This window comes from Leucopleurus acutus (assembly GCF_964270905.1).
Source record: "Leucopleurus acutus genome assembly, chromosome: 8".
NCBI lineage: Eukaryota > Metazoa > Chordata > Mammalia > Artiodactyla > Delphinidae > Leucopleurus > Leucopleurus acutus.
The window spans coordinates 60,551,976-60,689,938 of record NC_139151.1 but is presented as its reverse complement, the minus strand read 5'-3'; the positions used below and the strand labels follow the sequence as shown (position 1 = coordinate 60,689,938).

Sequence of the window (137,963 nt, the reverse complement as noted above, 5' to 3'; positions counted from 1 at the left end):
GAATGTGCCCTGGTTAGCACACTGGTCCAAGGAGGATAAGGGAAAAGTGGAGCAGAGCTGCCTGATCAACTTGCAGCTTGAAGCAGAGCCTCACAGCCAAGTCCAGCTTGGATCATCAGATCCTCCACTGACCTTCAGATGCATAAGCAAATCCAGTTGAGATCAGCAGTCATCTCAGCCAATCTCCAGATGTATGAGAGATACATTTTTATGTATGTACAACATACATTTTATGTTGTATGCCACTGAGATTTTTGTGGGTATTTGTTCCACAGTACATTCTGGAAAATAACTGTTTCTGTCATTATTATTTAGTAAATTGAATATAATTGATTAAGTATTCCCAGGATATAAGATCTGATTTGTCCCTATGTTTTGTACAGGAATGACCTTGCCTTTTAGGTGACACTCATACCCTCCCACAGAGAGTGATTTTTGCCCCACACAGAAGTCTAATAGTATATGAACTCCATTACCATGTAATAAACAACAGTATGCACTGTTAGCTTTATTCACAAATAGTTATTTCCTATCTTATATCAACACTGTGTGCTTAGATGGAGCACAGCCCTCATGAGAACAGTACATGCAAGCTATTTTTAGACTTGAAGGTTTACCATTACACAAATACAAGAGGATACAGAAAATGCATTTGAACGAATTCTAACTTAATTACAACACCTCCAATCATTCATGCACCCTAGCTCTGGATTTCCTGGACCCTGAGTAACTGTCAGTAAGTTGCCCAGACAATGCCTCTACATGAATCATTGAGTGACCCAGACATCCATGTTAGCTATGACAGCCCCAGCCCATTGATAGCTTGGAAATGACCAAATGACAGACTTAGAATACCGGCTAACAAAACAAGGAAGTCAAGCTTCAGTCTACATTTTAGCAAACACATTAGAAGTAACCAAAGTACTTGAATATCATTTCATGTGTTTTGCTTGGAATACTTCTGCATCACTATTGTGCTTGTTACCTCCCTCTATTGTATTTTTCATCTCAGATATTGTAATTTTCATAGATAAATGTGTTTTTCTTTCATCTCAGATATTGTGGTTTTCATCTCTCAAAATTTGATTTGGTTATTTTTTACATCTTCTGAGGCCTGTATCTGACATGTTCAATATTTTCTCTAGGATCTTGAATATACAAAATATCTTTATAATCGTTTAATATCTTTATATGCTAACTTTATCATAGGTACCTATTTTATTGGTTTTGACTGATTGATTTTTATTATGTATATTTTCCTGGTAATTTCTTTATTGAATGCCAGATGTGTTGAATTTTGGGGTACTGGATACTCCTGTATTCTTTCTTTTTTTAAAACATCTTTATTGAGGTATAATTGCTTTACATGCTGTGTTAGTTGCTGCTGTATAACAAAGTGAATCAGCTATACATATACATATATTCCCATATCCCCTCCCTCCCACCCTCCCTATCCCACCCCTCTAGGTGGTCACAAAGCACTGAGCTGATCTCCTTGTGCTATGCAGCTGCTTCCCACTAGCTATCTATTTTACATTTGGCAGTGTATATATGTCCATGCCACTCTCTCACTTCATCTCAGCTTACCCTTCCCCCTCCCTGTGTCCTCAAGTCCATTCTCTATGTCTGCATCTTTATTCCTGTATTCTTATATATATTCTTGAGCTTTGTTCTGGGACGTGGTTAAGTTGTTGAAAACAGTTTGATTCCATTCAGGTTTTGCTTTTAGGTTTTATTAGTCAGGACTAGAGAAGCTTTTAGTTCAGGCTTTATTTGTTACCACTACTGAATAAAAACATTTTTGAAAAATCTATGGTGACTTGTAAGTTATGAGGCTTTCCACTCTGGCTTGTGGGAACAGAAACTATTCCCAGCCTTGTATGAGTATTGGAGATTTTTTTCCTCTGATTTTGAGTGGGCTTTCCCTAGTTTCAGGTAATTTTCCTCCTTTGTAAGCACTGAACAGTACTCAGATGAAGACTGAAGATCTCCAATGCATTCTCTCTCTCTCTGCAGCTCTCTCCTCTCTGGTACTCTGCCCTATGAACCCTAGCTCCCGTGAATGTATATGTTTGATGTATTTTGGGGGTACCACATGCATAAAATTGGAAGTCAGATTTTTTAAAGTGTATGTGATCACTTAATCAGACAGTATAGAAAGAATCAAAGGCCATGGCCAGATCCTGGCTTTCTATGAATAGAACAAAAATCAAGAATGACATCAAAGCAGGAGTAGTCATCAGAACCTAAGAAAATGTGGAATTGGGTAAAGAGTTGAAGAAATCATGAAGTGATAGACTGTTCATATACTGTAGAAGTAGAAATCTGAATTTAAACTACTGAAGATGTCAAAGTGGTGCATATATTCTCATAGATTCCAAAGTCCCCAATTGTCTAAAAAGGTTGGTCTGCAAAACAGGGGCACAAAATGGTCTACTCAGGTAAAGGAAGAATCTTAAAGTTTCCTTTTGTTCCTATTTTCTTAAGCCTTTTAATATTTACATTATTGTATGTTTTATAATATAAAATACTAATATAATGCCATGTGATAAAGTACATATTGTTTGTTTACATAATACAGTAATCAATATGTGTATATATACATATATATGTATACATATATACACATATATATATACACACACCTTCAATAGTTTAAATTCAGATTTCTGCTTCTACAGTTTATGGATTGTCTATCACTTCATGATTTCTTCAATCCTTTACCAACTCCACATTTCCTCATGTTCCAATGACTACTTCTACGTTGATGTCATTCTTGATTTTTGTTGTATTCCGTGAAGGTAGAAATGCCAGAATCTGGCTACGGTCTTTGATACATACATACATACACATAAACACGTGAATGATCAAATCTACAGTATACTGACTTGAATTTTTTAAGTCTACTTCAGCTATTCTTACCTCCTTCTTGGGAAAGCATGTTCTGATTTCTGCTCTAGTCCAAGGGTTAAGTCCCCCCGCCTTTACCCAGGGATGGCATTTGGTGTATTTTTTAAGTGGTTGTGATACCAAGTAGAGTTGAATCCTAAGTATTTCTATAGTCATTCTTAGAAGAGGAGTTTCGTGCACAATTGTGTTTGAGAAGCTCAGTGAGTAAAACTAGGACTGGACTGAAGAGTGACCCTTGCTGCTACCCTCAGTAAACCACACGACTAGAGCCTAGGAGTCTGAGAGAAGGTCTCCCTTAGGTGTGATCTCAGATTGGGAGATGTCTAGTTTCATTTTTGGTAGGTGAGTTCCTATAATGCTGAGACCTCCCTCTGAGAATGGTTGGTTGGTCCTGGCTTTGCTTCCCTCCTTACTTCTGAAACTTTTGTGACACTGAGGCTGTAATGTCACTTCTTTTTCAAGACAAATGCTACAATTTTAAAAAGAAAAAGATGATATAAATTTTCTGACTGTTAAGAGTTTGTTCTTAATTTAAACAGGTAATGGTAGGTATCAATTATTTTTTATAACATTGAATATATTTAAAATTTTAATGCAGCAGTTTTATTTTTAAATGACCATATTAAGTATAACCCAGGAATTATATATTTGGAATTATTTAATGGGATGATAAAGATTCTAGATGTAAACTTGATTTTGAAAAATTGCATTTGTCCTCATGCATTTAAGGAGTTCGCTTGCAAAAAGTTGGAGAATCTATTCTCTAAAGCACATATGCAGACCCTGGTGTTTGATCTGAAACTTCCAGAATGGGCAGGATTTGGATGGACCTATCTTCAATATAGAAATGCAGATCAAACAACTTGGCTTCCACTGTAGGACTTCAGAGTGGTTTTACCTATCTTAATCCCTCATGAGGTTAAGCACTAATCAAGAAACTAATATTATGTGCATGGTGCAGTGTCAACTTATAGATAACATAAGTACCAATTTGATCCTTAATAATGATCGCCAAGTCCACTGTCAGCACTTGGCTTGGGCTATTGGTGGAACCAATAACCACCTATGACTCTAAGTTTTTTCTGAAGCCTCAAGACAGTAACATCTTAATTACATTACTTTGTAAAACCCCTGAGTCATACACAATTTGACCATCTCATCAATCTGAACTTAGAGAAATTTTTTCATTCATCCATCCATATATCCAAACATTTATTGAGCCCTTAATGGTACAGGTGGTATTCTTGTACTCATGAATTACAGGATCAGAGCTATAGGGCAATGTGACAGGAGACCAAGTGTGAGAGACCAGCATCAAAGAGACTTGAATGCTAGAGTTAGAACCTTTCATCCATGGTCTCTCTCAGCACCCGTTCCTAAAAGCCTACTCTGCCCTGATTCTCTGCCCTATTCCAGCTTGGTAAGTGCTTAGTTTTCTGATGGCTGCTTCAAAGTTTTGCCTAAGAGTTAGTTGTGAGTCTAAGTGCAATCTATTTGATGACTGACATCTTGCTTCTTCCCATCTTCTGACTCTGGCTACAGTCTATACTATTCTATAGTTCCAAGTTTCTGCCATTACCAGCAATATCACCCACAAGAAAGATATAAGAATGAAAGACAAGAATGGAAGGAAAACTTCTAGATCCTGTATCATGATCAGAAACAGCAGTTTCCATAATCATTCAATGAGGGATAAAAATCCTCAGAAGCTGAGCCTGCTGAAAGATCCTTAATGGAATATTGCTTCTATATCTGGTCCTCATAGGCATGTAAAAGGGTCCACCCCTCTCTTCCCTTGGTGAGACCCACTATTTCTTTTTAATTTAGAACTTAAAAAGGAGCTTGGGGTGATCTGCTAAAATCTCATTTTACAGATGCCATTGAAGTCCCAAAATTAGTAGGTAAATCTCTCATTCAAGGTCATATATAGTTGAGTACAAATGAACTACTGTTTTTTTAAAATATAGTCATAAAATCTCATAGCTTGATTTTTATAGATAAGTATTTATTTTTACACAAAAAATTTTAATTCAGAAACCTAGACATTCAGGGAGGCTTGGGAAGATTCATCCTGGGGAAGCCTGCCAGTCAAGATCTCTCTCTTATGTAAGACTATATTGTTAGCTCAGAAAGAGCCTTGAAAGATAAGGAGGCACTCAACAGAGGGTGTGTCAAGCTAAGAAAGCTATCTGAACCAGGAATTTCCTGGTTTGGGCCTATAAGCCTTAAAACAAACTAACGCTTATAAATTTTGGTCATTTAATCCTTCGCAGAAGTTCTTCCCAGAGATAATACAGAAACAGAAGTATTATTTTTCTCACTGATTCATGGTTCAAAATAGAATTATACAGAGCTGAACTTTCTTGAAACAGATGAGAGTAAGTGAGCCTGATCTGCTATGAGGTACCTGTCCTAAACTCTAGGAGCCAGCAGGACCTCTGGTTAAACAAAACAAGTCTGTTGAACAATTCTCTCTCTTCATTATTGGTCCACCTCAATGAAGGATGTCCCAACAGAGGGAGTAGTAGCACAGTGATAGCATGACAGTGAAAACATTGTGTCTTTGTAGACACAATGGTAGAACCAGGTTTCAAACCCAGGTCAATATATACACAATGTAATACTACTCAGCCATAAAAAGAGAACAAAATAATGCCATTTGCAGCAACATGGTTGCAACTAGAGATTATCATACTGAGGTAAGTCAGAAAGAGAAAGACAAATAAAAAAAGATGACAAAAGATGTATGAGCACATCTGATATGGCAGAATAGGTTTATTTTCCTGGTTTCAGATTAGGTTAGGCACAAAGATCCTCTGTGCCTGGCAGAAGGAAGAACATTAGTTGGGACCATGCCTCCCACTCCTTAAACTTAGGCTCCCAAGGCTCCAAGTGGTGTGGAAGTGGATCCTAAGCATTCCTGGGGCATAAGTAAAATAAATAAGTTGGCTGAGAGAGAGTAAGAGTGATCAGTCAGGTCAGTTTGCAGAGGGTTCAGCAGCTGGGACAAAGGGATGAGTAACAGAAAGATAGAGTATCTACTGCCAGGGTACTATGGGGCTGTGACTGCAATCTCAGTGGATCAACACTATTAGAGAGTCTAGTAGAAGGAGGTCATGTACCAGAGGCCACAGTGTGAAGAAATACCATAATTACAGCATAAGATGTATCTGGAGTTGAGGCCAGCCAAGGAAGCAGGAGACAGTCCTCTCCCATATGAGTACCAAGGTGGCAATCATGTGAGAACCCACCCATCCCCTACTGCAGTTTTAAATCTAGCACAAGGAAGACGGTGATATAAAAACTCCTGTGGTGGGGGGGGGGGGGAGCGGGGGCGGGGGGGAGTTAATCCTGTATCAGACTAAATTATAAATTGGAATTGACTAAGAAATCCAAAGTTGATTGAATTTGGTTGGAAGTGCTATCTTCTACAACTCAGTTTGATTTTATTATTATTCTAACCCCCATTGTGCATAAATAATGCAGAAAGAGAAAGAATGAAGTAAATGACATTTTGCACAACTGAGTCTATGATTATAATTTTTTTACTTGTTATACAAGGAAATATTTTGAGGTATTTAGACTTTTACCATCACAAGACTATAATTAGGTGGGTGTCACTAGTTAAAAAGCCTCAGATTTACAGGGGGGGGTACTGGGCAGCCAAGGAGAACAGAGGAAAGCTGGCTCTGTTCATATGATTTTCTACAGAGAAGCAGAGGACAGAGAGTGTTTTCTAAAGCTGAGGCTGGTACATTTACGAGTGAGGCACAATTGCAGACATTCTTTGGCTTTCCCAAGGAACTTTCTGCAGTTATTCTTTATGCCTGATCCTCCCATAGGCCTTTCAGTGAATGATAAAATATGGTTATTAAAAGGCAAATTGTTTTTTTATGTGCCAGTGAGTATGCAGGAATTTTAGATTCATTATCTCATTATATCCTTATAACTAACCCATGAGGAGTTACTATCATTACTTCCATTTTCAAAAAGAGGATACTGAAGCTTAGATTGTGCAACACATGCACAGTCTGAAAGTTACTGGTTCAGATCCATCTCCGCCCTTTACAGTAATCTCCAAACTACTGAGACAATTAAAAGATCAGTGGTTGCAGGGGTTAGCATAGGGAAAGATGAGTAGGTAGCACAAAGTGATGTTAGGGCAGTGAAAATATCCTGTATGATACCAACAGTGGATGCATGTCATTATATATTTGTCCAAACCCATACAACACCAAGAGAACCCTGATGTAAACCATGGACTTTGGGTGTAGTTTGCATCTATGTGGTTCACTTGTAACAAATGTACTGCTCTCTTGGGAGATATTGGTGATGAAGGCAACTATGCATGTGTGGGGATGGGGAATATATAGGAAGTTTGTACCCTCTGCTCATTTTTGCTATGAACCTAAAACTGCTCTAAAATATAAAGTATGTATTACATTCAAGGGCCTTCTACGTCAATAAAACTTCTATGAGTCCACAAAGCCATCTACAGATTTAATCTGATCCTTATCAAATTACCCATGACATTTTTCACAGAACTACAACTAGTAATCTTAAAAAATATATATGGAACCATAAAAGACCCAGAATTGCCAAAGCAATCCTGAGGAAAAAGAACAAAGCAGGAGGCATAACCCTCCCAGACTTCAGACAATATTACAAGCTAGAGTAATCAAAACAGTGTGGCAATGGCACCAAAACAGACATATGGATCAATGGAACAGTATAGAGAGCCCAGAAATAAACCCACACCCCAACGGTCAACTAATCTTCAAAAAAGGAGGCAAGAATATACAATGGGGAAAAGACAGTCTCTTCAATAAGTGGTGCTGGGAAAGCTGCGCAGCCACATGTAAATCAATCAAGTTAGAACACTCCATCATGTCACCCAAATATAAACTCAAAATGGCTTAAAGACTTAAATATAAGACACGACACCATAAAACTCCTAGAAGAGAACATACGGAAAACATTCTCTGACACAAATCATAGCAATATTTTCTTAAGTTAGTCTCCCAAGGCAATAAAAATAAAAGCAAAAATAAACAAATGGGACCTAATCAAACTTATAAGCTTTTGCAAGCAAAGGAAACCATAAACAAAATGAAAAGATAACCTACAGACTGGGAGAAAATATTTGCAAATAATGCAATCAACGAGGGCTGAATTTCCAAAATATACAAACAGATCATACAACTCAATAACAAAAAATTACCAACCCAGTCAAAAAATAGACATCCTCCAAAGAAGACACAGCCATGGCCAATAAGCACATGAAAATATGCTCATCATCACTAATCACTAGAGAAATGCAAATCAAAACTGCAGTGAGGTACCACCTCACACCAGTCAGAATGGCTGTCATTAAAAAGTCTACAAATAGCAAACACTGGAGAGGGTGTGGAGAGTAGGGAACCCTCCTACACTATTGGTGGGACTATAAATTGGTGCAGCCACTATGGAAAATTGTATGGAGGTTCCTCAAAAAACTAAAAGTAGAGTTGCCATATGATCTAGCACTCCCATTCCTGGACACCTATCTGGACAGTACTCTATTCAAAAAGAAACATGTGCACCACAATGTTCATAGCAGCACTATTCACAATAGCCAAGACATGGAAGCCGTCTAAACGTTCATTGATATATATATATATACACACACATATATATATAATGGAATACTACTCAGCCATAAAAAAGACTGAAATAATGTCATTTGCAGCAACATGGATGAACCTAGAGATTATCATACTGAGGTAAGTCACAAAGAGAAAGATAAATACCATATGATATCACTTATATGTGGTATCTAAAATATGGCACAAATGAACTTATCTACAAAACAGAAACGGACTCACAGATATAGAGAACAGACTTGAGGTTGCCAAGAGGGAGGGTAAATTGAGGAGGGATTGAGTGGGAGTCTGGGATTAGGTGATGCACAATATTATACATAGATGGATAAACAAGGAGGTCCTACTGTATAGCGCAGGGAACTATACTCAATATCCTGTAATAAAACATAATGGAAAAGAACGTGAAAAATAATATATATATATACATGTATATATATGTATATATATACACATATATATGTACCTGGATCACTTTGCTGTACAGCAGAAATTAACACAACATTGTAAATCAACTACACTTGAATAAAATGAATTAAAAAAACTTCTATGGGTCCAGTGGTGTGAAGCATGTTGAGATATCCCTTCTAAGGTGAAGGATAAGTTGGTGCATCTGGCCTCTTATAAAACCAAAAAAAAAAAAAACCACAATGCCTAGCGGCCTTCTTTGGGGGGCTTAAGAGGCAACATATTCCTCATTTGGGTGTGTTACTCCAGCCCACTTACTGAGTGACGCTCAAAGCTTCTAGTTTTGACTGGGGCCTGGCAATAGAATCTGCAGCAGTCTCAGGCTGCTGAACAAGCTCCCTTGCCACCTGGGCCATAGGATCCAATGATGCTTGAAGTATCAGTGGCAGATAGGCATGCTGATTGGAGCCTTTGGCAGGCACCTATAGATGAATTGCAGTAGAGGGACTTAGGATTTTGGAGTAAAGCCCTGACATCTTTTGTGGATTACTACTCTCCACTTAAGAAATAGCTCTTGGCCTACTACTGGGCCTTAGTAGAGGCTGAATGCTTGAGCATGGGCCATCAAGTGACCATGTGATTGGAGCTTCCCTTCCTAACCTGGTTTTTATCTGACTCACCAAGCCATTAAGTGGAGCTTGAACAGCAGGACTCCATCAAAGAGAAGTGGTACACATGTGATCAGACCCAAGCAGGTCCTGAAGGCACAAGTTACATGAAGTGGCCCCAATGCCCACTGTCTGCACTCCTGCTACACTTTCTCCATACTTACAGCTATGACCTCATGAGGAGTCTCCTAGGATCAGTTTACAGAGGAACTTAAGACTTGGACCTAGTTTATAGCAGGTTCTATAGAATATACAGGTACCACCCAAAAATGGATGCTGCATCCTATAATCCCTTTCTGGGCCATCCCTAAAGGAAAGTGCTGAAGAAAAATCCCTCTGTGGGCAGAACTTTGATCATCACAGCTGGTTGTTTTCTTTTGCTTGGAAGGAGAAATGGCCAGAGGTGCAATTATATACTGACTCATGGGCTGTGGCCAATGGTTTTGGCTGGATGGTCAGGGACTTGGAAGGAACATAATGAGAAAATTGGTAACAAGAAAATTTAGGGAAAATGAGAGACTTCTCAGGAAGGGCAAAAAAATGAAGATGTGCCCCATGTGAATGCTCATCAAAGGATGACCTCAGCAGAGGAGGATTTAAAAGTCAGGTGGATAGGATGACCTGCCCTATAGATATTAATCAGTCTCTTTTCCTAGCCACCCCTGTCATTGCCCAATGGAGTCATGAACAAAGTGGCCATGGTGCCAGGGATGGAGGTTATGTATGACCTCAGTAATATGGACTCACCAAGGCCAAACTGGCTATGGTCACTGCTGACTGCCCAATCTGGCAGTAGCAGAGATGAACACCAAGTCTCCAATATGGCACCATTCCCCAAGGTGACGAGCCAGCTACCGTGCGACAGGTTGATTACACTAGACTGCTTCCATCATGGAAGGGGCAGTGTTTTGTTCTTATTGGAATAGACATTCTGGATATGGTTTTCCCTTCCCTGCATGCAATGCTTCTTCCAAACTTATCTGTGGACATATAGAATGCCTTATCCACCATCATGGTATTCCATGGTTTCTGACAGGAACTCAGTTCACAGCAAATGAAGTACAGTAATGGGTCCCTGCTCATGGAATTCACTAGTGTTACCATGTTTCCCACCACCCTGAAGCAGCTGGATTTATAGGACAATGGAATGGCCTTTCGAAGGCTCAGTTACAATACCAGCTAGTTAGCAATACCTTGCAAGCCTGCAGAAGGTTCTCCAGAAGGCTGCGTATTCTCTGAATCAGCATCCAATATATGGTACTATTTCTCCCATAGCCAGGATTCACAGGTCTAGGAATGAAGGAATAAAATGGGAGTGAGCTACTAGCAAAATTTTTGCTGTTTCCACAACCTTATGCCTTGTTGACCTAGAAGTCTTAGTTTCAATGCCTTGTTGACCTAGAAGTCTTAGTTTCAAAGCTTCTACCAGGAGACACAATGATTCCATTGAACTGAAAGTTAAGATTGCCACCCAGTCACTTTGAGCTCATGTCTGAATCAAAAGGTAAAGTAGGGAATTACTCTGTGGGCTGGTAAGATTGATCTTTACTACCGAGGGGAAATTGGTCTACTACTTCACAATGGAAGTAAGGAAGAAGGTATCTGGATATACAGGAGATTCCTTAGGTATTACCATGCCCTGTGATTAAGGTCAATGGAAAACTCCAACAACCCAATTCAGGCAGGACTACTAATCGACCATATTATTCAGGAATAAAGATTTGGGTCACTCTACTAAGTAAAGAACAATGACAAGTTGAGGTGCTTGCTGAAGGTAAAGGTAATACAGAACGAATAGTGGAAGAAGGTAGTTAGAAATACCAGCTATAACCACACCACGATGCTAGTCAATTTAGAAGGACAAAACTAAGGAACTACTGAAACAGAAGATATAGTGTCAAAGAACTGTTACTTTGTGGATCAGAACCAACTTACTAAAGAATCTTTACTAAAATGCATTGTGAGGGCTTCCCTGGTGGTGCAGTGGTTGGGGGTCCGCCTGTCAATGCAGGGGACACGGGTTCGTGCCCCGGTCCGGGAGGATCCCACATGCCGCAGAGCGGCTGGGCCCATGAGCCATGGCCGCTGAGCCTGCGCGTCCGGAGCCTGTGCTCTGCAGAGGGAGAGGCTGCAACAGTGAGAGGCCCGCGTACCGCAAAAAATAAACAAACAAATAAATAAATAAATAAAATGCATTGTGAGAACAACCAGTTAGGGGCTGTGTCTTTGGATTTGAATGCTACAGAATGCAAGCATATGTTTGTGTTGATACAGCACCTGCAATTCACTATTGAACAATGAGACAGCTGTTTGTGATCCAGACACATGGGAGGTTATTTCTGAGGGAACAGCCAGCTTGGTGGACTGGATAAAGCCACTACTATAAAGAGTGTTTATCCTGAGGAGGGGAACTTCCCAACTCCCCCTATAAATGCCAAAATGGAACACCCCAGATGAAGCAGCTGATATGCTTTGCATGCAAACCATGTGGGATTGGCTTTATGTTGACCAGGATATTCACCTCCTGAATATGTCCATTAGCCAGGTATGGTAAATGCTGTAATTAAGGGGGCCCCTCTTGCATACGTATCTCATGTAACTTTACTCCTACAAAATTAAACAATGATTTGTTCTCTCAGCTTCCTTGTATGGATCTGACTAATACCAAGAACATTAGAGTAATTAAGAAAATGGGGAGAGACAAAGGGGAGCGTCAAGGAACTCTAGCAGAGTGAAACTTTAGGTGACTGAGAAACAGAATAAATAAAGTGGACAATGATGGAGTAAAACAAAGGTGTTAATGCAGCACTACCAGAGATTGGATAGACCTAAAGGGCCCCAAGCACATCTCTTCTATTTACCCCAGTTTGGAAGAATTTAAAGAGCTGGAAGGCAAAGATTATAATGAAAACTCTGACCAGGAAATGCAAGGGGCAATGATTTGCCAGATTAATCAAGGCATAGATTTATAGATTTGAAACTGAGCAGGACCCACTGGGACTTCCAGATACAAGTTCTTCAATGCCCCCTGCTTGTTTGAAAAAAAAAAAAAAAACCTTCCTAGACCTTCTGAATTCCAAAGAGCAGCCTTGAGCAGTTAGTAATTAGAGAAGTGAGAAAATCCAGAAAAACGAAAAACAGTTAAGCAAGAAAAGTAATAATTTGAACAACCAGTCAACCATAAAGCGGTCACAGGACTTCAACCATAAAACAGTCACAGGACTCCTAGCTTCTCCCCAAGGGATATAGCTAACAATCTGATGCATATGCTTCAGTCATTTTGCAGAAACCAGGACCCCACCAGGTGGAAAATGCTGACCACAGCCATGGAGACCCCATCAATTGGGAGCAAGAAGAGTGATGCTCAAGACCCATAAATATCTCTTTGTTGCTTAAGACCCAACTAATCAGAAGAACCCATGAGTTGATCATGCACTTAAGACCCTTACCCTTAATTTTGTTCTTTAAAAACCGTTGCCTGAAAGTCATTGGAGAGATTGGGGCCTTTAAGCATTAGCTGCTTATTCTTGCTTGGTGCTCTGCAAATAAACACTGTAGTTTCCTTTATCACAAGCCAGTGTCAGTAGATTGGCTTTGCTGTGTGTCAGGTGAGTGAAACTGAGATCCATTTAGTAACAATTTTGGTGACCACAAAGGCACTACCATCCTGAGTGGGCATCTTGCCCATGGCACATTGGCCCCTGGCTAGTGGCAGTTCTCAAGTTCTGTCCAGAAGATGCCCGAGCACCTTTGTCTCATGGACAGCACCAAGTGCTTGCTGCCACCAGACATCATTGGCCCATGATGCTTTTGATTTTGTGGTGAAGGAAACAAAGCACTTGCTGGCTGAGATGCCTCTGTTAAGTAGTAGAGCTCACAGGCACTGGCACCAGGGTATTTTTCGCTTAGTCACTTGGCTCTGTCTGTGATGGGACATTGATTTTGCTGGGATTATTCCCTATTGCACTAAGCAATCTGTAACCCTGAGAGACCTCATTGTATTTGCTTGCTTGCTTGATATTTGACAGCATCAGCCGTGAACAACTAAAAATGAGTACTCAGAGCTCTGTTCCACCTTGTAGCCCACTAGGGTGTATTTTGAAGAATTGGGAATTTTAGTTATGCACCAATGAAAAGAAATAAGATGGTGTTCTCTTGTAACACTACTTGGCCTCAGTTCTCCTCAGGATCTGGAGCCCCTAATGGCTCTCTAAATTGTAACACCATCTTTCAACTAGAACTATTTTGTGAAATGGGAGGAAAATGGAGTGAAGTTTCTTATATACAGGCTTTTATTACGTTGCATCAAAGGGGGACTATTCAGAGAAAATGTAACATGCATACAATTATGATACAAAAAAATTCCTTCCAATAAGGAGATATTAAAAGTTTTACCCAATTCTCAGGAATTGAGAGATGAACAAATTCAACAAACAAATGATCCTACAGCACTGCCACTGTTGCATGGAGAGCAGAATGGGGAAGCAGGGGCCAGGGACCTTGATCCCATAGTGCTGACACACTCCTACCAACTCTGGTGGGAGCTGAAGGAGGAGAAAACAACCTGGAGGAAAGAGGGACGATCTCTCCCTCCTGTACCTGACAGGGCACCCAATTCAGCCAGGGAGCCACTCTTGTTCAGGTAGGGCAATTCCCACTGAGGCAGATTCCCATTGGAGGAATAAATACCCAAGATCAGGCAGCAGGATCTGTGTGGATACACTCTCCTACCCCCCTTTATTTTCACTCTCCCTTTTCACATCAGACTTGTTTAATTGGAAAAATATGCCAACTTTTTGGAATGACCCTACTAGGATAGGAAATTTATTCTCCATCTCTGCCACCCACAACTCAAGTAGGGCTATGTTCAAAGTGTACTAACTACCCTGTTGACTGAGGAAGAGAGAGATGGTGCTAGAAAAGGCTAATGAAGAGGCAGATACACTGCATGTTACTGCCTGGCAATCCTATCTGAGCACCAGCAGCAAATGCAATTCCCACCACAGATCCAGGGTGGGACATGAATGACCTAGAAGATAAGGCTTGAGTTGAGCATTATGGAGAGGGCATCCTGGTAGGGCTCTGAAAGCAAGTGCCGAAGCAGAAGTTTCAATAAGGTGTAAGGGGTGTGCCCATGGCCACCAGAAAATCCCTCAGATTTGACGCATATTGCAATATACAGGTGTGGATAAAGATAACCTGAGGAATTTCAAGTTAGTTAATCAGACCCTTTGTGGCTCAGAGAACCCCAGATATCCAGCAAGAGTTGAAGAGAGAAGTTGTTTTTGATCTCTGAATATCTCATTTGGTGGAACTTGTTTTCAAAAAGACAATCCACAGAATGGGAGAAAATATTTGCAAACAATGCAACTGACAAGGGATTAGTCTCCAAAATTTACAAACAGCTCAAGAAAACAAACAACCCAATCAAAAAATGGGCAGAAGACCTAAATAGACATTTTTCCAAAGAAGACATACAGATGGCCAACAGGCACATGAAAAGATGCTCAACATCACTAATTATTAGAGAAATGCAAATCAAAACTACAATGAGATATCACCTCACACCAGTCCGAATGGCCATAATCAAAAAATCTACAAACGATAAATGCCGGAGGGGGTGTGGAGAAAAAGGAACCCTCTTGCACTGTTGGTGGGAACGTAACTTGGTATAGCCACTATGGAGAACAGCAAGGAGGTTCCTTAAGAAACTAGAGTTACCATATGATCCAGCAATCCCACTCCTGGGCATATATCCATAGAAGACCATGGTTCAAAAGGATACATGCACCCCAATGTTCACTGCAACACTGTTTACAATAGCCAAGACATGGAAGCAACCTAAATGTCCATTGACAGAAGAATGCATAAAGAAGGTGTGGTACATATATACAATGGAATATTACTCAGCAAAAAAAAAGAATGAAATGATGCCATTTCCAGCAACATGGATGAACCTGGAGATTATCATACTAATAAAGTAAGTCAGACAGAGCAAGACAAATATCATAAGATGTCACTTAAGAAAAAAAAAGATGTCACTTATATGCGAAACCTAAAAATAATGACACAAATGAACTTATGTACAAAACAGAAACAGACTCATAGACTTAGTGAACAAACTTATGGTTACCAGGGAGGAAGGGTGTGGGGCAGGGATAGATTGGGAGTTTGGGCCTGACATGTACACACTGCTATGTTTAAAGTAGATAACCAACAAAGTCCTACTGTATAGCACAGGGAACGCTGCTCAGTATTCTGTAATATCCTAAATGGGAAAAGAATTTGAAAAAAAACAGATACATATATATGTATAACTGAATCACTTTGCTGTACACCTGAAATTAACACAACATTAATTAACTATGCTCCAATATAAAATAAAATTTTTTTAAAAAGATATTTAGTGACACCAAGGTTGATGTTTTCCTTTGTTTTGTAGAGCCCAGTCTGCTATTGGTTTCTCATCCTTGGGCTAGAATTCCCTCTCCTGGACAGTGTTAGAATGAGCACAGGTAAAGTTTGCTTCTGATTCATCTCTGCTTCCAAGGCTGAATACAAATCTTATTTAATATATATTTAAGATATAGTCTATGGAAATGTTTATCTCTAATGCTCTTCTGTACCTTTCCATCAGTTGAGAAAGGTTGTACTGAGTTGGTCTTTAAAATCTAATTATTAGTTATAAAGCAGAAACTAACACACCATTGTAAAGCAATTATACCCCAATAAAGATGTTAAAAAAAATCTAATTATTAAAGGCAGAAGCCTTACTTTAAGCTATAATATGATTAAATTCAAATGCACTGACTTATTGAATACTTATTTCTAAATATCATGCAAGAGAGTCAGGTACAAAAGAAACATAGCTCATCCATTAAACTCTAAAGGCAGAGTTCATCAACTGGACAAGGAGATTACTGAACCAAAGTTTCAAAAGCTAGATATGAATCTGTATGGAATGAAATTCCTCCTTTTACTGGGCTGAGGGTATAACCTGTGCACAGGTTTGGAAGAAATAACACTATATTTCAAATCAACTACAAGCAGTTTTACATAGAAAGTAAAGTTTAAGATTGGGGAGCAGAGAGCAAGCTTCTAGAAGTTCCTAGCTTTTCCTGACGTGCCATAGAAATAGAATCCTCTAAAAGGGGAGTAAGAGTAAAAAGTAAATTCTTTCTTCATTGATTCTACTTCATAGCCACTGCCCTGACCATATTGGCTCCTGGTCTGAAAGAGACAGTTAAAAATGTCTCTCCGAGGTTTAACCCCTCCAAGAAACAAAAAAGCAGTGATGGTAACAACAATGCTATTTAAGCACCTGGTATGTTAGTTTCCTTACTAGACCCTTTGTATATAGTATCTCAATTATAAGAGCTACCCAGAGATAGGTATTATTCCCACTTTATGCTTGAAGAAGTGAAAGTGAAACAACTTGTTCAAGGTTACACAGTAGGTATGTCACTGAGCTGGCTTGCAACCTCAAGCCACTGGAGCTTCAAAGGCCATGTCTTGTCACATGTCCTAAAGTGTGATGCCCCACAACCCATGAGAAGCCCATTAGGACACACCAGGGGATAAGTCAAACTGAGAAAGCAGGTTTTCCCCTTCCTAAAAAGCAGGATTTCAGGTTGGGAAATTTAGGTTCAGAAGGATGTAAAGGACATGCACTGCTCCACACAAGTCCATGGGGTCCTTCCCTCACAATGTAAACCAGAGCAAGGGGAAAAGTCTGCAGTATCTTACTTTTAGGTAATTGCTATTTGTCTGTCTTGAAGTTAATTCAGGATTCTACCACCACTTCCAAGTGCTGTAAGGGTATCAAACTTCCTTAAAGTTTGACAACCAGGCTGAGTTCTAATCCCAAGAAGATTCTTCAACCCTCTTCTAGAAAGGCCTTTCTGATTTCTACTTGGCGTCCTTAGACTAGCTGCAGACTCCAGGGAGGCCAGACAACAAACAAGAGCAGGACTTGGACCCAAGGGATCATGACTCAATTAACAGGTCTGTCCTCCATAGACTTAGACCTCTCTGGACCAACCCTAACATGCTGCGGATAGCTGTGTTCAAAATCTGTGTCCATCCTTCTGGGACAAAGACTGCTATTTTCCTTCTCCACTAAGATAGTGGGAAGGTTACAAGTGGAATTACCCCTGAGCAGAATGCTTATACGTGCCAGGCCTCAGAGGCATTTGCAGAGCCCCAGGCTCTTGCTGACACTACACATCCCAGGTAAGAACATCTTACAAGGAGGATCTAGAAAAGGAGCAAAGGTCATCAGTATGTGTTCCCAGCCTATAAGAAAGAACTTAAAGTTGGGCAACCAACTTTAGATTGTGCTCCTATATAAGTTTCTAAGACCCAGAGGGAAGGAATTCTCTTGGAAGGAGACAGAGAGGGTGGAGTCCACACAGAGCCATACACAAGGAGGCTGAAGAGGCCCTCTAGTTCACTAATGCCAATACAGGAACCTCCAAAATACCTCCAGGTGCTTTAAAAAGGCACGATGTATTTTATTCTTCTTCAATTGCCAGGCACTGTGCTAGCATAAGTATTACAACAGAGAATGAGATAAACATGCTCCCTACTCTCATGAAACTTATATTCTGTTCAGGGAAACAGGCAGGTAAACAAGCAATCCAGAGTACTATGTGTGTGCAGTACAAAGACAGGCCTCTTTAGGTTGATACCTAAGCTGTGGCAATGTGCCATGTATAAGGACTAGCCAGGAGAGGAAGATGAGTAGGCTATTCCAACACCAGGAAAGAACATCGGTAATTATCAGGGGCAAAAGATCATGACACATTTGGGAAAAAGAAAAATTCAGCCATGTAGAAAGGTAGTGAGCAGGGTGAAATGCTAAGAATTGTGGTTTGTATTCGCAAATATATTTGGCTATAGCTCAGGTGGGAGCTGTCCTGCTCTGATTGCATATACTCACAGCCCCACTGAACAGGAGCTGCCGTAGCCTCCTTCTACTGTGTTTAAGCAGTAAGGGCTGCCATTCAGACTAGGGAGGCATAAGTTAAGGAGTGTTACGATATTAGGGAAAGGATAGAAGTCAGTAAAGCTAACCCCAAGGCTCATCCATCTCCATCCAGGAGCTGAAGTGCATCCCTCCAGTCGTAAGTACCCCTTTCAGTTTCATGGTACGTTCCCGGAGATGGAGAGGAAGAGGAAGAGATGAAATGTAGATGGAACATCCATCAGGAAAACAGCTCTGTGTGTTGTCAGGTGTGAGGAAGGAAAGAGGGATAAAAATCAAATCCACCTTCTCCAGGGCTTGAGGCCAGTTAACAGGACTGAGGACATTTGGCTTGGATCTAACAAGGTCTGAGATGTAGTAGAGGTCTGCCTACTTTCGAGAGAAGACATTTCTTATGCTCATAATTCACTGGATATAGATTTAGCCTCTTATGTAATTTGGTCTGTGAGATCATCCTACAATGTGTCTTCTCTGCTCAAACCTAGAAGGGAACCACTGTCCCAGGGTGTGGCTCAGTAGTGATGGGACTCAAATAACTTCAGAAGGGAAGATAGACAGTCAAACAGCTTCCCCACTAACATAGGAAGAAGGTAACCACAGTAAGGGAGACAAGCATCAGAACAGAAGACAAATTCATTTGGCAAGTCTCACTGATTTTTCCATTTAAGGACTCTCTCTTTTCTGGAGGGAAACTAGATTTCTTCACATGATTACACTTTGCTTGGTAAAACATCAAGTTATGAGAGCCAGTAAATTAGGAGGTAGGAGTGAAGTAGACAAGTCCCCTTTTATTGTAAATCTAAAAATCGTGATAAAGATCATTTAGCATTTGACCACAATGAGATTAGAACTCTTTTGCCTTTGGAACTAGTTCTGTGAAGTTGTCCACTTTCCAATGTGTCCTAGTGAGGAAGCAGGCAGGTTTTCAAGAGATGATACTGGTGAAGACTGTACACTATTGGGATCTGGTCTGATATATCCAAAGAAGAAGTGGCATGGTCAAGGGGGCAACTGAAGAGATCATCTACAGAGGCCTGGGAAGGGTTAAGGAAACTGACAAGGGATGGTGGAGGCCCAGGACTAACCCCAGGGAGCAGCATCACCTAACTCAGGCCTACCAGGTAAGGCAAGATGCAGTTGCCAGAACACAAGTGTGGGGGATGGGGTGTCACTTTTCAGGAGCTGTGGTCTTTGGTAGAAAATCACAGCACTGCCAAGTGCGCCTGGCAGAAAGGGACTGGGGAATAAGTTCTTGATGGCTAGTCTCACCCTCTCATCTCCTGCATCACATGGGCTGAGCCCACCTAGAAACTGGAGAGAAAAAGAAAAGCAGTACTCCATAAATGTCAGCTTCTGGGGACAGAGAACAGAGATCTGGAGGAATAGATGGAGAACAGATGGAGAATAGGCAACACAAAGGGTAAGAAACAAAGACAGGGTCCCCCCAGCCTAAAGCCTTGCCTCACCCCACCTCCTCACCTCAATCACAGGCTGACTCCTGTGCACTCTTTCTTTCCCAGCCCCAGTAACTCAGCCTTTTCACCTTCCCTTTTTCCTGCTTCTGCCAACACTTTCTCTATTCTCATTCATAGTCATCTATGAGAACCTTGAGATGGAGGAAAATCCCAGCTCAAGTGGAGGGATTCTGTGGGATAAAGTCACTACAAACAGCTTACACGAGTTGCCATCCTCCTGGCACCATGGCTACCTGGAGAGAGACATTCCAACGTTTCTTGAAGTTTACTGAATGTATCTTTGGTTTTACACGCAAGTCTCAACTGTCTAAAGAGCTAAAGCTTAGGGTTACTGTTCCTCAGACACTGCCTTCTCATTCAATCCTCATGACTTCTCTAGGACACACTACTTAATTTTGTTGTAGAATGAGGTCAGTTGTATTTAACTAATGGGATAAAGTAATTTGCCTCAAGCTCCTACTGCCAAGATATGAAATCAGATCTGAAAAATTCTAAAGGCCAGATACTGGCTACTTTGCTATATCCAAAGCAACTAGGCTCAAGATGTAGAAGACAAAGCTTCTTACATACTTATTCCCCTGACATTCTTCTATTGTATATAGGAACACATTCTGGCATGATCCTTTAGATCCTAAAAAAATATAAAAGTATTTCCATGTTGTCTTTCTCAATATACATCTCCCCATTAGCCAATTGCACTGAACTCTGAGCAAATCCGATTCTTTGGCCAAATGGTCATCTAGGCTTCATGCTATTCTACAATGAATATTATATTTTTTCCCTCCTGGGGAGAACCCTCTCTGCTTCTAGAATCTTATCCTCACTCAGCCTCCAAGAAAGCAGTAAGCCCTTGCATGGATCTGCCTTTGGGCAGACACAAACTGAGCTCCCATCATCAGCTCTCACCTGTCAGAAATCATTTTTGTTCCACCCCCCGGAGAGTCTTCTTCACCAGCTTGCATCTGCCTTGTGATCTTGGTCTGCAGATTAAATATTTCAGCTCATCCAATAGCTAATGCTGGCCCCAAGATTAAGCTTTGACTTACTATAGAGTCTAGATAGTCCCAGGGGTCTATCTAGAGTCCCAGACTGTATCTTTCAGTATCAATGCATCTCTAATCAAGGAGCCCTCACACCGAATCCTGCTTATATGATTCTAAGAAATACCTAATAGCCAACCTACAAGAGTTAAATGACTTAATAGTTACTTGTCCACCTTAGGTCACTTTCATTGATGCAAAAACATTACTTTGAGAGTCATATTGCAAAAAAGATATTCATACATTTCATTCAAATATGTATTCTGGCTTGTGCTTGAAAAATCTGTAGATATCTTCACATAGTAATAACTTGTGACATTATTCTGTAACTTTGAGGAATGTTTATAGAATCTTATCTAGTCAACAACCTATTCCTTACTATAGGACCTAAGAATATTCTTGCCTTTTATTTCCAGAAAAAAGTCCTACTGCATTTTGAGGCACAGGTGAGAAGGTGCATTTATAACTAGCCACACTCACTTTTCATAATGTCTGCTCGACACCCAGCTCCTTCCAGCTCACTGTCATTCCAGGATTGGAGTCCCTGCACATCTGGCTCTCCATCCCCTTTGGCTCCATATACCTGGTGGCCATGGAAGGGAATGTCACCACTCTGGCTGGTAATGGTGGAGCACTACCTGCACCAGCCCATGTACTTCTTCCTGTGCCTAGAGGCTATCATTGACCTGGTTCTGTCCACTTCCACTATTCCCAGACTGCTGGGAATCTTCTAATTTGGTGCTGTTGACATTGGCTTGGATGCCTCCTTGGTGCAAATGTTCCTCATCCACTGCTTTGCCACGGTTGAGTAAGGCATCTTCCTTGCCATGGCTTTTGACCACTACATAGCCATCTACGACCCACTCCATCATACCACAGTGCTCTCTCATACTATGGTGGGATGTTTGGGGCTAGCTGGCCTCTTCTCGGGTGTATTCCACATTGGACCCCTGCCTCTGATGATCCACCTGCAGCTGCCCCTTTACAAAGCCTGTGTCATCTCCCACTCCTACTGTGAGCACACGGCTGTGGTCCCCTTGCCATAGCAGAGGCCAGATGGAAGCACTTAACAAGCCAGAGGGTTGAAATTACTCTAAAAACTGGTGAAAATCAAAGGGGCTTGGCCCACAGGGAGTGTTAAAGATAGTTAATAGGATATTGTGTCCCAAGGGCCAAAATAGATGGGCATCCAGCAAGGCTCTGCTTACCATTCATAGAACAAGGCAAGAATGGAGGATGAGGAGGCTGAGGATGGTCACTCCAATAAAGTCAGTCTCTTGCTCTGTTCCCAGACCTGTGCCAGTGTTAATATCTAGGGCTGTAACTAAAGAGGTACCTGGATACCTAAGTGGAAGAACTGTGAAAAAAGCATGCCTATTATATACCATGATGATTTCCTGAGACCTTCCTAAAAGATAACTTTGGCCATTTACTCAGGCAATTTTATACTAAAAAGAGGGGAATACCAAGGCATTGAAGGTTAAAGTTTGAGTTGACCCTGACACCCAGAAATCAAAAGCATAATCGTGGTCCCTCTATTAGAGTTGGGGTTCTACTCTGGGTAGCAGAGTCTAGTTAGTAATTGAAGTTTTGGAGGAAGTCAGTTCTCAGTCACTTAATGAATAATTAGAATGATTGTACTTGGTAGGTTGAGTAACTTCCATGTGGTGTTGCTGGCCTGTGAGGTAAGATCCAAAGAGTTGGGAAGACCAAATAACCTCCAACACTTCTCTCCACCAAGAGTCAAAAATGCTGCAGAGGTACATGGAGAATTTGGCAAATGTATTGTTTTCCATCTTAGTGATAAAATCCCAAAAACAATTTCCATTAATAGGGGGTGGACAATAGTTCTCATATACGGTTTGCCTCAAGGGCATGTTAACTCTTCCTGTGTCATAACATAATTTAAAGATGACTGGGCATCCTATGGACCTCCACCATCATCCATCGATGGCATGTTGATCTGGCAAAATGAGCTAAAGGTGTTTAGTACAATAGAGGCCTTAGTAAGACACACATGCTTTAAAGGGTAGGAGACAAATCTTAACACTCAAAACCTAGAACTTCAGTGAATTTTAGGGGGCCAATAGTTAAAAATCATTATCAGTAAAAGATCTTCATCTTACATATTTTACCAGATAGAAAGCATAATGCCTGCCACCTTGGATTCTGAAGAGAATGTATCCCTCACTTAGGAATCTTGCTTTAGTCCATATACCCAAAGACATGGAAGTATAGCTTTGAGTGGGCCCAAAGCAAGAAGGCTGTTTTTGGTCCAGACTACGGTACAAGTATCACTGCCACTTAACATTATGAACGAGCAACAGTAGCAGCAAAGGAGACTACGTGTGGACCCAGCCATGTAGGTGCCCCATGATCAAGGTTGACTGCTGCCTCTGAATGCCTGTCAGCAATAGACATCAATGCTGAAACCCAGATATAATAGGGTTATTCCTCAAGGAGGCCACTTGCTGGCAAGTCAACTCCTCTGGGCCTCTTGAATCCTAGGAAGTACAGTGGTTTGCACTACCAACGACATATACTATTCTGGGCATGTATTTGCCTTTCTTTCCCACAGAGCCTTGACCAGCACTTCTCTTTGAGGGCCTCCTGAATGACTGATTATAGGCAGGACATCCCATCTGACATAGTACTGAAAGAATAGACACTCTTCAGAGAAGGATATGCAGGACAGGGCTCATAACCATGGGATCCACTGGTAGCATTACCAGTTTCAGCAACCAGAAGGAGTTGGACCCATAGAATGCCAGAGCAGTCTTCTAAAAACAGCTAAAACACAGTTCAAAAGGCAGCACTTCACAGAATTGGAGTCCTATCCTTTAGGATGCAATCTATCAACTGAAGTAACAGCTGTATCTGAGCAAACTTTCAGAAACTGGGGCTGTAGAGCTCATCCTTCCTTCCTTTCCATTTTGCCCTTAGCAAGACAGGCCCACAGTAACTATGGTGGAGCTGCTCCTAAAATCTGAAGGAGATCTGTGCAAGGCAAGTAGGGATGTGGTGACCATAAAAAAATATGCTTTTCAGATTGGACTGCAAGGAGCATATTTGACTGATAGTCTCAATCATTGTGCTCTCAAGTTCATGGCATTGCTAAGCCCTAGTGGCTTCCAACCAATAGATGAGCACAGCACTAATAAGGCAAATCTACTGGAGTGTGAGACCGGATTTCTCATGAGTTCCCTTGGCTCAAGACTTACAGGCAGCCTTGCCAAAGTATTCTTAGAAATACACAAAAGCCTAAGACCTTCGTCTTCTTTCCTCCCTCCCTCTCGGATCAGATCTGCTTGTGATTTCATGGCTCTTCCAGCCTCAGGATCCCTCTTTGTCTTACTTCATGAGCATTTCCTTCATGAGCATTTCCCCTATGTATACCTCTGACACATCTAATTTAATGTTGGCACCTGCTTCTCACAGGGCCCATTCTAATGCAACTATAGTAACTCCCACTGAAAAATCTTCAACTCATGTGCACAAGTCAGTCCTGTGAGGAAAGCTAATACCTGTTATGATTATAAACCTGATGGAGAAAATATTCACATATTGAGGTATGGGGAAGTCTTTTTGGCTTATACATGGTTCAACTTGACTTTTTGTGAACTAAGACAGACTCATTCATGGCCTATCAAACACACAGCACATGCTCTTTAACCATTAAGCTAAAGAATGTCCATTTTCAAGATAAGGATAAATAACTCCTTGCCTATGGCATCCATGTTAACACTCCATCAAAAATAAGGTTCCCTTCCCAGACACCAGGGTCCTGCTGTCTCACTGTACAGATACTCAGTTTGTCTCTTTTGAAACTTTAAAGGAACATCCCCCTATCATGTTTATGCCTTATCAGAACAAGGAATATAAGACTATGCAGAAATATGCATCAACTGAGCAGTTTCTCGAAGCTGAGAGGCTGTCTCCTGGGCTACAGTCCTATTTGGCTCAAGAAAGTCTTTCCTATTATAGGCTGTTTATTGATTATTTCTGTCATCCAGCCCCTGATCTCTCTTCAAAGACTGCTCTCAGAACTTTGAGAATGAAAGCTGTGTAACTGTCACAACTCTCAATACATAGCTTAGTGATGCTCTCTCTTCCTTACCCTGGAACAGAATACATGAGCAAAGTTCTAAGTGCAGATAAATCTGAAGGACCTCGTGTCAGTAATGTCCTCAAGCAATTGAGTTATAGGTGTAGCCTGAAGGCAGAGCAGCTAGCTTGAAGTTAACAGGCATTCCCACAATTCATGATGCCTCATGGAAAGGGAGACACAGCTATAAGAATAGCCTGATACTGCTCTAGACTAGCAGATTGAGGAACCTGGGCTGCAACAGTGTTAGTTTTTAAGTGTTTGGTTACTACCATTGAATTACCACTTTTTTTTTTTAAGTTTCATTCCAAATTGCTCCTCTCTCCCCCTCCCAACTGTTGTACTCAGAACAGATGGGAAAATAGTATAAGGGGTATATTACCAACTGTTTGGCCCTTGTGAGACAAAAATTTGAACAGCTCTGGGATTTTGGGGGAAGCTGACTAAAATACTCCTGGAGGTACCTCAGTATCTCAGCCACTGGGCTGAAATTTTAGTTGTGTTGACTACCAATCTGAGTTGTTTGGACTTTCTTCCTATGTGGAGGTCCCTTTCTCCATCTGTTCCCTGAGGTTGCCCTATGCTTATCTCTACTCAGCTCACTCTTGGAAAGTGTCTCTTACTTATTTAATAGATAATACCTAATGGGACTCTCTCAGCTCCAAACTACAGCTTTGATATTAGAACATTCATAGCTCATAGATAATGGTCTTTGCCCGTTTTGGTTCACATAGAGCTACAGGTAATAGTGTCCCCAGCCTTCTAATACTGAGGACTGACACTTTACACAAGGACATCTCTACCCCCAAATCTGATTCTTCCCTATTAGATGTAGGTTTTTTATTTTATTTTGTGGGGAGAGGGAAGATTTACTATCTGTATTTGGTGCCTTGGGCTCTTCATCCAAGGACCTCATACCACCTTTCACTGATGCTGGGGATTTTGCAGCACATGCTCATCGTCCTATAGTAGCCAATGCATCCAGGGGCAGTGACCTCACAAGACAGAACAAAGATGTCTGAGAAACTACTCTAAGAAAAAAGACCCCACTGAATTAGAGTCCATTAGAAGGAGAATTACTGGGAAGACCTTCAAGATGGCAGAGGAGTAAGATGTGGAGATCACCTTCCTCCCCACAAATACACCAGAAATACATCTACATGTGGAACAACTCCTACAGAACACCTGCTGAACACTGGCAGAAAACCTCAGACTTCCCAAAAGGCAAGAAAATCCCCACATACCTGGATAGGGCAAAAGCAAAAAAAAAAAAAAAAAAAAAGGACAAAAGAATAGGGATAGGACCTGCACCTCTGGGAGGGAGCTGTGAAGGAGGAAAAGTTTCCACACACTAGGAAGCCTCTTCACTGGCCAGGATGGGAGGTGGAGGGAGGGAAGCTTTGGAGCCACAGAGGAGAGCACAGCAACAGGGGTGCAGAGGAAAAAGCAGAGAGATTCTCACATAAAGGACACCAGCCTGAGACATTTGTCTGCTCAACCACCTGGGCGGGTGAGGGCTGGGAGTTGAGGCTCAGGCTTTGGAGATTAGACCCCAGGGAGAAGACTGGGGTTGGCTGTGTGAAGATAGCAGGAAGGGGGCTAGTGCACCACAGCTAGCTGGGAGGGAGTCCAGGAAATAGTCTGGACCTGCCAAAGAGGCAAGAGACCATTGTTTCAGGGTGTATGAGAAGAGGGGATTCCTTCCCTGTGTGCCCACAGAAGGCAGAGCACCACCACCTAAGCGAGCTCCAGAGACGGACACAAACCACGGCTATCAGCTCGGACCCAGAGTTGGGCATGAACTGCTAACACTGCTGCCACTGCCACCAAGAAGCCTGTGTGCAAGCACAGGTCACTACGCACACCCCCCTGGGAGCCTGTGCAGCACGCCACTGCCAGGGTCGCGTAATCCAGAGACAACTTCCCCAGGAGAACACACGGCATGCCTCAGGCTGTTGCAATGTCACACTGGCCTCTGCTGCTACAGGATCACCCCTCATTCCAATGATGACTACCGTACCCCTCCCTCTCCCAGGCTTGAGTGAGCAAGAGAGCACACTAATCAGCTGCTGCTTTACCTCTTTCTGTCTGGGTGGGGAACAGACTCCTCAAGGTGGCCTACACACAGAGGCGGGGGCCAAAATCAAAGCTGAACCCCAGGAGCTGTGAGAACAAAGAAGAGAAAGGGAAATCTCCCCAGCAGCCTCAGGAGCAACGGATTAAATCCCCACAATCAACTTGATAAACGCTGCATCTGTGGAATACCTGAATAGACAACAAATGTTCCCAAAATTGAGGTGGTGGACTTCGGGAGCAACTGTAGACTTGGGGTTTGCTTTCTGTGTCTAATTTGTTTCTGATTTTATATTTATCTTAGTTTAGTTTCAGTGCTTATTATCATTGTTGAATTTGTTTATTCGTTTGGTGCTCTCTAAATTTTTATATATTTTTTTATTTTTATACATTTTTAAACATTAAAAAAATTGTTTTCCTTCTTCTCTGAGTGTGTATGTGTATGCTTATTTGTGTGATTGTCTTTTTAGGTTTGCTTTTACTATTTGTCCAAGGATTTTGTCTGGTTTTTTTTTCTTCTTCTTTCTTTCTTTCTTCCTTTTCTTCTGAGCTGTGTGGCTGGCAAGGTCTTGGTGCTCTGGCTGGGTGTCAGACCTGAGCCCCTGAGATGGGAGGGCTGAGTCCAGGACACTGGACCACCAGAAACCTCCCAGTCCCACGTAATGTCAATCGGCGAGAGCTCTCCCAGGGATCTTTGTCTCAACACTAAGACCAAGCCCCACTCAACAGCTAGCAAGCTCCAGTGCTGGAAGCCCCATGCCAAACTAACAAGACAGGAACAAACTCCACCCATTAGCACAGAGGCTGCCTAAAGTCATACTAAGTTCAGACACTCCAAAATACACAACTGGATGCAGCCCAGCCCACCAGAAAGACAAGATCAAGCCCCATCCACCAAAACACAGGCACCAGTCCTCTCCACAAGACACTGAACCAACCTCACACACTGGGGGTAGACACCAAAAATAATGGGAACTATGAACCTTCAGACTATGCTACAAAGCTACAGTAATCACGACAGTATGGTACTGGCACAAAAACAGAAATATAGATTAATGGAACAGGATAGAAATCCCAGAGATAAACCCATGCACCTATGGTCAATTAATCTATCACAAAGGAGGCAAGGATATACAATTGGAGAAAGGACAGTCTCTTCAATAAGTGGTGCTGGGAGAACTGGACAGGTACATGTAAAAGAATGAAATTAGAACACTCCCAAACACCATACACAAAAATAAACTCAAAATGGATTAAAGACCTAAATGTAAGGCCAGACACTATCAAACTCTTAGAGGAAAACATAGGCAGAACACTCTATGACATAAATCACAGCAAGATCCTTTCTGACCCACCTCTTAGAGAAATGGAAATAAAAACAAAAATAAACAAATGGGACCTAATGAAACTTCAAAGCTTTTGCACAGCAAAGGAAACCATAAACAAGACCAAAAGACAACCCTCAGAATGGGAGAAAATATTTGCACACAAAGCAACTGACAAAGGATTAATCTCCAAAATATACAAGCAGCTCATGCAGCTCAATAGCAAATAAACAAACAACCCAATCCATAATGGGCAGAAGACCTAAATAGACATTTCTCCAAAGAAGATATACAGATTGCCAACAAACACATGAAAGGATGCTCAACATCACTAATCATTAGAGAAATGCAAATCAAAACCACAGCGAGATATCACCTCACACCGGTCAGAATGGCCACCATCAAACAATCTACAAACAATAAATGCTGGAGAGGGTGTGGAGAAAAGGGAACCCTCTTGCACTGTTGGTGGGAATGTATATTGATACAGCCATAATGGAGAACAGTATGGAGGTCCCTTAAAAAACTAAAAATAAAACTACTATATGACCCAGCAATCCCACTAGTGGGCATATACCCTGAGAAAACCATAATTCAAAAAGAGTCATGTACCAAAATGTTCACTGCAGCCCTATTTACAATAGCCAGGAGATGGAAGCTACCTAAGTGTCCATCATCAGATGAATGGATAAAGAAGACGTGGCACATATATACAATGGAATATTACTCAGCCATAAAAAGAAACGAAATTGAGTTATTTGTAGTGAGGTGGATAGACCTAGAGTCTGTCATACAGAGTGAAGTAGGTCAGAAAGAAAAAAACAAATACCGTATGCTAACACATATATATATGGAATCTAAGAAAAAGGAAAGTCATGAAGAACCTAGGGGTAAGACGGGAATAAAGACACAGACCTACTAGAGAACAGACTTGAGGATATGGGGAGGGGGAAGTGTAAGCTGTGAGAAAGTGAGAGAGTGGCATGGACATATATACACTACCAAACGTAAAATAGATAGCTAGTGGGAAGAAGCTGCATGGCACAGGGAGATCAGCTCGGTGGTTTGTGACCACCTAGAGGTGTGGGATAGGGAGGGTGGGAGGGAGGGAGATGCAAGAGGGAAGAGATATGGGAACATATGTATAACTGATTCACTTTGTTATAAAGCAGAAACACACCACTGTAAAGCAATTATACTCCAATAAAGATGTTTAAAAAAATGATGTAGCACATATGTACAATGGAATATTACTGAGCCATAAAAAGAAATGAAATTGAGTTATTTGTAGTGAGGTGGATGGACCTAGAGTCTCTCATACAGAGTGAAGTCAGAAAGAGTGAAACAAATACCGTATGCTAACACATATGTATGGAATCTAAAAAAAAAATGGTTCTGATGAACCTCGGGGAGGACAGGAATAAAGACACAGACGTATAGACTTGAGGACACAGGGAGGAGGAAGGGTAAGCTGGGTAGAGAGAGAGTAGCCCTGACTTATACACACTACCAAATAAAATAGATATCTAGTGGGAAGTAGCAGCATAGCACAGCGAGATTAACTCCGTGCTTTGTGACCACCTAGAGGGGTGGGACAGCGAGTGTGGAAGGGAAATGCAAGAGGGAAAGGATATGGGGATATATGTATACATATCACTGATTCACTTTGTTATGTAGCAGAAACTAACACAACATTGTAAAGCAACTATACTCCAATAAAGGTGTTAAAGGAGAATTATTAGAACAGATGGAGGACTACTAGCAGTGGTCATGTGTTTGTATTATGTGCATAAGACAAACAGGATTTAACTTGGCACAAAGTTGCCTTTGCTTTGTAGAAGTATATGGGTAAGGAAATAGAACAGTCCTTCATCCTCAGTCCCATTGGGAGGTCCTATAACTATGCAGCCTCCTGGACTCTCATCCCTGCAGGGATGTGAATGAAGATGAGAAAGGATCAAAGGATGAGGCTAACATGAGTTACGTTCCACCTTACACAGAGATCCCTGCATTGATATTCCACTGGAGTTTTGCTTTTCAAGTATATATGTCCAGGACCTATGCCATAGACCCACAAGTCCATCTTTTTCTCACAGACCAGGAGATCAGTCAACAGGACAATCATCTCTTTGTGCACAGCATTCCACCTTTATTAACTCAGTAAGAACTTACTGATATCTTAGAGGAAAACATAGGCAGAACACTCTATGACATAAATCACAGCAAGATCCTTTCTGACCCACCTCCTAGAGTAATGGAAATAAAAACAAAAATAAACAAATGGGACCTAATGAAACCTCAAAGCTTTTGCACAGCAAAGGAAACCATAAACAAGACCAAAAGACAACCCTCAGAATGGGAGAAAATATTTGCAAATGAAGCAACCGACAAAGGATTAATCTCCAGAATTTACAAGCAGCTCATGCAGCTCAATAACAAAAAAACAAACAACCCAATCCAAAAATGGGCAGAAAACCTAAATAGACATTTCTCCAAAGAAGATATACAGACTGCCAACAAACACATGAAAGAATGCTCAACATCATTAATCATTAGAGAAATGCAAATCAAAACTACAATGAGATATCATCTCACACCAGTCAGAATGGCCATCATCAAAAAATCTAGAAACAATAAATGCTGGAGAGGGTGTGGAGAAAAGGGAACACTCTTGCACTGCTGGTGGGAATGTGAATTGGTTCAGCCACTATGGAGGACAGTATGGAGGTTCCTTAAAAAACTACAAATAGAACTACCATATGACCCAGCAATCCCACTACTGGGCATATACCCTGAGAAAACCATAATTCAAAAAGAGTCATGTACCAAAATGTTCCTTTTAGCTCTATTTACAATAGCCCGGAGATGGAAACAACCTAAGTGCCCATCATCGGATGAATGGATAAAGAAGATGTGGCACATACATACAATGGAATATTACTCAGCCATAAAAAGAAACGAAATTGAGCTATTTGTAGTGATGTGGATGGACCTAGAGTCTGTCATACAGAGTGAAGTAAGTCAGAAAGAAAAAGACAAATACCGTATGCTAACACATATATGGAATTTAAGAAAAAAAAATGTCATGAAGAACCTAGGGGTAAGGCAGGAATAAAGACAAAGACCTCCTAGAGAATGGACTTGAGGTTATGGGGAGGGGGAAGGGTGAGCTGTGACAGGGCGAGACAGAGTCATGGACATATACACACTAACAAACGTAGTAAGGTAGATAGCTAGTGGGAAGCAGCCGCATGGCGTGGGGATATTGGCTCGGTGCTTTGTGACGGCCTGGAGGGGTGGGATAGGGAGGGTAGGAGGGAGGGAGACGCGGGAGGGAGGGCATATGGGAACATATGTTTACGTATGACTGATTCACTTTGTTATAAGGCAGAAACTGGCACACCACTGTAAAGCAATTATACCCCAATAAAGATGTTAAAAAAAAAAAAAAAGAACTTACTGACAGGAGGGCCTGTTCAGTTAGTGTACCTGGAAAAATCACTATCCACATGGAAATTTTTTAGATCCCAACCTTACTCCATAAACAAAAATGAATTCCAGATGTATTAAGAATTTAAATGTGAAAGTAACTTTAATTCTTGGTATAGAAATATGGGTGAATAAGTTAGTTCTTGGGGGAGAATTTAGACATATGAGACATATGAGACATATGAGAATTTAGACATATGTCTCCTCCAAGAAATGTAGAAAATTGGACTAAATTTTCAAAAGCGCCTCAAATTATAAGACATTATAAATGGAAAGATTCACATACAAAAAGGACTTATAAAGATCTAAATAACTATCATATGTCCTAATGTTGAGAAATTGGACAAGAAAATGGTTTCAAACAAAACCTTTAAACACACAAGAAATTATAAATAGCAATCAGTAACATATATCGAGATATTATCATTGAAGACCATTTAATTTTGAAAAATAAGATCTGATTAGTGTTGGAGAGGGTGTTGGTTAAGTTTTTTTTATGGTGTAAATCAAGGCAATGACTTTGAATGACGGTTTCGCACTGTCTCCTACAACTGAGCATTTGTATACCCTTATAGTTTGAGTTTCACTCTAAGTATACCAAGAAGCTTACATGTACAACAATGGACATGTAAAAGTGTTCACAGATGCACTTAATAGCAAAGTCCTAAAACTCCAAAGACTAAGAGCATGCATAAACTATATATTTACACAATGAAATGTCAGACAAGTCAGAATGAACGACGGCAACATAGATATGAAGTCTTCAAATCAGTTATATGAAGGGATTACACAGAACACTGTTTAAGTAAAAAATGAATAACTTCTAATATGTACATTTAGATAAACAGAAACATGGATTTTGTGCTCTGCATTTAAGGCAGAGCTCACTTAATTTGAGCTGCTGCAAAAACAGATCAAGTCTTGTAAGGAGTATTAACTTGGGTGTACCACATCTCTTTCTATAGGCATCGATCTCTACTGCTCTCCCTGGCTTTCTAAGCCATCTAAAATTGAATTGTACTAGTCTATCTCCAAGTTTCTGTGGCAGGAGGGTAGGAGCCTTATTTCAGCCAATGCTTGGCTCCAAGTTGCCAATCTACCTCACATATGAAAATGTGAGAAATTTTTCCTCTGGATAAAGGCTATTAAACACAGGTGACTATCCAAATTACCAGGTGAATTTAAGATAACTGTGCAACCAATGGTGCTCTTCAGTCCTTATTTATCATCTATCTTGATAACAGGCATGTAATGGGATATCTACTTTGCTATATAAATGGACAAAGTTTCTGTCTTTGCAATCTCTTTAGCTAGTTGCTTGTCATGAGCACCACAGGCTAATGCTTATTCAATACTTCTCTTGTACCTTTGTGGAGTGGTTCTGTTGGCAGGATGTTGTGTTTAAAGTTTTATTTCCTCAAAACTAGTTAGGATGCTGAGTCAAGTTGTCAGCTAGACAATACAAAGCCCCAGTATCCTAGCTGTAGAATGTTAACTAAGTTTCTTGGTATCTCACTCAGATTCTCTCAGTTGCTAACCCTAACTCACCCCAACACTATCAAAATGCAAGGTTTTAGAGGAACCTGGATAAATCTGAAAACTGTCTTTAAGGGCATGAATAAAGAACCTTTTTGAGTGTTAGGCAGTCATTGGTGGAAAAGGTGACTGCTTATAGGAGGTTCTTTATCAGAGGGATGAATGTTTATGGCTTGTTATTTGACAGTCAAGTTCAATAGTGATTCTTTAAGAACATGCATTAGCTGGTGGTCATTGCAGAAGAGAGATACTGCAAACTTTGCTGTCCAAGAAACTACTGTTAAGTAGCAGCAGCCAGAAGGAAAAGGCATGTACTGAGTTTGCATTAACCCCTCACCACACATACCACTTCTGGCTGTTGATGCCACAACCTCTATAAAGAGCATGGAGTAAGGCAGCCAATCAGAAGTCTGTTTATAGGAAAAAAGGAAGCAAGGTAATAGCTTGCACCCTATTGTGTGCATCCAAACTTATGTGCAGTGAGTCCAGACTTAACTGTTGCAATAAAGGATTGCTTTCTACCTAGATCTACTCAAAAGAATTCTTGATACCAATATAGGACATGCAAACCCTGGAGAAACCCCACATGGGGGCTTGGAATCCTCAGCAACAGAACACAGAAATATGAGGAAACTGAAGATGCAATTACCCTGTCATGTCCTTTTCTTAGGGTTGACAATTATCATTGCTCTGACCTGGACAGCTTCCACAAGACCAGACAGCGAAAGTTTAAGACTGCTTTAAAACATCATCCCAAGTTGAACCCAGCTCAGGAGCCATCATGTAACCATAAACAAAAAGCTCCCAATGACCTGAATAGTCTTCAGTTAGAAGAACAGTTATGCAGACTCACAAATCTTGTGAAGAGCACTGAACCATCAACCTCTAGTTCCTGTGGGACAAGAGTCCTAAAATAAGCCCAAGGCAATACTGTTAGCAAAACAGGGACTAGGAAGCTTTCCACTGGGATTTAATATTATGTCTAGGTAACAGCTGCTGAAGATAACATGTTAGATTGAACAGCAACTCCTGCTACTATAGCAGTGTTGCATTCCTGAAAGGGAGTCCTCGAGGCTACAAACACCTAGGGTACCCTACTGCAAGGGGCATTTCTCCCGAACTCGCAGGTCTCCTTAATTGTCCCTGCTCTCATCTTCCCCGGTGAAAACTCCTTCCTCATCATTTGATCCAGGATTTGACCACCTCCCCCCACACAATATGGCAGCTGCCACTTTCACCACATAACTAGGATTGTTAGTGGGTTGTTGGTCTGCCTTATGACATCTTTAAGTTAAAAATTCTGTAATAGTTGATAGGAAACAGGGTCCTAAGATATTCTGCTTCATGTTGTGATGGCTCACAATAAGATTATTCTACATGGATGAAGATAAGCTCTCTAAAGGAAGCCAGCCACAAGTGAGGGTATTTAATCCTGCTGGGTTAGTCATATTAGTAAGTGATGAACGGCATCTGTGAGCTTCTGACTTAACATGCTATCTCAGCCCTCAGTCAGAAATAACTACTCATGCACTAAGGAAAACTTTGAATTCCCTTTAAGCAACAGACAAATGAGTCCTTTAGGAAGTGCACTTAGATTTCACCTATCAACAGGGTCCCAGTGCATTTCATGGCTTCTCCTGTAACAGGATTCTTTCACTCTCTGAGGACACAAGCAGTATCAGGGAGGAAGGAAAACTTCTGGAATCAGTGTCATAATCCCATTTACTGGCCCAATTCCATCCTCCGACCCATATACTTTACAGGGATCTTGTTTCTCAACTCAATTATGAGGTTAATGAGTCGCAACTGCAGGCTGAGGAACACGAGCAAACCCTACCAAAAAATAGGTTCTGAAGTATAGATTCGTGAATTTAAAGGTCTGTAGTTTGGACATGAATTATGGAAGGGAACTCTCAAGTCTGGTGTCCCATAAGAAAGCTGCAGACTTTGATTTCAGCAGTACCATTATGATTAATTGAAAATCCTAGGGTTATAAAAGAAAGACTACTTCTGACAAAACTAAATAATTTCAAAGACTTTAACAGTTAGGGGCTAAGGAAGTACACAAGAGGAACCACCTGTTTCTATGAAGACAAAAACGCCAAGTCAAGAGCTCGAAAGAAAAAGAGGGACATCTAAACAGCACAAATACGAGGACATTATGGATAGTATAGTCTATCGCCTCAGTACAAGTCATTCCCTAGCCTTGGGTCTTGCCTCCAAAATTCCATGAATACAAATGGAATCAGAATCTAAATGAACACGTGTCTCCCAGAGGGAGAGATGAATAGGCAGAGCACAAGGGAATTTTGGACAGTGAAACAATTCTTTATGATACTACAATGGTGGATACATGTCATTTTATATTTATCAAAACTCATAAAATGTATAACAACAAGAGTAAACCCTAATATAAATTATGGATTTTGGGTGATGATGTGTCAGCAAAGATTCATTGATTGTTAACAAGTGTAGGATTCTGGTGAGGAATATGCAGAGCATAGAAGTTGTATGTATATGGAACTCTCTATATCTCCTGCTCAATTTTGTTGTGAATCTAAAACTGCTCTAAAAAATAAAGTTTATTAAGAACAACAAAAAAAAGTTTATGAGGAGATGTCCTATCAACTTTAATGATGCTTCTTAGGAATTAGTCTAAGGGATAGCAAATTTCAAGGAAATTTACCAAGAAGAAATGCATTAGTTCAGAATGAAATTATCTTGTAGATTTCCAATTTTCACCAGAAATTTGGTTTACTTCCATAACACACACACACATATGTATACATATACATATGTATATATGTGTATGTTTATAATGCTTTAATTTAAAATTTTAAACACTTTAATAAAAGTTATTATTATTAAAAAAGAGTGTCTCCCAGATTTCAACCTAAGAAAGAGTCTGATTAAGAGGAATGGAGAGATCAGGAAAGTTAAATTAGACTAACAACCCTTGTGTCCTGAAAAGACTTCGTTAAAAAATGGATCTCATACAGGACAAATGTTCTAGACACAAAATGACTAGACACTGAATCCTTCCTGAAAGTTCTGGATGGCTTTGGAGTAGAAGGTAACTATAAAGTAAGCCTACTGAAGCCACTAGGAAGACAATAGGCTGTATTCATAGTTTCCCTCTGATGTTATGAGTCAGGAGAGAAAGTAGCCCATATCCGCCCTTGTCAGGGATGGTGAGGCTACTTTTAAGAGATTAAGCTAGAGTTAGAACCAAAGGTTGAGCCAACCAAAGAAGGTCCTTCTTGCAGCGCTCCATCGTAAGGGATGCCATATGGAAAATTAGGAATGCCCTTCCTAATGAAAGCAGGGTTAGTGCTGGTAGCCCGGCCCTTTAGCTAGCATCATCTTTGAGACTTATTTCCAGTTCCAGGTTTTCCAAGAGCCCCACAAGCCAAGTAAATGAAGCAGGGGTGGAGGAAAGAATTCCACCTGAAGAGATAGTTTCCAGTATCTGATCAGCCCTAAGCATTTCTTCAACTCAGTACCAAGTTTCTCTCTCTTTTTTTTTTTTTTTTTTTGCAGTATGCGGACTTCTCACTGCTGTGGCCTCTCCCGTTGATGAGCACAGGCTCTGGACGCGCAGGCTCAGCCGCCATGGCTCACGGGCCCAGCCGCTCCGTGGCATGTGGGATCTTCCCGGACCGGGGCACAAACCCGTGTCCCCTGCATCGGCAGGCAGACTCTCAACCACTGTGCCACCAGGGAAGCCCCAAGTTTCTCTTTTTTCATTAGTGAAACGAAAGCCCAAGTCTTGAATTCTTGCAAATAGTTTGGGATTGTAAGCGAAATGAAAGGAAAGAGGGCTAAAATCTAGGTGCCTTGTTCATTTTGCTTGTTTCCACCCCACCCCCACCCAGCAGCAGGAAATTCACTGTCTCCCAAAGGAGGTAGAAACAGAAAAGCAAAGAAAAACAGACACTAACAGAAAATAGAACCTAAATTTGAAAAGCTCCAGGCTCTCACCTCTAGTACTTATGATGAACCCTCGTTTCGCTCCAGTCTGCAGTAGAAAGAGCTGGCAAGCTGCAGAATCTCACTTAAGCAGAAGTGAAGTGAACCTAATTGGTCAGAGTTGGAGGCCGGACATGATTGGTCAGGCTGGAACCAATGAGATTCCTGAATCTGTTAAACCAGAAGTAAAGTGGCAGCTGAGGACTGGTGCTTACCTTTTTTTTTTTAATTGGGAGGGAGACCTTAAAGTATGTCCACCTGTAAGTACTTATGGTGATTCACTCTTCAACAAGAAAAAAAGTTGCAACTGTCAGAAATGGGCTAGAATCTTAAACTTGATAGTAAAGAAAATAAACTTAGTAAATAGTGATATTACACCACTCCACCTGAAAAACAATAAACAGTTCCTTAATTATTATAGAAGAAGACACAAGTCTTATCACTTTCTGTGTGAGCAGAAACCACTGTGAACTCCCTCCTTTTTAGAGTCTCTTCTTACAACCCAACCATCTCCCTCCAGAAACAGGTTTGAGCAAAACAAGACTGTGACTAGTAGCCATTCAGTCACTTCATCGTCTCACACTCTCCCTCTAGATAGCTGTACCTGATATCAAAACCCACTTTTCATGTCTTAGTTTTTCTCATCAATACATCCTTATCCTCAGCTTTGAGCTTAGGAAAATTGGTGAAATCTCTAATGAGGACAGCTGGAGTGCAGTTATTATTTTTACTCTGACACATTAGTAGAAGAGTGCTTATGCTGCCAGGAGAATATTCATGTTTATGAATCTTCTCTCCAGCAGCTGCACCAGCAGCATCACCTGAGATGTATTGGAAATGCAAATTCTTAATCTTCTGAATCAGAAACTCTTGGGATAGAGGTCAACAATCTGTGGTTTACCAAGCCTTCCAGGTGATTCCAATGCATGCTGAAGTTGGAGAACCACTGCTCTATACCAGATCAGTCAGAATCTTGTGGGGCTGTGTTGCTTTTCTAAACACCAACTGTAGCTTTTGCAAGGTTCTCTGGGTGATTTGTGCAGCCAAGGTTGTTAACCACTGCCTTCATTATTCATGAATTCAGTTACCATCTTGGTGCAAACTGAAGTTGATTACCAAATCTTTAACTCGCATCCAGACCTCCCTCATCACCTCCAGAACAATATACCCAGCTGATTTATAGAGAACTAATTACAAGTAGGGCCATGTGCTAAGTGCTTTACAATTTATCATTTTATTTAATCACTGTGAGGTAGCTATTTTCAGAGCTCTTTTATATTTGAGGAACTGAGCCTTTTAGATATTAAATAACCTACTCAAAACTAAGCAATTAATAAGTGACCAAGCCCAGATTCAAGAACATAACTTGTTTAAAGACTACTACACTCTGCTATTGTCCGTGCTACTTCTCAGCAGTTCATTACTGAACAGAATCAGCTGACTTGAAGTGTGACATGAGTGACAGAATAGACTTAGAATAGAGACTTCCGAAAATTATAGAGGAGCTAGGATTCACACAGCATACAGAAAATCCTGAAAGGAGGGTTTCATAGAACATAAGTACAATTACAGATTTGGGGGACCAAAGTTGAGGCATTTCTTTGATATGTCAAAAAAAGTCCTTCTCCCCCATAGACCTCTTCTATTTCCCTAGCTACAGAATAAAGGTTTTACATTATACTCATCCTAAAGTTACCTAGAAGCACTGTTTTGTTTATTTTTTTAAGATTATCTAATTTCCTAGAGATAAAAGGAAAAGGCAAGCAACTCAACAACAGCACTGCAGAATTGCCAGTTCAATGAATTAGTAAATCAATAAATAACAAGTGGGCACTCAAGTATCTCCTATGTAGCAAAAACTCTACTAAGTATAGACAAAGGCATATGGGGAAGGAGGTAATTGCTATGGAAAAACCTTGATGGAAATCCAAATGGGGGCTTATTGTACAATATGTTAAATATAGAAAGCTTCACAATATGGAGGTAACATCATCCTGAAGTCAAATTAGAATAACAATAGTAAAGAAACAAACAAAATTATACACTATTCACTTATGACAAAGGATAAAAAATCTTCCCAAAATTAAAATCAGCAAATCAAAACCAAAGGTGCATCATAATAACACATAAATAACCAAGCGATTCTAACCAAAAACTCCAAAGATAGGTTAACATTAGGTAACTTATTAATGCAATTCATTTTTCAACGCATTCCTGGCAGGTCACAGATTAGAAAAACAGAGATCTCATATGTGCTTACTATCAGGGTATTTTAAATCCATAATTTTTTCCCTAGGATGCAGAAACTTATCAGAGCTTAGGTGTCTACCCAGAGGAGACGTAGATACATCATACTTCAGAAGGGTTCTTACTTAAAGGGGGTGGTCACAGCTGCCGGGGACACTTAGAATCCCCCTGGATCTGGAAGCTCAAAACTTGTTGCACCTGACCAGCTTTTTCCCCACATCATTTAATTTTATCCAAAAAATTTTGTTCTCTTTTATTATGGTTTATTACAGGGTATTGAATATAGTTCCCTGTGCTATACAATAGGACCTTGTTTTTTTATCCATTCTATATATAATAGTTTGCATCTGCTAGTCCCAAACTCCCAATCAAACCCTCCCCCACCGCCCCCTCATCTGACCTTTTAGGTTGGGAAATTATGTCGCTACTCAAGTAAAATCTAAAAAGCAAGAACTGCTAATTTTATGTGTATCCTTTAAGAGAATGTTTACAAGCATCAAGTTCTCTGGCTTCTTGAAGCAAACTCAATGTCAAAAAGGCATTCAGGGATAGAATTAGTGCCCATGGATAGTCAAATAGTATTTCTACCTTCAGCTTCTTTCATTTTTGAAAGACCATTTCTTATTTCTTTCTGATTACATTTAGAGAATTAATGAAACATTAGTACTTGTTGAACATAGTCAACAGCTGTGTTCAACAAATACGCACAACAAATATTTAACTTTCTACTACACACGAGAAATTTCACTGTGGGAAAAGGGAGAAACCAGAAAGACACAAGACCTGCCTGCAAAAAAAGAACATTCTAGAGTAGAAGCTTAAGAAACTTAACTGATTGTTTTTGTTTGGGAGATCAGCTCGGTGCTTTGTGACCACCTAGAGGGGTGGGATAGGGAGGGTGGGAGGGAGACACAAGAGGGAGGAGATATGGGGATATATGTACATGTATAGCTGATTCACTTTGTTATAAAGCAGAAACTAACACACCATTGTAAAGCAATTATACTCCAATAAAGATGTTAAAAAAAATAAATAAAATGCATGTAGATCAATGTAAAAAAAAGCTTATTTACTGGTACTTCATTAACAGTTGTAATTTCAGGGAAGCAGGAGTGGGAAAAGGTGAAGTGATACAGAGAAGAAAGGCAAGGGAATATGATGGTGTTTTACTAAGATGATCACCATTTTGTAACAAGCGTGACTGAATGCTTACCAATAGGCAAGCATCTTGTAAAAGTGCAAATGAACGATATCATATTAGAAAAACCTGTCTGGAGTAAGGATAGGGGAAGGAGAATTTATCTTCCAACTTCCATATCCTGTTAATAAAGGTTGGCTGCATTACGTATTAACTAGTCCTACTTCTGGATTGCCCATGCATGAGTACCAAGTAGGTTCCACAGGACATTATTACTCAGTGTGAACAAGGAAGCCTAGAGGTGGGAAGTGAGACATAAGCATTTTGGGCATGAGGTGAAGAACTGTGTGGATGTGCCTACATGAACTTGATCAGGCTCCACACAGAGAAGCTGCCACAGCAGTGGATGGAATGAAACAAGTGGACGAAGGTGCAGGGGACAGATGAAGATGAGAAGACCCAACATGGTACATACAAAGGTGGATATATTTCACTCCTTGCACCATGCATGTCTATGCATGCCATCCATTATATCCAGCTCTCACACCACAATACATGGCCTATCTATTTTGTAAAAACAACATGCTTTCACTTCTTCCCAGAAAGGTAAGGTACGAGTTAATCATTTATGTAATTATCTTCAAAGTAGTAGCTAGCTGCAGTCTCTGGCATGATTTAAGGCAAGGGGATGAGTAAACCAAGCTATAATCTCTACTGTAATTTCTGACCCTAAGGTTATATTTGATGTTCATCTCCTCTTCCTCCTCCACTCATTATAGATTTTTCTCACTCTTGTCTAACCCTTTGACTAGTGTCAGTTGCTTGCCTAGTGGGTAAACTAGATCTTTACTCCCCAGGAGTCTGAACTATTATGTGTCTTGTCCTTGTCAGGCCAGTTGCTTCATTTGCCCATATACCATTACTACTGAGCATGGAAAAACCAAGAGACATGCTGATTAATCCCCTGCATTCCAGGTATATTCCTCTCCACCTCCATCGTGTAGCAACAATGATGGCTCATATTGGTAATCAGGGTCAGCTAAGGTTATCAGTAGAGATACACATCTTTACCTGCTAGTCTGTTGACATGAAGAGCCCAAAGAGACCAAGTGGTAGTTGAGGATTCAAGTTCAGTAGAAGTTTTACTAGAACTCTGGTAGAAATATTTCCTCTGAACTAAGATCTCAAACTCAAAAGAGCCTACGATTGTGAGAAGAGGAAGTTTAAATACCAAAACTGGAATGCTGGGGGTGATGGTGAGAGAAGCTAAACATATTCCTATCCCTTGCTTCCTGGAACATGGATTCTAGTTATTGGGGACACAGTGCTATACGCTGGATGTTGGTTTAGAGAATACTTCACTCTGGAGGACAGCTCCCCAACTAGCAAGGCCTTCCCAAACTGGCATCTAGGCTCTTATTCAGATTTTATGGAGATATCAAAAGCTTTTCAGACAAGCAAAGGCTAAAAGAATTTAGCACCACCAAGCCAGCTTTACAACAAATGTTAAAGGAATTTCTCTAGGTGAAAAAATGAAAGGCCACAACTAGAAAAAAGAAAATTACAAAATGAAAAAGCTCACCAGTAATGGCAAACATACAGTAAAGGTAGGAAATCATCCACACACAAAGCTAGTAGGGAGGTTAAAAGAGAAAAGTATTGGGTGGGCCAAAAATTGCCTTCAGTTTTTTAAGCAAAAATAAAAGACACATTTTTCATTTTCACCAAGAACTTTATTGAACAACGTAGTCACCCTTTTGTTCCACTACCTTTTGCCATTTTTCAGGCAGCTTCATAATTCCATCTTCACAAAACTTTTTATCTTTTTGAGCAAAGAACTGTTCCAGGTGCATTTCACAGTATTCCAGGAAATTGAAATTTTTTCCACTAAGAGAATTTTGTAATGACTGAAATAAATGTAAATCCAAAGATGCGATGTCTGGTGAGTACGGCAGATGAATCAGAACTTCCCAGCCAAGCTGTAACAGTTTTTGCCTGGCCAAAGCTGGGACAAAGTGAGAGAGCGGTAGTATATATATGGACATATATACACTACCAAATGTAAAATAGATAGCTAGTGGGAAGCAGTCGCATAGCACAGGGAGATCAGCTCGGTGCTTTGTGACCAGCTAGAAGGGTGGGATAGGGAGGGTGGGAGACGCAAGAAGGAAGAGATATGGGGATATATGTATATATATGACTGACTCACTTTGTTATAAAGCAGAAACTAACACCATTGTAAAGCAATTATACTCCAATAAAGATGTTAAGAAAAAAAAAAACATGCAGTCTTGTGTTATCCTGATGGAAGATTATGCTTTATCTGTTGACTAATTTTGGACGCTTTTTGTCGAGGGCCACTTTCATTTGGTCTAATTGGGAGCAGTATTTGTTGGAATTAATCATTTCGTTTTCCAGAAGGAGATCATAATAGAGAACTCGCTTCCAATCCCACCACTTATACAGCATAACCTTCTTAGGATGAAGACCGAACTTTGGTGTGGTTGGTGGTGGTTCATTTCACTTGTCCCATAACCTCTTCCATTCCACATTGTTGTACAGTATCCACTTTTCATCACCTGTCACAATTTGTTTTAAAAACGGAACATTTTCCTTACGTTTCAATAGAGAATCACATGCGGAAATATAGTCAAGAAGGTTTTTTCACTTAACTTATGTGGAACCCAAACATCAAAGCAATGAACATAACCAAGCTGGTGCAAATGATTTTCAGCACTTGCTTTGGATATTTTGAGTATGTCGGCTATCTCCCATGTGGTATAACGTTGATTGTTCTCAATTATTGTTTCAATTTGATTGCTATCCACTTCATCTGGGCTACCCGACCACGGAGCATCGTCTAGTGTAAAATCTCTAGCACGAAACTTCACAAACCACTTTTGACATGTTCAATCAGTCACAGCACCTTCTCCATACACTGCACAAATCTTTTCTTGCGTTTCAGTTGCGTTAGTACCTTTCTTGAACTAATAAAGCATAATATGCTGAAAATATTGCTTTTTCTCTTCCATCATCAATATTAAAATAGCTACACAAAAATTCACCAATTTTGATGTCTTTTTTTTTTTTTTTTTTGGCAGTACGCGGGCCTCTCACTGTTGTGGCCTCTCCCGTTGCCGAGCACAGGCTCCGGACGCACAGGCTCAGTGGCCATGGCCCACGGGTCCAGCCGCTCCGCAGCATGTGGGATCTTCCCGGACCAGGGCACGAACCCACGTCCCCTGCATCGGCAGGCGGACTCTCAACCACTGCACCACCAGGAAAGCCCTGATGTCTTTTTCTTAATATAGATTTGTTTAATTAATTTATTTATTTTTGTCTGCATTGGGTCTTCGTTGCTGTGCGGGCTTTCTCTACTTGCGGTGAGTGGGGGCTACTCTTTGTATCGGTGCGCAGGCTTCTCATCGCGGTGGCTTCTCTTGCTGTGGAGCATGGGCTCTAGGCGTGCGGGCTTCAGCAGTTGTGGCTTCTTGGCTCTAGAGCGCAGGCTCAGTAGTTTTGGCGCACGGGTTTAGCTGCTCCATGGCATGTGGAATCTTCCCGGACCAGGGCTCGAATCTGTGTCCCCGGCACTGGCAGGCAGATGCTTAACCACTGCACCACTAGGGAAGCCTGATAAGTCTTGTTTTAAATGCACACTGATATGACAGCTGTCACATACAATGTAACAAAATTGTTTCAAATGAAGTTAAAGACAACTAAGTCCTACTAGAGCCATCTTACAGGAAAAAACGAATGAACCTTTTGGCCCACCCAATAGTAAACTTTTCTACATGTACAACAAGCAACTAAGGGATACACAAAAAAATTAGATGTAAAATATGATATCAAAAATAATAACTGTGAAGGTAGGAGAGTACAAATGCAGGGTTTTTAAAATGCATTTGAAATTAAGAGATCAGCAACTTCAGACAATCACATTATGTGTGTGTGTGTGTGTGTGTGTGTGTGTGTGTGTGTGCATATACTACAATATAAAACTTGATGGTAACAACAAACCAAAAATCTATAATAGATCTACACACAAAAAATAAAAAGGAATCCAAACATAACACTAAAGATAGTCTTCAAATCACAAGAGAACAAAAGAAGAAAGGGGAAAAAAAGACCTATTACAAACAAATATAAAACAACAAAATGGCAATAAGAACATACATATTGATAATTACCTTAAATGTAAACATACTAAATGCTCAAACCAAAAGACATAGACTGGCTGAATGGATACAAAAACAAGACCTGTATATATGTTGCCTAAAGAGACTCACTTCAGATCTAGGGACACATACACACTAAAGTGAGGGGATGGGAAAAGGTAATGCATGCAAATGGAAACCAAAAACAACAAAGTGGCAATACATATATCAAAACTACCAAAGTAGCAATACATATATCAGACAAAATAGACTTTAAAATAGAGACTGTTACAAGAGACAAAGAAGGACACTACATAATGACCAAGTGATCAATCCAAGAAGTTATAACAATTGTAAATATATATGCACCCAACATAGGAACAGCTCAATATATAAAGCAAATATTAATGGACATAAAAGGAGAAATTGAAAGTAACACAATAATAGTGGGGGAATTTAACACCACATTTACACCAATGGAGAGATCATCCAGACGGAAAATCAGCATGGAAACACAGGCCTTAAACAACACATCACACCAAATGCACTTAATTGATTTTATGTATGTATATTATATATATATATATATATATATAAAAATATAATACACATACATACACATCATTCCATCCAAAAGCAGAATACATATTCTTTTCAAGTGTACATGGAGCATTCTCCAGGATAGATCACATGCTAGACCATAAAGCCTCAGTAAATTTAAGAAAACTGAAATTATATCAAGCACCTTTTTTTTTCAAGCACCTTTTTGACCACAACACTATGAGACTAGAAATCAACTACAAGAAAAAAATTACAAAAAACACAAACACATGGAGGCTAAACAATATGGTACAAAACAACCAATGGATCACTGAAGAAATCAAAGAGGAAATTTAAAAATACCTAGAGACAAATGAAGATGAACACACAACCATCCAAAACCTATGGGATGCAGCAAAAGCAGTTCTAAAAGGGAAGTTTATGGTGATAACAAACTTACATCTAGAAACAAGAAAAATCTCAAATAAACAACCTAACCTTACACCTAAAGCAACTAGAAAAAGAACAAACAAAACCCAATGTTAGTAGAAGGAAAGAAATCATAACAACCAGAGCAGAAATAAATGAAATGAAGACAAAAAAAAAAAAGATCGACAAAACTAAAAGTTGGTTCTTTGAAAAGATAAACAAAATTGATAACCCTTTAGCTAGATGCATCAAGGAAAAAAGGGAGAGGTCCCAAATCAATAAAATCAGAAATGAAAAAGAAGTTAAGCCAACACTACAGAAATACAAAAGATCATAAGAAACTACTACAAGCAACTATATGCCAGTAAAATGACAACCTAGAAGAAATGGACAAATTCTTAGAATGGTACAATCTCCCAAGACTGACTCAGGAAGAAATAGAAAGCATGAACAGACAAATTACCAGTACTGAAATTGAATCAGGAATTTAAAACCTTCCAACAAACCCAAGTCCAGGAACAGATAGCTTCACAGGTGAATTATACCAAACATTCAAAGAAGAGTTAACACCTATCCTTCTCACACTATTCCCAAAAATTGCAGAGGAAGGAACACTTCGAAACTCATTCTATGTGGCCAGCATCAACCTGACACCAAAACCAGACAAAGATATCACACACACTGGGCTTCCCTGGTGGCACAGTGGTTGAGAACATGCCTGCTGATGCAGGGGACACAGGTTTGTGCCCCAGTCTGGGAAGATTCCACATGCCGCAGAGCAGCTGGGCCCATGAGCCATGGCCACTGAGCCTGCACGTCCGGAGCCTGTGCTCCACAATGGGAGAGGCCACAACAGTGAGAGGACTGCGTACCACACACACAAAAAAGATATCACACACACACAAAAAGAAAATTACAGACCAATACCAGTGATGAACACAGAAGAAAAAATCCTCAACAAAATACTAGCAAACTGAGTCCAACAATACTTTAAAAGGATTATACACTATGATCAAGTGGGATTTATCCCAGGGATGAAGGGGTTTTTAGTATCCACAAATCAATCAATGTGATACATCACATTAACAAATTGAAAGATAAAAACCAATGATCATCTCAGTAGATACAGAAAAAGCTTTTGATAAAATTCAACATCCATTTATGATAAAAACTCTCCAGAAAGTGGGCATAGAGGGAATGTACCTCAACATAATAAAGGCCATATATGTCACCCACAGCTAACACCATACACAGTGGTGAAAAGCTGAAAGCATTCCCTCTAAAAACTGGAACAAGACAAGAGTGTTCACTCTCACCACTTTTATTCAACATAGTTTTGGAAGTCCTAGCCACAGCAATTAGAGAAGAAAAGCAAATAAAGGGAATCCAAATTGGAAAGAAGTAAAACTATCACTGTTTGCAGATGACATGATGCTACACATAGAAAATCATAAAGACACCACCAGAAAACTATTAGAGCTCATCAATGAATTTGGTAATGTTGCAGGATACAAAATCAATATACAGAAATAGGTTGCACTTCTATACACTAACATCGAATATCAGAAAGAGAAATTAAGAAAACAATCCCATTTACCATCACATCAAAAAGAATAAAATATCTAAGAATAAACCTATCAGAGAAGGCAAAAGACCTGTACTCCAAAAACCATAAAATGCTGCTGAAAGAAACTGAAGATGACATAAACAGATGGAAAGATATATCATGTTCTTGGATTGGAAGAAACAATATTATTAAAATGACCATATTACCCAAGGCAATTACAGATTCAATGCAATCCCTATCAAATTACCAATGGTATTTTTCACATAACGAGGACAAAATAATTTAACTTTGTAGGGAAACAAAAGATCCCAGATAGCCAAAACAATCTTGAGAAAGAAAAAGTAAGCTGGAGGAATCAGGCTCCATGACTTCAGACTATACTACAAAGCTACAGTAATCAAAAGATTATGGTACTGGCACAAAAATAGACACATAGATCATAGAACAAAATTGAGAGCCCAAGAATAAATCCATACTTAAATGGGCAATTAATCTACAACAAAGGAGACAAGAATATACAATGGAGAAAAGACAGTCTGTTTAATAAGTGGTGATGGGAGAACTGGACAGCTACATATAAAAGAATGAAATTAGAACATTCTCTAACAGCATAAACAAAAATAAATTCAAAGTGGATTAAAGACCTAAATGTAAGCCTGGATACTATAAACTCCTAGAATAAAACATAGGCAGAACAGTCTTTGGCATAAAATCACAGCAACACTTTTTATGGATCCATTTCCTAGAGTAATGGATATAAAAGCAAAAATAAAAAATGGAATCTAATTAAACTTAAAGGATTTGCATAGCAAAGGAAACCACAAACAAAATGAAAAGAAAACCTACAGACTGGCAGAAAATATTTGCAAACAATTGCGACTGACAGGGGTTAATTTGCAAAATATACAAACAGCTCTTACAGCTCAATATCAAAAAAACAACAACAACCCAATCAAAAATGGGAAGAAGACCTAAATAGACATTTTTGCAAAGAAGATATACAGATGGCCAACAGGCACATGAAAAGATTTTCAACACTGCTAATTATTAGAGAAATGCAAATCAAAACTACAATGAGGTATCACCTCACACTGGTCAGAATTGCCATTATCAAAAAGTCTACAAATAATAAATGCTGGAGAGGGTTGGAGAAAAAGGAACCCTCCTGCACTGTTGGTGGGAATGTAAATTGATATAGCCACTATGGAAAATAACATAGAGGTTCCTTCAAAAACCAAAAATAGAGTTGCCATATGATCCAGCAATCCCACTCCTGGTCATATATCCGGAGAAAACTCTATTTTGAAAAGATACAAGTACCCCAATGTTCATATCAGCACTATTTACAATAGCTAAGATATAGAAGCAACCTAAATGTCATTGACAGATGAATGGATAAAGAAGATGTGGTAAATATATACAATGGAATATTACTCAGGCATAAAAATAATGAAATATTGCTATTATAGCAACATGGGTGGACATAGAGATTAGCATAGTAAATCAAGTAAGTCAGAAAGATAAAAACAAATACCATATGATATCACTTATATATGGAATATAAAATATGATACAAATGAACTAATTTACAAAGACATACAAAACAAACTTACAGTTACCAAAGGGGACAGGGGTGCGGAGGGATAAATTAGGAGTTTGGGGTTAACAGATACACACTACTATATATAAAATAGATAAATAACAAGGACCTACTATATAATATAAGGAAGTATATTCAATATCTTGTAAAAACCTATAATGAAAAAGAATCTGAAAAAGAATGTAAATATGTATATAACTGAACTGCTTTGCTGCACACCTGAAACTAACACAACACTGTAAATCAACTATACTTCATTAAAGTATGAGAAAATAAAAAGAACAAGAAGAAGTAATCACTGAAACTGATAAAATAAAAAATGATTAGAGATTACACAATTCTATGCAAATAAGTTGGAAAACCTGGGTGAAATTGGTACTGTAGAATACAGTACAATACAGTAAAATAGTATGTAATACCTTTGGTGAAAATTGACCTCAGTAGCAGTAGAAAGTACAAATTTGCACTGAAGAAATAAAGCTAAGAACTACTCTGAAAACACAATAGGTTCAGATGATTTCACAGGAGAGTCAGAAAACAAAAGAGAGATTTCTAAGAAGAAAGACATCCATTTTTCCTCTACATAGGAAGAGTTACATCGATGGCTGAACCTGAGACAGACTGTGCAGAAAAGGAAAACTAGGGATGAACTTCCTCAAAAGTATTGATACAAAGATACTAATTAAAATATCAGCAAACAGATCCAACCACATTATGAAAGTAACCCACCATGACCAAGTGGGATTATTCAATGAAAATAAGTGTGGTTCAATTATGGGAAATCCTTTAATTTAAATCACCACATTAATCGCTAAAAGGAAAACACAGCACAACAGGCTTCTTTCCAGAGATGGTAAAAAGACTCTTGCCACTTACTGTTCATAAAGCACTCAAATAAGAACTGATTGTAATTGATACGTGTACTTCATTCCTAAATGCATCTTACTTAAGGGAGAAAGAGTAAACCATTACCATGAAGATCAGGAATAAGGCAAGAGCATCCACTTCCTTAGACTGTGTTTTCTCAGAAGCAGATCCTGAGTCGAAGATTTAAATGGTCAAATATTCCAAAAGTAGTCTGGTTGTTGCCTGCAGAGTGGCACTGAAGATCATCTAGACAGATAATATCTCCTAAGAGGAATAGAAGCCAGGTATGTTGAATGTGAGAGGTAATTTAGGTAGAGAGCCTGAAGGAGGTTAATTGCATCTGGCCCCTGTCTGTTCCTCCAGGGTCCCAGGCACAGAGGTTTGCAAATAAACTCAGACATACCATGTCACAAGCAAACTGCCTTGAGATCTGCCTCTCAGTTTTTAGTGCAACAGAACTATCAGATCATTAACAGCAGGAAAAGTCATCTTCCCCACACATTATCATGCAATTTTGGGACCCAGAGTTCCAGGATGGTCATGATCAATTAACTGCCCTCAAGAGCAAAAATGGCCAGTGGTGGTGGCATTAACTTTCCTCTTGTAGTAAATGTGAAACTATAGATATGTGGTTATCTACTGTATTAGTTATATTTCCTGTGTAACAAATTAGCCCGAATTCAGCAGCTTAGACAACAACATTTATTATCTCATAGTTTCTGATGGGGGAGGGGTGGTCAGAAATATGGATGCGGCTTAATTAGGTGCCTCTGGCTCAGACTGCCTTACAGGTTGCAATGAAGGTGTTGACCAGAACTTAGTCATCTGAAGATTCACTTGGAGGAGGATTTGCTTCCCAGCTCATTCACATGGCTGGTGGCAAGCCTCAGAAGATGCACTTCCAGGCTCACTCAGAGATATAATTTCCTTGCCATTTGGATCTCTCCACAGGGCAGCTCATAACATGGCAGCTGGCTTACCTCAGAACCTCAGAAAGAGTGAGAAACACAGCAAAACAGAGTGAGCAAGTTGGAAGTCACAGTCTGTTGGTAACTTACTCTCCAAAGTGAAATCCCGTCACTTTTGCAGCTTTCTACTCATTAGAAGCAAGTCACTAAGTTGAGTCCACGCTCAAGGGGAGGAGGGGATTACAAATGGGCATGAATATCAGATACCTACTACAGGTAACTCCTGAGAAATCTCAGTAATATTTTGGGCAGGGGTCTTGGGAACTGAGGTTCTGTATCAACTAATGTAAATAACAAGTTAATAAACTTGGATGGCATGCTCCTAAGGATACATCTTTGGTTTATTTCTGAATGTCTCCTTATCTACCTTGAGGCAGAGCACAGTACAACAGTTTTGGGGACTAGTTCTCTTTCAGGCTGGAAGAATGGACCTTCTAATGGAGGCTAAGCATAGTACATTGAACCTAGACTACCTCCCAGTCATTAGAAATGTATTGGCTGAGGAAGGCATGAAGCAGCTCCATGCCCCTTCAAAAGGCAGCAGAATGCCTCTCACCATTCACATTACTAATAACTCTGTCTCTGCTGAGGAATTGGGGAACTGGGAGCATGCAGCATTGTCTCCTGATTTTTCATATTTCCATATATCTCTATATCTTTTTTTTTTTGCGGTACGCGGGCCCCTCACTGTTGTGGCCTCTCCCGTTGCGGAGCACAGGCTCCGGATGCGCAGGCTCAGTGGCCATGGCTCACGGGCCCAGCCACTCCGTGGCATGTGGGATCTTCCCGCACCGGGGCACGAACCCGTGTCCCCTGCATCAGCAGGCGGACTCTCAACCACTGCGCCACAACGGAAGCCCTCTCTGTATCTTTTGCCACTTAAAAACCTTTATATCTTGCACATGTTGGCTTCTTTCTCTCAGCTTTATTCCTGCCCCATGGTGATACCCAGGTAGAAGTCAGGACCTCTAAAATATTGCCCATGCACCACTCTAGCCTAATTTATTTGCATTCTCTTTCAAGTACCCTGCATTCTACCGTCTCTGGTTTATCTTCTGTTTGGAGAATATTTTGTCTTTTCATATCTTTGTGCTGAGGTCCACGCTCTTCCCCCAGTTTGAAAAGCTTATCTTCCTTGGCTTCCCTTATACTCTATTTCCATTCTGTGTTCAAATAAGACTTTATAACACACTGCTAGGAGAAGCCCTACATGAGTTCTCAGGCAGAATGGAGGAAATGAACAGAGAAGAAGACTTTGGAGATTAAGTATACTATCAGTGTGACAACAAAGTGAAATAAAATATCAGTGCTAGAATTTGAATCATGACTGATTTACTATCTTTGTGACCTTCTATGCACCTCAATTTCATCTGTAAAATGTAGATGTGATAATGGTAGCTTACCTCAAAGGATTGTGAAAATTGAATGAGATCATCTTTGAAAAGTGTTTTAGCAGGGTGCTTGGCATATAACAGGGTTTCACAAATCTAACTAATCTTGGGCATTTTGTTTTCTTTTCAGAATGCATGCTATATTCTTCTAACTCTTAGGTATCCCCTGAGGACTTGAAGAAACAAAGACTTTTCATCCACTAAGCACGTTCCTGTTCCTGCAATTTGGAACACTCCAGGGGGTAGAGTACAAAAAAAAATCAGTCTCTGGAGGAGTTACAGTGTTTGGTTGCTGGGCAGAGGCCAAGGGAAGCTGGAGGGTCCAGGGAAAAAGCAGGGTGATAGAGAATCTATAGGGGAAGAGGGCTCCCCACGGGAAGTCTTTGAAAATGACAATACTCCTCACCATGACTCTACGTTGTTCATATTTGATCTTGTGTCACTCTTCCTGCTCCTCCTGAAGGTTTCTGTATAAATCCCCCTTCTTTTGAGTGAAAGAAATGTGGACTACCAGAGGAAGTCAAATACAGAAAACTCCAGAGTGGTGGGTAACTGAGTTGGGGACTGGGTGTTGGGCCTCATGAAGTCTCAAAGGCAGGGTCACCCTAGAAAGGAGGATCTAAGTCCTTAACCCCAGTAAAAAGGGCTGGTCAGGTCTTGTGAGTACTGCTGATATTAGGATCACATTCTGGAAGTGATGGGACAATTGGGGAAAGGAAAGAAACAGGGAACACATGATACTTTGGTTCAAAGCTGTGAGAGGAAGGGGTATGTCTCACCTTGGGATAATGGAGAGACAGTTTTCAGGGACCAGGAGGAGTTATGAGAATAGAAACTGGGCAGTAGGGCTGATTGGGGATATGTGCTTTTGGTTGTAGAGTGGAGGCATAGGGTTATCATAAACACAAAGCCTTCATTTGAATGAATTATGCATTACTGCTTTTACCTTTAAGACAATCTTAATTTGAATTGTGTATTTCCCACCCTTTAAATAGGAATAAAAAATCCCTCACATATCCTATGATTTAGTTAAGTGACTTGTCTAAGCTTTTGGTTAGTGATTGGCTCTCCAGGTCTTCATGTGAATGTCTCTGCAGAGTTGAAGGCAGAGGCAGGTTCTAGGCTGGAAATGTCGTAGGAGCGTTTGGACAGAGCTTTCTGAAGAACAGTGCACCTTAACAACCAGGAAGAAATTGTGCCTGTATCTTTATATGGGTAGTGGCCATGAGGGTGTGTCCATGTGCTCACTTTATAAAACTTTATCAACTATACACCTTCTGTGCATTTTACACAGTATATATTGATATGTTATACTTCAATCAAAAAGTTAACCAAAAAATAAGCTTCAAGATGCTGAATGAGTAAGATATGGGGATCACCTTCCACCCCACAAATACATGAAAAATACATCTACATGTGGAACAACTACAGAACACCTACTGAACACTGGGAGAAGACCTCAGACTTCCCAAAAGGCAAGAAACTCCCCACGTACCTGGCCGTGTGGCTGACAGGGTCTTGGTGATCTGGTTGGGTGTCAGATCTGAGCCTCTGAAGTGAGAAAGCCAAGTTCAGGACATTGGTCCACCAGAGACCTTGCAGCCCCTCATAATATCAATCGGTGAGAGCTCTCCCAGAGATCTCAATCTCAACACAAAGTCCCAGCTCCACTAAACGACCAGCAAGCTACAGTGCTGGACACCCCATGCCAAACAACTAGCAAGACAGGAACACAGCCCCACCCATTAGCAGAGAGGCTGCCTAAAATCATAATAAGTTCACAGACACACCCAAACACATCACTGGACGCAGTCCTGCCCACCAGAAAGACAAGATCCAGCCTCATCCATCAGAACACATGCACCAGTCCCCTCCACCAGGAAGCCTACACAACCCATGGAACCAACCTTACCCCATGGGGGTAGACACCAAAAACAACGGGAACTAAGAACTTGCAGCCTGCGAAAAGGAGACCCCAAACACAGTAAGTTAAGCAAAATGAGAAGACAGAGAAATATGTAGCAGATGAAGGAGCAAGGTAAAAGCCCAAGAGACCAAACAAATGAACAGGAAATAGGCAGTCTACCTGAAAAAGAATTCAGAGTAATGATACTAAGATGATCCAAAATCTTGGAAATAGAATGGAGAAAATACAAGGAACATTTAACAAAGATCTAGAAGAACTAAGGAGCAAACAAACAATGATGAACAATATAATAAATGAAATGAAAAATTCTCTAGAAGGAATCAATAGCAGAATAACAGAGGCAGAAGAACGGATAAGTGACCTGGAAGATAAAATACTGGAAATAACTACTGCAGAGCAGAATAAAGAAAAAAGAATGAAAGCAACTGAGGACAGTCTCAGAGACCTCTGGGACAATATTAAACTCACCAGCATTCGAATTATAGGGGTCAGAGAAGAAGAAGAGAAAGAGAAAGGGACTGAGAAAATATTTGAAGAGATTATAGTCAAAAACTTCCCTAATATGGGAAAGGAAATAGTCAATCAAATCCAGGAAGTACAGAGAGTCCCATACAGGATAAATCCAAGGAGAAACATGCCAAGACACATATTAATCAAACTATCAAAAATTAAATACAAAGAACCAATATTAAAAGCAGCAAGGGAAAATTCACAAATAACGAACAAGGGAATTCCCATAAGGTGAACAGCTGATCTTTCAGCAGAAACTGCAAGCCAGAAGGGTGTGGCAGGACATATTTAAAGTGATGTAAGGGAAAAACCTACAATGAAGATTACTCTAACTAGTAAGGATCTCATTCAGAAATTAAAACCTTTACAGACAAGCAAAAGCTAAAAGAATTCAGCACCACAAAACCAGCTTTACAACAAATGCCAAATGAACTTCTCTAGGCAGGAAACACAGGGGAAGGACAAGACCTACAATAAGAAACCCAAAACAATTAAGAAAATGGTAATAGGAACATACATATCGATAATTACCTTAAATGTAAATGGATTAAATGTCCATCCAAAAGACACAGACTAGCTGAATGGATACAAAAACAAGACCCGTATATATGCTGTCCACAAGAGACCCACCTCAGACCTAGGGACACATACAGACTGAAAGTGAGGGGATGGGAAAAGATATTCCATGCAAAAGGAAATCAAAAGAAAACTGCAGTAGCAATTCTCATGTCAGAAAAAATATTTTAAAATAAACACCATTACAAGAGACAAAGAAGGACACTACATAATGATCAAGGGATCAATCGAAGCAGAAGATATAACAATTGTAAATATTTATGCACCCAACATAGGAGCACCTCAATACATAAGGGAAATTCTAACAGCTGTAAAAGGGGAAATTGACAGTAACACAATAATATTAGGGGACTTTAACACCCCATTTTCACCAGCAGATCATCCAAAATGAAAATAAATAAGGAAACACAGGCTTTAAATAACACATTAAACAAGATGGACTTAATTGATATTTATAGGACATTCCATCCAAAAACAGTAGAATACACTTTCTTCTCAAGTGCTCATGGCATATTCTCCAGGATAGATCATATCTTGGGTCACAAATAAAGCTTTCATAAATGTAAGAAAATTGAAACCATATCAAATATCTTTTCCAACAACAATGCTATGAGACTAGATATCAACTACAGGAAAAAAAACTGTAAAAAGTATAAACACATGGAGGTTAAACAATACACTACTAAATAACTAAGAGATCACTGAAGATATCAAAGAGGAAATTAAAAAATACCTAGAAACAAATGACAATGAAAACACGATGACCCAAACCCTATGGGAAGCAGCAAAAGCAGTTCTAAGAGGGAAGTTTATAGCAATACAATCCTACCTCAAGAAACAACTCAAATAAACAAACTATTACACCTAAAACAATTAGAGAAAAAAGAACAAAAAAAACCCAAGTTGGCAGAAGGAAAGAAATCATAAAGATCAGATCAGAAAGAAATGAAAAAGAAATGAAGGAAATGATAGCAAAGATCAATAAAACTAAAAGCTGGTTCTATGAGAAGATAAAAAAAATGGTAAGCCATTAGGCAGACTCATCAAGAAAAAAAGGGAGAAGACTCAAATCACTTGAATTAGAAATGAAAAAGGAGAAGTAACAACTGACACTGAAGAAATACAAAGGATCATGAGAGATTGCTACAAGATATACAGTTTGCCAACAAACACACGAAGGAATGCTCAACATCATTAATCATTAGAGAAATGCATATCAAAACTGCAATGAGATATCATCTCACACCAATCTGAATGGCCATCATCAAAAAATCTAGAAACAATAAATGTTGGAGAGGATGTGGAGAAAAGGGAACCCTCTTGCACTGTTTGTGGGGATGTAAATTGATACAGCCACTGTGGAGAACAGTATGGAGGTTCCTTAAAAAACTACAAATAGAACTATCATATGACCCAGCAATCCCACTACTGGGCATATACCCTGAGAAAACCATATTTCAAAAAGAATCATGTACCAAAATGTTCCTTGCAGCTCTATTTACAATAGCCTGGAGATGGAAACAACCTAAGTATCCATCATCGGATGAATGGATAAAGAAGATGTGGTACATATATACAATGGAATATTACTCAGCCATGAAAATAAATGAAATTGAACTACTTTTAATGAGGTGGATAGACCTAGAGTCTGTCAGACAGAGTGAAGTAAGTCAGAAAGACAAAGACAAATACCATATGCTAACACATATATATGGAATTTAAGGGGAAAGAAATGTCATGAAGAGCCTAGGGGTAAGACAGGAATAAAGACCCAGACCTACTAGAGAATGGACTTGAGGAAAAGTGGGGGGGGGGGGGAAGGGTAAGCTGTGACAAAGCGAGAGAGAGGCATTGACATTTATACACTACCAAACGTAAGGTAGATAGCTAGTGGGAAGCAGCCGCATAGCACAAGGAGATCAGCTTGGTGCTTTGTGACTGCCTGGAGGGGTGGGATAGGGAGGGTGGGAGGGAGGGAGATGCAAGAGGGAAGAGATATGGGAACATATGTATATATATAACTGATTCATTTTGTTGTAAAGCAGAAACTAACACACCATTGTAAAGCAATTATACTCCAATAAAGATGTTAAAAAAAAAAAAAACAAGACCCGTATACATGCTGTCTTCAAGAGACCCACTTCAGACCTAGAGACACATACAGACTGAAAGTGAGGGAATGGAAAAAGATATTCCACGCAAATGGAAATCAAAAGAAAGCTGGAGTAACAATTCTCACATCAGACAAAATAGACTTTAAAATAAAGACTGTTACAAGAGACAAAGTGGGACACTACATAATGATCAAGAGATCGATCTAAGATCAAAATAGACTTTAAAATAAAGACTGTTACAAGAGACAAAGTGGGACACTACATAATGATCAAGAGATCGATCTAAGAAGACATAACAACTCTAAGTATTTATATACCTAACATAGGAGCACCTCAATACATAAGGCAAATAATAACAGCCATAAAAGGGGAAATTGACAGTAACACAATCATAGTAAGGGATTTTAACACCCCACTTTCATCCAAGTGAAAGTAAATAAGGAAACACAAGCTTTAAATGATACATTAAACAAGATGGACTTAATTGATATTTATAGGACATTCCAGGCTTAATTAATATTTATAGGACATTCCATCCAAAAATAACAGAATACACATTCTTCTCAAGTGCTCATGGAATATTCTCCAGGATAGATCATATCTTGGGTCACAAATCAAGCCTTGGTAAATTTAAGAAAATTGAAATCGTATCAAGTATCTTTTCCAACAACAACGCTATGAGACTAGATATCAACTACAGGAAAAAAATCTGTAAAAAATACAAACACATGGTGGCTACACAATACACTACTTAATAACCAAGAGATCACTGAAGAAATCAAAAAACACCTACAAACAAATGACAATGAACACACGACGACCCAAAACCTATGGGATGCAGCAAAAGCAGTTCTAAGAGGGAAGTTTATAGCAATACAATCCTACCTCAAGAAACAAGAAACATCTCAAATAAGTAACCTAAACTTACACCTAAAGCAATTAGAGAAAGAAGAACAAAAAACAACCCAAGTTAGCAGAAGGAAGGATATCATAAAGATTAGATCACAAATAAATGAAAAAGAAATGAAGGAAACAATAGCAAAGATCAATAAAATGAAAAGATAGTTCTTTGAGAAGATAAAGAAAATTGATAAACCATTAGCCAGACATATCAAGAAATAAAGGGAGAAGACTCAAATCAATACAATTAGAAATGAAAAAGAAGTAACAACTGACACTGCAGAAATACAAAATATGAGAGATTACTGCAACCAACTGTATGCCAATAAAATGGACAACCTGGAAGAAATGGACAAATTCTTAGAAATGCACAACCTTATGAGAATGAACCAGAAAGAAATAGAAAATATGAACAGACCAATCACAAGCACTGAAATTGAAACTGTGATTAAAAATCTTCCAACAAACAAAAGCCCAGGACCAGATGGCTTTACGGGCGAATTCTATCAAACATTTAGAGAAGATCTAACACCTATCCTTCTCAAACTCTTCCAAAATATAGCAGAGGGAGGAACACTCCCAAACTCATTCTACGAAGCCACCATCACCCTGATACCTAAACCAGACAAAGATGTCACAAAGAAAGAAAACTACAGGCCAATATCACTGATGAACATAGATGCAAAAATCCTCAACAAAATACTAGCAAACAGAATCCAACAGCACATTAAAAGGATCATACACCATGATCAAGTGGGGTTTATCCCTGGAATGCAAGGATTCTTCAATATATGCAAATCAATCAATGTGATACACCATATTAACAAATTGAAGGAGAAAAACCATATGATCATCGCAATCGATGCAGAGAAAGTTTTCAACAAAATTCAACACCCATATATGATTAAAAAAAAAACCTGCAGAAAGTAGGCATAGAGGGAACTTTCCTCAACATAATAAAGGTCATATGTGACAAACCCACAGCCAACATCATCCTCAATGGTGAAAAACTGAAACCATTTCCACTAAGAGCAGAAACAAGACAAGTTTGCCCACTCTCATCACTATTATTCAACATAGCTTTGGAAGTTTTAGCCATAGCAATCAGACAAGAAAAAGAAATAAAAGGAAAATCAGAAAAGAAGAGGTAAAGGTGTCACTGTTTGCAGATAACATGATACTATACATAGAGAATCCTAAAGATGCCACCAGAAAACTACTAGAGCTAATCAATGAATTTGGTAATGTAGCAGGATACAAAATTAATGCAAAGAAATCTCTTGCATTCCTATACAGTAAGGATGAAAAATCTGAAACAGAAATTAAGAAAACACTCCCATATACCATTGCAACAAAAAGAATAAAATATCTAGGAATAAACCTACCTAAGGAGACAAAAGACCTATATGCAGAAATGACACTGATGAAAGAAATTAAAGATGATACAAATAGAGAGATGTACCATGTTCTTGGATTGGAAGAATCAACATTGTGTAAATGACTCTACTACCTAAAGCAATCTACAGATTCAATGCAATCCCTACCAAACTACCACTGACATTTTTCACAGAACTAGAAAAAAAAATTTCACAACTTATATGGAAACACAAAAGACCCCGAAGAGCCAAACAATCTTGGGAAAGAAAAATGGAGCTGCAGGAATCAGGCCGCCTGACTTCAGACTATACTACAAAGCTACAGTAATCAAGACAGTATGGTACTGGCACAAAAACAGAAATATAAATCAATGGAACAGGATAGAAATCCCAGAGATAAACCCACACACCTATAGTCACCTTATCTTTTTTTTCCCCTGCGGAACGCAGGTCTCTCACTGTTGTGGCCTCTCCCATTGTGGAGCACAGGCTTCAGATGTGCAGGCTCAGCAGCCATGGCTCACGGGCCCAGCCACTCGGCGGCATGTGGAATCTTCCCAGACCAGGGCACGAACCTGTGTCCCCTGCATTGGCAGGTGGACTCTCAACCACTGCGCCAACAGGGAAGCTCCGATCACCTTATCTTTGATAAAGGAGGCAAGAATATACAATGGAAAAAAGACAGCCTCTTCAATAAGTAGTGCTGTGAAAACTGGACAGGTATATGTAAAAGTATGAAATTAGAGCCCTCCCTAACACCATATACAAAAATAAACTCAAAATGGATTAAAGACATAAATATAAGGCCAGACACTATCAAACTCTTAGAGGAAAACATAGGCAGAACACTCTATGACATAAATCACAGCAAGATCCTTTTGACCCACCATGTAGAGAAATGGAAATGAAAACAAAAATAAACAAATGGGACCTAATGAAACTTCAAAGCTTTTACACAGCAAAGGAAACCATAAACAAGACGAAAGGCAACCCTCAGAATGGGAGAAAATATTTGCAAATGAAGCAACTGACAAAGGATTAATCTGAAAAATTTACAAGCAGCTCATGCAGCTCAATATCAAAAAAACAAACAACCCAATCCAAAAATGGGCAGAAGACCTAAATAGACATTTCTCCAAAGAAGATATACAGTTTGCCAACAAACACATGAAAGAATGCTCAACATCATTAATCATTAGAGAAGTGCAAATCAGAACTACAATGAGATATCATCTCACACCAGTCAGAATGGCCATCATCTAAAAATCTACAAACAATAAATGCTGGAGAGGGTGTGGAGAAAAGGGAACCCTCTTGCACTTTTGGTAGGAATGTAAAGTGATACAGCCACTATAGAGTACAGTATGGAGCTTCCTTAAAAACCTAAAAATAGAACTACCATACGACCCAGCAATCCCACTACTGGGCGTATACCTGAGCAAACCATAATTCAAAAAGAGTCATGGGAGATCAGCTCAGTGCTTTGTGACCACCTGGAGGGGTGGGATAGGGAGGGTGGGAGGGAGGGAGACACAAGAGGGAAGAGATATGGGAACATATGTATATGTATAACTGATTCACTTTGTTATAAAGCAGAAACTAACACACCATTGTAAAGCAGTTATACTCCAATAAAGATGTAAAACAAAAAAAGAGTCATGTACCAAAATGTTCATTGCAGCTCTATTTACAATATCCAGGACATGGAAGCAACCTAAGTGTCCATCAACAGATGAATGGATAAAGAACATATGGCACATATATACAATGGAATATTACTCTGCCATAAAAAGAAACAAAATTGAGTTATTTGTAGTGAAGTGGATGGACCTAGAGTCTGTCATACAGAGTGAAGTAAGTCAGAAAGAGAAAAACAAATACCATATGCTAACACATATATATGGAATCTAAGAATAAAAAAAATGGTCATGAAGAACCTAGGGATAAGATGGGGATAAAGACACAGACCTACTAGAGAATGGACTTGAGGATGTGGGGAGGGGGAAGGGTAAGCTGGGACAAAGTGAGAGAGTGGCATGGACATATATACACTACTAAATGTAAAATAGATAGCTAGTGGGAAGCAGCTGCACAGCACAGGGAGATCAGCTCGGTGCTTTGTGACCACCTAGAGAGGTGGGATAGGGAGGGTGGGAGGGAGGGAGATGCAAGGGTGAAGAGATATGGGAAAATATGTATATATATAACTGATTCACTTTGTTATAAAGCAGAAACTAACACACCACTGTAAAGCAATTATACTCCAATAAAGATGTTAAAAGAAAAAAGAACCTGCTGTACAAAAAGTAAATAAAATAAAATTTTTAAAAATTAAAAAAAAAGACCAAGGCAAGAATGGAGGGTTAGAAAGCTGAGGATGTTCACTCCAGTAAAGTCAGTCTCTTGCTCATTTCCCAGACCTGTGCCAATGTTCAGGTCCTGGACTCATTACCTAAAGAGGCACCTGATCCCTAACTGGAAGAATTACAAAAAAAAAAAAAAGGAAATTATATATCCTGAAGATTTCCTGAGACCTTCCTTAAAGGTATTGGCTACATAGGCAATTTTATACTAAAGAAGAGGAGAATACCAAGACATTGAATGTTAACAAACAGAGTTTGAGTTGACATTGTTACTCAGAAATCAAAAGCATGGTTATGGTCCCCTGGGTTAGAGCTGGGGCTCTACTCTAGGTAGCAGAGTCCAGTTAGTAAATGGAGTCCTGGAGAAAGCCAGTGCTCAGTCACTTAATGCATAATTAGAATGGCTATTCTTGGTAGTTGAAGTAACTACCTGTGTTCCTGGCCTGTGAGGTAAGAGCCAAAGAGTGGGGAAGGCAAAATAACCTCTAACACTTCTCTCAACCAAGAGATTAAAAAATGCTTCCCAGGTGCATGGTATAGAATTTGGCAAATGTGTTGTTTTCCACTCTAGTTATAAAAGATCAGAAGTTGTTTCCATTAACAGGGGATGGGCAATAGTTTTCATACACGGTTTGCCTCAGGGGCATGTCAACTCTTTTTTTCATGTGCCATAAAATAGTTCTAAGAGATGACTGGGCATCCCATGGATCACCACCTTGATCCATCAATGGCATCATGTTGATTGGGCAAAATGAGCTAGAAGTGTTTAGTACAATAGAGGCCTTAGTAAGACACATATGTTCCAGAGGGTAGGAGACAGATCCTAAGAATATTCAGGAACCTAGAACTTAAGTGAATGTTAGGGGTCCAATGGTAAAGAAACATTATCAAGGTAAAAGATCGTATCTTTCATCTTCTACCAGAAAGAAAGCACAATGCATACCACACTGGATTCTGAAGAGAATGTATTCCTCACTTAGGAATCTTGCTTTAGTCCATATACAAAAGGATATGGAAGTATAGCTTTGAGTGGGTCCAAAGCAAGAATAGACTGTTTCGGGTCCAGACTACGGTACAAGCATCACTGCTTGTGATGCACTAGCAACAGTAGCAGCAAAGGAGACTATGTGTGGGCCCAGCCATATAGATCCCCAATGACCAAGGTTGACTGCTGCCTTTGAATGCCTGTCAGCAAGAGACATCAATGCTGAAACCTAGTTACAATAGGATTCTTCTTCAAGGAGGCCACTTGGTGGCAAGTCAACCACTCTGGGTCTCTTGCATCCTAGGAAGTATGGTGGTTTGCACTGCCAATGATAACATACTTGTTCTTGGTGTAGATTTGCCTTTCTTGCTCACAGAGCCTTGGCCAGCACTTCTCTTTAAGGGCTTCCTGAATGCCGGATTTATAGACAGGACATCCCACATGACATAGTACTCAAAGAAAAGACATTATTCAGAGAAGGATAGGGCTCATGACCATGGGACCCACTGATAGTATTACATTTCCTCACCAACCAGAAGCAGTTGGCCTCACAGAATGCCAGAGCCGTCTTCTAAAACACAGCTAAAAAGCAGTTCAGAAGGCAGCAGTTCACAGAAGTGGAGTGCTGTCCTTTAGGATGCAGTCTATGAACTAAACCAGATCTCTATATGGTGCTAGCTCCCCAACAGGAAGAATACAGGAGGCCAGAAACAAAGGGATAGAGAGAGGAATATTCCATCTCTCATTCCCAATGATCCACTAGGGGATTTCTGCTTCCTTTCCCTATAAATGTTGGTCTTGCAGGATTGGAAGTCCTGGTCCTCAAAGGGACACAGCAAGGGTCCAATTGAGCTACAAGTTACAGCTACCATCAGGCTCCTCCAGACCCCTATGCCCAGGAACAAACAGGTGAGAAGAGGAGTTACCATACTGACAGGAGTAGTAGACCCTGAACTGAGGAGACAGGGCTGCTCTTATACAATAAATGCAGGGAAGAATTTGTAAATAGTGGAGAACTCAGGTGATCCACTGGGGTGATTAATGGTATTCCCTTGCTTCATTGTAACCATGGGTGTACAAATGCAACCATCTTGAAGAGTATGATTATTCAGGTTTCAACCCCCTCAGAAATGAAGGTTTGGGTCACTCCACTGGTAAGCCACCTAGATTTATGGGGTTGAGAGCTGAGGGTGAAGGGAATTCCAAATAGAAGGAGAGGATGAGTAACAGTTGTGGCTCTGCAAGGAATTTCAGAAACTGGGGCTGTAGAGCTCATCCTTCCCTCCTTTCAATTTTGCCGCTAGCAAGACAGACCCATGGGAACTATGGAGGAACTGCTCCTAAAATCTGAAGGAGACCTCTGCAATGCAAGAATGCACTGTGGTGGCCATAAAAAATATTCTTTTCAGATTTGACTGCAGGGAGCATATTTGACTGATAGCCTCAGTCATTGTGCTATGGAGTTTATAGCATTGCCTAAGCCCTAGTCATGAGCTGTTTCCAACCAATGGGTGAGCACAGCACTAATAAGACAGGTCTATTGCAGTGCAATACTAATTTCTTCATGAGTTCCATTGACTCAAGACTTACCTGCAGCTTTGCCAAAGTGGTCTTAGAGCTATACTAAAGTCTAAGAGCTTCCTCTTCTTTCCTCCCTCCCTCTCGGATCAGATCTTCTTGTGATTTCATGGCTCTTCCAGCCTCAGGATCCCTCTTTGTCTTACTTCATGAGCATTTCCTTCATGAGCATTTCCCCTATGTATACCTCTGACACATCTAATTTAATGTTGGCACCTGCTTCTCACAGGGCCCATTCTAATGCAACTATAGCAACTCCCACTGAAAAATCTTCAACTCGTGTGCACAAGTCAGTCCTGTGGGGAAAGCTAATACCTCTATGACTATAAACCTGACGGAGAAAATGTTCACATATTGAGGTATGGGGAAGTCTTTTTGGCTTACATATGGTTCAGCTTGAATACTGTGTGAAATAAGATAGCCTTATTCATGGCCTATTAAACACACAGCACATGCTTTTTAACCATTAAGGTAAAAAACGTCCCTTTCAAAGATAAGGATAAATAACTCCCTTCCTATGGTGTTCATGTTAACACTCCTTCAAAGATAAGGTTCCCTTCCCAGACACGAGGGTCCTGCTGTCTCACTGTATAAATACTCAGTGTGTCTCTTTTGAAACTTTGAAGGAATATCCCCCTGTCATGTTGATATCTTATCAGAACAAGGAACATAAGACTATGCGGAAATATGCATCAACTGAGCAATTTCTCAAAGCTGAGAGGCTGTCTCCTGGGCTACAGTCCTTAGTTTGGCTCAAGAAAGTATTTCCTATTATAGGTTGTTTATTGGTTATTTCTTTCAACAAGCCCCTTTTCAAAGACTGCTCTCAGACCTTTGAGAATGAAAGCCGTGTAACTGTCACAACCCTCAACACATAGCTTAGCGATGCTCTCTTTTCCTAACCCTGGAACAGAATACATGAGGGTCGTTCTAGTGTAGATAAATCTGAAGGACCTCCTGTCAGAAGTGTCAAACAATTGAGTTCAAGGTGTAGCCTGAAGGCAGAGCTGGCTTGAAGTTAACAGGCTTTCTCACAATTCATGATGCCTGGTTGGAAGGGAGAGACAGCTACAAGAATAGCCTGAGACTGCTGTATCCTAGCAGGTTGAGGAAACTGGGCTGCAATGTCAGTTTTGCCCTGTAGCAGCTTATTTTTAAGTGTTTGATTATGACTATTGACTTACCACTTAAGTTTTCATTCTAGGTTGTCCCTCCCTCTCCCTCCCAACTGTTGTATTCAGAACAGATGGGAAAAGAGCATAAAGGATATATTACCAACTGCTTGGCCCTTGTGAGGACAAAACTTCTAAATAGCTCTAGGTTTTCAAAGGAAGCAGACTAAAATACTCCTGGAGGTACCTCAGCATCTCAGCCACTGGGCTGAAATTTTAGTTGTGTTGACTACCAATCTGAGTTGTTTGGACTTTCTTCCTATGTGGAGGTCCCTTTCTCCACCTGTTCCCTGAGGTTGCCCTATCCTCATCTCTACTGAGCCCACTTTTAGAAAATGTCTCTTACTGATTTAATAGCTATTATCTAAAGGGACTTTCTCAGCCCCAACTATAGCTTTGATATTAGAACATTCATAGCACATAGAATGGTCTTTGCCCATTTTGGTTCACAACTAACCTCAGTAAATAGTGTCCCCAACCTTCTAAAGCTCTCAGGACTGACACATTACCCAAGGATATTTCTACTCCCAAATCTGCTTCTCCTTAGTGGACATAGGTTTTTTTATTTAGTTTCGTGGGGAGGGGGAAGATTTACTATCTGTATTTGGTGCCTTAGGCTCTTCATCCAAGGACCTCACACACCCTTTCATTGATGCTGGGGATTTTGCAGCACATGTTCATTGTCCTACAGTAGCCAATGCCTCCAGGGGAGGTGAACTCACAGAACATAACAAATATGTCTGAAAAACAACTGTTTAAGAAAAAAGACCTCACTGAATTAGAGTCCATCAGAAGGAGAATTATTAGAATAGACGGCTCACTAGGAGCAGTGGTCATGTGTTTGGATTATGTGCATAAGACACAATAGGCTTTAATTTGGCATAAAATTGGCTTAGCTTTGTAGAAGTATAGGGGACAGGAAATAGAGCAGTCCTCCATCTTCAATCCCATTGTGAGGTCCTACAACTATGCAGCCTCTTGGACTCCTCATCCCTGCAGGGATGTGAATGTTTGAGGATAAGAAAGAATGAAAGGATGAGGCTAAAATGAGTTAAGTTGCACTTTACTCAGAGATCCCTGCATTGATATCCCACTGGAATCTTGTCTTTTCAATTATATATGTCTAAGACCTATGCCACAGACCCCTGGGTACAGGTACAATCTCACAGACCAGAAGATCACAGTAAACAGGACAATCATCTCTTCGTACATGGCATTCCATCTTTATCTTAACTCAGTAAGAACTTATTGAAAGGAAGCCCTGTTCAATTAGTGTAGCTGGAAAAAATCACTATCCACATGGAAGATCATTAGATCCCAACCTCACTCCATATACAAAAATGAACTCCAGTTGAATTCAGAATTTAAACATGAAAGTAACTTTAATTCTTGGTATAGCAATATGGGTGAATATGTTAGGTCTTAGGGTAGGTGAGGATTTAGACAGATGTTTCTTCCAAGAAAGCTAGAAGATTTGACTAAATTTTCAAAAGTGCCTTAAATCAAGACATTCCAAATGGAAAGATTCACATTTAGATCTTTATAAATTTTTTGTTTTAACTATCAGAAGTCCTAACACTAAGAGAAAACTTGGACGAGAAAACAATTTCAAATAAAGTCTTTAAACACTCAAGAAGACGGGGTACCTTCAAGATGGCAGAGGAGTAAGACATGGAGATCACCTTCTTCCCCACAAATACATCAAAAATACATCTACATGTGGAACAACTCCAGAGGACACCTACTGAACATTGGCAGAAGACTTCAGACTTCCCAAAAGGCAAGAAACTCCCCCACGTACCTGAGTAGGGCAAAAGAAAAAAGGAAAAACAGAGACAAAAGAATAGGGACAGGACCTGCACCACTGGAAGGGAGCTGTGAAGGAGGAAGAGTTTCCACACACTAGGAAGTCCCTTCACTGGCAGAGATGGTGGGTGGGCGGGGGCGGAGCTTTGGAGCCACAGAGGAGAGTGCAGCAACAGGGGTGCAGAGGGCAAAGTGGAGAGATTTCCGCACAGAGGATCAGTGCCAACCAGCACTCACCAGCCCGAGAGGCTTGTCTGCTCAACCGCTGGTAAGGTGGGGGCTGGGAGCTGGGGCTGGGAGCTGAGTCTCGGGCTTCGGAGGTCGGATCCCAGGGAGAGGACTGGGGTTGGCTGCGTGGACACAGCCTGAAGGGGGCTAGTGCACCACAGCTAGCCAGGAGGGAGTCCAGGAAAAACTCTGGACCTGCCTAAGAGGCAAGAGACCATTGTTTCGGGGTGCACAAGGAGAGGGGACTCCTTCCCTGTCTGCCCACAGAAGGCAGAGGACCACCTAAACAAGCTCCAGAGACAGGGGTGAGCCATGGCTATCAGCTCAGACACCAGAGATGGGCATGAAACACTAACGCTGCTGCTGTAGCCACCAAGAATCCTGTGTGCAAGAACAAGTCACTATCCACACTACCCCCCGGGAGCCTATGCAGCACACCACTGCCAAGATCCCGTGATCTAGGGACAACTTCCCTGGGAGAACACACGGCATGCTTCAGGATGCTGCAATGTCACGCTGGCCTCTGCCACTGCAGGCTCACCCTGCATCCCAATTATAACTACCCTACCCCTCCCTCCCCCTGGCATGAGTGAGGCAGAGCCTCCTAACCAGCTGCTGCTTTAACCCCATCCTGTCTAGGTGGGAACAGAAGCCTGAGGACAACCTACACGCAGAGGTGAGGCCAAAACCAAAGCTGAACACCAGAAGCTGAGTGAACAAAGAAGAGAAAGGGAAATTTCTCCCAGCAGCCTCAGGAGCAGCAGATTAAATCCCCACAATCAACTTGAGGTATGCTGCATCTGTGGAATACCTGAATAGACAAAAAATCAGCCCAAAATTTAGGTGGTGGACTTTGGGAGCAACTGTAGACTTCAGGTTTGCTGTATGCGACTGACTTGTTCTGATTTTCATGTTTATCTTAGTATAGTTATTAGCGCTTGTTATCATTGGTGGACTTGTTTATTGGTCGCCTTGCTCTCTTTTTTTATTACTTTTTTATTTAATAATTTCTCATTTTTTATTTTAATTGTTTTATTTTCTTCTATTTCTTTTTTTAATTTTTTTCTTTCATTTTTCTCCCTATTCTTCTGAGCTGTGTGGCTGACAGGGTCTTGGTGCTCCATCCTGGTGTCAGACCTGAGCCTCTGAGGTGGGAGAGCCGAGTTCAGGACACTGGAACACCAGAGATATCCAGGCCTCAAGTAATATCAATCGGTGAGAGCTCTCCCAGAGATCTCCGTTTCAACACTAAGACTCAGCTCCACCCAACGGCAAGCAAGCTCCATTGCTGAATGTCCCAGGCCAAACAACTAGCAAGTTGAGAACACAACCCCACCCATTAGCAGAGAAGCTGCCTAAAATCATAAGTTCACAGATACCCCAAAAGAACACCATCAGATGCAACCCTGCCCACCAGAAAGACAGGATCCAGCCCCACCCACCAGAACACAGGCACCAGTTCCCTCCACCAGGAAGCCTACACAAGACTGAACCAACCTCATCCACTGGGGGCAGACACGAAAAACAATGGGAACAATGAACCAGCAGCCTGCAAAAAGGAGACCCCCAAAACAGTAGGTTAAACAAAATGAAAAGACAGAGAAATATGCAGATGAAGGAGCAAGGTAAAAACCCACCAGACAAAACAAAGAGAAAATAGGCAGTTACCTGAAAAAGAATTCAGAGTAATAATAGTAAAGATGATCCAAATCTTGTAAATAGAATGGAGAAAATACAAGAAACATTTAACAAGGACCTAGAAGAAAAAAAGGCCAAACAAACAATGATGAACAACACACAAAAAAAATGAAATTAAAAATTCACTAGAAGGAATCAATAGCAGAATAACTGAAGCAAAAGAATGGATATGTGAACAGGAAGATAAAATACTGGAAATAACAACCACAGAGCAGAATAAAGAAAAAAGAATGAAAAGAATTGAGGACAGTCTCAGAGACGTCTGGGACATTAAATACACCAATATTCAAATTATAGGGTTCCTAAAAGAAGAAGAGAAAAAGAAAGGGTCTGAGAAAATATTTGAGGACATTATAGTTGAAAACATCCCTAATATGGGAAAGGGAAGAGTTAATCAAGTCCAGGAAGCACAGAGAGTCCCATAAAGGATAAATCCAAGGAGAAACATGCCAAGACACATATTCATCAAACTATAAAAAATTAATTACAAAGAAAAAATATTAAAAACAGCAAGGGAAAAGCAACAAATAACATACAAGGGAATCCCCATAAGGTTAACAGCTGATCTGTCAGCAGAAACTCTGCAAGCCAGAAGGGAGTGGCAGGACATATTTAAAGTGATAAAAGGGAAAAACCTACAATGAAGATTACTCTAATCAACAAGGATATCACTCAGATTTGACAGAGAAATTAAAATATTTACAGACAAAAAAAGTTAAGAGAATTCAACACCACCAAATCAGCTTTACAACAAATGCTAAAGGAAATTCTCTAGGCAAGAAACACAAGAAAAGGAAAACACCTACAATAACAAACCCAAAACAATTAAGAAAATGGTTATAGAAGCATACATATCAATAATTACCTGAAATATAAATGGATTAAATGCTCCAACAAAAAGACATAGACTGGCTGAATGAATACAATTACAAAACCCCAATATATGCTTTCTACAAGAGACCTACTTCAGACCTAGGGATGCATACAGACTGAAAGTGAGGGGATGGAAAAAGATATTCCATGCAAATGGAAATCAAAAGACAGCTGGAGTAACAATTCTCATATCACACAAAATAGACTTTAAAACAAAGACTATTACAAGAGACAAAGTGGGACACTACATAATGATCAAGGGATCAATCCAAGGAGAAGATATAACAATTGTAAATATTTATGCACCCAACATAGGAGCACCTCAATACATAAGGCAAATATAACAGCCATAAATGGGGAAATCAACAGTAACACAATCATAGTAGGGGACTTTAGCACCCCACTTTCACCAATGGACAGTTCATCCAAAATGAAAATAGATAAGGAAACACAAGCTTTAAATGACACAACAGACCAGACAGATTTAATTGATATTTAAATGACATTCCATCCAAAAACAACAGAATACACTTTCTTCTCAAGTGCTCCTGGAACATTCTCCAGGATAGATCATAACTTGGGTCACAAATCAAGCCTTGGTAAATTTAAGAAAACTGAAATCATACCAAGTAGATTTTCTGACCACAATGCTATGAGACTAGATATCCATGACAGGAAAAAAACTGTAAAAAATACAAACACATGGAGGCTGAACAATATGCGACTAAATAACCAAGAGATCACTGAAGAAATCGAAGAGGAAATAAAACAAAATACCTAGAAACAAATGGCAATGAAAACACGATGACCCAAAACCTATGGGATGCAGCAAAAGCAGTTCTAAGAGGGAAGTTTATAGCAGTACAATCCTACCTCAAGAAACAAGAAACATCTCAAATAAAGAACCTAAACTTACACCTAAAGCAGTAGAGAGAGAAGAACAAAAAAAACCCAAAGGTAACAGAAGGAAAGAAATCATAAAGATCAGATCAGAAATAAATGAAAAAGAAATGAAGGAAATGATAGCAAAGATCAATAAAACTGAAAGCTGGTTCTTTGAGAAGATAAACAAAATTGATAAACCATTAGCCAGACTCATCAAGAAAAAAAGGGAGAAGACTCAAATCAATAGAATTGGAAATGAAAAAGGAGAAGTAACAACTGATACTGCAGAAATACAAAGGATCATGAGAGATTATTAGAAGCAACTCTATGCCAATAAAATTTACAACCTGGAAGAAATGGACAAATTCTTAGAAAAGCACCACCTTCCAAGACTGAACCAGGAAGAAATAAAAATATAATCAGACCAATCACAAGCACTGAAATTGAAACTGTGATTAAAAGTCTTCCAACAAACAAAAGCCCAGGACCAGAGAGCTTCACAGGCGAATTCTATCAACATTCAGAGAAGAGCTAACACCTATCCTTCTCAAACTCTTCCAAAATATAGCAGAGGGAGGAACACTCCCAAACTCATTCTATGAGGCCACCATCACCCTGATACCAAAACCAGACAAAGATGTCACAAAAAATGAAAACTACAGGCCAATATCACTGATGAACATAGATGCAAAAATCCTCAACGAAATACTAGCAAACAGAATCCAACAGCACATTAAAAGGATCATAAACCATGATAAAGTGGGAATAATCCCAGGAATGCAAGATTTCTTCAATATATGCAAATCAATCAATGTGATACACTATATTAACAAAGTGAAGGAGAAAAACCATATGATCATCTCTATAGATGCAGAAAAGGCTGTAGACAAAATTCAACACCCATTTATGATAAAAATCCACCAGAAAGTAGGCATAGAGGGAACTTACCTCAACATAATAATGGCCATATATGACAAACTCACAGTCAACATCGTTCTCAATGGTGAAAAACTGAAACCATTTCCACTAAGATCAGGAACAAGACAAGGATGCCCATTCTCACCACTATTATTCAACATAGTTTTGGAAGTTTTAGCCATAGCAATCATAGAAGAAAAAGAAATAAAAGGAATCCAAATTGAAAAAGAAGAAGTAAAGCTGTCAGTATTTGCAGATGACATGATACTATACATAGAGAATCCTAAAGATGCCACCAGAAAACTACTAGAGTTAATCAATGAATTTGGTAAAGTAGCAGGATTCAAAATTAATGCCCAGAAATCTCTTGCATTCCTATACACTAATGATGAAAAATCTGAAAGAGAAATTAAGGAAACACTCCCATTTACCATTGCAACAAAAAGAATAAAATACCTAGGAATAAACCTACCTAAGGAGACAAGAGACCTGTATGCAGAAAACTATGAGACACTGATGAAAGAAATTAAAGATGATACAAATAGATGGAGAGATATACCATGTTCTTGGATTGGAAGAATCAACATTGCGAAAATGACTCTACTACTCAAAGCAATCTACAGATTCAATGCAATCCCTATCAAACTACCACTGGCATTTTTCACAGAACTAGAACAAAAATTTCACAATTTGTATGGAAACACAAAAGACCCCGAATAGCCAAAACAATCTTGAGAAAGAAATATGGAGCTGGAGGAATCAGGCTCCCAGACATCAGACTATACTACAAAGTTACAGTAATCAAAACAGTATGGTACTGGCACAAAAACAGAAATACAGATCAGTGGAACAGGACAGAAAGCGCAGATATAAACCCCTGCACATATGGTCACCTTATCTTTGATAAAGGAGGCAAGAGTATACAATGGAGAAAAGACAGCCTCTTCAATAAGTGGTCCTGGGAAAACTGGACAGCTACATGTAAAAGAATGAAATTAGAACACTCCATAACACCATACACAAAAATAAACTCAAAATGGAGTAAAGACCTAAATGTAAGGCCAGACACTATAAAACTCTTAGAGAAAAACATAGGCAGAACACTCTATGACATAAATCACAGCACAATCTTTTTTAACCCACCTCCTAGAGAAAGGGAGATAAAAACAAAAATAAACAAATAGGACCTAATGAAATGTAAAAGCTTTTGCATAGCAAAGGAAACCATAAATAAAACAAAAAGACAACCCTCAGAATAGGAGAAAATATTTGCAAATGAAGCAACTGACAAAGGATTAATATCCAAAATATACAAGCAGCTCACACAGCTCAATATCAAAAAAGCAAACAACCCAATCCAAAAATGGGTAGAAGACCTAAATAGACATTTCTCCAAAGAAGATATATTGATTGGCAACAAACACATGAAAGGATGCTCAACATCACTAATCATTAGAGAAATGCAAATCAAAACCATGATGAGGTATCACCTCACACCAGTCAGAATGGCCATCATCAAAATGTCTACACACAGTAAATGCTGGAAAGGGTGTGGAGAAAAGGGAACCTTCTTGCACTGTTGGTGGGAATGTAAATTGATACAGCCACTATGGAGAATAGTATGGAGGTTCCTTAAAAAACTTAAAATGGAACTACCATATGAACAAGCAATCCCACTAGTGGGCATATACCCTGAGAAAACCATAATTCAAAAAGGGTCACGTACCACAATGTTTATTGCAGCATTATTTACAATAGCCAGGACATGGAAGCAACATAAGTGTCCATCAACAGATGAATGGATAAAGAAGATGTAGCACATATGTACAATGTAATATTACTCAGCCATAAAAAGAAACTGAGTTGTTTGTAGTGAGGTGGATGGGCCTAGAGACTGTCATACAGAGTGAAGTAAGTCAGAAAGAGAAAAACAAATACCGTACGCTACCACATATATATGGAATCTAAAAAATAATAATAATGGTTCTTAAGAACCTAGGGGCAGGACAGGAATAAAGACACAGACTAGACAATGGATTTGAGGACATGGGGAGGGTGAAGGGTAAGCTGGACAAAGTGAGAGAGTGGCATGGACATATATACACTACCAAATGTAAAATAGATAGCTAGTGGGAAGCAGCCACATAGCACAGGGAGATCAGCTCAGTGCTTTGTGTCCACCTAAAGGGGTGGGATAGGGAGGGTGGGAGGGAGACACAAGAATGGGGAGATATGTATAGGGAGGATATATGTATATGTATAGCTGATTCACTTTGTTATAGAGCAGAAACTAACACGCTGTTGTAAAGTAATTATAGTCCTGTAAAGATGTTTAAAAAAATCTTTGATACTGGAGGCAAGAATATAAAATGGGAAAAAGACAATCTCTTTAGTAAGTGGTGCTGGGAAAGTTGGACAGCTGCATGTACATCAGTAAATTTAGAACACATCCTCACATCATACACAAAAATAAACTCAAACTGGCTTAAAGATTTAAACATAAGGTATACCACCATAAACTCCTAGGAGAGAACATAGGCAAAATATTCTTTGACATAAATCATACCAATGTTTTCTAAGGTCAGTCCCCCAAGGCAAGAGAAATAAAAGCAAAAGTAAACAAATGGGACCTAATCAAACTTACAAGATTTGCACAGCAAAGGAAACCATAAACAAAATGAAAAGACAACCTCTGGAGTGGGAGAGAATATTTTCAAACAATGCCTCTGACAAGGGCTTAATTTCCAAAATATACAAACAGCTCTTATAACTCAACAACAACAAAACAAACAACCCAAACAACAAAATGGGCAGAAGACCTAAGTAGACATTTCTCCAAAGAAGACATACAGATGGCCAACAAACACATGAAAAGATGTTCATCATCGCTAATTATTAGAGAAATGCAAATCAAAACTAAAATGAGGTACCACCTCACACCAGTCAGAATGACCATCATTTAAAAGTCTACAAATAACAATTGCTGGAGAGGGTTTGGAGAAAAGGGAACCCTCTTACACTGTTGGCAGGAATGTAAATTGGTGCAGCCACTATGGAAAACAGTATGGAGGTTCCTCAAAAAACTAAAAATAGTGTTGCCAATGACCCAGCAATCCCACTCCTGGGCATATACCCAGAGAAAAGTATAATTCGAAAGGGCACATTTACCCCTATATTCACAGTAGCACTATTTACAATAGCCAAGATATGGAAACAATCTAAATGTCCATCAACAGATGAATGGATAAAGATGACATGGTATATATACAATGGAATACTACTCAGCCATCAAAAAGAATGAAATAATGCCATTTGCAGCAGCATGGATGGACCTAGAGCTTATCATACTAAGTGAAGTAAGTCAGAAAGAGAAAGACAAATAACATATGATATCACTTATATGTGGAATCTAAAATACAATACAAATCAACACATCTATGAAACAAAAAAAGATTCACAGATATAGAGAACAGACTTGTGGTTGCCAAGGGAGGTGGGGGGGAGGGGAGGAAAGGAATGGGAGCTTGGAATTATCAGAGGCTAACTGTTATATACAGGATGGATAAACAACAAGGTCATACTGTATAGCACAGGGAACTATAGTCAATATTCTCTGACAAACCAAAATGGAAAAGAATATGAAAAAGAATATATATATATATATATACACACACATATATATATGTATGTATATATGTATGTGTATACATACATAAATATATGTGTGTATAACTGAGTCACTTTACTGTAAAGAAGAAATTAATGCAACATTGTAAATCAACTGTACTTCAATAAATTTTTTTTAATGAATATAAATAAAAACAAAGATTTTAGACCAAAAAAATAGAAAAAATTAATCAAACCAGGAGCTGGTTTCTTGAAAGGATAAATATCAACAAACCTCTGGCCAGGTTCACCAAGAAGAAAAGACAGAGGACCCAAATAAAAATAAGAAATGAAGGAGGAGAAATAACAACCACTACCACAGAACTACAAAAAATTATAAGAGTACACCATGAACAATTATATGCCAACAAACCGGACAACCTAGAAGAAATGGACAAGTTTCTAGAAACATGTAGCCCACCAAAACTGAATCAAGAAGAAATAGATAATTTGAACAGACCAATCGCTAGAGGTAAAATTGAATCTGTAATTTTAGAAGGAAAAAAAAAACTCCCTGCAAACAAAAGATTAAGACTGGATGGTTTAACTGGGGAATTCTACCAAATATACAAAGAACTTAAACCGATTCTGCTCAAACTCTTCCAAAAGATTGAAGAGGAGAGAACACTCCCAAAGTCATTCTATGAAGCCACCATGACCAAAACCAAACAAAGACACTACCAAAAAATAAAAGGCCAATATCTTTTATGAATATAGATGTAAAATTTCTCAATAAAATATTAGCAAACTGAGTCCAACAACACATAAAAAGGATCATACACCACAACCAAGTTGGATTCATCCCTGGGTGACAAGGATGATTCAACATATGCGAATCAATGTGATATATACCATACCAACAAAAGACAGAAACCACATGATCATCTCAATTAGATACAGAAAAAGCATTTCATAAAATTTAACATCCATTCATGATAAAAACTCTCACCAAAGTGGGTATAGAAGGAATATACTGCAGCATGATAAAAGCTACTTATAACAAATCCACCACCAACATAATACTCAATGGTGAAATACTGAAAGCCTTCCTTCTAAAATCTGGAAAAAGACAAGGATGCCCACTCTCACCACTGTTATTCAACATAGTACTGGAAGACCTAGCCACATCAATCAGACAGGGAAAAGAAGTAAAAGGGATCCAAACTGGAAGGGAAGAGGTGAAATTGTCATTATATGCAGATGACATGATACTATATATAGAAAACCCTAAAGACTCCACACAAAAACCACTAGAACTGACAAACAAATTCAGCAAAGTAGCAGGATGCAAGATTAACAAACAGAAATCTGTCACATTTCTTTACACTAACAATGAAATATCAGAAAGGGAAAGTTTAAAAAAATCCCTTTTACAATCACATCAAAAAAAAAATATGTAGGAATAAACCTGACCAAGGAGGTTAAAGATTTGTATGCTAGGAATGAAAAAACATTGATAAAAGAAATTGAAGGTGATTTTAAAAATGGAAAGATATCCCATGCTCTTGGATTGGAAGAATTAATATTGTTAAAATGGCCATACTACCCAAAGCAATCTATAGATTTATTGTGATCCCCATCAAATTACCCATGACATTTTTCACCAAACTAGAGCAAATAATCCTAAAATTTATGTGAAACCATAAAAGACCCAGACTTACGAAAGCAATCCTGAGGGAAAAGAACAAACCTGGAGGCATAACCCTCTCAGACTTCAGACAATACCACAAAGCAACAGTAATCAAAACAGTGTGGTACTGGCACAAAAATAGACATATGGATCAGTGGAACAGAACAGAAAGCCAACACACTTATGATAAATACATCTTCAACAAAGGAGCAAGAATATACAGTGGAGAAAAGACAGTCTTTTCTGCAAGTGGTGTTGGGAAAGCTGGACAGCTACAAGCAAATCAATGAAGTTCAGAACACTAACTCACACCATACACAAAAATAAACTCAAAATGGCTTAAAGACTTAAATATAAGACATGACACCATAAAACTCCTATAAGAGAATATAGGCAAAACTTTCTCTGAAATAAATTGTAGCAATGTTTTCTTCACTCAGTCTCCCAAGGCAATAGAAATAAAAGTAAAAATAAACAAATGAAACCTAATCAAACTTATGAGCTTTTGCACAGCAAAGGAAACCATAAAGAAAACAGAAAGACAGTCTATGGAATGGAAGAAGGTATGTGCAAACAATGCGACGAAAAATGGCTTAATTTCCGAAATAAACAAATAGCTCATACAGCTCAATATCGAAAAAAACCAAACAACCGAATCCAAAAACTGGGCAGAAGACATAAACAGACATCTCTCCAAAGAATATGGATGGCCAATAAGAGGCACATGAAAAAATGCTCAACATAGCTAATTATTAGAGAAATGAAATCGAAACTACAATGAGGTGTCACCACACACCAGTCAGAATGGCCATCACCAAAAAGTCTACAAATGTTAAATGCTGGAGAGGATGTAGAGAAAAAGGAACCCTCCTACACTGTTGGTGGGAATATAAACTGGTATAGCCACTATGGGGAATAGTGCAAACATTCCTTAAAAATCTAAAAAGTTGCCATATGATCCAGCAATCCCACTCCTGGGCATATACCCAGACAAAAGTATAGTTCAAAAAGGTATATGTACCCCTATGCTCATAGTAGCACTATTTACAATAGCCAAGATATGGAATCAACCTAAATGTCCATTGACAGATGAATGAATAAAGATGTAATATACAGATACACACACATACACACACACACAATGGAATACTATTCAGCCATTAAAAGGAATGAAATAATGTCATTTGCAGCAACATGAATGGACCTAGAAATTATCATACTAAGTGAAGTAATTCAGACAAAGATAAATATCATATGATATCACTTATATGTGTAATCTAAAAATATGATACAAATGAACTTATTTACAAAACAGAAACAGACTCACAGACATAGCAAACAAGCTTATGGTTACCAAAGGGGAATGGGAGGAGGGATAAATTAGGAGTTTGGGATTAGCAGATACAAACTACTATATATAAAATAGATTTTTTTTAAAAGTCCTACTATATAGAACATGGAACTATATTCAATATCTTGTGATAAACTTTAATGGAAAAGAATATGAAATAGAATATATATGTGTATGTGTATATAAATGAATCACTTTGCTGTACACCAGAAACAACCACATTGTAAATCAACTACATTTCAATTAAATAAATAAATAAGGCAAATGGCTAAAGTGTACATGGCTGCAAACCTACCCAGCCTCCTGTGATATAAGTGTTCAGTCAGAATGATAGGGTTCACATCTCAAAAATGTCAAGTAGATGACACCAATAAAATTAAGGGCTCTGTGAAACTATCACCCCAATCTATGCCATAAACATATCCATCACCTCCAAAAGTTTCCTCTTGCCTTTTTTATTTATTATTAGTTTTATATTTGATAAGAACACAAGATCTACCCTCTTAGAAAATTTTTAAGATACAATATAGTATTGTTAACGACAGGGACTATGCTGTACGGTAGACCTCTTATCGCCAAACCCATCAAGTTGTATATACTAAATATGCACAGCTTTTAATATGCCAATCATACCTCAATAAACTGGCTTTTTAAAAAAAAATGAATCAATAAAAAGAACTCCCCTCAGGAAGGAAGAAAAAAAATAATAAAGCCCTGAAAGATAGGAGCTGTTAATGCTGAAGGAATTCCTTTCATTGTCTCATGCGTGGGAATGGCTCACCCATCATGCAGTTACTAAGTAGTGACATCAGAATGTGAAAATTAATATTTAAATCTTTATTAATCATACCTGATAGGGTTGGCAGTTTTAGAGACAGACATTTTGTAAATCCTAGGTGAAATTCTTTCTTAAAAAAACAATGGAATCTAGCAACAAATGTGGACTTTTTCCTCATGTGGGCTCTAATGCAGGCTCAGAATGTGGCCCTAACCATAATTTCAAATATCAATACTTAATCATAAGAAAATCTAAGTGGACAGTGAGAAGCTTTCCTGGGCTTGGCAACACCAAACTTTCTCTCTAGCTCAAAGCAGAGACACACATGAAGAGAACCAAAAGAAAGCTGCCACTCCCTAAGGTGTAAATAGGTGCTAAGTGAACTCAGCAGGTACAGTATTATCCTACGTGTTTCCCACCAACCACTCCCCTTTTCTATTTCTTGGTATATGAGCTGGTTAATATTAAATGTGGGAGAAGAGGGCTAGTATTAAGGTGAATATAGCTTACTTACACATAATATTCTTATTATACGTAATAGAATAGAAATATAGTTCTTCCTTAGGTTTGAAATGAAATGGGTCGGGGTAAAATCCAGTGGGGAAAAGGATAGAAGTGCCTGCACGAATAGATACACACACACATCCTCTCAATGAGTCCCCTAGGCAAGGAGATGTTACAGTATATATGAGTATGAAATAGTTCAACTCTGATGAGTGCAACAAGAGGATTACCAAGATGATAATTCTATATGCTTTCCAATGATCTCAGTCCCCCAAAACTGTAATTATAGAAGCTGATGCTGCCCCACAAAAGGCTCAGTGGTAAGATCTGAAACATTCAGAAACCTCAAAAGTTAACTCCACCACTAATCCTCCCCTGAGATCCAGGTTGACCCACAGGGGTTGTGTGCCACTGTGTCCTTCTGCTGCTCTACGATACATCAACCCTTTTCTGCTGGAAGCGCTTTAGGAGGCCCTGACGGATCTGCTTAGACTTGATGCAGTAGACAATGGGGTTCATGAAGGGCGGAACCAAGAAGTGCAGGTTGGCCATAAGCACTGCCAGAGCAGGGTAGCTGTGCGTCTCTACTCGGTACAACACAGACAGCCCCAGTTTGGGCGAGTGAAAGATGAGAACAATGCAGAGGTGTGAGACACACGTGTTGAGTGCCTTTAGTCGTTTCCCAGGTGATGCAATGCTCAGCACAGTCCATAGGAACAGGGCATAGGAGAGTATGATGAGGGAAGAGTCAAAGCCCAAAGAGAGGAGGATGGAGACCAGGCCAACCAGGCTGTTGACCTGAGTTTCTGAGCAGGCCAAACCCACAAGGTCACGTGAAGGCAGTAACAGTGAGAGGGTACACTGATCTGGGGAAAGAGCAGACACTGCAGGAGGCTGGGTCCTGGGAGATTGAGCAGGATGGCCCTCACCAGGATGGCAGGCCCCACTTTGGCCATGGCTGAGTGGGTAAGAACTGAGGCACAGTGCAGAGGGTCCCGGATGGCAACAAAGTGATCAAAGGCCATGGCCAGCAGCACACCAAATTCCACATAGGTGAACGTGTGGATGAAGAACATCTGTGCCGCACAAAGATTGAAGGGCAGCTCACCAACACCCAGCCAGAAGAGCTGCACCATGGTGGGGAAGATGGAGGCCCAGAGGCCCAGATCAGAGGCTGCCAGCATGGACAGGAAGATGTACATGGGTTCGTGTAAGGCTGGATCTGTGCAGATCAGGAAGAGGATGATACTGTTACCCAGGATGGAGACCACACAGATGAGGTTGATGGGGATGGAAACCCAATGATGAGGCATTCCTAGACCTGGGAAGCCAGTGAGGAGGAAGGTAGAATAACCAGAAGTGCTGCTGTTGCAGGAAAATATAGTGATTCCAGGAGGGAGCTGTCCACCCTATATGTAAGAAACATTCATTCATTTGATCATCACTTATAAAGTCCCTACCAAGTACTAAGGGCTGGAAAGGAAGAGCTGCCCCGTCACCCTTTCTCAGGCCATGAGAGAAAACTCATTCCTCTGAGGAGCTCCATTCCCTCCATTTTCTGTATAATTTAATCTTCTCCTTGAATAAAGTGATATTGAATAAACTTTATGAGCTAATCTCTGCTTATTGCTTTAGCCTCTCAGTATCTATTCTCTCTTTGGCCTAAATAAACAACCTCCTTTCTCACTTAAGCTATACCCAAAAGCCTGTCTCCAGACTGTATTCTCAAAATAAATAATGAAGAAGGGAGAATAATTTTCTGTTTAAATTTAGTATGATGTTAGGAACAAGCAGTTTAGACTCCATTTCTATTTATTCTTAGAGACAGGTTTTCCATAGTGTGACCTACCTGTTAACAAACGAGACACATTCAAACAAATGATGTATTTTCAAAACCACCCTCTGAGGAGGCTGGTTGTTTTTCCTCTGGCGCTGTTAAAGAACCAACATTTTCTGTGTTTGTTTTCTGGAAAAGCCTTTGGAGCGCAAAGGTTCTACCCAATGTGCTCAATAGTGACAAATTTATCTCCCGTGAAGGTGGGTTGGCCTAGAGGAAGTATTCAACAGTTCTTTGAAGCTAAATCTGGTAAACAAGATGGGAACTGAGATGAATTCACTTTTGTTAAACTTCTTACCCAATCCCACCTCCACCTCACTGGCTGCTTAAACTTGTATATTTTCTTCTGACCTTGTCTTTGAGACAGTCCTATGGCCATGGGCTTAATTAGAAGGCACTTTTCTCTTAAATATCTTTTTTTTCATCCCTCTTATCATGAAAGCTGTTATGACAGCACCAAGTGCTTTGAAGTTCTCCAGAGTTGGGGGCTGGAGGGTGAAGCTGACAGGTCTTGAGGGGCATTACCTACAGACCCAGGCAGAGAATCATGAGTTTCCAGAACCCCAGGGTTCATAACATTTAGCAAGGAGCCCAGAGTGTAGTGTGTAAGCTCATATATTCCCATTACTTCACATAACACTTTTGGGCTGCAAATCCTCCCCAACTTCTTTCCTCTGCAATGGGAACGTTTGTCTCCATTTGTCTATTAAGTATCTTCACATTGGTGTGCATTGTAAACTGAACGTCCAGCAGAACCACAAATTATAATTCCCCTTTCCCCCGAGTTCACCCTCTAAGACCTGTTGGGCCTTCCTCCCTTTCCTGTTATCCATGAAAACTCCAGGAAAACAAAACAAACAAACAAACTAGAATCTCTTTTCACTCTGTAATACGTTCCCCAAGTCAACTTTGAACTATCCCCTCCTTTCAGATCACAATGAAAATAATCTAGCCCAAATCACCATCATTTCCCTTAATATTATAACAGCCTCCTAACTATCCCACTTTCTTCAGTCTTTCTGTATTCTGATTCACCTTCTAAATTTCCATTCGAATTATGATCAGAATACTGAAGAAAAGGCAAGCATGGACATGGAAATGAGTATGCGCCTGGGGAGGAAACACAGTGATCATATTTGCTTCAGGAATATATCTCCTACCATAACTTTAATGATCCTCACTGGTCCCTGATGCTTCAGGATCAGGTCTAAGTAAGATCTTTATACTGGATCCAGAAGAGGAAGGACCTTGTTCATCCGACATCTGTAGCCTATACAGTCGCCTCTCCCCTAAGTCTTATAAATGTTACTCATAAGCTATCATTCTACTCATCAAACTTACCATAGTTGATAATTCTTAAAATGTCTTTTTTGTTGAAATATAAAATACACATAGAAAAGCCTACATCTCCTAAATGTAAAACTTGATGAATTTCCTCAAAGTGAGCACACCCACGTAACAAGCACCCAGATCAAGAAACAGAATATTGTCAGCCTCCCAGAATTCTCTTGTTACCCCTTCCAGTCACTCCATCCTCTCAATGATAATCACTATCCTGATTTTGCCTGTATATGTCATGCATTATCTATATATATACTCTTTCCTGTCTGCCTCCCTCCACTCAACTTTATGTCTATTTATTGAAGGAATGAATAGATGGTTTGATTTACGTTTTACTATCACCGTCTTACTAAACTGACTTTCCATTATGTGTCAAGAACTGTGCCAGGAAACAGCATATAGCAATGAAAGCTCATGTAAAGCAGGAGTCCCCTAAAGGAATGTGCTTATTTGTTCCACTATGAGCATGTGCGATTCCACCACCTGGTTTCTGATGATGATAATTCGCAATGATAGTAAGAGTAATTGCTATCATCTATTGACTATGTTCAGACACTGAGTAAGGATGTTCCCTACCATTTTCACAGTAAAGAGCCGAGTCTCAGGCTGAATAACTTGCTGTTAAGCCAAAGTGAATGATCCTGATCTCAGCTCAGCCCTGATTCTCAAGGCCATGTGCTATCAGAAAGCTCTGAAACATTTCCCAACCCGTCAGGCAAGACATATATTACCTGATAGGCCGGAGCCCAAACAGAAAGGCTTTTTCTCCAGATGCAACTTAACCCATACAAAAATAGCAACTTGAGGCCCACCTGCGAGCAATGTTTTCATGGACTGTCATTCCATATGGCATCATATAGTTTTGCACAAAGCTTCTGTCCACAGCAGAGTAAAATGACACCCAAGTGCCCACAATCCCGCCTGAAAAATAGAACGGCCTTCTCAAGCATTTGGACCTTCTCAAGCAACTTGGACATCCTCTTTCTCTGTGGTCCCTAGAGATCCCTGCATCACTGTGCTGGGGTTAAATACACCTTGCCTTACCCTATTTTTTCCCCTTTTTGCCAGGTCTCTTGCTTTCTGACACTTCTTCAGGGTCCTAAGTTTATTTTTTTTTTACTAAATAATAGTAAGAGTCAGAAAAAAACACATTTGTCTTTTATAAATGCTCTCTACACCTATGCTTACTTAATCCTCTGACCCTGTGGTATATTTTCCCATTTTCTGATGAAGAAATTGGGTCTCAGAGAGGCTAAGTAACTTCCCCAAGGTCGTGATGTTAGGTGATAGATCCAGGATGTAAATCCAAGCTGGCCTAAAGACAAAGGCTACTCGCTTAACTGCTTCATAAAAGAAAAAGCAATTCTGGCGCTTTGTGGTTATTAGATCCTTTGTCCTCAGGATAATTTAAAGGCCAGTTTTTCTGTCCCCTCCCTCCAACACCATCTCCCTTTAAAGCAGATGCAGAGGTTTGAGACCAGAGTGAAGTCATATGCTAAGAGAAGTGGCCTTCAAACCAGTCCAGCCAGGCCTCTCTGCTTCCATCACTCCCGGTTCTTCCAACCTTTCCACACAGGATGTAGCTCATCGTCTGAATACAATGGCCAATTTACCTTGCACAGCGCACCTGCACCCAAGAATTCAGCAGTGTGTGATACAAGGCAGGTTGCATTCTCCTCCCCCTGTTCTAATGCTGCAGGGTGACAAGGAGTTCAACAAAAAGTTGTGCGCTTATCATGTTAAAAAAAAAAAAAAAAGAACAATAACATTGACTTCACAGAGTGGTTGTGAACATGGGAAAGACTGTAAACTGTTTAGCACACAGTAGGCATTTATTAAAATGTAACAATAAGCAGAGACACCTAGGATTTTCACGCCCCTTATCTCATGACGTCCACCTCCTTCCAAAGCCTGTGAGAGCTGCATAGCATAGGGAGATCAGCTCAGTGCTTTGTGACCGCCTGGAGGGGTGGGATAGGGAGGGAGGGAGGGAGACGCAAGAGGGAAGAGATATGGGAACATATGTCTATGTATAACTGATTCACTTTGTTATAAAGCAGAAACTAACACACCATTGTAAAGCAATTATACCCCAATAAAGATGTTAAAAAAAAAAAAACAAAGCCTGTGAGTGGCGTCATCCCCTTTCCGTAGATGAGGCAATAGAGCCTCAGAGATGAGGAAACCTGTCAGTGACCCCATTAAGAGGAAGCAGAAGAGACTGGTTTCAAGAACGTCCCATTTGACTCCAAAGCTCATGCATCTGTCCATCCTTCAGCACTCTCCTCTCTAAAATCTTTGAAAATAATATTTGTCTCTTGAAATCAATATAGAGATTGAGAATACATGCAAAGCACTTAGCATAGTGCCTGGCACATAATAAGCGCTTAAAAATAATAATGCTTGATATTTATCAAGTATTTACTGCCTTATGAGGTAGGAACCATTTCCATTCCCATTCTGCATATAGGAAAACTGAGGCACCAAGTGGTTGAATAACTCGTCTAAGATCATGAAGTAAGAAAGTGGATGAGCCAGGGTTTAAATCTAAGCAGTCGGATTCCAGATCCCACATTCTTTTTTTTCCCTCTAATTTCTATTTATTTTAATTTTTATTTTATATTGGAGCATAGTTGATTTACAATGCTGTATTAGTTTCAGGTGTACAGCAAAGTGATTCAGTTATACATATACATATACTATTCCTTTTCAAATTATTTTCCCATTTAGGTTATTACAGAATATTGAGTCAAGTTCCCTGTGCTGTAACTTCAGAGCCTACATTCTTAAGCACTGTGTTATGCTGCCTCTGTCTGCTAGCTATGATGGCTATTATTGTGAAAGCTGCAAATTCTCATCCCCAAAGAAGATGAAATAGGATTACAGATTTATAAGATCTCATTTACCACTCCTACCTCCTCCCTGACTGCTTCTATGCATCAATCCTTGAAGTTCTAAGACTATAAGGGGCCCACGTGCATACTGACAATTTCTGTATTGCACACTGCATGAGTTTAGTTACAGGCTTATAGCTTAGGAAGAAGCATGTCCTCCTCAAAGAAGTAATCTCCTGAGAAAGCAAAAGAAAAACGCGATAAAACTACCTGCGGGAGGAAACAATGAAAGAAAGAAAGAGATGGAGAGAGAGAATCAATGCATAGCAGACCCTTACAAGGATGAGTGAAAAAAAAATTAAACTACACTCTCTGCCCCTCCACCATTTTACTCATCCAGGTTCCAGAAGACCAGGAATAGTGCAAAGATTATATTTATCTAACCAAGGAAGTCTGTCCCCAGATGGTTCAAGGCCAAATTATGAGCCACCAAAAAGATATGACCCAGCTTAGAGAAAGTTGGAGACCCTCTTCCCACAAGAAGAGTCCTATGGCAACTAATGCCCAAGGGGATGTAAGGCTTTAAGCCTCTGGATTTGCCAGCTGAGTCCTGGGACTGAAGAAGCCCCAGGCCTAGGGCCAAAAGGGAGGTTACAGAAAAATAGGCCCTGACGCTGCAGTCCTAGCCTAGCAAAAACTATCAGGAGACGGGGATCCAAGTCTTCCCCAAGCCCTTGATACTGTCGTGCTTTAGCCGAGATTAGCTCTAATACTTCTCTGCTCGGAAATGAGCTTAGCACAAACCTGTCTAGGTCGGGCACCTGTAACTGGGAAGCCACTACCTGTCTGCAGGGGCTCCAGCTCCTCAGAAACAACTCGGACCCCCTCCATCTCCTGCTGCTTTCTAGAAGTGTTAAGCTTTATTATGTTCTAGGGCTGAAGAAGGAATGTGTGGAGAGATGTCCACCCCACACTACATATAAACTAAGAGATGCTCAGAGGACGCTACTTTAAGACAAGACTTAAATCCTGAAAGCTAGCAATGAAATTTCAGTGAAATCTGAGTAAAGGAATAAAACTGGAATTCTTCTAAAAGTCTTAGTTTGTTTACAGATTTTGGATCCATATACAAAAAAAAATTCATGATTATTAAATAAATCTGATCCCATCAGTCTTTTAAAAATTCTTTTCTTTACTTGATCTCTTTAAATGTTTTTTAACAGGAGACCCCCTTCAAATGTGACTATATAAGTGTTGCCTCATTTCAAAAGCTGTCAACCAAAATCCTTGATTAGATTTAACTGGTGAAGCCTGGTTATTTAGGAAGAGATGCCAGGGTCTGGAATGGATCAAGAATGTCTCTAGTACTGAATAATATTTAAGTTAAAATGGTAGATAGGTAAGTAGGTAGATAGGTAGAATCAATCTGGTTTAGAGGCTTGTTTGTGTAAATCACCAGTACCTGTGAAGACGTTGTAACACAGCCTTCTATGAGTCTCCCTCCAGGATTAACAAAGATAAATCTGCTAAGGATGTCTGATATGTCTGTAAATGTGATATCTCTTTAACTTCCTTGAATGTCTTAAATAGCATGAATAATGGATGTTCTATTAAAATCGTGAGTCTCGTCACATTAGCATTTCAGAGGTTGGGATAGGTTGGCATCTTACATATATCTTATCCAGGGTAGGCAGTACATAGTAGAAGTACGTGCTCCAGACCCAGACCGCCTGAGTTTAAATCCTGGCTTTACTACTGATTAACTATATGACCATGGGCAAATTTCTTAACACTTCTCTGTCCTAAGTTTCTCAGCTGTAAAAGAGAAATTTCTCGCACTGAGTTGTGCTGAGGTTAAATAAGGTCACCAAGAATTCCTAATCCCTTAATGAACGTTAACTCTGATCAGCTGTTACAGAGCTACTAGCCTTCTCACCTTGAGTTAGCTAAGGATGAGCTAGAAAGTGAGCCGTCTATGCCTGCTCAAACTTGTCAGAATGTGCTGCCTAAGGGGAGGTTTGCTCACGCAGCTCGACCCCAAATTAAGGCAGAGTCTATCATTTATGACTATCTTTGCCCCATAATCAGAAGACCCACAGTAGGCTGCAGGAAACCTGTCAGTTTAAGCCTGTGCAAGGAGCAGCCCCTGCAGGGGAATCTGGGGAATCTGGAGCTTGTAGCGTCAGTTTGGCTAGTTGGTTGAGGACTGAGAAGGTTCAGTGTTCCCTTTTATCATGAGGTGACCATGTTTCTCAGCAAGGAACTGTCAAGCTCAGAAAGGACCTTGATGTGATAAGAACTCAGTACCGATGCCCACCCAAGCCCATTATGTTATTAAAAGGAGGTTGGCAAAGGCCTTGAGATAACTCTCACCTCTCAGGTTATGGGAAGACCTGGAGGGTAGTTGCCTGCCCTGAGCAGAGACCATTTAGTACTGCCCAGAGGAAGAAATGCTGGTGTAGGGCAGTGGCGCAAAGCCTCCAGGCTCAGTGCCCTCACCCCAGGCCCCAGCTCTGACACCCCGGTCCCGGCACTCACCGTGGCTCCAGAGCTTGTGTCTCCTCTCATCTGAACTGGTGTTGGTGAAAAGCATTTTCTGCTGTGTCAATAAAGACCAGTACTTTATAAACCTCCCGATGGAGGTAGGGAAGTAACAGGTCTGCTGAGATCTGCGTGCAAAGCCAAGAGATTTTCATAGTTGAACTTCCTGAACCCCCTGAGTGCTGGGCCAGGCAGCCCTGGGACTTGGAAGGGAGCATCAAGCAGTACATCCTGATGATTTCGCAGAGGGGCCGCCAGAGGAGACTACAGTACGCCTGCTCCTTCCCAAAGAGCCAGCCCCTAAGTAGCCCAGCGATAAATGGAGGCAGGTGGGGCCTAAGAGGATGGTTCTGAGACAGGCTGAGACCTGGGGCCCTTTGCTGCAGTGCTGCAGTGCTTGCACCTGGACACACCTCTCCTCCAGCAACAAAATACAAAGAAACTGTACAGAACTAAAAATAACTGCGTGCATGCCCAGATCGGGCAAATTCTGGACCCCAAAGTTACAAAGAGACCAAAAAAACCCAACTGCCACTTTTGAAGAGCCTGGAGCAAAAACAGGGAGTCGGGAGCAAAAGCAGGGTACTGAGCATGCCCCCTGCACACACCACCTAAGCAGTGGGCAAAACACCTAAGCCACCCCTCTGGCACAACCCCTGGACACACCCCTACGCTCACCCCATATAAGGAACAAACGTGCCCCCCACTTCAGGCAGCAAGCAAGGGAACCTGTTGTTTGTTCTCACTCCCCGCTGCTGCAGCAGGGGCCCCAATAAAGCCTTGCTTGAATTTCTTGTCTGGCCTCTAGTCAATTTCTATTGACTGGGGAAGGCCAAGAACCCTGGTCGGTAATAGTTAGAGACTGGGACATAGTCTGTCCTCCTGCGGTAACAGAGGCTGCAAGGAATTTCCATTTCTAGAGAGAATGAGAAATCAGGCATGTAACCAAAGAGACATGTGTAAGTGCTTTAAAGGTGGAGAGTGTGCTGGAAAGGAGAAAAGTTTTCTATCTAACTTTATGCCTGTACCTAGGGAATGTAGGTGGTTGAAAACAGTTATAATGATGAAGCAACATCTCTCACCTGTTAATACCCTCAGGGATCATACATCAAGCATGATGTAGAAAAGCTGCGATCTATTTCTGGATCTGTCACTCATCAACTGTGTGATAATGAGCAAATGACTTTAACTCCCTGAACCTTTCATGGTTCACTTGTAAACCAGGAATAATAATTATTTCATGGGGTCGTGGTTAGAATTATATTACAATAGAAAGGCACTCAGAAAGGAACTTGACACATCATATAAGCTCCATACATACTCCCTTTTCCTTTCCAATAGGAAATTGAGAACAGGCTTCAGTAATCTGCCTGGACTCTTCTGCATTGTCCATCCATATGCCACACTTCCTCCACCACTCACAGTCAGAGTTTTGGCTCTTTTAAAATAAACTTTTTATCTTGGGATAAATTTAGATTTGTGGAAAAGTTAAAAAGATAGTGTAGAGAATTTCTCTATACCCTTCACCCAGTTTTCTTAATGTTAACGTAATACAAAAACATGGTACATTTGTCAAAACTAAGGGATTAATATTGGTACATTACTATCAACTAAAGTTCAGATTTTATTTGGATTTCACCAGTTTTCTCACTAGTGTCTGTTTTCTGTCTGTTCCAGGATTCAATGTAGGTGCTATATCCCAATGAGTTATCATGTCTCCTTAGTCTCTTCTGGTCTGTGATGGTTTTTCCATTTTTCCTTGGTTTTCATGACCTTGAGAGTCTTAAGAAAGTTGGTCAGTTATTTTGTAGAAAAGCCATCCTCTCTTCCTTTCTCTCTAGCATGAAAAGAAGACAATGTAGAGGTGTCAGGCTACACTGCAGGAGGTCCTGACGCCTCTTTTTTTAAATTTAGTTTTATTTCTTATACAATTTTTAAAGGTTACTTTCCATTTACAGTTATTACAAAACATTGTCTATAGTCCCTGTGTTGTACAATACATTCTTGAGGCTATCTTACACCCAGTAGTTTGTAAGCTCCCCTCCCCCACCCCTATATTTCCCCTCCACGCCCACTGGTAACCACTGTTTGCTCTCTATATCTGTGAGTCCTAACTCCTCTTTATTCCACTCCAGGTTCCAGTGTTTCCTGCAGATTAGGGAACAGGGTATTTCCAGGTTCTGTCTGCTTGAGACTATTAGCAGTTCCTGGGGTTTTCCGGGTGGTTCTTTCAACCAGGAGACCAATCTCTCTGTCCTCCATGGGCCACACCCCAATATAAGCCTTCCTATACCTATTATACACCATTTTTTCATTCATTGAAATTTTAGAAATTTTGGAGTTTCTTATATTTCAGTGTCTAGGGATAAAGAGATCATTTTTTAATGAATTCTTAACTGTTTGTTGAAATACTGACATCTCTCTGATGAAATATTTTCTTTAGCTTTTCCAGTACCTAATTCTAGAATGCTTTCTTTGCCTTACAAGTAATAAATATGGCTAATGCAAGAGTCAGCTCTCAAATCAGGGATGGAATAAAGAATGATAAATGGAAGTAAGCAGGTGAAACTTAAGTATAATTCTATCTTCTTATGAGAGACTGCCCCCCATTCTACTCATTCTAAAATCTAAATTATCCAATATTATTTGAAATGGTTCACAAATTTGGGGTCCCTTTATTCACTGTGCTTTACCCAGAGATTAGATAGGCATCAATCCTATCCTCTAGTAGCTTATGCCTCAAAAAAAGAGTAAATGTGTGTAAAAACTAAACTGGTATATTACTCTCTCCTTTAGTAGACAAGGAGGAATAGGGAAGGCTTTATGTAAAGGAGGATGGTGTTTGAGTTGAGACTTTAAGGATACGTTGGCCTTAAATACATAAAAACAAAAGGCTTGCCTGGATTATAGTTAAGATCATTGTATATGGCATCAAGTAGAACTTAAACTCCTGCCTTTTAAACTAGGTACCCTGTGCCAGGTACCTAGACTCTAAATGCGTCAGCATCCATTCTATAAAATTGAGATGATAAGACTATCTAGAAAGTTATAAATAAGATGATATGTATAAAACACCGAGCCAGTCATTTGCATGTTTCCTCTCAAATATATCCCTTCTCCCTCTTTATTGCAAGAGGTTAATTCCTGAATGCTGGGTTTCCCAGGCTCCCTTGCGATCTGGTTTCTAACTGGGTTTAAGCATTGCAAATATTGGAGGAAGGTTGACCAGATCCTCTAGATGAAACTGAGGTATGATTAAATTAGTGACCTTTATTCAGCAGGCAGTGAGGGTAAGAAAAAAGAGAAGCAAGACAATCAGCCTTGGGGGAAGGGGAAGTGAGGCAAGGAAAAAATGCAAAACAATGCAATTCAATGCATTATCACACTGGATAATGATTCATAATGAGTTTCCAAAAAGAGCTGCCAAGCTCCTTGGCCAGTGGATTTGCTCATCAGAACTGCAAGAAGGAGTCTCATCTAGAAATAGTCCAGGGGAGAGAAAGGAAGGGAATTTATCAGTCCCACTCTCTCCTATCTCTCCTATCAATGTTCACCTCATGGAGAACTAACCCCCTGCACTTTTCGCTTGTGGCATTTGCCTATAACAGCTGCTCAGAAATCTGGATCCCATGCCCTGCAGCGTGATGTCTCATCCAAATCCGACAGTGTGTGTATGGAGTGGTAACCCAGCACTGGTAGGGTGCTAAGAGAATAAGAGGGGGTTCTGGAGAATCTGATATGGTGCACAAGATTAGTGCCCAATACATATCATCCCGCAAGACAGTGGTGAAGGAAAGTCTTCCCAATGGACAAAACTTGAAGCAGGGGGTTGTCTGCTTTGCTTGAAAAAAAAAAAAGATGAATTGATGTAGATGATATATATACCACCTTGACTGTGTCTTACAGGTTGGCCTGTGGTCCAGGGCTGAAAAATAAAAGATTCAAAGATTGATAACAAAGAGTTATGGATAGAAGTATGCATTGAGCGTCTAGGAAAGGGTCCAGAGTGAAAATATTTTTGTCCCATGTGAATACACACCAGAGGACATACAACACAGAGAAGGCACTCAGTAATCAGGTAAATAAGATGACCCATCCTGTGGGTGTTGACCAGCCTCTTCCCAGTCACATGTTGCTTGTTCAGTGGGCTCTTATACAAGTGTCTTTATCAGTAGTGGTAAACAGATAGCTTGAGGAGAAACCCATGCTCAGGCAGAGATTATATCCCTGCTGCTACCGACACTTGCACGTAAAAGGCCAACTCTGAAGCCTGATTTTTCCCTATTTCTAAGAGAATCTAGACAGTCTTCTAGTGGAATGTTAATTACATTGAACAGACAGCAATTTGTCCTCACAAAATAGGTACTGTTCCAGAGACAGATTCATTTTCCATCTTACATTGCTTCTGCCAGCACCACCATTTTTAGACTTACACCATCTGTGTATCCAACAATATCACCTGCAACCAAGGAACTGATTTTACAGTCCAAGAATTCTGATAGTGGGATTGCCCTGTGGAATGCAGTGGTCTGACAATGTACACCATCAGCCAGAAAAAGTTGGCCCGATAAAACTCTGGGATGTACTGCTGAAGGCTCAGGTATGGCAGCAATTTGGAAAGCCCACCCTATGATATAGGAAAGTTGTCCCATAAATTCTGGTACATGCTTAAAATCAACAACTAATATGTGATTTTTATATCCATTATAAACACACTCTTCAGAGAATCAAGAAGGGAGGTGGATGTGGCCCCTATTACCATCAAACTAGTAATATTTACAGAACATTTTCTTTCCACCTCCCCAGCATAGGGCTCAGCACTGTTCGAAGGGTCTAGTAAAGAAAGGAGAAGCTCTTCCACCAGAGTAAGAAAACCTGTTCCAATAAATAGGAATTTGCCACTATCCCCTGAATCTTTGGGGATAGTGAAGAAGCCACTGAAGAAATAGAGGATGGGGTTTCTATACTAGCTGGAATGACATCCCTATTACCAAGAGAACTTGAGTTGCTGGTACATAATGGGGGCAAGGAAGACTATGCCTAAAACCTAAAATATGCATTGGAGAGATTCCTAGTTACCATTGTCCAGTAACAGTGGCCAATGCATTAAAGATAGGAACATTGATATTGAACCTTCAGGAATGAAGATTTGGGTCACCTTACTAGGAAAAGAACACTGAAGTACTAAAGTGCTGGCAGTGAATGAGGAGAATTTGGAATGAGTGGCAACTTTGGTCTTATAGCCAATTGCCAAGGTGGGAACTGTTGCAGCCATGTACGCATTATGTTAATTGATCTGTGTGCATATTATTGAACATTTGCCAAAGAAACCCTGTGGCGTATGTATTAACATCCTCATATGATAGATGAGGACACGGATGCTCAGAGAAATGGCATGTCACTAGTAAATAGCAAGGCTAGCACTGAATCCAGTCTGCCCTATCATGAGACCTGTGCTCTTTTCTACAGTTCTCCTCCCAACAGTTCTACTTCATGCCTGCTGGAAACCACAGGGGGTCTGCAGTGATGTGAAGCAGCCATTTTCTGAGTGTTTTCAAACTCACATACAAGTCTCTTCTTCCTTTCATTTTTTCATTTGTTTGTTTGTTTGTTTGTTTAACTCTGTTTCCAACTTTGCTTTCTGGGACTATGTTCCTGGAATTAAGTCTGGGTACAGTGGCACAATTTGGACATTAGATATCACCTGAGAGCCTTTCACTGAGCAAATTCTCTTCAAAACAGAATTGGAAATTTCAAAGAAGCATGAAGTGTCTTTAGGTTTCCAAAATCTATAGAAAATATTAAGTGAAGTTCAACGGTTGTTTTTACCTTAAGTTATACAGGGACCAAAAAAAAAAAAAAAAAAAAGAATGAGTAAGAAGGAATTGAGAATTCTTCTAGCCTTACCATCCTTCCTCTTTTCTCCTTCCTCCTCTACAGCCACATTTCTATCAGCTGCCCCTGCAGCCTCTGCCCGAACTATCAGGGCAGCCTGTTATCTCCTGGCTGTCCCTAAAATGAGGATTTTCCCTGGAACTTTAACTCTCAGGCACTATGCCTACTGCATCACTTAAAGCAAGTCACCTCACTCCATTCAGCCTCTGTGTCCGTTCCTGTAATATGAGTAATAAACCCTGAATCGCTAAGTTGTTGTGTGACTTAAATAATATAACCTGACATAGCAGTGTTATTCACAATAGCCAAAAGATGGAAGCCACCCAAGCATCCACTGACAGATGAATGGATAATCAAAATGTGTACCCAGACACTGGAATATTATTCAGCCTTAAAGAGGAAGGAAATCCTGTTACATGCTACAACATGGATGAAACTTGAGGACATTACGTTACGTAAAAGAAACCAGTCACGAAGGGACAAATAGTGTATGATTCCACTTACATGAGGCACCTAAAATAGTCAAACTCACAGAAACAGAACGGTGGTTGCCAGGGTCTGAGGGGAGGGAATGGGAAATTATTGTTTAATGGGTACAGAGTTTTAGTCTGGCAAGATGAAGAAAGTTCTGTGCATGGGTGGTGGTAATGGTTATACAACAATGTGAATGTATTGAATGACACTGAACTATACACTTAAAATTGGTTAAGATGGTAAATGTTATGTGTATTTTTCCACAACTTTAATAATACTAATATAACAGCCAGAGAAAATCCCTAGCTCAGTGATAAGTGCACAGTTGGTGCTGAATAAATAAATGTCAAGTCCCTTCTTACCACTCACTGATGTGATGCCACCTTGGGGTAATGCGAAAAGAATCTCTCTCCCCCGATATTAAAAGAATATCAAGTCTCCTGGGCTTCCCTAGTGGCGCAGTGGTTGAGAGTCCGCCTGCCGAGGCAGGGGACACGGGTTCGTGCCCCAGTCCGGGAAGATCCCACATGCCGCGGAGCGGCTGGGCCCGTGAGCCATGGCCGCTGAGCCTGCGCGTCCGGAGCCTGTGCTCCGCAACGGGAGAGGCCACAACAGTGAGAGGCCCGGGTACCGCAAAAAAAAAAAAAAAGAAAAAGAATATCAAGTCTCCTGAAAAGGAATGGTTTGGGGAAGTAGGAAACAGAAGGTGGCCTTTGCGGGAGAGCTCCGGGCACTCCTGTCCATCCAAACCTCCCTAAAAGCCGCTCCTGCACGCGGGCACACCACTTAGGCGTGGGGTGATGACCAGTGTCAGATAAAGCAGCATGACTCCTCCACGCAGCAGATAACGGTATTTTACTCTCAGACAGTGAGGACACGAGAGGGAGCGCAAAGCAAGGACTAAATGCTGCGGAGCTTTCACTCAGCCCCAGCCTCCAAAAAACCCCGCCCACGGTTCCCGTCTCAGGCCGCACCTCAACCCCTCCTTCTTCCTCCTCCCTTTGCCCCTCCCACTCACCTCCTGCTCCGCCCCCCTCCCTATCAGACGGGTCTATGACAGGAAATCGAAAGTGAAACAGGGAGCCGGCTACTACCTGCTAAGGTCTTTGAAAAGGTGAGTGAATTTGGCTAGACGGAGGTACCCCAGCCCTGCCTTGGGGACCTCTCTCCCCTTCCCCAGATCTGAAGAGCCGCTTCCTAAGCAGTTCCCACCCCTAGAGCCTTCGATCTCAGTTTTCCCTTCGCAGCAGGTCTCCCTCAACCCTAACCCAGCAGTTCTTCCTCTGCTGCCTGGGTGGAGGCTGGGCTGCGAACCTGACTTCCAAGAATGAACTCGGGCTGCCCTGCTGCCGGCACCTGAGCTGGGATGAAGGACCCAGGGAAACTGGGAGAACTAGGATGGCAACCTAGCTCGGAGGGTGGTCCAGGGGAGCCCGATGTGGGGTGGTTCTGCAATCCCTGAGACTCCTATCCCCAAAAGGCCCCCTCTGGAGGTGAGAGGGACAGGGTTGCTTAGAATGTTAGAAACGTACGGGTCTATGCCCTGGAAGAAACGAAGACAGGTGCCAGGTTCAGAGTAGCTGAGAGAAGAGCCCAGGGAGTGCTCAACCAACCACACATTTGTGTGTATGTGTGTGTGTATACACATATGTATATACATATACACATATACATATGTGCACATGCAGATATATATATATACTTATGAGAATATATAAGAATAAATATAAATATTCTTATATATATTCATATTACAGATAGATAGATATAGATAGTTCCTGCCATTATTGCAAAACCTAATGAAGATCTATGTGAAGTATGTAGCACCTGGCACATGGAAGGTGCATGGTAAATGGTCGCTACTATTAGGATCAGCTCTCAACGGAGTCGAAGACCAGTGGCCTGAGATGGAAGATGGACAGGTAAAGCCTGAGCACTGAGGGCTTAAGAAGGGATGGACATGATGAAAGTCAAATTGTAAGCAGCAGTATCTCAGGTTCTCAACAATTTTTGCTATCTCCTTTGGGGACTCTTCTGTCTGACTGGATCAGTGAACCAGACTATGGAGGAGAAGCTCTTGTTATTCAGGTTGAGTTCCTTTTCTTTTCTTGTTTTCACCCCCTCCAGCTCACTCTCCCTGGTGGTTTCCCTTGAATTGTCTTGCTTTTCTCACACAGCTCTTCTCATCTCCTCCTTTCCTCTTCTTCTCTCCCACTAGGCTACTGGAAGATCTCCCCAGTGGTGCTTAATAGGAACATTACCCCTATGGCCTCGGCAGTGCCCTTGACAATGATGTGGGAGGAGGTCACGTGCTCTATCTGCCTGGATCCCATGGTGGAGCCCATGAGCATCGAATGTGGTCACAGCTTCTGCCAGGAATGCATCTCTGAGGTTGGGAAAATTGGGGGCAGCGTCTGTCCTGTGTGCCGGCACCGCTTCCTGCTCCGGAACCTCCGGCCCAATCGACAGGTGGCCAACATGGTGGAGAATCTTAGAAAAATCAGCCAGGATGCCAAGGAGGGCACACAAGGGGAGCTGTGTGTGGTGCACAGAGAGAAACTTCACCTATTTTGTAAGGAAGATGGGAAGGCCCTTTGCTGGGTGTGTTCCCAGTCCCAGAAACACCGTGACCACCCCATGGTCCCTATTGAGGAAGCAGCTCAGGAGTACCAGGTGAGGCCTTAGCATGGAGGCACGAACGGGTAGAAAGCAGATAGGGCCTTGATGACTGCTTTGTTCCCCAGGGCTGGGAATGGGAGAGAGTCACCTGTGGAGTTGAGGGGATGGGGAAAGGATGGGGGTCTCCTGCCTTCTGTGCCTTATTTAAGGGGAGAATTGCAAGCTCAGCACAATTTTCTCATTCCCCAGGAGCAGGGTATATGCTATGGGAAGATGCTGCATGGATCATGTTTCCCTGTGGCCTCCTGGTTAATTAAGAATGAGTAGTGCCCGCATCCCTACTACCCCAACAGTGTGGCTCTATTTTGTAAGAAACATCAGGCTTTTTCCAAAGTCTTCCCATCCACAGAATTCCTACCCCAAACGGACTCTAGTTCTTGCTCATCCTCTGCACTCAGACTTTTCTAAGAATCAGTATGATCTTCCCCCACCTCATGCCACCACATCTTACTTCTTGATCTGAGTGGGCATTAACCTGCTATCTTTCTCTGCAGGAGAAGCTCCAGGTGGCACTACAGAAACTAAGAAACAAGCAGAGGTTGACTGAGAAGTTGGAAGTGGATGTTGCGAAGAAGAAAGCAGCCTGGAAGGCAAGAGTCATGTCCTGAAGGGAATCTTAGATCAGAAGCCTGGGGAGGGTGCAGGGTCCTGGACTCAAGAAAGCCCTAACCATAGCTATGCCAGTCCCTATATCTCACTCCCCAAGAACCAGCTGTCCCCTAGGTCTCCTGATGGAGGGGAATAAAAAAAGGGTGGAGCTCAAAGAGAGCTCCCAATCAGATGGAGAGTCTTAAGAGAAGCTGCTGAGGGACGAGACACACCCTGAAGCTCCTTCTCCTTGAGCCCAGTCTCTGGAGATGACAGCACAGAGCCTCAGTGTCTGGGACGGAGGAATCCCAGGAGAGATGCCAATGACTTGGCCCATCGGGAAATGACACGGGCTGTGAGGAACAGGCTTAAGGGAACCATCAAGGTCTAAGGTAGGAAAAACAGTCTGACCAGTTGGTTGCTTGACCATGTCCAGATCACTGGTCCAAGTGTAATGGAGAGCTACAGCTTGTTCTGCACCAGGAATTAGTAGGCGGGGCATGCCAGGGACTAGAAGGGAGGGGAAGGAGCTCATGGCCAGGAGATCCCAGAAGAGGAAGATTTGGGACCGGGGAAGGGTGAGTCAGGCTGTGGTGGCAAAAGGGGACATCCTGTGTCATCGAGTGACCCTCCAGTTACAAGCAGGAGAGAGCAAGCCAAGAATATCCCAAAGACTCCTTTTCCCCAGAACTTAGGAACGGGGTTGTGAGCCTGTCTTTGCGAGGTTGTTGGCAGTGGGGCCAGATGTTACGCCCTCAGTTGCTCACTGAGATATGAAGACCAAAGGGCATGTTTGGGTGGCGATTTGAAGGAGGTTGAGGAAATCTCCGATACCATAGGCGGATGCCGCTGTGGTTGCAGGGCAGCCATGGTGCACCCCCGGCAGCCCTGTTCCCCTCTTAGTCCCAGGAGCCTCAGCCCCCCACCTCCCCAGCAAAACTGTAGATGTGTGTGTTTATTCCCAGACAGAGCCAGAGTGGTGAGTCTTCCAGGAATAGAAATAGATATGGGCACTTCCATTCCCAAAGCTTAGGAGACTGTGATTTAAAAAAAAAAAAAAAAAAAAAACCACCTCTTTTCTTTCCATTGACACCAAAGGGGAAGGTTGAGGGACACAAATTGAGGATTCACGAAGAGTTTGTAAGACAGAAAAACTTCCTGGCTGAAGAGGAGCAGAGGCAACTGCAGAAGCTGGAGGAGGATGAGAGGGAACAGCTGAGAGTCCTGGGGGCCACCGAGGCCAGCCTGGCCCAGCAGAGCCAGGCCCTGCAGGAGCTGATCTCAGAACTAGACAGGAGGAGTCGGGGCTCAGCGCTGGAACTGCTGCAGGTGAGGCCTGAGGACGGGCTCCCCTCTGAGATTCAAGGAGTAATTGAAAAAAGCCAGAGCTCTTCAGGGCTACCTTTAGAGCACACAGAGACTTGGTCCCTGGAGTTTTCTTAAATAAAACAAACTGGAATTCAGACCCATGAGTGGTTTGCATTCAAGGCATGGAAAGGTACAAATTTAGGTGGGAATATTCCATGCAGCAATTAAAAGAAATGGACATCTCTGCTAAGTGCCTGCTCTAATACATACCAGATTCATGACCTTGAGAAAGTACCTTAATCTTTCTGAGGATCAGGTTTCTCATATGTTAAATGGATATTAGAGTATTACATATCTCAGAGAGACGGTAGACCAGCCCCAGCCCTGCCACCAATTCTCTCTGTTACCCTAAGTTGTCATTTTCCTTTCCTAGACCTAATTTCTCCATTTGTGAAACAAGGGGGAGGGAGTGGGCTAAATAACAGGGGTTCCCCAGGCTTTAGTCATAAATTTATCGTCTTTACACTTTCTGCTACTTCTGTGAACTACCCAAATGATTTGAGCATGTTACTTTTTTCTTTAAATTGTCTCTCTTTAAATTTCTTTAAATATATATATATATATATATATATGTGTGTGTGTGTAACTGAATCACTTTGCCGTACACCTGAAACATTAACTATACTTCAATTAAAATCAACTATACTTCAATTTAAAAAAAAAGAAAAAAGAGATGGGACAAAAAAAGGGTCTGCTCTTGGGAAAGCCACACAGGGTCCTGCTTGGTTTCAGTACATATAAAATGCTTAGAACAGTACCTGGAATACAGTATGTGGTTGCATAAATGTTAGTTAATTTTATTGTCATTTATATTATTAACTAGCTACTGAACATAAAAACAGTAGATTGGAAATGAGGAAATAAAGCTAAAAGTAAAATAACTGAGAATATAAAATTAAACCTTGTGAGCATAATTTTGTCCTCCCAGGAAAATCAGGACCAGGAAATGAGAATTTTAGAGAAATATTAAAATGTGAGAATATAATATTCTGAGAATATTATAATTAAACCTTGTGAGCATAATTTTGTCCTCCCAGGAAAATCAGGACCAGGAAATGAGAATTTTAGAGAAATATTAAAATGTGACTTTGTTTCTCCCTTATTTGGCCTAAGCCAGTGTTCTCATTTGGTAATATAGCTTAGCTGTATATGCTAATTGCACGAATTATTGAGTTATGTGGCTATCCTTGTGACTTTGCTTGTTCTATGCCTGTTTCCTAATCTGTAAATGGAATATAAATAACAGTACTTACCTAATAGGAGTTTAGTAATAATTAAACAAGACAAGTTATACAAAAAAAAGAAAGAAAAAGAAATTTGTCCTAAGCAATAGTAGCCATGTGTTATGTTACTGATACCTTTTCTAATGTATTTGGTAACAATAATATTAATAACTGCAAATTCTTAAATAGTATATATAACATGCCAGGTGTTTAGTCCCTCATGACAACACAATGAGTTGGATGCTACTGTTATCCCCATTTCATAGATGAGAAAACTAAGGTACAGAGATGTGAAGAGACTTAGTGAGAGACTAAAGCTAAATAGCTTAACCAAGTTCACCTGAATAGTTAGAGGTATTAAGTAGAACACACATCAATGAATTTATTTTTTTAACTAGTTTTGATACATTCATTGATGTGTGTTCTACTTAAAGTCATCTCACATCCACCAATGATAATGCTTGCCTCACTTTGGGAACCTTTGGACTAGATGGTCTCAAAAGTCCCTCTATGCTGTAACATTCTATGGTTCCTCTTTTCCCCACACCTTTTCACTGTCTCTGGGTCAGATATGGTCATGAAGCCATTTCTGGTTTGTGCAGAAAAGCCCACAGGATTGATTTGACTTGGCAGGCTGTCTTCTTCCCGTTATCTAAATCTTGCTTCTGCCCAGCATTGAGCAGAGCTTTCTAAGGCACTTTTGCCTGGGCCTAGGAGCCTGCCAGTTCCCCAGGTAAGGACCCCAACCCCTGCCGCAGAATATTCTCAGATGTTTTGGTTTCACATACGTGACGGGGGCTACATTAACTACAGCAGAGGACAGAGCTCTAACTAGCCAGCCCTTCCTCCCCGAATGGTGCAAGCCCACAGATAAGGGCAGTTTCTGTGCGTTCTGTGCATGCTGACTTGGCCATTCTTTCTCTGTGACTGTCTCTGGGCCTCAGCCAGCCTGGCTATTTCTGCCCCTTTTTTCTCTCCCACCCACCCCCACCAAGAATCTGGTCTTTTTAATTTGTCTTCTGAGTCAGAGTTTGTAAGCTGCTCTTGCTTCCCCTAACTGTAAGTCACACCCATGCTGGGTTTCTGCTTCCCCCACAAGCACCCACACATGCCTTTTGTTCCAAGCTGGTCCAAGCCTTGGCCCAGAGGGATGAGGCAGAGAGCAGTATCCTGTGGACCTCAGGGTGGCATCGCGTCACCCACAGGACTGAAGTCTCAGTCGTAAACCAATGACTCCAGATCTTACTCTCTGTCTCTTTTCTCCTCAGGAGGTGAAAAGTGTCCTGGAAAGGTAAGGAGAGGTTTTCTTTGTTAGAGGATGGGGCAGTAGGAGGCATATATACCTGTGAAAAACGGTTTTGAGTTAGAAAATGTGCACTGAAGTTATACCCATCCTCTTCCCTATTCTCAAAGACCCAGTCCTCCATAAAATATTTTCTGGTCTCAGAAAGCTAATTAATGGACATCTCAGTTGGTGAGTTGCCCAGAGTAATTGGATTGTAACGTCTTCACAAAGTGAAGTTATGACCAACAGGGAAGTTCTGAGTCTACAGCCTGCTGGGACTCTTTCTTTAAAAAGAATCTAACCAGTTTCAGACCTCCCAGAAAGAGCCATGGGTAAGACCCACGATAGGGGTGAGACTCCTTAGGCTCCTCGTGGAAGTGACTCAGCCTATATCAGACACCTTGATGTAAAATGAAACAGAATGTGCTTGCGTGGTGACCTCAGGCTCGGAGTGGAGATACAGACTGTCCAGGTGCTGCAGAGGCCCATTGTAGCCAGCAAGGCTTGGATAGACACTAAATCCTACCTCCTTTTGCCCTTCACCCTCAAGAATCCTAACACGGGAGGTGTTTTTGCAAATTTGCATTATATTAAATTATCAGTCATCCCCGAAGGCGATTATAGCAACAGGAATTGGGTGAGGTAGGAGTTGGAGTCAGGGTCTCTAACTCTTTTTCCCCCAGGAGTGAGTCTTGGAACCTGAAGGAGCTGGACATCACCTCCCCAGACCTGAGGAATGTGTGCTATGTGCCCGGGGTTAAGAAGATGCTGAGGACATGTGGAGGTGAGGCCAGTACCAGGGTTGTGGGACTGGCCTGCCGGGGAGTGAAAGGGGATAAGGAGGCTTCACAGTGCATCCCAGGGTGGCGGAGAGATGGCAGGTCAGAGTAGGTGGGGCAGGGGCAGAAATAGGGAAGGTGGTTCCCTCAAAGGTCAGGGCAAGGGTCAGAGTTGGCTAGGGGGTCATTTCCTCACCCAGTGAGGCTCAGGGTCACCGTTTCATCCTCATCCCCCCACCACAGACACAGGGTCACTGACTCCCCACACTCTCCTGGCCTGACTGTAGTCTCCTCTCTACAGTACACGTCACTCTGGATCCACAAACAGCCAATGCGTGGCTCATCCTTTCGGAGAATCGGAGACAAGTGAGGCTTGGAGACACCCAGCAGGAAGTGCCTGAAAACGAGGAGAGATTTGATACCTACCCCATGGTCCTGGGCACCCAGCGCTTTGACTCTGGAAAAGTTTACTGGGAGGTAGATGTGACGGGAAAGGAGGCCTGGGACCTGGGGGTTTGTAGAGACTCCGTGCAGAGGAAGGGGCAGTTTTTGCTCAGCCCCGACAATGGCTTCTGGACAATTTGGCTATGGAACAAACAAAACTATGAGGCTGGCACCTGCCCCCAGACTCCCCTCCACCTTCAGGTGCCTCCACGCCGAGTTGGGATCTTCCTGGACTATGAGGCCAGCACTGTTTCCTTCTACAACATCACTGACCATGGCTCCCTCATGTACACCTTCTCTGAATGTGCCTTCACTGGACCTCTGCGGCCCTTCTTCAATCCTGGTTTCAATGACGGAGGAGGAAATGCAGCCCCTCTGACCCTCTGTCCACTGACGATGGGCTGGTAGGGATCCAGATGGCTCTCTCTGGACACCAGCACCTCTCTGTTGGTTCCCCTTCTCAGCCACTGGCCCTGTCTCCTTTGCCCATGAACTCCAAACCACCTTTGTCTCTGCAGAGGTGTCAGGATGCCAGCAGGCAAACTTTGGCAGGGAGGTCACCGGAGGTCTATATCAAATAACCTGCAACACCAATATTCCTGCCCTGCATTGCCTTATGATTCCCTCCATGAAACAAGCTACTTGTATTTGGCCCCCAAACTCATCTGGATCAACTAAAACATGTTTCTGCCTTCCTTATGTGATTTGAGTTTTGTTTTCTCCTCTCCATCTCTAGGCCTTTGGTCAGATCCCTACTATGTATCTTGCAAAGGGCTTCCTAAATAAATTGGGCCTCAGTCTATCCCATCATTCCTGTCTCGTACACATCTAGGATTATCTTTCCAACATACACGCATCAGATCATGAGTGGCTCCCCACTGCCTATAGAAAAACAGCCATTCTCAGACACACTTTTTTTTTTTTTTTTTTTTTTTTTTTGCGGTACACGGGCCTCTCACTGTTGTGGCCTCTCGCGTTGCGGAGCACAGGCTCCGGACGCACAGGCTCAGCGGCCATGGCTCACGGGCCCAGCCACTCCGTGGCATGTGGGATCTTCCCGGACCAGGGCACGAACCTGTGTCTCCTGCATCGGCAGGCGGACTCTCAACCACTGCGCCACCAGGGAAGCCCAGCAGCCACACTTTTAAAATAAAGGCTGAGGTAATTCCCTGGTGGCCCAGCGGTTAGGACTCCGCGCTTTCACTGCTGAGGGTGCGGGTTCAATCCCTGGTCAGGGAACTAAGATCCGCAAGCCAAAAGAAAAAAAAAAAAGGTAAAATAAAGGCTGAATTATGCGTGCCTCAGATTGCCATGTTAAATATCCAGCCGCATGTGCTCCCCCATTCCCACTATTATCTCCCAACCACATCTTGTTGTTAGTGGAGCTGGTTAAACGGCATATCAATATAAATGGCAGGTGTGATGGGTTTTGATATGCCAACTTGCCTAGGCTATAAGCCCCCAGTTTTTCAATCAAACACTAATCCAGATGTTGCTGTGAAGGTATTGTTGTAGATGTCATCAAAGTCCATAATCATTTGACTTTAAATAAGGGAGACTGTCTTAGATAAGCTGGGTGGGCCTAATGTTCAATCAGATGAAAGTCCCTAAGGGCCAGATCTGAGGCTTTCCTGAAGAAGCTATTCCATTTGTGAACAGAAGCTTCAACGCATGCCCAAGAGTCCCAGCGTCCCCTTCCTGATAGCCTGCCCTGCGGATTTACAACTTGCTTTGCCGGCTCCCACTGTTGTATATGTGAATGTTTTGTAATAAATAAGTAAATCTCTTAATATTTATCTCCTGCTAGTTCTCCTTCTCCAGTTGAACCCTTACTGGTGTGAAGGCCAGGATGGAGGTAACAGTGTCACCTGGTTTCATCAAACTCTTTCTCGAATTTAAGCTTTTAAGGTTGGCACAATGAAGTCCTACACCTGAGCATCAGTAGGCTGCCTGAGAGCCACTATCCTTCTAGGAACCCTGATTCCTTATCTAAATAGAATCTCAGATTGCCCTTAGCACATCTAAATATTTCATGAAAAACTTAGATACTATACAAAGATGTCAGTGACCTTAAAAAGAGTCTATTGATAAAGGAGTTGTTTCTAAGAATGAGTAATGGTCTATCTTAACATTGGACAGAAAGAAGATACTTTGATGGAAAGATAAAAAGAACAGAATCCTCAGGCAAGAGACAACATCACAGAGTTAAATCAGTGTAAGTTGGCAAAGTCGACCAGTGCCTTGGTTGATACACTGAGGAGAATATGGAGGAGAACTCAGTCCTCTATGAATGGGATGTACTGGGGGAGGGTTGGATTCTGTATACCCAACATGGGTCATAGAGAAATATTTTTTAATAGAAGGGTAGGTTACGAAATCAGCTTTTCTGCTTCTCTGTGTCTCTGTCTTGGGTTTGACCAATGTAAATGATGGTGGCGATTTTTTCCCTTCAGTTGAGGATGTTTGATGTTCCCTTCAAACATGCAGATGTTTGCCAGCAGAATGTGGGCATAAGGAGGAACATGATGCCCAAACTGCTGGGCGATTATGGTAAAAATGCCAGTAAGTTGAACATGGAAATGACCCCAAGATGGGAGCCACACGTGCCTGGGGCCTTTTGCCAAGCTCCTCGGGAAGGGAGGCGGAAGACTGCGTTGAGGATGAAGGTATAGGAAACCCAGATGTGCAAGGCGTCTATCATTGCAGTAGAGAGCAGAGCAGACAAGCCATACCAGACATTGACACGAATGTCAGCACAAGCAAATTTAGCAACAGCCATGTGCTCACAGTAGGTATGTGGTAGCACATTGCTATGGCAGAAAGGTAGTCTCTTCACCAGGAACACACCTGGGAGTATCACAGAGAAGCTCCTCAGGACCACAGCCAGACCAACCCTTATGATTACTTCACAACGGGGCACTCTGACATAGCGCAGTGGGTCACAGACGGCCACAGAGCAGTCAAATGCCATGGCCAACAGGATTCCCGATTCAGCAATGAAGGTGGCATGGATGAAGAGGATTTGGGCGGCACAGCCATGAAGGGAAATCTCTCCAGCATGGAACCAGGATACAGCCAGGACTTTGGGCACAGTGGTACTGGACTGTGATGAGCTCAGCCACAGCCAGCATGCAGAGGAAGAAGCACATGGGTTCATGGAGGCTGCATTCAGTGACGACGATGAAGACAAGGAGGCTGTTCCCAAGGACAGCAACAAGGTAAGAAATAAAGAAGGGGCGAGAGATCCATATGTGCTGGTCTTCCAGGCCAGGGATCCCCAGCAGAATGAAGAGTGAATGGCTGGTACCAGTGTGGTTGGGGGTTGCCATGCCTGGGATGAGTCATTTGGATGTTGGTATATGGGATTTGGCAGTCATCTCTTCTCTCTTTCCAAAATGGTGAATGGGGCTGGAGTGGGGGAAGTGGAAACAGATCACTTTTCACTGAATGAGAAGTAGAAAGGGACCTGGTCAGGAAATCAGGAAACATGGGTTAAAACTCCTTGCCAGGGCTTCCCTGGTGGCGCAGTGGTTGAGGGTCCGCCTGCCGATGCAGGGGACGCGAGTTCGTGCCCCGGTCCGGGAAGATCCCACATGCCGTGGAGCGGCTGGGCCCGTGAGCCATGGCCGCTGAGCCTGCGCATCCAGAGCCTGTGCTCCGCAACGGGAGAGGCCACAACAGTGAGAGGCCCGCGTACCTTGCCATTCTATTCACCAGCTATGTGATCTCAGTAAAATCACTTCCCTGCTCTGGGTTTCTCTTTTATCACTTTAAAACTAAAGTTGAACTAGGTATCTGTAAGAGAGTTGTTCCAGCTCTAGAATGCCATAGGCTCTTAGCATGAGATTGTTACAAACAGTTGAGAGCTGTGAATATCACTGCAGTTTCCACTTTGACCATCAGAATGGGATATGCATCTCAAAAGGCAAATGGTAACTGAGTTATCAATTTAACAAACCTTACTGAACACACTGAGCACGGACCATGGCTCCTGGAGGACCTACTTGAGGGGAGACAGACAATTAAACAAAATAGCTCTACAATACAGATAGTGTAGAAGAATGTTAAACACAGGGGCTGTGGAAACAGGGAAAGTTTTCTAGGAGTTCAGAAAAGTTTTTCTAAAGGTGCCACCCTGAGTTGAACCTTGAAAAATAAGTAAGAGTTTGCCAAGTAAAGTCATGACGGGAGGGGAGAACACAAAGTCACAGAGATCTGAAAGGACATGGAGTTTGGAGGAAAATTATCATGATTCAGGGTTACCATAGCCTGGAGGACATGGCACGTAATGATAGGAAATAATGTCAGGCAGTGAAGTAGGGGCCACATCACTTAGGGCTCTGGGTACAAGTGTAAGGAATTTAGAATTTATGTTGAAGCAGTTGGAGCCACTGAAGGGTTTGTAGTGAGAGAACGGCATGGTGCAGTTTGCACTTTGGGTCGCTCTCTCTCTGGCAGTACTGTGTAAGAAGGGTGGGGAAAGAAAGAGGCAGGTTGGAGGACTGAGACGGATCGTTTAGGAGCAGCTCTGCACTAAGGGCTGCACGTGCATTATCTCAATCACCACCATGTGAGATAACTGTACTCATTTTCCCATTTTACCAAAGAAGAGCAAAGAGAGCTTAGAGAGTTCATCATCCCCCCACCCAAGGTCACCTGGCTGGTAAATGGTGGAGCTAGAATTTGGCTACCCACACCATGCTTTGAATCACATCACATCTACCTTACTCCACCTTGGTCCCCTTCATCAGGTGCTTGTGGTTTCCTGACTCCTGATCCAAGGGAGAAAACAAAAGTCACCTGTTGTTAATTCCCTTAACCACCCTCATTCTGCCACCTACAAATTTATATTTGAATTGTCTTTTCCCTCTCGCTCCCATTCAAGGCTCAGCCCTCCATTGGTGCACTGGATCCCAACCTTCTCTCCATTAATCTGTCACTGGTAATTTCAAACTCTCCCTCTCTGCTGGCCCCTTCTCCTTAGTGTGTCTCTTCCCCTGTTCACCTCAGCTTTACAAAAGGAGAGATGTGCACTCTCTTCATCTATCCTCTTACCACCCCGTAATCTTTACCCAATGCCATTTTACTTATAACACCAATGTGCCACTAAAGCTTCCTTTTCCAAAATAATCTATCATATTATAGTTGCCAAATCTAATATTAGTTTTCATTTCTTATTACTAGTAATCTCCAATTTCTATCATTAATACTTCTTTATTTGATGATAGAAACCATTAAATATCTACTGTTAGATATATTTATTATTTGTAATTATTGCACCAAACGTATGAAATTGAAAGTATCACTACTTCCTGCGTGAAGAAACTAATCTCATATAGGCAACTGCCCAAAGTCAAACAACCTGTTAGAGGCTAAGCTGATGTTTGAAACCAAGATTATTAGAGCCCAAGCTTCCATTAGCTTTTGAAACGTCCACTTGTTTGTTGATTACCTAACCACCTTTCTTTGGCTTCCCCTCCACTCCCTTCTCATTCTTTTATTTTGCCAGAATGTCTGAGACATGTAAGACAATGTAATAGAGGAAAAATCATATGGGCTTTAGACCTACCTGAGTTCAGTTCCAGCTCTGCCTGCCTCAAATCCACAAACACACAAACTTTCATTCATATTACCATATTATGATACACATTCATTTATACAGTCACAACACACATATTTACTCACACAAATTTTGATGATTTACACACTAACACACATTTTCCCTATTCACACAAACGGCCCTGCCCCATGAACGCAAGCACACACACACACACACACACACACACACACACACACACTTTTAAACTTTCCTTCATGTAGATACCCACCGAAATTCGCACAGTCATTACCCAGTCAAACTCACTCTCACTTATCTAAGTCATAACTTTGCCTATCTCCATTCAGCATGCTAGCTTTCCTCCCATTAAATCAGTTTCCTCAGGGAGGTGGAGATTCCAAATGTTATTCAACTCTTACCTCTGCCTCCTGCCTGACAGTCCTATAACATAGGCCAGAACAAAGAACTCTCTCTGGGAATGCAATTCACAAGACAACCCCCCACCCTGCTTCACCAGTTCCACCCTGGAATTGCCCAAACATGAATCAGAGATGTAAAATATCAAGGCTGGTTGACACTTTATACCAGCGGTCGTCAAACTGCTGCCTGTGGGCCAAATCCTGCCCACCGCCTTCTTTTATAAATAAAATCTTATTGGAACATAACCACGCCCAGTTACTTACATATTGTCTGTGACTGCTTTCGTGGGACAGATTGAAGAGTCGCAGCGGAGACCACATTCGAAACTTAAAATATTTGCTGTTGCCCTTTACAAAAAAATTTTGGCAATCCCTGCTTTAGAATAATCTTGTTGTATGATTTATTATTTATAAAAGCCACAGAAGGAAAGGTAATTTTCCCAAGGCCACAGAGGAAGTGAGTTAAGATTTCTTGCCTATCATGCCACTGTTTCCACCATGCCACAAAGCTTCTGCAGACACATTTTGGTCTGTCCTCTCTGACTCTGCTCTCAGGGGATGGAGAATTCCAAATACAGCCTCTATTGGGTGACCAAAGGATGAAGACAATTCATTATTGTTTCCCATCTCTCTCATCAATAAACTCAGCGTTTCCCACCTCCTTTATCCCCACCATTCCTGCCCATAGGCAGAAGGACCCAAAGTGGCACCAGCCCACCCTGGTCAGTACCAACCTACATCTCTCTTCACCCCAAACTGTCTATCACAGCCATCAGGAATCGCAGACTGGAGCCATGCCCCTGCCTAGGTGGCAGGGTATTCCGATAACCAGCAGACTGTGTTCAATGGCCAGGGGACCAAGCCGGAGGAGGAACTGCAGGGCAAATTATTTTTTCTCTGAGCATCTTTGGGGACCATGGGCTTACTCATGTGACTCTCTTCTCCCCTAGGATCTCCTCTACTGAGGATCTCCTTCGTGATGTAACTGTAAAGCCCTTAACCCTTCTTGTCTAAGTGCCATGTGAAAAGAATGCCAGAGAGGTTATATGAGCTTAAGAGAGAAAAGGAGGTGGGAGAGAAGTTTTGGAGTGAGAGGTCAGGGCAAGGAATGGGAGTGTGGTTAAGTCCCCGGAACTTGGTCAAGTCCCTGGAACTTATTCCAGTGCATCTTCATCAACCCTGACTTCCAGAAGGCATAGAAACGCTTCAGGAGCTGGAGTATTATAGAGCAGCGGTCCCCAACATTTTTGGCACCAGGGGCCGATTTCGTGGAAGACAATTTTTCCACAGAGAGTGGGGGCGGTGGGGGAGGGCAGGTTTCAGGATGATTCAAGGGCATTACATTTATTGTGCACTTTATTTCTATTATTATTACATTGTAATATATAATTAAATAATGATACAACTCACCATGATGCAGAATCACAGGGAGCCCTGAGCTTGTTTTCACTTGCCACTCACTGATAGGGTTTTGATATGAGTCGGCAAGCAACTGGTTTATTATGGTCTCTGTGCAGTCAAACCTCTCTGCTAATGATAATCTATATTTGTGGCCGCTCGCCAGTGCCAGCATCACCGCCTCAGCTCCACCTCAGATCATCAAACATTAGATTCTCAGAAGGAGCTTGCAACCCAGATCCCTCGCATGCGCAGTTCACAGTAAGGCTCCCGCTCCTATGAGAATCTAATGCAGCAGCTGATCTGACAGGAGGCGGAGCTCAGGCAGTAATGCGAGCAATGGGAAGCAGCTGTAAATACAGCTCGCTTGCCCGCCACTTATCTCCTGCTGTGCAGCCCGGTTCCTAACAGGCCACGGACTGGTACCAGTCCGTGGCCCGCGGGCTGGGGATCCCTGCTATAGAGTTTCTCAAACATTCATGTATTCATTCACCACTCATTCAAGCCAATGTGTATTAAGTGCTAACTATGTTAACGGCACCATAATAAGATGTTGAACAAAATCAAATCCACTTAAAATTTAATTATATTGTTTTGTATTGAGACTAATGCTTTGATTCTTTCATTGAAGGATTTTCTTTTTTAATTATTTATTTATTTTCATCGAAGTAGAGTTGATGTACAATACTATATGTTACAAGTGTACGATATAGTAATTCACAATTTTTAAAGGTTATATTCCATTTACAGTTATTATAAAATATTGGTTATGTTCCTTGTGTTGTACAATATATCCCTGTAGCTTATTTTATATATAATAGTTTGTACCTCTTAATCCCCTCCCCCTGTATAGCTCCTCCTCCCTTTCCTCCCCCCACTGGTAACCACTAGTTTGTTCTCTATATCTGTGAGTCTGTTTCTTTTCTGTTATATCCACTAGTTTGTTGTATTTTTTAGATTCCTCATATAAGTGACATCATCCAGTATTTGTCTTTCTCTGTCTGACTTATTTCACTTAGCATAATACACTCCAGGTCCATCCATGTTGTTGCAAATGGCAAATCTTCATTCTTTGTTATGGCTGAGTAGCATTCCATTGTGTGTGTGTGTGTGTGTGTGTGTGTGTGTGTGTGTGTGTGTATCTTCTTTATCCATTCATCTGTTGGACACTTCCATATCCTGTCAACTGTAAATAGTGCTGCTATGAATATTGGGGTGTATCTTTTTGAATTAGCATTTTTGGGGGGGATATATACCCAACAGTGGAATTTCTGGGTCAAATGGTAGTTTTCTTTTGTTTTTGTTTTTTGGCTGCGTTGGGTCTTTGTTGCTGCATGGGGGCTTTCTCTAGTTGCGGCGAGCAGGGGCTACTCTTCATTGCGGTGCGTGGGCTTCTCATTGTTATGGAGCACGGGCTCTAGGCGCACGGGCTTCAGTAGTTGTGGCACACGGGCTCTAGAGCTCAGGCTCCATAGTTGTGGCGTGCGGGCTTAGTTGCTCCGCGACATGTGGGGTCTTCCCGGACTAGGGCTCAAACCCATGTCCCCTGCATTGGTAGGTGGATTCTTAACCACTGCACCATCAGGGAAGTCGGTAGTTTTATTTTTAGTATTTTGAAGACCCTCCATACTGTTTTCCACAGTGGCTGCCCCCAATTACATTCCCACCAACAGTGTACCACGGTTCCCTTTTTCAGGGGATTTTCACTGGAACATTTTCATTGATAACCCTCCAGGTTTTTTCTCTGCTCTATTTATGGATTTTTACATTGTGATGATGGATCATATTGTACACGTGCCATGCTCTTTAATTTCATAATATAGAAATTTTCATTGGTAACAAATGTTCTGTCAACATTTTTGTTCTGCTCCTTTATTACAGCTGCATTTGTCTTCAGTATGACACAATGCCACACACATAGTTAGTACAGGCATACCTCAGGGATATTGCTGGTTCAGATCCAGACCACCACAATAAAGTGAATATCACAATAAAGCAATGACACAAATTTTTTATTTCCCCGTGTATCCAAAATATATTTACACTATACTAGTCTATTATGTGTGCAATAGCATTGTCTTTAAAAAACAATGTACATACCTTAATTTAAAAATACTTTATTGCTAAAAAATGTTACCCATCATCTGAGGCTTCAGCGAGTCCTAATCTTTTTGTTAGTGAAGGATCTTGCTTCTGTGTTGATGGTTGCTGACTAGTCAGGATGGTGGTGGCTGAAAGTTAGGTATCTGCGGCAATTTCTTAAAATAAAACAACAATGAAGTTTACCACATTGATTGACTCTTCCTTTCACAAACGATTTCTCTGTAACATGCAGTGCTGTTTGACAGCATTTTACCCACAGTAGAACTTCCTTCAAAATTGAAGTCAGTCATCTCAAACCCTGCTGCTGCTTTATCAACTAAGCTTCTGTAATATTCTAAATCCTTTGTTGTCATTTCAACGGTTTCACAGTATCTTCACCAGGAGTAGATTCCATCTTAAGAAACCACTTTCTTTGCTCATCCGTAAGAAGCAACTCTTAATCCACTAAAGTTTTACCATGAGATTGCAGCAATTTAGTCACATCTTCAGGCTCATCTTCTAATTCCAGTTCTCTTGCTATTTCCACCACTTCTGCAGTTACTTCCTCCACTGAAGTCTTGAACCTTTCAAAGTTATCCATGAGTGTTGGACTTAGCTTCTTCCAAACTCCTGTTAATGTTGATATTTTGACCTCTTACCATAAATCATGAATGTTCTTAATAGTATCTGGAATGGTGAATCTTTTCCAGAAGGATTTCAATTTACTTTGTCCATGTCCACCAGGGGAATCACTATCAATGGCAGCTATAGCCGTATGAAATGTGTTTCTTAAATAACAAGACTTAAATATTACTCCTTGATCCATGGACTGTAGAAGGAATATTGTGTTAGCAGTCATGAAAGCAATATTAATTTCATTGTACATCTTTCATCAGAGCTCTTGGGTGACAAGGTCATTGTCAATGAGCAGTAACAGTTTGAAAGGAGTCTCTTTTTCTGAGCAGTAGGTCTCAACAGTGGCTTAAACTATTCCGTAAACCACGTTGTAAATAGATGTGCTGTCATCCAGGCTTTGTCCTTCCATTTTAGAGCACAGGCAGAGTAGATTTAGCATAAATCTTAAGAGCCCTGGGATTTTGGAATGGTAAGTGAGCATTGGCTTCAACTTAAATTTACCAGCTGCATTATTCCCTAACGAGAAAGTCAGCCTGTTCTTTGAAGTTTGAAGCCAGGCATTGACCTCCTCTCTAGCTCTGAAAGTGCTCAATGGCATCTCCTTCCAATACAAGGCTGTTTCATCTACATTGAAACTCGGTTGTTTAGCGTAGCCACCTTCATTAACTATCTTAGCTATATCTTCCGGATAACTTGCTGCAGCTTCTACATTAGTACTTGCTGCTTCATCTTGCACTTTTATGTTGTATGATGGCTTCTTTTCTTAAACCTCATGAACCAGCCTCTGCTACATTCAAACTTTTCTTCTGCAACTTCCTCAGTTCTCTCAGTCTTCATAGAATTTAAGAGAGTTTGGGGCTTGCTCTGGATTAGACTTTAGCTTAAGGGAATGTTGTGGCTTCTTAGGTCTTCTATCCAGACCACTAAATTTCTCCATATCAGTAATAAGGCTGTTTGACTTTCTCATCATTCACTGGAGTGGCACTTTTTTTTTTTTTTGCAGTACGCGGGCCTCTGACTGTTGTGGCCTCTCCCGTTGTGGAGCACAGACTCCGGACGTGCAGGCTCAGCGGCCATGGCTCACGGGCCCAGCCGCTCCACGGCACGTGGGATCTTCCCGGACCGGGGCACGAACCCTTGTCCCCTGCATCGGCAGGTGGACCCTCAACCACTGCGCCACCAGGGAAGCCCTGGAGTGGCACTTTTAATTTCCTTCAGGAACTTCCTTTGCATTTCCAACTTGGCTAACTGTTTAGCACAAGAGTCCTAGCTTTCGGCCTATGTTGGCTTTCAACATGTCTTCCCCATTAAGTTTAATCATTTTTAGCTTTTGATTTAAAGTGAGAAATGTGTGACTCTTCCCTCACTTGAACACAAGAAGGCCATTGTAGGGTTATTAATTGACCTAATTTCAATATTGTCGCATTTCAGGCAATAGAGAGGCTTAAGGAGAGGGAGAGAGATGAGCAGTCAAAACACACATTTATCATCAAGTTTTCTCTGTCTTACGTGCAAACAGTTCTTGCCACCCCAAAACAATTACAACAGTAAGATCAAAGATCACTGATCACAGTTCACTATAATAAATATAATAATAATGAAAAGGTTTGAAATACTGAGAGAAATATCAAAATGTGACAGAGAGGCACAAAGTGAACAAATGCTGCTGGAAAAATTGTGCTGATAGACTTGCTCGATGCAGGGTTGCCACAGACCTTCTATTTCTAAAAAAAATGCAATATCTGCAAAGTGCAATAAAGCAAAGCACAGTAAAATGATGTATGCCTGTACTCTGTAAGTACTTCTTGAAAAAATATGTAACTAAATATTCCACCTTGGTGATGTACTACAATATGTTTAACCTATCCACTAATATTGAATATTTATATAGCTTCCATTTTCCTCTGTTAAATGTATTCTATGATGACTAATGAAAGAAATCAAAGACGATACAAACAGATGGAAAGATATACCATGTTCTTGGATTGGAAGAATCAACATTGTGAAAATGACTATACTACCCAAAGCAATCTATAGATTCAGTGCAATCCCTATCAAATTACCAATGGCATTTTTCACAGAACTAGAACAAAAAAATTTACAAATTGTATGGAAACACGGAAGACCCAGAATAGCCAAAGCAATCTTGAGAAAGAAAAATGGAGCTGGAGGAATCAGGCTCTCTGACTTCGTACTATACTACAAAGCAACAGTAATCAAGACAGTACGGTACTGGAACAAAAACAGAAAGATAGATCAATGGAACAGGATAGAAAGCCCAGAGATAAACCCACACACATATGGTCACCTTATGTTTGACAAAGGAGGCAAGAATATACAGTGCAGAAAAGACAGCCTCTTCAATAAGTGGTGCTGGGAAAACTGGACAGCTACATGTAAAAGAATGAAATTAGAACACTCCCTAACACCATACACAAAAATAAACTCAAAATGGATTAAAGACATAAATGTAAGGCCAGGCACTATAAAACTCTTAAGGAAAACATAGGCAGAACACTCTGTGACATAAATCACAGCAAGATCCTTTTTCATCTACCTCCTAGAGGAATGGAAATAAAAACAAAAATAAACAAATGGGACCTAATGAAACTTAAAAGCTTTTGCACAGAAAAGGAAACCATAAACAAGAGGAAAAGACAACCCTCAGAATGGGTGAAAATATTTGCAAACAAAGCAACTGACAAAGGATTAATCTCCAAAATATACAAGCAGCTCATGCAGCTCAATATTAAAAATACAAACAACCCAATCCCAAAATGAGCAGAAGACCGAAATAGACATTTCTCCAAAGAAGACATACAGATTGCCAAACACATGAAAAGATGCTCAACATCACTAATCATTAGAGAAATGCAAATCAAAACCACAATGAGGTATCACCTCACACCGGTCAGAATGGCCATCATCAAAAATTCTACAAACAATAAATGCTGGAGAAGGTGTGGAAAAAAGGGAACCCTCCTGCACTGTTGGTGGGAATGTAAATTGATACAGTCACTATAGAGAACAGTATGGAGGTTCCTTAAAACCTAAAAACAGAACTACCATATGACCCAGCAATCCCACTACTGGGCATATACCCTGAGAAAACCATAATTCAAAAAGAGACACGTACCACAATGTTCACTGTAGCACTATTTACAATAGCCAGGACATGGAAGAAACCTAAACCAACAGATGAATGGATAAGAAGATGTGGCAAATATATATAATGGAATATTACTCAGCCATAAAAAGAAATGAAATTGAGTTATTTGTAATGAGGTGGATGGACCTAGAGTCTGTCATACAGAGTGAAGTAAGTCAGAAAGAAAAAAACAAATACCGTATGCTAATGCACATATATGGAATCTAAAAATAACGGTACTGATTAACCTAGTGGCAGTGCAGGAATAAAGATGCAGATGTAGAGAACGGACTTGAGGACACGGTGGGGAAGGGGAAGCTGGTATGAAGTGAGACAGTAGCACTGATATATATATATACTACCAGATGTAAAATGTATGGCTAGTGGGAAGCTGCTGCATAGCACAGGGAGATCAGCTCGATGCTTTGTGATGACTTAGAGAAGTGGGATAGGGAGGGTGGGAGGGATGCTCAAGAGGGAGGGAATATAGCAATACATATATACATATAGCTGATTCACTTTGTTGTACAGCAGAAACTAACACAACATTGTAAAGCAATTATACTCCAATAAAGACATTAAAAAATATATTCTGTGACAAAACATAGAAAACAAACTTATGTATACCAAAGGGGAAAGAGGGGGGATAAATTAGGAGTATAAACACACCATTATATATAAAATAGGTAAGCAACAGGATTTACTGTGTAACACAGGAGAAAATATTCAATATCTTGTAAAAACTTATAATGAAAAATTATCTGAAAAAATTATATATATAACTGAATCACTTTGATGTACATCTGAAACTAATAGAATATTATAAACCAACTATACTTCACTAAAAAAATTCTGTGATGAGTATATATATATATATATATATATATATTTTTTTTTTTTTTTTTTTTTTTTTTTTTTGCGGTACGTGGGCCTCTCACTGTTGTGGCCGCTTCCGTTGCGGAGCACAGGCTCCGGACACGCAGGCTCAGCAGCCATGGCTCAGGGGCCCAGCTGCTCCGCGGCATGTGAGATCTTCCCGGACCGGGGCACAAACCCGTGTCTCCGCATCAGCAGGCGGACTCTCAACCACTGCGCCACCAGGGAAGCCCTGTAATGAGTATATTTATAGATAAACTTCTGTATGTTTTCCAGATTATTTTATTTAAATATTCAATATTCAAAGAAGGAAATTATTATGGCAATGTTTCTATTTCTATGTAGTTTTTATTGATGTAATTTTCTCATACTTTCATAATTATTTATAGTTCTTTTTTTGTGACAAAGTTAAATTTTTTCACTGGCAACCTACTCTGTGCCAGGCACTTTGCAATATAAGAGTGAACAACACAGATGCCTTTGTGGAATTTATGGTACAAAGACAAAAAGCAAAATCCTCCAGTTAAGTATTTTTGTTCATTAGTACTTTGCTGCCATATATTTAGAACTTGTGGGAGCTCTTGATATTTTAAAGTTATAAACTGATTTGGGGGCCATTTTTACTTCCAAATATTTCCCAGGTTTTGTTCCAAAATAATGCTCATTCACTTTCTTACAGACTAATTCTGCTTTGAGACTCAGGCTATCTTCCTTCTACTCTTCAATGCTATCTTAAGTTCTTTTCAATTCCCTCATAAACAAATGCATGCAAGTCATTACATTAGTATTAGAGGGACTTCGGTGTCCATGTGGAAAGCTAATTCTTCATCCTGTGCTCTTGATTCCATTTCCTCCTAATCTGAGTTGTCTTTCCCTTCACTCTACTGTAGTTATGCACTCCCATAACCACCTCCTTTCTCCTTTTCCAAATTCACTAATTCTAACATCCCACTGTCCAGCCATAAGTACTTAAGCCCAAATATGTCTTAACTATGCCTGTTTTTTAAGCCTCACAAAAACTGCTAACTTATTAACACTACAATTTTCTTTCCAAACCACCAACCCACTCTCTGATTCTTAAGTTTAGATTCCATGCTCTTCATTATAATAAATCTCTTCTAAGTATTCTCAAATCCTTTAAATCTTTTTCTCCATTCTTTCTGGCCCAGCCCAAAGTTATTATACACCAAATCAATAACTAGATTTGGGTAGCCACCCAGAGAACAGAATGGTGCCATTAAATGATTACCAACCTAGGCTACCAACAGAGCCCAGTTTACACATTTTGCTCAAGTCAGCTCATTCCCCCACTCCACCTAATTAATGCTTCATGTGTACACCCTATTCAAACCTCCAATCTTGATTCAAGAACCCACCTCTCTACCTTTGGCAGAAAAGGTAGCCTACTAAATCAGAACTGATCAGTGAGAAACCCACACAAATTCAAGACTCTAAATCTTAAAACACAACTACATCTGCTCCTACCCTCTCTTCATTCCTTCTTGCTGAGGAACTGTCTCTCCTGTCAAGTAATAATCCCTCCATTTGTTCTCTGGACACCAATAAGAAAGGTTAGCCTGAGCATTCATAGTCATGAACCTGCAAAGCATTATTTGGGCTAAAACTTGCAGTGATTGTATAGTCTGGGGAGGAAAATGTTGATAAATTAACCAATAGCTGTCCTGGTAAGGAAGGTCCAATGAGATGTCAAATGAGCATATGAAAAAATACCCAATATCATCATACTTCGTTAAGGAAATGCAAATTAAAACAACAATGAGTTACCACTACACACCTGGCAGAATGGCTAAAATCCAATACACTAACAATACCAAATGCTGGTAAGAATGTGGATCAATAGGACTCTTATTCATTGCTGGTAGAAATGGAAAATGGTAAAGACACTTTAGAAAACTGTTCTGCAGTTTCCTACAAAGCTAAACATACTCTTACCACATGATCCAGCAATCACACTTCTTAGTATTTACCCAAAGAAGCTGAAAATTTATGTCTACACTAAAACCTGCACACAGACATTTACAGAATCTTTATGCATAATTGCTAAATTTTGGAAGCAGCCAAAATGCCTTTGAACAGGTGAATGGATGAACAAACTCAGGTACATCCGAACAATGGAATATTATTCAGCAATATAAAGAAGTGAGATAAGACAAAAAGCCATGGAGGAATTTTAAAAGCATTATACTCAGCAAAATAAGGTGCTCTGTAAAGGTTACATGCTGTATGATACCAACCTTATGACATTCTGGAAAAAGGCAAATCTATGGAGACAGTAAAAAAAAAATCCATGGCTTTCAGGAATTTTGAGGGAGCAGGAGAGGGATAAATAGGGGCAAACAGGGATTTTTAGGGCATTGAAAATATTCTGAATAGTACTATAATGGTGGATACATGTCATTATACATTTTTCAAAACCCATAAACTATACAACACAAAGAGTGTACCCTAATATAAGCTACAGTCTTTCATTAATAATAATGTATCAGTATTGGTTCATTAACTGTAACAAATGTGCCACACTAATGCAAGATGCTAATAATAGGGGAAACTCTCTGATCAAAGGAGGGGGAAGGGGGTAGGGTGTATATGGGAACTCTCTCTACTTTCTACTCGATTTTTCTATAAACCTAAAACTACTCTTAAAAAATAATATCTTAATTTTTTAATGCAATCCTTGAAATTAAGAACATTAAAACAATGGATTGGTTAAACAGCTTATTAGATAGAGCTAAGGAGATCATTAGAAACTTAAAGATAGATTAGAAAAATGTGTCCCAATGTGACACAAAGAAATAAAGAGTTACAAAATAATAAAGAGAGGTTAAATTACTTGTAGAATAAAGATGGACAACAGAATATTTAAAAAGAATATCTTTCCCATATTAGGGAATTTTTCAACTATAATCTCTTCAAATATTTTCTCAATCCCTTTCTTTTTCTCTTCTTCTTCTGGGACCCCTATAATTCGAATGTTGGTGCGTTTAATGTTGTCCCAGAGGTCTCTGAGACTGTCCTCAGTTCTTTTCATTCTTTTTTCTTTATTCTGCTCTGCAGTAGTTATTGCCACTATTTTATCTTCCAGGTCACTTATCCGTTCTTCTGTCTCCGTTATTCTGCTATTGATCCCATCTAGAGAATTTTTAGTTTCATTTATTGTGTTGTTCATCATTGTTTGCTCTTTAGTTCTTCTAGGCCCTTTTTAAACGTTTCTTGTACTTTCTCCATTCTATTTCCAATATATTGGATCACCTTTACTATCATTATTCTGAATTCTTTTTCAGGTAGACTGCCTATTTCCTCTTCATTTGTTAGGTCTGGTGGGTTTTTATCTTGCTCCTTCACCTGCTGTTTCTCTGTCTTCTCATCATGCTTAACTTACTGTGTTTGGGGTCTCCTTTTCGCAGGCTGCAGGTTCATAGTTCCCATTGTTTTTGGTGTCTGTCCCCAGTGGCTAAGGTTGGTTCAGTGGGTTGTGTAGGCTTCCTGGTGGAGGGGATTAGTGCCTGTGTTCTGGTGGAGGAGGCTGGATCTTGTCTTTCTGGTGGGCAAGTCCACGTCTCGTGGTGTGTTTTGGGGTGTTTATGGCCTTATTATGATTTTAGGCAGCCTCTGTGCTAATGGATGGAGTTGTGTTCCTGTCTTGCTAGTTGTTTGGCGTAGGGTGTCCAGCACTGTAGCTTGCTGGCCGTTGAGTGGAGCTGGGTCTTGGCGTTGAGATGGAGATCTCTGGGAGATTTCCACCATTTGATATTACGTGGAGCTGGGAGGTCTCTTGTGGACCCGTGTCCTGAACTTCCCTCTCCCATCTCAGAGGCACAGCCCTGATGCCTGGCTGGAGCACCTAGAGCCTGTCATCCACACGGCTCAGAATAAAAGTGAGAAAGAAAAGGAAGGAAGAAAGAAAGAAGAAGATAAAATAAAATAAAGTAAAATAAAATAAAATAATTAAAACTAAAAATAATTATTAGGAAAAATTTTTTTTTATATTTTTATTGGAGTATAATTGCTTTACAATGATGTGTTAGTTTCTGCTTTATAACAAAGTGAATCAGTTATACATATACATATGTTCCCATATCTCTTCCCTCTTGCGTCCCCCTCCCTCGCACCCTCCCTATCCCACCTCTCTAGGTGGTCACAAAGCACCGAGCTGATCTCCCTGCGCTATGCGGCTGCTTCCCACTAGCTATCTATTCTACGTTTGGTAGTGTATATATGTCCATGCCACTTTCTCGCTTTGTCACAGCTTACCCTTCCCCCTCCCCATATCCTCAAGTCCATTCTCTAGTAGGTCTGTGTCTTTATTCCTGTCTTACCCCTAGGTTCTTCATGACATTTTTTTCTTAAATTCCATATATATGTGTCAGCATACGGTATTTGTCTTTCTCTTTCTGACTTAGCTCACTCTGTATGACAGACTCTAGGTCCATCCACCTCATTACAAATAGCTCAATTTCATTTCTTTTTATGGCTGAGTAATATTCCATTGTATATATGTGCCACATCTTCTTTACCCATTCATCTGTTGATGGACACTTAGCCTGTTTCCATCTCCAGGCTATTGTAAATAGAGCTGCAATGAACATTTTGGTACATGACTCTTTCTGAATTATGGTTTTCTCAGGGTATATGCCCAGTAGTGGGATTGCTGGGTCATATGGTAGTTCTATTTGTAGTTTTTTAAGGAACCTCCATACTGTTCTCCATAGTGGCTGTACCAATTCACATTCCCACCAGCAGTGCAAGAGTGTTCCCTTTTCTCCATACCCTCTCCAGCATTTATTGTTTCTAGATTTTTTGATGATGGCCATTCTGACCGGTGTGAGATGATATCTCATTGTAGTTTTGATTTGCATTTCTCTAATGATTAATGATGTTGAGCATTCTTTCATGTGTTTGTTGGCAATCTGTATATCTTCTTTGGAGAAATGTCTATTTAGGTCTGCCCATTTTTGGATTGGGTTGTTTGTTTTTTTGTTTAAAGAAAAGGACAAACAGAACCCTAGGACAAATGGTGAAAGCAAAGCTATACAGACAAAATCACACACAGAAGCATACACATACACACTCACAAAAAGAGAAAAAGGGGAAAAAATAATATATCTTTGCTCCCAAAGTCCACCTCCTCAATTTGGGATGATTCGTTGTCTATTCAGGTATTCCACAGATTCAGGGCACATCAAGTTGATGGTGGAGATTTAATCCGCTGCTCCTGAGGCTGCTGGGAGAAATTTCCCTTTCTCTTCTTTGTTCGCACAGCTCCTGGGGTTCAGTTTGGATTTGGCCCCGCCTGGGTGTAGGTCGCCTGAGGGCTTCTGTTCCCGCTTAGACAGGGCGGGGTTAAAGGAGCAGCTGATTCGGGGGCTCTGACTCACTCAGGCCGGGGGGTGGGGGGTGAGGGAGGGAGTACAGAGTGCGGGGCGAGCCTGCTGGCGGCAGAGGCTGGCGTGACGTTGCACCAGCCTGAGGCGCGCCGTGCGTTCATCCCAGGGAAGTTGTCCCTGGATCCCGGGACCCTGGCAGTGGCGGTCTCCACAGGCTCCCGGAAGGGGCGTGTGGATAGTGACCTGTGCTTGCACACAGGCTTCTTGGTGGTGGCGGCAGCAGCAGCCTTAGCGTCTCATGCCCGTCTCTGGGGTCCACGCTTTTAGCCGCGGCTCGCGCCCGTCTCTGGAGCTCCTTTAAGCAGCGCTCTTAAGCCCCTCTCCTCCCGCACCAGGAAACAAAGAGGGAAGAAAAAGTCTCTTGCCTGTTCGGCAGCTCCAGACTTTTCCCCGGACTCCCTCCCGGCTAGCCGTGGCGCACTAGCCCCCTGCAGGCTGTGTTCATGCAGCCAACCCCAGTCCTCTCCCGGCGTTCCGACCGAAGCCCGAGCCTCAGCTCCCAGCCCGCCGGGGCGGGTGAGCAGACAAGCCTCTCGGGCTGGTGAGTGCCGGTGGGCACCGATCCTCTGTGCGGGAATCTCTCCGCTTTGCCCTCCGCACCCCTGTTGCTGCACTCTCCTCCGCGGCTCCGAAGCTTCCCCCCTCCGCCACCCGCAGTCTCCGCCCGCGAAGGGCCTTCCTAGTGTGTGGATACCTTTCCTCCTTCACGGCTCCCTCCCACTGGTGCAGGTCCCGTCCCTATTCTTTTGCCTCTGTTTTTTCTTTTTTCTTTTGCCCTACCCAGGTACGTGGGGAGTTTCTTGCCTTTTGGGAGGTCTGAGGTCTTCTGCCAGCGTTCAGTAGGTGTTCTGTAGGAGTTGTTCCACGTGTAGATGTATTTCTGATGTATTTGTGGGGAGGAAGGTGATCTCCGCGTCTTACTCTTCCGCCATCTTGACGCTCCTCCCCAAACTGATAGAACTATAAGGAAAAACAGACAAATCTACATTTATAATTGGGGATTTAATAGCCCATTCTCACTAATTGATACAACTACTAGACAGTAAATAGACAGTAAATCTGCAAAGATAGAGAAGGCCTGAATAACACCACCAACAAATTCTAATGGACATGTATACATCAGTCCATCCATCAACAGCAGAATATATTTTTTCAAGATTTTGGAGATCATACAACAAAATAAACCACATCCTGGGTCACAAAACAAACATCAAAAATACTAAACAGGGCTTCCCTGGTGGCGCAGTGGTTGAGAGTCTGCCTGCCGATGCAGGGGACGCGGGTCGTGCCCCGGTCTGGGAAGATCCCACATGCGGCGGAACGGCTGGGCCCGCGAGCCATGGCCGCTGAGCCTGCGCGTCCGGAGCCTGTGCTCCGCAACGGAAGAGGCCACAACAGTGAGAGGCCCAGGTACCGGAAAAAAAAAAAAAAATTAAACATGCACAGCAAATAAAACGATTAATGAAATGAAAAGACAACCTACAGAATGGGAGAAAATATCTGCAAACCGTACAGCCAACAGAAGCTTACTTTACGAAGTATACAAACAGCTCATACAACTCAATAACAAAAAAACAAACAACCCATCAAAAGATGGGCAGAAGAGCTAAATAGACATTTCTCCAAAGAAGAGATATAGATGGCCAATAAGCACATAAGAAGATGCTGAACATCACTAATTAGAGAAATACAAATCAAAACTACAATGAGGTATCACTTCATACCAGTCAGAATGGCCATCTTTAAAATGTTTAAAAATAAATGCTGGAGAGGGTGGGCAGGAAAGGGAACCCTCCTACACTGTGGGTGGGAATATAAATTGGTGCAGCAACTATGGAAAACTGTATGGAGGTTCCTCAAAAAACTAAAAATAGAGTTGCCACATGATCTAGCAATTCCATTCCTGGGCCTATATTTGGAGGAAACTCTAATTTGAAAAGATACATGCACCCCCAATGTTCATTGTAGCTCTATTTACAATAGCCAGACATGGAAGCAACCTAAATGTCCATTGACAGAAGAATGGATTAGGAGGATGTGGTACTTATATGCAATGGAATATTACTCAACCATAAAAAGAACAAAATAATGACATTTGCAGCAACATGGATGGACCCAGAGATTATCATACTAAGTGAAGTAAGTCACAAAGAGAGACAAATAGCATATGATACCACTTATATGTGGAATCTAAAATATAACAAAAATTAACTCATTTACAAAACAGAAACAGTCTCACAGCCATAGAAAACAAGCTTATGGTTACCAAAGGGGAAAGGGGGTTTAGGAGGGATAAATTAGGAGTTTAGGATTAGCAGAGACAAACTACTATATAGAAAATAGATAAACAACAGGGGACTACTGTATAGCACAGGGAACTACATTCAATATCTTCTAATACTTTTAATGAGAAAGAAAAGGAAAAGATTATATGTGTGTGTGTGTGTGTGTGTGTGTGTGTGTGTGTGTATATATATATATACACACACATATATATATCTGAATCACTATGCTGTACACCAGAAACTAACACAATATTGTAATTCCACTATACATCAGTTTTTTTTAATAATAATTTAAAAATAAAATAGATAGGGCTTCCCTGGTGGCGCAGTGGTTGAGAGTCCGCCTGCCGATGCAGGGGAGGCGGGTTCGTGCCCCGTTCCGGGAGGATCCCGCGTGCCGCGGAGCGGCTGGGCTCGTGGGCCGTGGCCGCTGAGCCTGCGCGTCCGGGGCCTGTGCTCCGCAATGGGGGAGGCCGCAGCGGTGAGAGGCCCGTGTACCGCAAAAAATAAATAAATAAATAAAATAAAATAAAATAGATAAACAACAAAGTCCTACTTTATACCACAGGGAAATATATTCAATATCCTATAATAAACCATAATGGAAATTAATATAAAAAAGAATATATATACATATACACTTATAACTGAGTATTTTGCTATGCACTGGAAACTTGCACATTGTAAATCAATGTATGCTTCCAAAGAAGACATACAGAAGCAGAAGCTTCTGCTAGAACCAACCAGATTTGTGTCTCTGGTCACTATCATTCCACACATATTAACAGCCTCCAAGTGTCCTGTAACCTCTGGCCTGTCTGGGACATAACACCTGCCCAGCACTTACCTTCGTCCTTGAACCAACCCCATCTGCAGGTGTATAATTCATTTATCAGCCTTCGACTGAGTCTTCAGGAACAGCCGTTCAATTGGAGAGGAAATTTACCTTGTTGCAGGATTTGGGCTGTTTATCCTCTGTCACGAGAGCCCTTGAGGGAAAGCACTTACACCAGGGCTCCAGGGACAGAACTGTCTCCAAGAGCCTCACCTTCTTCCTAAATGGGCTGGGTCTCTAAGACCACTTCACATCTTCCTCACTTCCTCCAGCTCCTTTTCTCTCTTTTTCATCTCCAGATAATCTGACACATAAATCATCTACCATGTAAACCAGCCTTGCTTCAGGCCTATTGTAATACAACAGGAATATAAATACCTACAATTAATATGGACTCATGGTTTTTAAAGTTTTATTCTTCATGAAAACAATTAATGAAATTCACATGAGTTTCAAATTCCAGAGTCATGAATACTGATGTTTACCTCTGTTGTCTAAGGGTATAGAATTGTACAAGCTTAGCAGTTAGTAGGAGACGTGTGAGTCTGGATGCCTTAGACATGTCTCTATTTCATTTGCCTAACTAACTCCTTTAACTGCATTCAAGATTGTTCACTTTATCTTAATTTTCAGTTTGATCTGCAGAGGCCTACACATAGCTTTCTTTGTTTTTAAAGTCCTTGAAGTTCTCAGAGATTTTCGACTCTGTAAATTTATTGTTTTTACCACATTTGGATATACTCAGCAATTATTTCTTACAAAACATTTTTCTGTCCCCTTCTCTCATTTCATTTCGACATCCCAACAACAACACATATGTTAGACCTTTTGACGTTGTTGCATCAGTATTTGAAAGTCTCTTGATTTTTCTGTATTTTCTGTCTCTTCTCCAGTTGGATAATTCTATTGAAAGATCTGATTGTCTATTTCCACAAGTAGGGTTACCTTGGTCAAGGGGTAAATGCATTTGTAGTTTTGTCCTATGTGGATAGATTCCCTTTGAGAGGCTACACTATCTTTCATTACTAACAGCAATGTATGAAAGTAACTTTTTCCTCACAGACTTGCCTGTAGACTATATTGTCAAGTCATTGAACATTTGTCAATCTGATAGTTTGTCGAGTGGGACTATCTGCACAAATGGATGGCAATAATTCTTCCCTCTGCTGTCCACACAAGACAACTCCTCCATCATGAGCTACAGTCTATTATCCACTCCCTTGCATCTGTGATGGCCTCATGACTTGCTTTGGCCAATGGAGTGAGATGGAAGTATTATATCCTCTGCCCAGTGGATTTACAGTGAAGTGAAAGTAGGAACAACAGTCAGAAGGTGAATATATAATCAAGAAGCAACACCAGGGTAGATTGGACTTGGGAAGTGAGGGAACTGAAATAAAATAATTACAAATGAAGCTACTGACACACTTATATTGTGAGGTTATTGCTTCTTGGATTATAAAGTATTTCTGTCATTTTTGGACTTTTTAAAATTGTTATTGTAAACACACAAATACAGAAAACAAAACAAAACAAATGAATGGCCTAACAAATTCTTATAAGGCAAACATCACCCAGGTTAAGAAATAAAACTTGATCAGACACACCTGCAGCTGTGTCCATGTGCCCAGTCACAGTCACAAAGCCATCCTTGGCATACCTAACCTTTCTAGTTACACGTATATTCATATCTTACAGCAATTTGCATCTAAATGCTGCCATTTCATCTTCAACAACCTTCTAAATATTCCATTTGCCTCTGTGTCTTTACTGGAACCATGTCTGTCTACTCAAGAAACTGCTGTATTTCCAGCAGCACATCTGAATCTTTGTTTCCCATTCCTCATGGTTAGAACGATATTACTGTTAGCTACAATTACAATTTACAAGCATAACTTCCCCTCCATTTAGCAAAACTACCAACACCAGTGGTGTTCAGACCACATGGCAACTGTTCTCTCACCATATTTAACTAACACCTGATCTAGCCCCATCCTCCCCACCCAATGATTTTTTTTAATGTAGCACCCGGAGGACCACAGAGAATTTAGCAGCTTTCTGGTCCAAATTCTGACTCAATTTTGGTGGATCTGAAGCTGGAAAGAACTTGCCACAATGAAGAGCATCCTAAGATACTGGTAAAAGTACTGTCCAATGATGAAGATCAGGATACGGCATCCTGGGACTGCACTCACCACGAGTAAGACCCGAAGATAGCCAGCAGTTCACAATCCTGGCGAAACACTGTGGGTAACATCTACAGCTCCACGTAAATGATCTCTGGGTTCCAATCACCCCTTCTAATCTGTCTCCGACTCTCCGCACAAGGAAGCCCCCGGTGCTGCACGGGTTCAGGAGGAAACATGGGCCCAGGCAGCCTCCCAGGTGACCTTTAACTCACCTTCTGCTCTCATTCTTAGCAACTCCAGCAACCAAAAGTTTACCCACTCAATGCCCACAATGTTCAGGGTTTTGACGTCTTCCTCAACTGCATCTTTTTTTTTTAAAGATTTTTGTGATGTGGACCATTTTTTTAAAAGTCTTTACTGAATTGGTTACAATCTTGCTTCTGTTTTATTTTTTGGCTTTTTTCCTGCAAGGCACGTGGGATCTTAGCTCCCTGACCAGGGATCGAACCCCCACCCCCTACCTTGGAAGGTGAAGTCCCAACCACTGGGCTACCTGGGAAGTCCCTCAACTGTATTTTTCTAACTCTACAAGAGACACCAACTTCTACAGTTCCATCAAGAACTCTACCACTAGATCAAAATTGAAACAGTAAATTCACCAACATTAAAGTTCTAACTTTCCAATCTCTTTTATATGTTTATGGCCTATAAGGACTCTTAGACAAACAATGTTCCACCATCTATTTAATCCAGTCCCATTCCTTTTCACTTATTCACATACACTTTATATTTTGTTTTTTTAATTAAATGTATTATATTATTTTTAATTTTTATTGGACTATATAGTTGATTTACAACTATATAGTTGTTGTATTAGTTTCTACTGTACAGCAAAGTGAATCAGTTATACATATATATATCCACTCTTTTTTAGATTCTTTTCCCATATAGCTCATTACAGAGTTGAAAAGAGTTCCTTGTGCTATGTCCTTATTAGTTATCTATTTCATATACACTTTATATTTTGTAATTCATCACTGTAATCACTACATTTTAGCACCTGCAACATTTTACAGATCTGTCATATTTTCATTGACTTGCCCAAAAAGATAGGAACTCAATTAGCAACATGCTAAATTTTCCTCAAAATGGATTTTCCAGCAAAAATAATATCAACTGGACAAAACATTTCTATCTTCAGAACACCCAAAACTACCTAAAAATCTACTTCAATTTGGTGTTCCCATCACATGAAATGATAGCCTCAATGGATTATCCCCTCCTGGCACCTATCCTGACCCTCTACCAACCATCAGAGGAGAGACTGATCATAAAGGGTACTGAATCTACCAGGAAAGAAACCCTCACCGCCCTACCACCAGCACTGCCACATGAATGTACGTGCACCTGGTCACCTATGGTGAAAACCAGAAAATTGAGAGTGCTTCTAAATTCCTCCCTCTCTCTGCTCTTCAGCAAGTCCTGTAATTTCAACTCCAATATCTCTCTGGTCCCATATCTACTTCACCTCTCCAGAGCCACCACCCTACAACTGGGTCCACTCTTATCCTCAGGAATTACTGTACAAGCTAGTCCCAACAGGTCCAACCTTGCTCCAATGTGCCTACACTCCATAAAGAAAGTCGACATCTACTTTGTGACATAGCAAGTAACCTAATTCAACCAACCCAACTACCTCTCCTTTATTTTCTCCTGCATGTCACACAGGACTTGATGCCACTGCTGATTAGAACCAAGAGTGTTTTACTTCCCAATAGTAAGGATCCACTTTCAGAGGAGCACAAAACTCAAAATGATGAATGTTTTAAGCATAAAGAAAATTCTCCTTAGGAAAGAATGCTTTCTCCATGGAATTCAAATGGCTTGAACAATAAGAAGCCAAGGGGATCCGTTTGTAATATGCATCCCCTACCACAAATGAAAAGACACCTTATCTTTAAATTAGAGGTTTTATTTCATTTAATGAGCTATTTAATTAAACAGATCATACCAGGATTTTAGTAATAAATGCCACCCATTATCTACCCTGAGTTTCTAATACAGTTGGCATTAGCTATCTACCTTACGTTTGGTCGTGTATATATGTCCATGCCTCTCATTAGAGAAATGCAAATCAAAACTACAATGAGACATCATCTCACACCAGTCAGAATGGCCATCATCAAAAAATCTAGAAACAATAAATGCTGGAGAGGGTGTGGAGAAAAGGGAACACTCTTGCACTGCTGGTGGGAATGTGAATTGGTACAGCCACTATGGAGAACAGTATGGAGGTTCCTTAAAAAACTACAAATAGAACTACCATATGACCCAGCAATCCCACTACTGGGCATATACCCTGAGAAAACCATAATTCAAAAAGAGTCATGTACCAAAATGTTCATTGCAGCTCTATTTACAATAGCCCGGAGATGGAAACAACCTAAGCGTCCATCATCGGATGAATGGATAAAGAAGATGTGGCACATATATACAATGGAATATTACTCAGCCATAAAAAGAAACGAAATTGAGCTATTTGTAATGAGGTCGATAGACCTAGAGTCTGTCATACAGAGTGAAGTAAGTCAGAAAGAGAAAGACGAATACCATATCCTAATACATATATATGGAATTTAAGAAAAAAAATGTCATGAAGAACCTAGGGGTAAGACAGGAATAAAGACACAGACCTACTAGAGAACGGACTTGAGGATATGGGGAGGGGGAAGGGTGGGCTGTGACAAGGCGAGAGAGAGGCATGAATTCTTTCTTCTGAGTCAAGTACCCACACCATTGTCCCTCAAATTGGAAGGCTTTGGATGCCGACTAGCGGTCCATGTTCCATTTCCCATGAAATATATTCTCCTCCACTTCCTTCCCTGGGTTGAAAAAAAGGGTACTTGAAAAAAATTATAGAGACAGCCTTTAGTGGAAAGGGCTTTGAGGACACTTCTCACAGAAGATACCACTAGCCCAAAAGTCCAGGCACAAGTTCTTATCTGCAAAGAAGCTGAAATCAGCCAAGATCTTCAGCAGAAGCAGACTGTGTGAAGATAGTTCCCTCCTGTTTTCTCCTTCTCTGCCTGGAGCAACTCAGCCAGACTGCCTTCCATGTCTTCCACCTGCTGGAGACCTTGGCAGAGCTCACAGATGATCAGAGATCCAAGGGTGGCTAATTCCAGGGTGTCCTCTATGTCCACATTGATCACGTGCACAGGCTGCCAGGTCTCCTGATCTCTGGCACACATATCTGCCACAACCCTGTTATAGAATCTCTCCGCACAGGTGAAGATGACATCGAAGGGATCTCTGCACTCTTGAAATCTTTCTGGGTGAGGCTTGATTCTGTCACTTCTTTTCAAGATGTGTAAGACTCCATTCCCTTTGTAGTATTTTCGGTCTTTACAGGAAAGGTCCTTCTGCATCATATTACATGAAGTTGAAAAGTCATAAGCCACTGGTTCCTTGGGCGTCAGTCTTGGGAACCTCATGAGGGATCCCATTCCAAAAGACCTGACACTGAAACTTTTCTTCCCGAGGATGCTGTGGGCTTCCATGCTCCTGTTCATGTTACTCATACAGACCACAGCCACTCTGAGTGGAGAGGAGGGCATGATGGAAGCTCCTTGGGACTCCCAGCCAGACGAGTGGACTTCAGGGGCCGAGGGAACTCTGAAGCCAGAAGGATGACCGGCTGGGTCCAGCTCTCCCAACCTGTGTTAGTGTCAAAGAACAGAAACCGGGTTTACATGGAGTCACCTCCCCACAGTGGGAGGAGAATTCTTGATTGATGATTGGCTTAGCTCTTGAGTGATTGGGTTTGGATAGTGGGCTCTGACCAGAGAACCCAATCCAGTCATCAGAGCCATCCCGTCGTTAAATCACCTGAACGTCTAAATCTCCACAAGGGTATGCTTACCCCGTGGGTGTGTCTTGAAATCTCCACTTAGCCCTGTTGGTGCACCTGTGGATGGGGCTACGATTGATATTAGGCAAATTACCTAGAGTCCTCCAAAACTTGTCACCAGCCCCTCCAGTGACTTGAGAACATGCCTGTGAAAAACGTGTTTGAAACTTCCAAGCTCACACTTAAGTCAATTTTACATAAAATTACAAGAGTTGTTTCATATTCCTTTCATCAGCTGATACTCTAGAAGTGTAATTGTGTCAAATCTCAGGATGATTCCTATAGTTTTGCCTATAAAGTAATAAAATGATTCACCAGTGTAAAAAGCTACTCCTGGAAAACATCCCTGCTGACAGTGTTTCAGGAGTTACAAGAACACTATACATCCTTCTATTGATTTTCTTGAATTCATGATGATTCTCCAGGGACTGGAGTGGCCTCCACCGGCTCTCCCATGTCTTCAAGTACGGCTCTGTCAGACCATTCTATACTGAAATAGTCATTTATAGTTCCACTCCTTTTGTTAGTTTGCACAGTTGACTGAGCAAAGGTCATAGAGGTAAAACTCATGAACGGGACACCAAACAGGAAGGAGAGACAGTCCTGTCACTTCAAAATGGTACAGAATGAACATCCATTTAGAAAGCCACAGATTTTATGTCCCTGCGCCTCTGTCAATTATAGTGATTGTCACATTGAAAAGAGTCCTACCTCGGTAAACGCACTCGGTCTTCTCAAAGCGTGAATCCAAGACCCAGGGCCTTAACATCAACCTGGAATGTGAGACAAAGGCAAATTTGGACCCCAGACCACCAAATCAGAAACTCTGGGAGTCGAGCCTGGAGATCTGGGATGTACGAAGCCCTTCAGGTGATTGTGATGTGCACCAAAGCATGAGAGAAGCTGTCTCAAAGCAGAGGGTCCTGAGCCTTGGCTGGACCTTAGAAGTCCCTGGGAATTCGTTCCAAGCAGAGCTTCAAGAGCACAAGGGAAGCAGGATGTTTGTAAGAGAAAAGTCATGGTAGGAAAAACCAGGCATAAATGAAAATGTACTCAGAATTTACATATAGCATGAATTTTTTTTTATTAGCATCAGTGACCCAGACCTGAAACATTCTAACACATGGCGAAGAGCAAGATCTTGGGCTCAAACTATAATCAAGACCAGAGGGGAGGACCATGTTTCAGAAGAATTGAGAAATACCTCTTTAAGCCAACCCTTGAAGACTAGTACACTAACTGGTGCCACATAATGTGAAGAAGGTGAAGGGGGGAGACTCGGGTGATCGGCCATGGTTTGCTCATCTGGAAGTGGAGTTCCTGGATGTTCACTTCCTCATGGAACTATGTGAGCACTGAATTGTCTCTTCCAAGGAAAGTACCTCGAATGCTGTCCCCAGTGTTGGAAGGGTTTTATGCCTAGTGGTAGTCCGTGTTCCATTTCCCATAAAATGCTTTTCCCCACTTCCTTCCCTGGCTGGGGTGTCTCTGAAAAAAGAAATCATACACATGTCCTTTAGCAAAAAGAGTTTTGAATACACTTCTCACAGAAAATACCAACTAGCCCAAAAGTCCAGGCACAAGTTCTTACCGAGGAAGGAGTTCAAACCAGCCAAGATCTTCAGTAGAAGCAGACCGTGTGCAGAAAGCTCCTTCCTGTTTTCCCCTCTGCTGCCAGGAGAAGCTCAGCCAGACTGCTTTCCATGTCATCTGCCTGCTGGAGACCTTGGCAGAGCTCACAGATGATCAGAGATCCAAGAGTGGCGTCCTCCAGGGTGTCGTCTATGTCCACGTTGATCACGTGAACAGGCTGACAGGTCTCCTGCTCTCGGGTGCACAGATCTGCCACCACCCTGTCATAGATGCTCTCCTGACATGTGAAGATGACATCAAAGGGATCCCTGCACTCTTGAAATCTTTCCGGGTGAGGCTTGATTCTCTCATTTCTTCCCAAGATGTGTAAGACGCCATTGCTTCTATAGCGTTCTCCATCTTTGCGGAGAAGGTCCTTGCTCATTTGCTCATATGTGGTGGAAAAATCATAAACCACGGGGAGGTTACCTGCACGTCCTGGGAGCCTCACACAGGATCCGACTCCAAAAGACTTGACATTGAACCCTTTCTTCATGAGGATGCTGTGGGCTTCCATGCTCCTGTTCATGTTACTCATACAGACCACAGCCACTCTGAGTGGAGAGGAGGGCATGATGGAAGCTCCTTGGGACTCCCAGCCAGACGAGTGGACTTCAGGGGCCGAGGGAACTCTGAAGCCAGAAGGATGACCGGCTGGGTCCAGCTCTCCCAACCTGTGTTAGTGTCAAAGAACAGAAACCGGGTTTACATGGAGTCACCTCCCCACAGTGGGAGGAGAATTCTTGATTGATGATTGGCTTAGCTCTTGAGTGATTGGGTTTGGATAGTGGGCTCTGACCAGAGAACCCAATCCAGTCATCAGAGCCATCCCGTCGTTAAATCACCTGAACGTCTAAATCTCCACAAGGGTATGCTTACCCCGTGGGTGTGTCTTGAAATCTCCACTTAGCCCTGTTGGTGCACCTGTGGATGGGGCTACGATTGATATTAGGCAAATTACCTAGAGTCCTCCAAAACTTGTCACCAGCCCCTCCAGTGACTTGAGAACATGCCTGTGAAAAACGTGTTTGAAACTTCCAAGCTCACGCTTAAGTCAATTTTACATAAAATTACAAGGGTTGTTTCATATTCCTTTCATCAGCTGATATTCTAGAAGTGTAATTGTGTCAAATCTCAGGAGGATTCCTATAATTTTGCCTATAAAGTAATAAAATGATTCACCAGTGTAAAAAGCAACTCCTGGAAAACATCCCTGCTGACAGTGTTTCAGGAGTTACAAGAACACTACACATCCTCCTATTGATTTTCTTGAATTCATGATGATTTTCCAGGGACTGAAGTGGCCTCCACCAGCTCTCCCATGTCTTCAAGTATGGCTCTGTCGGACCATTCTATACTGAAGTAGTCATTTATAGTTCCATTCCTTTTGTTAGTTTGCACAGTTGACTGAGCAAAGGACATAGAGGTTGCCTGTGGGTCCTGGGAGCCTCACACGGGATCCGGCTCCAAAAGATTTGACACTGAACCCTTTCTTCATGAGGATGCTGTGGGCTTCCACGCTCCTGTTCATGTTACTCATACAGACCATAGCCACCCAGAGCGAGGAGGAGGGCATGGTGGTCTCCACTTGGGACTCCAGCCAGATGGCTGGAGATTGAGGGGACTCTGAAGCCAGGGAGAAGACTGCCTCCATCCAGCTCTTCCAACTAGTGTACTGTCAAAGAACAGAGACCAGGCTTATATTAAGTCACCACCCACCTTGGTGCCTGGAGAACTCTTGATTGATTGATTGATTGGGTTAACTCTTGATTGGCTGGGTTTGGATAGTGGGCTCTGACCAGAGAACTCAATCCAGTCATCAGAACAATCAGGTGATTAAATGAACTGAAAATCTAATTTTTGCAAGGGTATGGTTACCCACTGGGAGCGTTTTGAAATCTCTAGTTAGCCCTGTTTGTTCACCTGTGTATGGGACTACTATTGATATTAGACAAAATACCTAGACTATTCCCAAGCTTGTCACCGACCACTCCAGTGACCTGCGAACACGCATGTGGAAAATGTGTTTGAAATTTCCATGCTTACACTTAATTCAGTTATATGTAAAATTAAAAGTGTTTTTGCGTATTTCTTTCATACAATTGATACTCTACAAATGTAACTGTGTTAAATCAGAGGAAGGCACATATAGTTTTGTCCATAAAATCATAAAATGATTCACCAGTGTAAAAAGTGACTTCTGGAAAACATCCCTGCTGATAGTGTTTCAGGAGTTACAAGAACACCACACATCCTCCTTTTGATTTTCTTAAATTCATGATAATTCTCGAAAGACTCCAGTGGCCTCCACCACCAGGTTTCTGATGTCTTTTATACTCAGTCTCATAGTGGAATCCCCAAACCAGAAGCGTCAACATCATTTGGGAATGTGTTAATGCAAATTTTGCAAATTTTGACCCCAGATCACCCAATCAGTATCTCTGGGAGTGGAGCCCATAGATCTGTCTTTTTTAGAAACACTCATATGATTGTGTATTACACCAAGGCTTAAGAGCACCTACCTCGAGGCAGAGGTTTCTGCAACTTGACTGGACCTTGGAAGTCCCTGGGAAGTTGTAAAAAGCACTGTTTCAAGAATAGGAGAGAGGGCTTCCCTGGTGGCACAGTCGTTGAGAGTCCGCCTGCCGATGCAGGGGACACAGGTTCGTGCCCCAGTCTGGGAGGATCCCACATGCCGCGGAGCGGCTGGGCCCCTGAGCCATGGCCGCTGAGCCTGCGCGTCCAGAGCCTGTGCTCCGCAACGGGAGAGACCACAGCAGTGAGAGGCCCGCTTACCGCAAAAAAAAAAAAAGAGAGACCTACTGTATAGCACAGGGAACTATTCTCATAATTTTGTAATAACCTATAAGGGAAAAGAATGTGAGGAAGAATATATATATGTATATATATGTGTGTGTATATATGTATGTGTACATATATATACACATATATACACCTGAATCACTGTGCTCTACAACTGAAACTAACACAACATCGTAAATCAACTATACTTCAATTAAATATATATATATTAATATAAATATATATATATAAAGAGGCACAAACTACTAGGTATAAAATAGATAAGCAACAAGGATATATTGTACAGCACAGGGAAATACAGACATTATCTTGTAATAACTTTAAATGGAGTATAATCTATAAAATTTTGAATTACCTTGCTGTACCCCTTTTGTATATTGATATACAATATTACTAATGTAATATTGTATATCAACTATACTTCAATTAAACAGTAAAGAATAGTGTAAAAAGATAAAATAAAATAAAATTTTTAAAGGAGAGAATTAAGGTCTCAGAGCCCAAATTATAATCATGACCCAAGAGGAGGATCACGTTTCAAAGGCATTGAGAAGCACTAAGCTAAGCCAATCCTTGAAGGCCAGTTCACAAAATAGTGCTGTATAATTTGGACAGAGGTGAAGGGAGGAGACTGGGAGGATCAGCCATAATTTGCTCATCTGGAAAATGGAGTTCCTGGATGGTAACTTCATTGCAGAGTGATGTGATCCCTGAACTGTCTCTTCCAAGGTAAGTACCTTGAGCATCGTCTCCCACATAGGAAAGGATTTTATGACTACTGGTAGTCCATGTTCCAATTTCCATAAAACGCTTTTCCCATCCATTTTCTTCCCTGGGTAGGTGTACCTGAAAAAAATCGTACAAAGATATTTTAATAGAAAGAGCATTAAAGACACCTCTCACAGAAAATACAGACTAGTTCAAAGTTCCAGGCACAAGTTTTGATGGCTGAAGAAGCCCAAGATCTTCAGTAGAAGCAGACCATGTGAAGAAAGCTCCTTCCAGTTTTCCCCTCCACTGCCAGGAGCAACTGGGCCAGATGGTCTTCTAGGTCATCAGCATGCTGGAGGCGTTGGCAGAGCTCACAGATGATCAAAGCTCCAAGGATGGTGTCGTCCAGGGTGTCATCCGTGTCCACATTGATCAAGTGCACAGTCTGACAGGTCTCCTGCTCT

The 137,963-nt window shown here is 41.0% G+C and overlaps 5 protein-coding genes and 1 pseudogene across 7 annotated transcripts; 2 read left to right on the top strand and 4 right to left on the bottom strand.

The window, feature by feature from the left end:
• Positions 1–19,997: 19,997 nt before the first annotated feature.
• Positions 19,998–22,172, top strand: LOC309965458 (olfactory receptor 52M1-like; annotated as a pseudogene). The gene is made up of 2 exons: positions 19,998–20,031; positions 21,597–22,172. The product of its transcript is annotated as an olfactory receptor 52M1-like (transcript).
• A 58,622-nt stretch (positions 22,173–80,794) lies between these two features.
• On the bottom strand, positions 80,795–87,268 carry LOC309965457 (olfactory receptor 51H1-like; the record flags this gene model as incomplete). Its single annotated transcript, XM_082844987.1, is given in 3 exon segments — positions 80,795–81,198; positions 81,201–81,774; positions 87,182–87,268. Coding segments are annotated over 3 exon segments (1,065 nt in total).
• Positions 87,269–96,352: 9,084 nt separating this feature from the next.
• On the top strand, positions 96,353–104,309 carry TRIM21 (tripartite motif containing 21). Of its 2 annotated transcripts, none has more exons than XM_082844573.1 (7): positions 96,353–96,401; positions 97,506–97,960; positions 98,461–98,556; positions 99,653–99,883; positions 102,414–102,436; positions 103,114–103,214; positions 103,511–104,309. In XM_082844573.1, exons 2-7 carry the CDS (start codon positions 97,553–97,555, stop codon positions 104,059–104,061), a joined length of 1,410 nt encoding a protein of 469 aa, XP_082700699.1. In that variant the 5' UTR covers positions 96,353–96,401; positions 97,506–97,552; the 3' UTR covers positions 104,062–104,309. The 2 variants fall into 2 exon arrangements, with proteins under 2 accessions (XP_082700699.1, XP_082700700.1); XM_082844574.1 differs by having other exon boundaries at positions 98,461–98,562; positions 99,659–99,883.
• A 1,713-nt stretch (positions 104,310–106,022) lies between these two features.
• Positions 106,023–106,982, bottom strand: LOC309965456 (olfactory receptor 52B4-like; the record flags this gene model as incomplete). The annotated part of the gene is given in 3 exon segments (XM_082844986.1): positions 106,023–106,220; positions 106,226–106,756; positions 106,758–106,982. Coding segments are annotated over 3 exon segments (954 nt in total).
• A 24,473-nt stretch (positions 106,983–131,455) lies between these two features.
• Positions 131,456–132,040, bottom strand: LOC309965455 (RNA polymerase II subunit A C-terminal domain phosphatase SSU72 like protein 3-like; the record flags this gene model as incomplete). The annotated part of the gene is made up of 1 exon (XM_082844985.1): positions 131,456–132,040. One exon carries the CDS (start codon positions 132,038–132,040, stop codon positions 131,456–131,458), a length of 585 nt encoding a protein of 194 aa, XP_082701111.1.
• A 1,723-nt stretch (positions 132,041–133,763) lies between these two features.
• LOC309964999 (RNA polymerase II subunit A C-terminal domain phosphatase SSU72 like protein 3-like) lies at positions 133,764–134,539 on the bottom strand (the record flags this gene model as incomplete). The annotated part of the gene is made up of 2 exons (XM_082844222.1): positions 133,764–133,821; positions 133,925–134,539. The coding sequence occupies one exon, from the start codon at positions 134,537–134,539 to the stop codon at positions 133,955–133,957; it is 585 nt and encodes a 194-aa protein (XP_082700348.1). The 3' UTR covers positions 133,764–133,821; positions 133,925–133,954.
• Positions 134,540–137,963: the final 3,424 nt, after the last annotated feature.

Bases quoted from the DNA above. Each gene is read 5' to 3' on its own strand.
- TRIM21 (XM_082844573.1), top strand. From the start codon at position 97,553: ATGGCCTCGGCAGTGCCCTTGACAATGATGTGGGAGGAGGTCACGTGC. The intron at 99,884-102,413 runs GTGAGGCCTGAG...TTTTCTCCTCAG, and splicing joins CAGCGCTGGAACTGCTGCAG to GAGGTGAAAAGTGTCCTGGA. The intron at 102,437-103,113 runs GTAAGGAGAGGT...TTTTTCCCCCAG, and splicing joins GTGAAAAGTGTCCTGGAAAG to GAGTGAGTCTTGGAACCTGA.